Consider the following 143717-nt stretch of genomic DNA (forward strand, 5'->3'; position numbering starts at 1 on the left):
TGGGAGCCAAACGAAGACGCAAGAACAAGTTCAGCAGCCACCAGCGCCGCTGGCCACTCACCAGCACCACTCCCTGCATCACCAGCGCCGCTGGTCAACACCAGCGCCGCTAGCCCATTGAAAGCCCAGGACCAGCGCTGCTAGCCCATTGAAAGCCCAGGACCAGCGCCGCTGGTCGGCCCAGATCAGAAACCGACTTTTACCATTATTTAAGTTGAACTAACCCTCAAAACCTAGGAGAGAGCCGATTCAGCAGCCCTAGCCGCCCAGCAACAACCCTAGATCGAAATTGCATATTCCACACCTTCCGATCTTCACTCTTGGTCTAGATCTTTCATCTTTATTTACTTTATATTATCAAACAATGTCTTTCATCTTTTCAGACTTTGTTATTCCTTTAATAATGCTAGGCTAGTAGGCTGAATACTTGTTTGGATCGATGTGATCATGTAGACGCTTATTGTTTTACCGTGTTTGTTTAGATTCTGTTGAAATGTGCTTTACTGTTTATCGTAGATCCATGTTTATTAGGAATTCATGTTGCTATTGGTTTTATATCTGAACGTATTAGTTTAATTCTGATGGTTGTCTATGATATATACTAGGACTAATATACTAGGACAGAAAACGACTAGTCGGTCTTTAACTAGAAGTAAAAAGTGATTCATTTGTAGCCGAGGGATCCAGAACCATAGTAACTAGGATGAACTGAACATGAAGCTTAACAATGCCAGACGCGATCCTTTGACTTGGAGACGAGCACTGTGGTCACCGGAGGGAATTATATCTGGTCATGGCTTAAGAGCCAGGTAATTAAAAGATGAATTAGTAACACAAACTTTAGGTCATTAATACTTAAAACAATGAATCTAGTGAGAATTTGTTTTAAAGGGTAGTGTGAGTCAAGCGACAACACTATTAACTAGGCAAAGTGAATCTAACGAGAATTTGAACCGTGATTAAGTTTCCAACAGGCTAACAAACCAGTAGGATAGTATTTGGTCGCACCATGAGATCGGAGATGCCAAACAAGTATTTTAATTTAATTACTGTTATTTGCTTTTTCCAAACTACTTTCAGATTAGCCTCTCGCTGTAAAGCGTGTGGTTAGATTTTAATTTACTGTTAAAAGTATTAGTTTATTAGGAGTTAGTGACAAATCCCCAAACAAACTAGAATTACACGTACTTCTAGATTAGGTAACGCAACGCGTCCCTGCGAACGATCCTGTAACTTACCACTAGGCTATACTACACTGACCGGGTTCTCTGCTCGTTAAGTGTGTTCAGGTTAGATAGTTACTTGTACAACATAAATTTAAAGACAAAAAATAAAACGCACATCAATTAGCCACCACCAACAACCACCACACAAGTAATCCCCTCAACCACCAACAATTAAAATACTTCAGCCACCACCGCTATACTATATACGACAGCTGAAAATAGAGAAATATAATTAGGTTTTTGTTATGTGAGTGTCAAATAGATAATTTATTATGATTGCAATTACTTATTATTAATATAAATTCATAATCTTGATTATGTTCTTGTTTGATACACTAGAAATGAACGGTGGATGGTGTTTGGAATATGAAAAAGAACAATGATGGTCTTTTTTTTGAAAGGATGATAGTGATATGACTACGGGATGTGTGATATACGAGTATATCTAGATATATTTTTATTATTATTTTAATTGTACATATGATATAGAATGTATGATTAATAGTTATTAAAATGAAAAGAAATAATATCTAAAAAACTATAACAAAGATTAATATGGTCATTTGATGTAGTTTATATTTTAATCTTTTTAACTGAATTTCATTGAAACATATTTTAAAAACTTTCATATTTTAGTTCCACCAAATTCTAATTTTTTCCATCGATTTCAACTATTTCAAAAAATTTCAGTGAACCAAACGGTCTCTTAATGAAACCTTAATTATTTTGCAAATAGATTAAAAAGAAAATATCACAAATGGTCCATGTGGTTCTTCATATTATTAAATTTCCCCTTCTCTTTTTTTTTCATTGCAAATAGTCCTTCAGTTTTTCATTGTCATTGTTGTTAGTCCCTGACACTAACATCCGTTAGTTTTAGACCATTAAGTCCCTCACGTGCCTAACATATGAGGGTATAATCGTCTGTTTCATAACCACAGGGACTATTTGCGATAATTTTTTTTTAATATACATATATTTATATGTATCACTGTATTAGTACGTTTATTTATACGTATGAGTATATTCATTGTAAATCATCATCAACTTCAAACCCCAACCTACAATCTCTCGAAAAACCACCTACCGGAATAGATCACTGTCGCTAGGAAAAGCACCGCCGTCACCTGCCAAAAAATTTGAAAACATCTTTAGAGATAGTTTTCACCCTTTCAATTTATTCCTCTCCTTTCTTCTTTTCATAATTTTTTCGATCTAGTCTCTAGTTATGCATCTATATCCAACATCTTCTTCACCATTCTAATCTACCCAAAATCATAAGAAACAAAAAAACACATTCACGTAAGAAACAGATAGATATGGAGGATTGTATGTTTTACAAAAAGTTGTTAATTTATGATGGTAGAATCAACAATTCTTTTTCTTATATTTAAATGCAAGGAAATTAATGGGAGTGGGCTGTACAATTGCTCGAGCATTTGAACATAGTTATTGAATTTTCTATTTTATTTTAAAGAATCCTATTTGTTAGTTGACTTTCACACAAACTCATATCACACAAATCATCATCATTGTATCCAACATAAGCAACGTTATTTGATATTGTGATATATAATCGTTCGCAATTCACTAATTCACAGAATCTATATAACTATTTGATATGGTGTTATATTAGATTTTGAGAAATAAAGAAGATGGAGATATTCGATTTATGTATATTAGAATTGAGTTTTTATAGCTAATCTTTGAGTTTTAAAAATTTATATTTTTTTCCCTATTGTTTGATATAATATGAAGATTTGGAAATATATATTTAGGTCGGGTAAAGATGATGATGAAGTAAGTGAGTTTAGATCTGAAATAGAAGAGGGTAAAGAGAGGAGATGTGTTTTAGAGATAAAAGGACCAAAAAGCCCTCATATGCAACGCACATGTGAGATTTAACAGTTAAAATTAAAAGAAGTTAGCATTAGGGACTGCTGGCAATGAGATCGAAAAACCAAGAAAAAAAATAGGGGGCAACTTAATAAAATGATGAACCACAAGGACCATTTGTGACATTTTCTGTAAATTAAAACTAGTTTTCACATATGTGAAAACTTGAGGGGGTAAACATTACGAATCTTCCATAAAATTATCGTCTCTGTCTGGTATTATATTGATGTACATCAGTTGGGAAGGAAGGAAGGGTTTGTAATCAAATCCACAATTAATTAATAAATTTCGATGGGATCGTCCAAGGTCTCCCGGAAAGAGAAAGTAGTTCGCTCCCGCAAGTAAAACCCTAATTATTACGAGTATTATTATTTTGAATGAATATAATATTGGTTTGTTGATTAGGTTTTAGTAGTAGTAGTGTTAATGATGAAGATTTGTGCAGAGAGGAAAAGGAAAAGGTGGAAGGAGAAGTGGGAGGGAAATACAGAGATAGAGCAAAGGAGAGAAGAGAAGATCAGAACCCTGACTACGAACCCCAGCCTTCTTCTTCTGAATTCCCTGCTGCTGCTGCCGCTGCTTCTTCTTTTCATGCTGTTGCTCCTCCCGGAAATATTGACCTCTTGTATCTATCTATCTCTAACTTATATATACATTTATATATATAGCTGTTTTTCACTCCCCCCTGTCTGACTAGTAGAATTTGTTAATACTACTTTTATTCAGATCAGCTGAAGCCCATAGGATCTCCATTGAGAAGAGCAAGTACCTTGGAGGTACCTCCCTCCCTCCTCCTCCTCCTATTCCTTTTTTTTTTTTTTTATCACTCACCCTGCTGCCCCCAGCTAGTATATTAATTTGATACCAGTTGTTTTTTTTTTTATGGGACTATAATAATAATTCGTCAGTTCAATAATAATAATAACAACAAACATTCTGAATGCTGAACAGCAAGAATGTTTTAGCTAGCTCTTCGTTTTTAGGTTATTTATTAGTATTATGAATAACGCACCACAGGTGATGTTGAACACACTCATTTGGTCAAGGGGTTGGACTATGCTTTATTGAACAAAGTGAGAAGTGAGATAGACAAGAAACCAGATGTTGAACATACTCCTGCTACTACTGATGCCAAGTCTAGGTTTCTACTCCCTTCCTATTCTTCTTCTTCTTCAAAGCCACCCACATTATATTATATATATATTGCATCCTAATCATCTCAACAATGTCAATTTTGATCTGTATCTACTCCTTCCTTCCTTATCATATCAACAGAGGATCCAATGAAGACCATCCCGTCTCATTTCGCACACGAAATGCTAAGGTAACCTCAACTGCCCCGAATATGTTGTTCTCTGTTGCCCTTGAATTATATACATCTTCCATTTCTGTTGCAGGCCGTGTATCAATGGATAGTGAAGCCTCAAACTGCTCTCAAGCCAAATGATATGTTCCTTCCTGGACGAATGGCTTTCATTTTTGACATGGTAACTTCCTCTTCCTTTATTCTGCAGCTGCACCCTGACTTGAGATAACAACTTCCCAAGTGTAACTGGCCTTTTATGCAACTGTTTTCTTCTTCTTTTTTTTTTTTTATGTCGTAAAGGACGATTTTTGCACTATACAAGCTGTTCACCTTTTACCTCATTTGGGATATATTACTTCGTGTTCTATGATATGCAATGTGGGTTGCTACTTTCTCATGGAGCTTGGTCATTATATGAAGTCTGTTTTAATCATCAACTCACAGCCGTTTCCCTTAAATTCTACAGCGTTAGACGAGATTTCATATCTCTGAAACTTTGTCCATGATCTCAAGTTAATTTTTGAGATCTTTTATTCATTACCTCAGTAGTTATTTTAGACATCTGGGCTACCTTCTGGAGGCAGCTTGAAGCCTAACAGCAATGTTGTTTATGTACGACAGGAGGGCGGGTTTTCTCATGATATTCCAACCACTGTTCACAGAAGCAGAGCTGACTGCCCAGAGCCTGAGGTCCCTATTGTTCAACTTGTTTTTCTATGCAAGTCATTCTTCTTTTCTCAACCATGATTACTGTTTTTCCAGGAAATGGTTACTGTCAGTGTTGATGGCTCTGTGCTTGATCGGATTGGTAAAATTATGTCTTACCTTCGCCTTGGATCATCTGGGAAGATTTTAAAGAAGAAAAAGAAAGACAAGGATGGAAAAGGTATATCTCTCTGTCACTTGTCACTTCTCCCTAAATTTTGTGTTACCATCTATTTAACAGATTCTATAGAATTTGTATCTTATCCAAAAACATTATATAATTTACTGGATATTTGGAGAAATATGCTCTCATATTGAGCTGTAATTGAACTAAACGAACGGGGCCTGTCCATGTATGTTTGTTTGCCTCTAACCCCGAACAAACTAACTTATATGAACACTTGAACAGAAGAATGAACACGAAAATCAAAACAAACGTTGACTTATGTAAGGTACCCAAGTCAACTTCGCAGGTCTGTTTGTTGTAAACCCGTCGAATTGATGTTCCCGGTTTATAACCCATGAAAAATCCCTCTTCCACCTTTGGATCAAACTTTGACTGAGGTAGATACTTCAAGAAAGTACACGGTACACCAAATGGTTAAACATTCTGTAAATTTGGTTTCTTCTTATGTAGAAGCTCATAACATGTCTTATTATGACGCTTAAGTACAGTAACCCTATTTATAATATGACAAGCTGTATTCACTGCCTTGGGGGCTTTGGCTACCCTACCTCATTCCCTTCACAAGCCAAGGACAAGATGAATCTATTGCGCTGCCTCCACTTTGCCCTTCCTTATTAAAAGAAAAAATAGAGGATAGGGTGCTAATTCGGTTCGGATAGACTTCATTCAAGAACGCCGCCGCCCCTGGAATCAACTCCCCCCAAAACATAGTAGGAAGCTCTGAATCTGCAAGCATAGTTCTGGCTGTCTCGATTAGAGTCCTATTCTTTCTTTCAGCAACTCCATTCTGCTGTGGTTCATACGGAGAACTGTATTGATGTTGGATTCCTTTTGACAAACAAAAGACATCCATCACATTATCCATAAATTCAGTTCCGTTGTCATTTTTGATTCTCTTAACACGAACTCCATAAATGTTTTCAGTTTCGACAAAGAAATTTATCAAAATCTGCGGAGTTTCATCTTTCGATTTAAGAAAGAATACCCATGAGAATCTCAAGTAATCATCAGTAACCACCAAACAGTAGTACATCCCACCAATACTTCTTATATTTACTGGACCAAATAAATCCATGTGAAGTAACTCGAAAGGATTGGCAACAGAGTTTTCTTGCTTCGGTTTATGTGCAGACTTTTGTTGTTTACCTTTCAGACAAGGTACACATTTGTCTTCCATTCCAAACTGTTTCATGGGAACGCCGTCAATCAAACCATGTTTGACAATGTCATTCATCTTTCGAAAATTGATATGTCCCATTCTTCTATGCCATAGTAAAGATTCAGATTCGTTTGCTTTCGATAACAAGCAAACAAACTCCTTTGGATCATCAACACCTAACACAAAGCCATAAATGTCTCTCTTCCTAGGAGCTTTTAGCAGGATCCAGTCTTCAGGAATAACATATCCTGGTTTCAATATAAGTGCTTCTTTCTCAGTAAAATGGACGTTGTTTCCTTTGTCACAAATCTGAGAAACACTTAATAAATTATGTGCTAACTGTTCCACATAATTGACTTTCTCCAGCGTAATCTTCCCATTGACAACATCACCTTGGCCCGAGATGTTTCCGCCTTTGGGACCTGCGAAACTAACATACGAACCATTTACATCTTCATAATTGGACAAAACATTCTTGTCCCCTGTCATGTGCCGAAAGCATCCACTGTCAACATACCAAAGACTGATAGGCTTCCTTGGCTCTCCCTGCACATCAGACAATAAGATGGTTAGTTTCTGAAGGGAACCCAAACCTTTTGCATACCCCTCATAATAGTCTTTTTTATATGCACTCATAAATTGTGGTGAAGCTACTTGTTCAACTAATTTACCCTTCCCTTTAGTATTAGGTATATCACCAACATCCTTTGACTTGACTTGACTGTCATTCTTAGGATTCTTGACCTTCCTATTTGGACATTCAATAGCTATATGACCTTTCTCACGACAAGTATAACACTTCTTTGCTTGTTGTTTTCTAGATTGACCATATTCTATTTCAAGGATTGGTATACCATACTCCTTCATTTCATTTATGGTATCAAGCGTCTGTATTGCTTCTTCCATAGTTCTTGCTGGTTTAAAAGGAGCATAATGTCTATCCATATATGGAATTTGTTCAGCTAACCATTCTTCTTTATTTTCCACACACCAAACTTTATCAATTTTTGATTTAGGTTCAATCTTATTTATAGATACTTCTTTATCATAGAAAACTGTATCACAGTCTTTCAATGTGTAGTATACTACTTCATCTGGATTAAAATATAATTCTGTTTGTTGGTGATTTCTTTGTAGAAGTAAATCAGAATCTTTAGTCATGTTACTTTCCTTCTTAAGAATAACATTTTCAGTAATTAAACTAGTTAAATTTTCTTTCAATTTTAATACCTCAAGTTTCAAATCTGACACCATTTTACAAACGTCAACAATAGAAAACAAAGAACAAGATACCTTCTGATCTGCAGCCTTGCAATCTGCCATGTATGCAACAAAGTCTTCAGTTGTCATACCTTCAGGTATCACTTTCTTTAATGCTCTTCGTAGAAATGTCATCAGCAGGACTCGATGACTCTTCCTTTTCTTCAGATGCTTTCACTCCTGTCATAGGTTCACTCTCAGATCTTACAGTCTCAGCAACATTTCGTACATTTTGCTTAACTACCTCAGATGCACTTTCTTTACTTGAGTATACGGCATAATCTATTGTAGCAGCTACCTCATCATATAATTCTACCATGTAGGCATGATTCGAGGTATCATCAGATTGTGTATCCCATTGATAAGTATCATCCGGATTCTGAACAACAACGGCCTTTGACTCCGAAAATGGTGACAAAACTGGCTGTTGTGGAGTAGCAGGATATGTAATCATTGCTTGAGTTTTCTGATTACTTGGAGTAATACCGCCTTGATTGTAATTTTGACGACCAACAACGGTATTATCAATCCTCTTAGGTCGTTGACACTCTCTTGCAAAGTGACCAAATCCATCGCAGTTATAACATTTCACCTTGGATTTGTCAAAGCCTTTAGTGCCATTACCTATAGGTCTCCCAGTTCTCTGAGTGAATCTTCTGACCTTAATAGTGAGCATAGCTAGCTGCCATTGTAGATCCATTTCTTCCAAATCATCAGGATCTATCTGATTGTAATCCTCATCAATTACTGCAGGATCAGTAATCTTTCCTCCGATAAATGCTTCATGAGCATTACAAAAGGCTGAGTAAACACTCATTCTACCTTCTGCAGAACTCATACTCATTGGCATAAAGTGAAAAGATTGTACATTGCTCTTGACATTCGTATTTGCATTGTCATAAGCAACATATCCAGCAATACCTTCAGCATCTACTATTGGTGTAGCTTCTGCACCACTTAGAAATGCATTGTTCCCCGAGCTAGAACTTGCTAAATGAACAGACTTAGCATGATACAATGATGGATCTTGAGTGAAATCCGAGTGAGTATCTTTAATTCTTCTCTTCATGTCTCTGTTCTTCAGCTTGGAAACTACCTTTTCAAAGTCCCATGTACTGTATTCCTGATCATCTTGAAGTTGATGAACATAATCAGTCCATGTCTTAGGCAGTGAGTCCAAAAACTTATCGACTAGCTCAGTTTGAGGATAAACAACCTCAAAATATGACAACTCAGTAGTCAAATGATTGAATCGAATAATAATCTCGTCAAGAGATTCTCCTTTCAGTCCATTGAAAGCTTCATACTGGCGCTTCAGAAGTTTGATACGATTCTTCTTCAAGGTTACATCGCCCTCACAATATCTTTCAAGAGCGTCCCATAAATCCTTTGAAGTAGTGTTTTTTCTGAACAAGTGTACACTATCTTGAGGTAAGGCCATAGTAAGAGTGGACAAGGCCTTTCCCTCAATTGCATACCTTTTTCGTTCTTCAATCGGCATATCAGCATAAGTATACCTACGGATCACTCCATTCTTCTCATACGAAGGCCAATCAAAACCTTGAGTTATCATAAGCCACATGTCCATGTCAGACGAATGTAGTCTTCAAAACGTCTCTTCCACATCCAATAGTTTTCCATACGGAACAACTTTGGAGGTGTGTTTCCACGACCAACCTCATGATCGTGCATAATCATCTGGCTAATAAGTAGGGCATTTAGTGAATTTGCAGCAGCTGGAATAGTAGTCATTTCGAATCTTTTGAAATCAAATCAAACGAAATAACACTTAGTTCGTGTGGCACGAAGTCAAACAAAGTCACGTGGCACGAAGCTGTATGACTTACATGAAGTACACGTCGCACGAAGTACACGCGTCACGACCTAAGTCACGAAGGGTAGTTCGTGTTGACGTGACACGAAGAGCAGTTCGTGCAGACGTGGCACGAAGTGAACACGAAGCCACTGGATGAGGTAAGCACGAACACGAAGTACACCTCGTGCTGACGTAAGCACGAAGTGACACGAAGAAGATCACGAAAATGGTAAATAACACGAATTTCGAATCGAATTTGCAATCAATAGCAAATCAAACGATCTTACGCCTTCTGGTAATCAACCTTAGGGCTGTGATACCCCTTTTAAGGTACCCTATTGTTGCGTGGATCGTAATAAGACGTGATTCGTTATGTCAAGAGTGCGAAATCCTTTTGAGATAACTAGATTGCTATTGCCTTCCGTCGATTAATGAGCAATTAACCAACCTAAGGAAATGCACAAGGCTTGTGGTTCGTGTAGGAGATCACACGAAGGAACAATTAACCTTAATTCGTAATTTCGTGAATATCTTCTAAGATTTACCAAACAATAAACCTAATTCCGTAGATTAGGTCTTGTATTTATACTAATAGGTATTGGGTTCGTGTGGGCTTCGGCCTTAATCAAGGATTAAGCCCGAATTAACAATAAGCTAATCCACCTCGTGCTGACGTCAGCACGAGGTTGATCCTTCATGCTGATGACGTCAGCACGAGGTTCAACCCTTTGACTCTTTGTTTGGATTCGTTTGGCTCGTACATAACATCCAATCATTGTTTAAGTGTTCTACGACACTTATAAACCTTGATTCTATGTTCTTGTACCTGCAAAACAATATATAACACACAAACACAATACAAAACATAAACAGATATAATATTGAAGTTCAATTGTAATAATTAAATATCAACACAAGTTCTTATTTAAATGATTACAAACATAGTTCCTAAAAATAAACGATAATCAAATCTATGTTGCGATTGTCACAACGAATCTGCATCTACAACTTATATCTAAGAAAATAATATTTTTCTATTTTCGTCCATTTAGAAGGGCAAATAAATACAAACAAACATACAATGTTTAAAATCTATACTATATTATAAAGCAGATTCCCCTATCTAAATTTTAAGTTTCAACATTTATATTCCCAGAATGCCCCTCTATCTATTCTATATTTACCTAAAATAACTATAATACATTTTCTCTCTCATTAAATCTCAACCAATCATTTTTTTTCTCTCCCCTCCATAAATCATTTATTCATCCGATTCATTCAAAATCTTTTATCTCAAAAACCGTACATCGATAAATTATAAAAATTATATGGGTGTTCCTTAATATTTCATGTTCTTTAATTAGAGATGCCATTCGATATACTTTCGACGAATTTTTAAATCTGAGGGCGGAACCCGTACGGTTAACACATTTGGCTATCACACTCTATGACCCATGGTTGTAAATATCGGATTTATCGGCCGATATATCGGCGATATATCGGTTATCGGCCCTTCACCGATAAGAAAAATGACTTATCGGGCAATTTATCGTTTTGGTCAAATTTCGGTCAAACTTGGCACTTATCGGTTAAAAAAAATTTGACCACTTTTTTATAAAAAAAAACTGGGTTTTTATCAAATATTAGGGTTTATTGCATTCTTTAATTCAATTTTTTCTATTTAATTTTTAATTAATTCTTTAACTTTTGAGTTAATTTTTAATAATCTTTTAATTTCTAGTTGTAAGTTGTAATTACTTTCTTTACTATCGTTTTTTCCTTTTGAATATAGTTTATAGATACTTAAATTTCGAAACTTTAATTGTAATTATTTTCTTTTCTACAGTTTTATATTCTAATTATTAATGTATTGCATTACAAATTGTATATATTGCTAGTATATATATAAATTTTAGATAAATTCCTTTACATTTTAGGGTATCCGATATATCCCCGATATATCCTATTTATCGCTTATCGGGGGTCGGCCGATAATAAACCGATAACCGATATTTACAACCTTGCTATGACCTATCACCCCCACCATCTCACCGCCGCAACGCGCGGGTACTTACTCTCGTATTACATAATGTTCATTTTTTATTTATCTTATATTCTTATTCTTAAAGTATTTCAACTATAATATATTAAATATGTATGTACACCATTGTAGGATATTAATGAACGTTAATGAACAACTTACCGGACCTTCACGGATTTAAAGTTCGTTTAACAAGACCAGTGGATGAGATCCACTGATCGGTGATAGGTATAGTAACACTATTACTTTCGCATACTTCAAAACTATTTTTAGCTTTATGTATTGTTAAGCTATTTACACCTAACCCGTGAATGTAGTAGAAAGTACATTACTTAAGACTCATCTATTAATCGCATTGTTAAACTGCCTATGACATATCCACCAGTTACTTTTGTTTACCTAATCCAACCTTATAGTTCAAATTCACTTATCCATCATCACTTTTTATATTCATTGTAAATAATGAAATTAAACATTAGTTTTATATGTTACTGAAATCTTCAATTATTTTGTAAAGATATTGGATATTTTTATCCCTATTGTCCAACGATTCAACTTTCATATTTTGCCCCCTTGCCTTTTGTGCTCAGTTTGGTTGAAAGTGTTTACTAGGCCTCGAAGCTTTAGGCTTTGAGAACTAAATCTTTACTCCACCTTTTTAACCTTTTTTAATTATACTTACCCATCTTTTCAACCTACTTTTCAACCCGTGGCATCAAAGCTTAGGCTTTCGTGGTATCAAAGCTTAGGCTCAGAGTAATACGACTGTCAAAAGTTGGTTTGAAGTATTTGAACGATATTTATATATAAGAATTCCATTCTGAGTACTTCTCACCTCGGCCGATTACATGGACCGCTCAAGTGCAACCTAGTGAGTTTTCCAACCATGTATATCAAAACGCAACATTCTCTTTATGAGAGGGTGGCTGGTTTTTCTCCCTATTCTACTTCAGTTGAGATGACGTGAATGTGTAGGTGGTTGACATTGTGAGATACCCCTATGTTGGATTCTGATAATCTCATAATTTTATATGTATCAAGTTATGTATGTTTGACATATACAGTCCAACTCTTAGGGGTGTTGTTCATCTCTTTAGTTTTATATTTTGTCACATTAGGTGTTTTGTACTCTATGTAGGGACACATTTAACCTTCTAAGACTATTTTGCTTGATTTAATATATATGCAGTGGTGCTCTTCTCCTTCAATTATTATGTTGTATGCTTTATGCAGTGTCAGTGTGTTGTTACGAATGTGTTTGTGTCTGCGTATACTAATTTTCATATTAGATTCTATTTAAGTATCATGGTTGGATCATTGGAAAACACCCTAGCCTCTGGAGACTGAGGTCATGGGTTCAATCCTCATCCCATGCAAAGGTCGGAGCAGGGATGAGCAAAATTACCGAAATACCGAAACCGAACCGGTACTAGTACCGAAAATCGGTACCATAGGGATTCGGTTTCGGTATCGGTTTTTAGATTTTTGGTGAAATCGGTTTCGGTACTAATCGGTTCGGTACGGGAAAACTGATTATTAGTACCGATTTCTAGTATTTCAGGTTTTTCTCCAACTATTTCACATTCCTGATGCATGTTTTAATTTTTTTTCCAACCGTATTCATTATTTTTCTGCAACTATTCATGTTATTTTGTTGACTTGCATACTAACATTTAACCAATTGCTTTTAGTCTGTGTTAAAAAGTTCTAGGACATAGATGTATAATTGCATATGAATCATGTTTAATGTTCTCAGATGAGCAAGTTTTAATCCAATGCCCAATGATTTCCCATCTTATACATGCTTTACTGTGTATATATAATTATATATACATACATACCGATTGACCATTTACATACCGATTGGTTGACCCGATTAATATATAATGTAAAATACATGCACGTAAGTGAGGTTCTTTTATGACAAATTCGGTACAAAGAGGTATGGAACCGAAAATCTCGGTATCGAAACCGATACCGAGCCGGTACCGGGAGTTCGGTACGGTATTCGGTATTGGTATTTTTCGGTATCGGTACGGTATTGGTACCGATACCATCCATAGGTTGGAGGGCGTTTTCTACCATTTAGGTAGAAAATGGAAGCAGCCTCTCTACGGTAGAGGTAAGGTCTGCCTACATCTTGACCTCCCCAATACACCGTCGAGGTATTGGGGATCAAAACCGCGGAAAGCAGTTTCTTTCTTTTTTCTATTTTAATTTCACATGCAAACTCTTGGCTTTTCATATACACAGGTAAACACTCGGCTGTCTCCGGTGATTATAATGTTGAGAAAATTTTAAAACCTGATGCTTCAAAAAACCATACCGAGAGAGAATTTCTTCCACCACCTCCACCGCTTTCTAAAAAAAATAATACTGACATGAAAGAGAACATGGGGCCAGCAGTTGCTCGTGTTGAGGAAGATGATATTTTTGTTGGAGAAGGAACTGACTATGCTATCCCTAGCAAAGATATGAGCCAGAGCCCTCCTTCGGAAGACATGGAAGAATCTCCAAGGAGAAAGGATAGAGCTTCCTATTTTGACGAACCTGCTTATGGTCCTGTTCCACCCTCGGAGCCATCTCATGACTGGCAGCAAACTGTGAGTTTTTTTTTTTCCTTTTCTGAAAATGTGAATGTGGACCTGGATATTGTATCAAACTCTTTCTCAATTGTTCAGGATGGATATGCTGCTATGCAAGTGCAAGCCCTGGCTGCTGGTTATCAAGGCGAGTGGCAGGGATATCAATATGAGGAACAACTGTCTTATCCTGAACAGTACCTGCAGCAAGACCCTCAAATATATGAGATGCAAGCAGGTTCCAACATAGAAGCAGACCCACAATTGATGTCACAAGAAGAGAAAGATCGGGGTCTGGGCTCAGTATTCAAGAGGGATGATGTGAGGCTTCAACAATTACGTGAGAGAGATGCCCGGGAGAAAGATCCAAACTTTATATCGGAGAGTTATTCAGAATGTTATCCAGGCTACCAAGAATATAATCGAGAAGTTGTGGGTAGTGATGATGAAGATGATTTATCGAAAATGGATATGGGTGGGCGAGTAAGTGTTTCATTCCTACTACCAAGTGTCATGAATAATAAAGTGTTAAGTGTACAGGTCTGTCAGTTCTTTTTCCAGGAGGATAGACTAGACATCTATCAGTGTTTATTAAGCCTTTTTAAACTTTTATGTGAAAGTAAGTTGCGTTAAAAAGTGCACGCATACATTATAAAATGACATATTATTGGGTATATCGGTTTTCTTATTAAAATTAATTGCAGTATGACCAGAAAGTTTTCACACGACAACTTGTCCATACACAACTTGTCTATATATTTAATAGCATCTTTGCCTTCTAACTTAAGAGCACCTTAGGTTAGGAATTTTTCTAAGAACATCTAGGATTTGGGCTCCAGAAAACAGCCCCTAAAGTTGCTCATAGACCTACGGTCACCAAAACTCCTCAATTGTGAGGGTTATTTGATTCATATTTGGTCAAGTAATATGTTAACACTTTATTTCTTCCACAGGCAAAGGGCCGGCTTCACAGGTGGGACTTTGAGACAGAAGAGGAGTGGGCAACGTACAACGAACAAAAGGAAGCAATGCCGAAAGCTGCGTATCAGTTTGGGGTGAAGATGCAAGATGGCCGCAAGACAAGAAAACAGAATAAAGACCAAAAGATTACGAACGAGCTGCACAAGATTAACAAGATACTGGCCAAAAAGAAGATGCAAAAAGGTGAAGCAAACGATGACAGTGGTGATGAATCTCACCCTGGAAAGAAGCTCAGGGTGTAAGGCTTTTGATCTTTACACTGCTTTTCTCTAGGCATTAGAACTGATTCTATATATGCTGCTACTTATCTCCATGTTAGTGGTTTCGAAATGATAACATATTGACTTTGGCTACATTATTTACTCCCTCCATTCCAATTTGTCGTCCATGTTACTCTTTCTATTCATCCCAAGACACTGTCACTTTTCATTATTTAAAAAGATCACAATAAACACCTTTTACGTTGTTATTATTATCAGCATATAAAGTGTTGATGTTATACGCTGTAAAAAACAAAACAACCCTCAATGACAGTTGTTGGTCCTTTGACTTGACTTTTCTTTGAACAAATGGAAGCGTCCTCTTGATCTTATCCAATTAAAACCTCCTTTTTTTAGTACTAATTCAGTAATTTTGGCGGAATCTTGTATAAATGTTTAATAGTATCCACTAGGCCCAAAATAAGGTACTTGGAGAGTTGGAGTGGAGTCTCTGGGAAATGGAAATCGCAATCTAACAGTGCCTCTGCCTCAACCTTGACCAAATCCTTTTAACTCTCCGGTTTCCCATTTATAGATTGGGTTTATCATCTAAAAAAATAAAGTACTTTTCTTATGTTTTTTTTTATAAGCCATTACCAAATGGTCTAATGACAAAGTTTGTTTTCTCACAAGAGATTTCAAGTTTGAATTCTACTTTCTACACATTTAGATGTGACCACGTGTATTTAATTTACTTTTATAGCCATTTTAGTTAGCTCAAGTGGCTAGTCATCACCTACAAAGCCTAGGACCCACCATCACTATATGATATCTTTTTAAGTGACGAAGGTTCAATCCCACATGCAAGAATGATTGAGACATTTTAGATATTTGCTCAAGTGTGAATACTGAGTAAATATGCTAACTAGAACATGTGTTATATGATTTGTGCATGTTGATACCAATGTGGTACCAGGAATAAAAGGTTACTACTGTTTACTTTCTTTTTTGTATGCCATTGTTCCCTTTTAAAATAGTACGGAGTAAGGCTTAAATATGTGTCCCACAAATCTACTTGCGTGTCAGTTGTTGCAATATTTATTGGGGACGTGTAGGCCGACCACCCCTTATGTAACCCGACCACCCCTTTTGGAGCGACAGTCGCTCCTAAAGGGGTAGTAGGATACGACAACGAGCGACAGCATACGACAACATTCCTGTACGATTCGAACCTACCACCCCTTTAGGAGCGACAGTCGCTCCAAAAGAGGTGGTAGGTTCGAATCGTACAGGAATGTTTCTGTTTCCCCGTAAAGATTCATTCTATAAGTTCAACCATTTCATATTCATGTTTCCCCGTGAAGATTCATTCTATAAGTTCAACCATTTCATATTCATTCTTTATAACTTCAATCTCAGTACTCAATAGTTTTGATATTCGATCGTTTTCATATTCATTCATTTTGATTTATTCGTTTTCATTTATTACTGTTAAGTGTTTTTATTATTTTAGATGGATTGCTTGGAGGAAATTTTCTTAAATCCAAATGCGCCGGAAGGTGTAAATGACGAGTTTGTGTACGAAGAACCCGATGACGAATTTGAATCCCCAGATGTCCGTGATGAATTTGATTACGATCACGATGTTTTTTATACCAAGGAGGTATGTATATAATCCAACCTTTTCATTTTTTGTGTTGTTATTTTGTGAGTAATTGTATTTTGTTATTATTCATTAGATTTGTTGCTATAAAAGTATGTAAGAAAACTAATTATTAAAACTACGGATAAAAAATTGTTTATAAAAACATATTAAAAAATGTACATAAAAATGTAGATTAACAAAAGCTATTAAAAAATTGTTAAAAAAAAAGTGTATAAAAAAGTGTATTATAAAAAAGTGTATAAAAAGTGTATTATAAAAAAGTATATAAGAAAGTGGATTATAAAAAAGTATATAAAATAGTGTATTAAAAAAAATGTATTATAAAAAAGTGCATAAAAAGTGTATTAAAAAAAAGTGTATAAAATATATCAGGTGTTTGACACACACATAGATTTGGTAGACTGGGCTCAAAGAACGGCAAAGGAGCTTGGTTATGTGTTAGTAACACGAAGATCAAATGTCACAAAAGGCGGAGAAGTTAAAAAGGTGGTCCTTATTTGCAACCGTGGTGGAAAAAAAGATAAGCGGTCAACCGGGGCACCCAAAGGGAGTACCAAAATTGACTGTCCATTCAAATTGGTAGGCCGTCTGACAAAGGACCATAGTTGGTGGGTTGAAGTTATAGATCACCGACATAACCATCCATCAGCTCGTAATTTGGAAGGTATTGCGTACGCAAGACAACTAACCGATGTTCAAAAAGAATTTGTGGACGAAAAGGCGTTGCTAGGTTTTGGGCCAAATAGCATAAGGGACCAATTGAAGGATGCATTTCCCGGCATCTTGACCCGTTCACAAGACATTTCTAACTACCTGCGGCAACACCGGCTAAAGCACGCCCAACAACGAGGGGAAACTCGAATGCAGGTGAAATAAGAAACATACCTGCATGTGGATCGTATAACTATATGTTTATTTTTTAAAAAAATACGACTTCCTTATACTTTGGTTGTTTACCCGTTGCAGATCGTGCTCCAATTACTATCTGACCATCAGTACACGTATCAGTACACGACGGATAGCAAAACCGGATGTTTGACCAATCTCTTTTTCGTACATCCTACATCACTTGACATATGGCGTGCATTTCTTTGGATCATTGAAATAGACGCCACGTATAAAACCAACGTTTACAACATGCCGCTTGTTGAGATTGTGGGTGTCACTCCAACTGGCAAGACATTCAGCATTGCGCACGCACTTATTGAAAATGAGCAACATGCGGCATACACATGGGTGTTACAGTGCTTGAGGTCGACGCTCGAAGAAGGGTTCGTCGTGCGTGTGGCACTCACTGATCGGGATCTGGCCCTTATGAAAGCGGTTAAGGATGTGATGCCGGAAACGAAGCTGATACTGTGTAGAATACACATTTGGAGGAATATTGAGTTACATGCCAACCCATCGTTTGGGTCAAAAAAAGATTATGGTTCGTTTAGACACCGGTGGGATAAACTCGTAAACTCAATCACAGTTAAAGAATACGCAGAGAATGAGCAGCGGCTAAAAGTATTCTTGGCAGATAAACCAAGTATATACATCCCGTCCCCATACTGTTTTTATGATAACGCTTACGATGTAACCCTGTAGCTAAATCACTTTTTATTTTCCTGCAGATCTTTATAAGTATCTACAAATACAGTGGCTTGCCTCGTACAAGGAGTTATTTGTGTCATGTTGGGTCGACCAACACCGCAATTATCGTAACTACACTACCAACAGGGTTGAGAGCGAGCATTCTTTGCTGAAGTCAGTTATGCATCAAAAGCGGCTTACGTTCCATCGAATTGTTGAATGTGTTAACTCTGTTGTCAGCGGGCAATACACCGAAATAAAGGGGTCACTGGAACATTGCAGGCAGTACAATCAAAATAAACACAACTATCCCTGTTTAAAGGATTTGCTCGGTAAAGCCTCCCATGTAGCCTTGCAAATTATGGTTGACGAAATTGATCGATTGAAAAATACAGTAAAAGGGGACGTGTCAAAGTGCGGGTGTACAGTATGGGCTAGTTGTGGCTTGCCATGTAGTTGTCGACTTCTAACATACATGCAGGAACGTAAGTACATTTCATTCAGATACAAATGGTCCATTTTACTTAAAATACTTAATGTAATATTTTTATTCCTGCAGGAAGGCGTGTTCAAGAATATGAGATAGATGCATTTTGGTGCAAGCTCGATATAACCCCGTCCACCTGCCTGCCTGGAAATGTGAAGAAAGACTCGGATGATGACGAGCCTGTTGAGGCCTTTTGTGGCGAGGTTACTGCTGCCTTGGAACGACAACCCATAAAACAAAGGAAAAGCTTGATGTCAAAAATAAAGGACCTCATCTATCCGGGTCGGTCCAAAATCAAGGATCCGGAGGTCCAAAAGAAAACACGTGGTAGACCTGTTGGGTCAAAGAAAAAGGTATATTATTATAGTCTAGCAAATTATTAATTGTTAAATACTATACGGGTATACATCTAACTTAATTATTCATTCATTCATTGCAGATGCCAGACTTGAACGTATCACCTCCGATGCCACCACCACCAAAGATGAAAAAGTCGAGGTCCGTGCACGTGACAACACCTAAGTATCCGAATACCGCACCAGACTCACGCTCATGCTACAGAGACTTTCAGGCGGCGAGACACAGTGAGCATGTGCCCACGCAGTCACGTTTCGCGGAGCCTGACACCAAATTACGGGAGGACACCCGTGATTATATTGACGAGTTGATCCGATCGTCACAATTTTCAGCAGCAGGGCCGAGTAATGAGCCTACAACCGAACCCTCATTCCTAGATCAGTTGTTCGGCGCAGCCGAACCCGCGTACTATCCTGTGCCACCAACAGCACCAACAGGCGTAGTGGATCAGTTCTTCAGTGCCGATACTTATTTTCCTGCAGGTCCTAGCACTCCGATGCCAGCTGCACCATCATCGTACTTTGATTTTTTCAGTACGCCCACACAACCTTCGATGCCACCAGCACCATCACCTCCGATGCCACCAGCACCAGCACCATCACCAATATCTCCCATATCAGCTGAGCAGCAATTGGCTGCTCTACCAGTACCACCACCTAACACTCGCCCACTGCAGACGACGGGTATAAAGGGTTACCTTGATGACATACCGAATGTATTTAGACCATACGTCAAGGGGATTATTAATGTCAGTGGTGATGGCAACTGTGGATTCCGGGCACTTGCTGTTGCATTGGGGTACGATGAAAACGAAGGTTACGAGTGGATCCGACTACATATGTTGGCCGAGTATGAAAACAACAAACAATTCTACGATGAACTAACAAGATGGGGACAGGTTGAAGCGAGGTTTTTTGAGGGGTCATCAAGGTCTTATGTAGGGGTGTTTAGACCAACTGGCTACTGGATGCACATGACTATGGGGGCCATGTTGTTGTCCAACATGATGGGTATAGTAATTCACTGTTTATCTACTGCCGCCAGTTGGACTTCGTTCGCATTTACCTATGGTCCTGATGAGATGCCTAGGAGAGAGCCCATATCAATAGCATTAGTACATGGTCACGGTCACTATATCATGGTGCAGTTGGAAGGTGACTACCCGATGGCCCCGGAGATCGCATATTGGGTACAGGATCGTGTAAGGCCTCCCGTGAGCAAATGGAAAGATTTGTACCGACACCGCCAGTTAGCCTACAATAGATATATAGATGCAACAAAACCTCCTCCCATCTATATGGGAACAGTGGACTCATCTAATTAGGATTGTAATAAAGTTTTTGGTTTTTTGTTATGCCCGTTTTTTTGTTTCCTTTTTTTTTTATCAAAAAAAACTTGGGGTGTTACTTCGTAACTTTATCATCTTTTTACTTGCTATATTACTGTTAATAATATAATAATACTACGAAATTTGGGGTGTTACATTTTTGCAAACCGGATAGTCCACCATCATTATAAACAAACAGTACATAAATAATAAAAATGTCCATATCAAACACAAATAATAAAAATGAATGTAAGAAACTGTATTTATAAAATTGTCCATACTTCGTACAAATAAAAAAAGTCTAATCATCGGAATCGTCGTCGTCCTCACCGGCATTATCATCACCCACACCTGGTCCGGATACAGAGCCTGTCCCACTAAAAAATCCACTCATATCCGACAAGCTACCAAATTCCCCTGATGGAGGTCCATAATGCGCCGATGTCCCACCCCATAACTGGCTGGGGTCGAAATACGCATCACCAGGCTGGTTCAAGTCAACATGGTAGCCGGAAGGTTGGGATCCAGAGGGGCCAGAATAGGATCCAGACGGGCCGGAGGAGGATCCTTCCGGAGGTCCAAAATGTGGTTGCGGCAACTCAACAGGGAAATCATGGGATCCGAAACCCCTGAGAATCCTCCCTGGTCCGCGCTGATGTCCCGATCGCGATCCAAACGCTTCCGGGAACAACTGGGTTGGAGGTGTCGGTGCAGGATCCTGTGAATGTCTCTCCTGCGCAGCTTCCAGACGGGACTGCATATAAATAGTAAGGTAAGTTTAATAAATGGAGCAGTAATTAAAAGTAATTTAACTTAAAGTTATGTATATACCGCAACTTCCGGAGGTTGTAGTCTGTGGGTTGCCGCCCAAGTCGACTCCCACGTGGGCGGTGGCCCCTCCTTCTTTTCGTTATGGTGCTTGGCCTGCAAACAAGTCAAATAATTAGCATTAAAAAAACACAAGAATTGTATACTTTTGTTAAAACCAAACGTACCAACGCCCGATCGTGGGCAAGAGAAATAGATCGCCGACCCTGAGTCCCCACCGCCTGTTTGGACCGGTTTGTCTTGTTTGTCTCGGCCCGCTTGACCCGGTCATCCCTCGTATAGAAACGCAATAGTTTTCCCCACTCTTCCGGGTCCATACCAGCTGGCGGTGCTGTCTGCAGGGTATCTGCTGCGCCTACACCCCCCCGTGCTGTAAAATGCTGAGATTTGAATTTTGACTTTCTCTGCCTATATATGCTAGCTGCATCAGCACGGAAAGCCAGTTTTGCTGCCTTCCGGGTGGGGTCGTCCTCATCAAGCTCTAAGTACTGGTCCATCGCAAAATAGCGCTACATTGTTTAAAAATACAAGTTAGCATTTTCGGGGTTATCATTGTAAAACATATTAAGTAAAAAATATAAAAAGAAACATATTCTAACCTGTACTTCCTCCAAGATATGGTCCCTCATAGACTCAGGCACATCGTCCCATGACTCGTAGTACTGGGGGACATCTCCGATCAACGAGCCTAACAAAGATTTGTACATAGCCCCGTAGTCCCCGATCGACTGAAAGGTCTTTGATTTGTAGTCGAAGTACATGGGTAACGGGCCTCCATTTTTCTTCAAGGCAGCCTCAAGTTTTAGATTTTTGGCTGCCCCTCTTGGTGGTGGTGGTGTTTTCTTCGAGCCTACAAAACCAATAAGTAACAATAACATAAATAAGTTACTTTAAACGATAAGAATACAATTATTTCAATGCATAACTAAATTTAATGTAAAGTCAATTTTCTTACCGCTGTTTTTGCAGCCTGATATTTTCTTCCACCACGATCGGTGCGGATCCCTCCCATCGCCGTCGCCGCCGTGAGCTCCTAGCATTTTTCTTATATCTACATAAATAATACACGTATTATAATACTTTTTATATCAACTTTTTTAACAACTTTTTTTTTAACTTAATTTTTTATATGACTTTTGTACTACTACTTTTTCAATATATGTTTTAATATCTTTTTATACTTATGTTTTAATACTTTTTTTACTTATACATTTTCCTAGCATTTTTCTTATATCTACATAAATTTATATCAACTTTTTTAACAACTTTTTTTTTAACTTAATTTTTTATATGACTTTTGTACTACTACTTTTTCAATATATGTTTTAATATCTTTTTATACTTTTGTTTTAATACCTTTTTTACTTATACATTTTCCTAGCATTTTTCTTATATCTACATAAATAATACACGTATTATAATACTTTTTATATCAACTTTTTTAACAACTTTTTTTTAACTTAATTTTTATATGACTTTTGTACTACTACTTTTTCAATATATGTTTTAATATCTTTTATACTTATGTTTTAATACCTTTTTTACTTATACATTTTCCTAGTATTTTTCTTATATCTACATAAATAATACACGTATTATAATACTTTTTATATCAACTTTTTTAACAACTTTTTTTTTAACTTAATTTTTATATGACTTTTGTACTACTACTTTTTCAATATATGTTTTAATATCTTTTTATACTTATGTTTTAATACTTTTTTTACTTATACATTTTCCTAGCATTTTTCTTATATCTACATAAATAATACACGTATTATAATACTTTTTATATCAACTTTTTTAACAACTTTTTTTTTAACTTAATTTTTTATATGACTTTTGTACTACTACTTTTTCAATATATGTTTTAATATCTTTTTATACTTATGTTTTAATACTTTTTTTACTTATACATTTTCCTAGCATTTTTCTTATATCTACATAAATAATACACGTATTATAATACTTTTTATATCAACTTTTTAACAACTTTTTTTAACTTAATTTTTTATATGACTTTTGTACTACTACTTTTTCAATATATGTTTTAATATCTTTTTATACTTATGTTTTAATACTTTTTTTACTTATACATTTTCCTAGCATTTTTCTTATATCTACATAAATAATACACGTATTATAATACTTTTTATATCAACTTTTTTAACAACTTTTTTTTTTAACTTAATTTTTTATATGACTTTTGTACTACTACTTTTTCAATATATGTTTTAATATCTTTTTATACTTATGTTTTAATACCTTTTTTATTTATACATTTTTATATTTTCTAATACAAACATTTTCTAGTACAAACTTTTATAAACTTTTTTTTAAATATATTTTTTTATATGCTATGTAATACACTTTTTTTACATTTTATATTTTTTACACTTTTTTACAAACATTTTTACATAACAAAAACAAGAACAACAAGAACAACAACAAGAACACAAGAACAACAATACATTAAATCTATGGGCGTATACAATACGTTAAATCTATGGGCATATAAAATCGATCCTAATACATCTATGCATAACAAGAATAACATCAAACTAATACATATACTATATAGCAAATTAATGGATACGAAATAAAAAAAAAAATAAAAACTTACTTCGACGTTCGGTTTACGAAAGGGGTAACGACGGGTCGCTCCTAAAGCCTCACTGAAAAAGTGGGTCGCTCCTAAAGCCTCACCGGAATATCTTGGCCGGAAAATATGGGGGAGAGGGGGGTTGGATCGGTTGGGGTTTACGAAAGGGGTAACGACGGGTCGCTCCTAAAGCCTTACTGGAAAACTGTGTCGCTCCTAAAGCCTTACCGGAATATCTTGGCCGGAAAATATGGGGGAGAGAGGGGTTGGATCGGTTGGAATGGAGAAGAGAAAAGGAGATTGGAGTATGGAGAAGACTGATGAAGAAGCAGGGGGATCGATCGGTTTTATTTATTCGAGGCACCCCTTTAGGAGCGAGTCGCTCCTAAAGAGGGGGTTTGACGGGTCAACGGGTCAACGGGTATATGCATAGATATCCGCGAGCAATTAATGGGTCTACCCTTTAGGAGCGACTGTCGCTCCTAAAGGGGGGTGGTCGGGTTACAGAATATTCCGTGGTCGGGGTATGTGGCATGTATTTAAAAGATAGACTGCTTTGCTTAGAACTTGCTTATTACACTCCAGAGAAGTTTGTATGCCAAAAAGCACCCCGTTTAGTCACGATCTTCTTAGAGAAGTCTTCAACGAATAGAATGGCTCACATTAGAGCATAGATTTATTTGTATAGAAATTTAATTTAGAATTTTGTAAAACAAGTTCCCAAATCCAGACATAAGATAAAAAATAAAAATAAAAAATTGAACCAGTAAATTAAACATTTAGTCATATATATATATATATATGTATGTATATATAATATATATATATATAAAGAAATAGATAATAAATAAAAAATTTAGAAAAAAGGAGAGAAGAAAATTAGGCCTAAAAAAGGAGATTAGAGGTGTAAAGTGTATTCCCAACCCCCTCTTTTAGTTATATTATAGATTGTAGATATTGGATGTTACGACATTATTAATATATAATTTTATTTTATTATGATTTAAAATATAACTTACTATTTTTATTAATAGAAAATTGATCTATATATTTTATATGAAACATATCTTAAATATTTCAAACTAAAATATGCTTTATTTTTTCATATGATATTAACTATTATTCTATTGGATAAGATATAAGATATATAGTATTCTTTTTATTATTAGGATATATATTAGCTATTAATCTATTGAATATATTATATTATAATTATTGGGTAAAAAATGTAAATTTGTGATGGAAAATTAAAACGTGTAAACTAAATATAAAGGGGGATTTTTTTTGTATAGTTATAAAAAGTATAATTATTAATTTGTCATTTAATAAAGATGAAATTGATCTAATTGTTCTAATTTTAAGATGAAATCCATCCAAGGTTTCTTGTTTGTTTAGGAATGAATCTAACACCTTGTTTTATATATATATATATATATTGGTAGATATATATATATATATATATATATATTGGTAGATGAAATCCATCCAAGGTTTCTTGTTTGTTTAGGAATGAATCTAACACCTTGTTTTATATATAAAAAAATTTTTGTTCTCATTTTTTGAAGCAAATAAAAAACTCTTTCAATCATCACACTTATAAGCATAGAATATAAGATATAAAGGAGAATCTCGTATATGTCATTGATAAGCTTGTAAATATCATATTTATCTAATTAAACCTTTAAATATTAAAAATGTTATAATTAATTTTTAAAAAATACAAAATTACCCAAATGATCAAATTTAATCAATATATAACTTTAAAATCATTATAATTATTAAATGAAAATTTAATTTACAATTCTAAAGATGGTTTATTAAATAGATTAACAGGATAATTAAAGATGGTATTTTACGGAAAACCATAAAAACCAAGTTCCATGGAACCTAAATGACAAATTCATAACTCAACCCAATATTGAATCAACAAAGGCTCACCAAGATTTGTCAAAACATCATAAAATATAGGGATTAATTACGAGAAGACTAACGTACTTTCTCATTTGTACACGGTTGCCTATTATATTTTTTTATTGATAAGGTTTACCCACAATATTTTTTTGTACACTGTTGACCCATAGTTGACCGGTTTACTATAGTCGGTTAATGAAGCTGACATGGATTTACAACGACAAATTTAATCTCTGTATGACTAATGTACTTTTCCTTTTGTACATGGTTGGCCATTGAACTTTTTTAATTGATGTGTATTACCAACAAACTCTTAAAATTTATACATGGTTGACCCAAATCTTCAAAACTAGTTTTTTCTCATACTCACCTTTGTTAGCCTGCAAGAATTCAAACATCTCGCCGGAAAACTCAAAATCGACATTTCTCTCTCGTTTTTTCGAATTGAAACTCGAACTTTGTACCAAAACACTCCAAATTAAAATCCGCACAAACCCTAACCAACAAAAATACGAATTACAATTTTCCGGTGACTGAGGGGTTAGCGGTTGGAATCATTTTTAGAAAAATCTTTTGTTTTGTTTTTTATCAAAATTTATGGGTTTTATTTTTTTTTTTTAAAAAAAGCAATTTTGAAAATTTGAGTACGAGAGAGAACCAACTTTAGATATTTGGGTCAACCATATACAAATTTTAAGAATTTGTTGGTAATACACATCAATAAAAAAAAGTTCAATGGGCAACCATTGTACAAAAAGAAATGTACATTAGTCATCCAGTGTTAAACCTGTCGTTGTGAATCCATGTCAGCTTCATTAAACGTCTACGTGGTTGCCACGTCATTAAAAAGAGTGATTACCGGTAATATGGGTCAACCGTATACAAAAAAAAAAAGGTTTGTGGGTAAACCTCATCAATAAAAAAAAATAATCGGCAACCGTATACAAATGAAAAAATACGATGGTATTTCTGTGATTAATTCCCTAGAATAAATCAACCCAAAGTCTTCAATTTTTCTATTAACTCATCGGATAGAGCCAAACCCAATAGAAGCACACAAACATACAACTACTTATAAAACATGTACTATTGGACCTCCTGACATGTTTTTGAGAAGATCATATATTATATTAAGAGTGTCATAAAAAAAAAAAAAAACAAAACTAATATACTATACTATCAAGAACAAATAATTGAGAAAATAGGAATGCAAAACAAAGAACCCACGTAAAAAGCGCTAGGCGTTATCTAATTAAGGATTTTAATTTAATATATGATATGTGATGTAATTAGAGATTAAGTCAAAGAGTGTATAATTGTAATTTAAAAATGTTATTTATATAAATTTAAGGGTTTTTTTTTGTTTTTGGAACAGCAATTATTTTAAAGATTTTAATTAATGTTTTATATTAGATATATTAATCATTTGGGTAATTATGATATTTTTGAATTTCAATAGTGATATTCTTGATATTGAGAAATTAATGTTGATAAAATATGATATTTACATTTTCTATCAATGACATGAAATTAACACAGCTTTAATCTCATGCCTACACACTTTGACATATACTTTCAGAAATATAAGCAAAGGACTAGGATTTAGACCCTTGCTCAGGCGTCACGGCTATGCTAACAGGTCAGTCAAGGGCAAATAACAGATAACGTCTTTTCATAAAACAATAAATTTTTAAAGCTTAGAATCATCCAGAAAGAAATACTTGATTCCAATCACCGTTTCAAATCAAGAAAAACAGATGATTGCTATCAATCATCCAAGAACAGGAAAGATACGAGTAATATGATCCAATGGAATGCTGTCGGTAGTACTTCTTTTGAGCTCAGGATGATTAAACTCGTTTTGAGGCAGTGAAACAAGTTGGCTTTTGCCATGCCCTTTCTCCAGAGTCCAATCGCCATTAGTAACACGATGCTCAAGAAATTTATCCAAAGACGGACCCTCACTATTAATTGCCTGTTAAACAGTTCTTGTCAAGTCTCACCAGCATAAGATATTAGAATATGTTTAGACATCATGCAGGCTAGGCAATTAGAAAATGGTCTCAAGCAGAAATGTGGTGAAGACAGGGTTCAAGCATATTAGCTTTATAGCCCAATTCAATAGCATGCGGCAATGAGCTTGGAGCCGTGATTAAGTGGGTGATAAGACCCCGTAGTTATAAAGTAAACATTTGATGAAGCTACACAGATCATATGTACGATAACAAGTAAATCATAGTGTGTTTGGCAATACGTTTTGAAGTGATTATTTGATTATTACTGAAACACAATCTAAAAAAGTGTTTTGATGAAAAAGTAATTATCTGCTATGTAAATGCACTTTTGGGAAAGCATGTACATACATTCTTTTTCAAAACCCAGTTTTAAAAACGCAAAATCTGTTCTGAAAACACAAAACACCAAACACCCAGCCAAAAGCATTTTTGTAGTTCATATAGTTTGCATGTTGATCAGTTGAGTGGTTGTGGATTAAGAGCAGAATAATACCTCGGCAATAACAGATTTCGGGGCTTTTTGGTAAGAGAGAGACAAGACATGAATTGCATATTCTTGAATTGCTTGCTCAAATCCTGCATCAAAGTGTTTTAACCCTTCATAAGACACGACTAAGAATTATATTATATATTAGAATAAAGAGAATTAACCCTGACAAATATTAGAAATGAATAAAATAGCATGGTTGGATCAAGTAGTTAACATTGCTTCGGGAAGCAAAGGTCAAGGGTTCGATTCTCATTCCTCAGCCCATGCAAAGGCCAAAGGTCCTTTTCTAGATAGAAGCTCAAAGCAACCTCTTGGTTAGATAGAGGTAAGACGGTTCGGTCCATACTCAGGTTCTAGTCGGTTTTCAAGTTTAAATGGATGGACCGAGACCAAGGCATTTTTGACGAAAACTTAGAGATTTGGATAACACACACAACACGTTCCTAATATTGTATGGTATAATTGTAATAGTAATCAAGAAACCATGAAATCAACCAAGTGCATGTTCTATGTTATGTGATTGTAATTATATAACAAGTTACTAATTGTAATATTTATATATTTATCTTCGATTTTCAAAATACTATACTCGTCGGAATTTGATGTTTTAAAGAAGACAGGAGAGTACACATGCTATATATGGAGAAAGGTTACTCTTACTACTATATAAAAATTGATAAAAACATACTGCTATGTTATTGAAAGTCTAAAACTTGGAGAAAAGATAACTTAAAATTATGTGTATATCTTATCTTATATCTTAAATAAAAGGAAAAAAATCTCAATTGAAGTTTAATTTATATCTTTTTTCTCGGTCCGGTTCTAGACATGAACATGGACCGAATCGAGAACCAAGTTTCAAGATTTAATAGAACCGTGGACCAGACCGAACTATTCGGTTTCGGTCCACTGTCGGGTCGGTTCCTCGGTTTTGTCGGTTTGGACCGCATTATGATCACCCCTACCTGAAAGAAGGTTCTTAAGGGGAGACAGTAAAGAAAGTTCGTTTTTGATTTTTTTTTAAGCTTATGTTTTAGATTTTTTCCTTTTTTCTCATTTTTTAATTAACTCATTCCAAAAAAAGAAATTTAATTAAAAAAAACAGTGATGGGCTTGGCCCCTCCCATCCATCAAGGCTACGCCATACACTGACAGAACTCGCCTATAGCTTACGGGCTACACCCTTTGAAAAAAATAACTATTTTTTGGAATAGGTTACTTAAAAAGATAATGAAAAATCAATAACGAATCTTCTCTACCATCTCTTTTGATCTCTATAATTTTTTGAGGAAACCTCTTCCTAAAAGGACAAGGATATTATAGTTATTTTAAGTAAATATAGAATAGATAGGAGGGACATTTTGAGAAAGTAAATATTAGAAACTTGAAACTTAAAATCAATATTGAAAATTTAAGTTCAATGTTGAAAATCTAGAAGAAATCTGCTTTATAATATAATATATATATATATATTATATTATAAAGCAAATCTCCCTTGTCTACATTTGAAGTTTCAACATTTCTATATTTACCTAACACTTTCTCTCTCTCCTCAAATCTAAACCAATCATTTTTTTTTCTCTCCCCCATAAATCATTTAATCTTCCAATTTATTCAAAATCTTTTATGTCAAAAACCGTACATCGATAAATTATAAAAATTATATGGGTGTCCTTAAAATTTCATGCTCTTTCATTAAGGATGTATTTTCGACAAATTTTTAAATCCGAGGGCGGAGCCTGTACGGCTAAGGTAATTGGCTATCACACTCTATGACCTATCAACCCCACCATCTCACCGCCGCAACGCGCGGGTACTTGCTCTCGTATGAGTAATAGCAAAATACAATGACAAGCCTGAAAAAAAATGTTACAATTTTTTTTGGTTGATTTGGGGTTGATATACCAACCTGGGACAACATCTAGAATATGGCGGGTTTTAGCTGCTTCATCCCAAAACTGACGGAATTTGGCAGTCTGCATATAGAAAGGTGATAAGAAAACTGAAAAAGATTCTGTGAAGTTGGTACTAATTTAATAACACAAGTGATTGAGGGAGAGATAGACCTCGAGATAGTGAGAGAGAAGTATAAGAGTCTTGAACGGTTGATCCATTTGCTGAAAGTGAGAGGAGGAGGGATTAATGAGCTAGTGAAATAGATAAGAGGATAACAAAAGAATGAATGAATGAATGTACCACTCTCTCTGGAATCAAAAAGAGACACAAGCTGAAATCAGGGGCAGGCATCGCCATGAGAGCCTTGATCAAAATGCGGGCAACGATCTGACTGCTCATCCTCTCTGGCTCAAACTGCATACACATATATATATTTTTTTGGCAAACTCGGTCAATCCATCAATAAGTAATTGAAAGAATATATACTAGGTGGGGAGGTTAGGAACCCCCCACCTACCTACATACATACCTGATAGAGACGAAGTAGACAGAGGTTTGCATCTAAACTGTAAGTCTTGGATGAAACCTTTAATAATTACAAACATACAAATCTTATACTAGGGTTTAATTTTACATTGTATAATAAATAATACATGGATGGATGGATAAATAGATAATTAATGAAGAAGAAGAACGGGAGGGTACCTGATGGTTGACATAATTTTCGAGATCGGGAAGAATATCGGGATTGTAAGGATTGACGGCTACAAGTTGCTCCACCGTGATCTCTGTTGTTGTTGTTGATGATTCCTCCCTTCCCATTATCTTCCTTCCAAATCTAGTCTTTTTCTTCTTAGTGATAGCAATAATAATACGAGTAATAAATAGGTCTGCTAGGGTTTCATCTCACTTTCTATATTATTCGATTGTACTGGATTGGGCCGCCACTTTTTATGGACCCTCCCATACATCTTTCTAATCTTTCCCTTGCATTCTATTGCGAAGTATACCCAACTTATAAAAAAAAATTGTAATTTTTATAGATATAATATAACTAAAATAAGAAGTTCAAGGTACACTTGACACCCCTTATTAATTCTTTATTTTTTTAATATTTATTTAATAAAAAATGGCCGCTCTTTAATAAAATTTTTTTTATAAACCAACACATGTTAACTATCATTTACAACTCCATGTTTTGAACAACTCAAAGAAAATCAAAACGTTTGAGATGGTCTTTGTTGATAAATTGTTATGTATTTTTCAATTTATATATATTATACACTTTTTGTTCTTTTTATTTAACTAAAGTTGAAAAAAAAGGGTAAACTAGAATCAATATTTATATAAAGTTAATTTTCATATGTTTCTTCTTTAACTTATATATTAATTAAGTTGTAATATTGGTCATACACTTTTTGTTTATCTTTTTATTTAACTAAAGTTAAAAAAAAAAGATAAACTGGAATCAATATTTATATGGAGTTAATTTTCATATGTTTCTTTTTTAGCTTTCGTATTCATTAAGTTGTGATATTTGTTATACAATTTTTGTTTCACAATTATTATAAGATTTATATATCTTGAGACTAATTGTCTAATGGACGAATCTAATCAGTAGTCTAATAATAAAGCCGATTTTATAATAAAAAGATACATATTTTTATGCAAACTTAATGACAAAGACTCTCATTACCAAATACGTGTACGAAGTACGATGATACATTGACTACATATATCTATGATTGATAATTTTATTATATAAAGAAAAAAAAATCTAAACATACTAAATCTTATGCATTTTCAATAATAAACTAATGATAACAAACAATTATGACTATAATTTAAATATATTCTTTAAGAGGAATGTTACATATATAAACAAATTACAAATAGATCTTTACAAACCAACATGCCAATTTAGGTAGATCTGTTTGATTTAAAGATTTATTCTTTTTTGTTTATTACTCTAACAATTCTTTCTTTTTTTTGAACGTTCAAAAGAGTGTTATTAATCGATGGCTAGTGAGAAGCTAGAATTACATCATAGAAAAGTCCAGGTTACATGAAGAATTAAATATTAAAGCGAGACCAGTTTGACCAGTCTACAAGAGATTTTGATGATCGGTTTGTTAACCATAGGAAGCTTATGGTTTTAACTTCTTTGGTAGCATAGCGGATCGATGGGATTTTGTTCAAGAAGATGCAGTCGTTCCGGCATCTCCATAACACCCAACAATTCTTATTAACTTATAGGATAAAGATGTCACTATAATATAAAGAGAGTACCATAAAGCATGTTCCTCTTCAAACTATTTGTAGAATGCGTCATTAAATGGTCATTTAATTAACAAATACTTCTTTCATCCAATACAATTGACTAGAATACCCCTAGACTATTAATTTAAATTAGGAGGGTTTGTGCCACCGTCGAGACGACATCAGTTTGTACATGTTGCAGGTATCCTTATTTTTGAAAGTCAATACTACAAACATACAATCCTAGATATGTTTGTTAAAAAGTAAACCGAAAATCACTAAAAAAAAGAGAGTAAAATACTCATAAAAAAGGCTAGACCAGGATGCCCAAAATTGCCTAATTGAAAGACAAAACCAAAAGTACTGCATCACATATACTTTCTATTACTGATATAGTATCGTTACATATGTTTGTATAAAACTTTGGCATATCAAAAAATATATTTATCTAAAGGTAATAGCACAACCACGTTCAAAAGTTTGTAGTGTCAAATACATACATTTATTTTGAGAAAAAAGTAAAAAAGAAAATTTTTTGGAAGAAACCAAAAACAAAACTAAAAAATTAAAACTGTGACGTGATAAAATCCGAACAGAGTGTAACATGACAAAATTTGAACGATAATAAATGAAATGTGTGACATGTCACTTGATACATGGCGCCACGTGTCCTATGCATGATTAATATTCATAGCCTACTAATATATAATAGTAAATATATTTTTAAAAAAATTAACTTTTATTCACAAAACCGACACACATTGGAACAGTACACTTACAAAATACAACCACATACACCTTTACATGAAATCAAAGTTACACCACTCTACCCAATCTAAAAGACCTTTTTTAGCTATAGACTTATACCACAGAAACCTGAAAACTTTAATATCTTGTATAATCCTACGTATATTTACATTAGCCTCCGAGAATTGCTTTTCATTTTTTGCCTTCCATATACACCAGCAGGGCAGCAGGTCACAAAAATAATTCATTTAAAAACTTTCTTTCTTCGGCTTGGAACCCCCACATGATCTTGCAAATCTGTCAAGTCCTTCAAGGAGAACAGGAAGATCTGGCTCATCTTACACCACGAACTGACATGTTGCCACACAGGAACAAAACAGGTGATCAACAGTAAATAGTAATGGTAATTTTTTCTCACGGGACATAATCATGGCTACCGAAAAATTTATCAACATTCATTGGAAGGCCGCGGAAAAATTATATCAGGACCATTGCCATTTATCTAGGAGACATCATAGATTCTGAAGGCTGGTTTGATGGAATAAATACAGCAACCTCAATACCATCAAATTCATCAAATAAATGAACTTGGGCCTTGGCGCAGATACAAAAAATAGGAAGAATGGGCAGGCTACCACAACAGTTCTAGTAGATGTACCTGACAAGTTTACAATACAATAGTCCTTACCTGGAGCAAATGGTTCACAGACTTGCCCCTTTGTAGCGGTCTCTATGCCAAAGGTTGTAGAGCAGCACAAGTTTATTGATGTAACACTTTATGATTCTTTAGCAAATCTTATTATGAATTCACTACATTTGAGGTTTTTTCCCTCATGAAGTTGCATGATACCCAGATTGACAATGAAAAATCTGAAAAATGGCCTTGTATTGATTTACATATATATATATATATACACTAATATACAAATGAACCAACATGCAGGATATGGCAAACTGCCCCAGATATTGTTTTACATCTACGTATGCTGCACTTATATGCAGGTCTAAGCTGACAAAATCAACTACGTATAAATATACAGATCCATTTCTTTACAGATAATGCACTACAATCAACTTTTCCGACTGCCAAAACCGAGGACACCTAAGTTTTGCCCTGAAGAAAGCTCCTCAATCCGATCAGAAAAGTAGAAAACCAAATCATTGTTATTCTAACTGCCAAACAAAGTCATTAGTATTCTCTCTTCATTGATATTCTTTTGCTTTGTTAGGGTCTCTTGGATAGAGAATTGCTGCCCACAACATAGCCACAGCAAGACCGACTATGCTGTTAAAAGGCTGGAAAGGGTCACCACCGCTTACCCACAAAGGATAAGTGGGTTGATAGATTAAAAAGCCCCCTCCTTTTAAGGCAAAACTAGATGCCATAATCCCTGAACGTAACCCAATTGGAACATAGATACTTCCTTTACATCTATGTCGAACACCTGCAAGCCCCAGTGATAATAGCCACAGTCCTGGTATTGTCTTTAGTGACCTTGTATCCCAAAACAAATAAATGTTTACAAAGATATTAAGTGTATTTTAAGATATAAAATCATTCAGAAATAACATACCATTGAGATAAAGAAAATGCAAGCCCTGAAAGGATTATTCCTTGATTGTATCCAAGATCAGTTGCAATTTCTTCAGCCAACCAAGACCTGAAGAGTAATTCTTCTACAAGAGCAATAGCAATTGTGGTAACAAGTCCTTGACAAACAAACCTAAGCACTTTTCCAGACAACTTGAGCAGGATAACAACATCCATAGATGTTGAGATAGTAGGCCAAGACAGAGACACAAAACCAAGTAAAACATTTATAGATTGTATCAACAAAACAAGCATCACCCCTCCAATCAAGCCACAAATAAAGTTTTGGATCTGAAAGAGAAAAAAACCAATATTAGCCTTCCATCGAATTCCTGTGCAAGTACAATGATTCTGCTTATTTGTGAAACCTCATCTACAAAAAGTGTAAATTTAAAAGAAACAATGATGCTCAGCATGTGCAATTTATCACCCAAAGACATGATAATAGAACCCAGAATTTGGAGCTACAACCATCAACTGCCAATAATTAGCTAACTATGCAGAGCCAATTTATAAGTACCAACACTATTCTCAAATGACCATAAAACTTTGTTTTGTCAGATCTGGGATATACTGTATTAACTATCACATCATTTGGAAATTGACCAGTACCGAAAAACAACAAACAAATCTCAAATGACCAGAAAACTTTGTTTTATGTCTTGTAGATTGGGTACATACTACATAGCTACCACATAAATTTGGAAATTGACCAGTGCCGAAAAACAACATACATACGAAGAGAGTAACCCTCTTAAGATACGATCTCCACAACCCCCATCCCCATTTCCCCACTTTGTTGTGTGTTCTTTTTGTGGTTGAGGTCCCAATTAACATGCATATCAAAGATATAACATCTATAGCATTAAAAAAGAATATATAAGAATATTAAATGTTCACAACAATAATACCTGTATTGGTGATGTCAACTTTATTCCGTATCTCTCAAGTGGGTCTTCATAGCCCCTGATTCTTTTGCCCCATAGCACCACCAATACCATTATGGAGCTATAAAGACCGACTATGCAGGCAAGCTCAACATACTTTGAAGAGTTATGTGCTGCCCAGTTCTGTACAAGTGTTGGAAGCAAGGGAACAACAACTGGTGTCCACAGTACAAGCACCAAAAAGACGAACCCCAAAATCCTAATTAATGAAGTCAAATAAACAAAAAGTAAATAGCAAATAGAAACAGATATATCAAAAGAAACCACTTTATAAAAGAGCAAGAGAATAGTGGGTATAGCATACGGTCACATATGTATTTATTACTTCATACTTTGACTTGAAACCTGAAACTTTTTTTTCTTTGAACTATTATCCAAAGGAAGTATTCGTTATAGGCTGCCAGCTGTAAACTTTAAGCAGCAACTAAGTTGATTATTGTCATAATATAGAAATACAGTTGGTAACACATAATATGATACAATTAAGTAGGCACTATCAACATACATACAGATTACAAATATACATACATACAAATTATTACCAACACACTTATAAATTACATAAAAATATACATATTATACTTCAAATGATACTTTAGTGATGATTCTTCCAGCATCCCCCAGATAGTGGCCTACCTTTTGAATGTAAGTCCAGTGGAGAGATGGTTGCCTTTCAAAGGCGGGCAGTTTTTTGCTTTCTTTATTTTTTAATACAAAATCAATTGGATCCTTGCGAATTGTTTTCTAGACTAACTAATGATAGTGTTGCCTCCATTCAGTCTCACTAAATAACCAGAGCATGACTGATTCAATGTAAATTATAACCCAGTTGACATTATCTGATGTGAAGCCCTAAATGTGCTAAACACATGGGACCGTCTTGACCTGCTATCACTATTTTTCATGTCTGACACAACTGTCCTACCATGTGAAAAAGTAATGTAAATCATGGGTATACACTTACACAGATATTTACATCAAAAGTTCAAAGCACAAATGAGTGTAACGGCGATGGAGCACATAGATACATGTAAAATTCTATGAGTGACAATTACCTCTGAAACAGGGGACGTTCAGCAAGACGGAAAAAGGAGAAAAGCTTTTCGATCAAACTCATAGCACCACGGATACCACCCCATAGTAAAGCAACTTTGCCAACCAACTTCAAGATGCCACCTTTTTGCCCCAAATCTGCCAGCAGTGCAACCAGCCTAGCCAGACAAGATCGATGTTCAGCTACACACACATATGTAGGCTAAATGACTATATTAAAGATCAATAAGTAAACCTCTCTTGATCCACTTCACCACCTTCCTTCGTAGGCACTACTGGACTCGCAACTAACATAGCTTTCTCTGCAAGACTCGTGACTACATTGTGATCACTACTTTTGGATGTTTCCTCCTGAAGCTTCCCAGGCTCCTGATCCTTTTTTTTCTGATTGAAAAACATGGATGAAGTTGTGGAACTTTCAAGTCCCTCACTATATGGACCCTTCATGCAAAGCATAACCTTTGTTAAATATCAGCACAAATCACTGGTTACATGCAAACTGATTAGATAATCATAATCTGGATTCATTATGAAATAGCACCACCACAATGTAACAAGTAAAAAAACAACCTGTATAAAAACAATGTTTGAGGTTAAAAAATAACCAAGATATTATAAAGATTGCAACGATGTCATGATGAGGCATATAGATAAAACTGCTCTTAGTTATGGGGATGTAAATAGATGACAAGAACAGATTACAATTTATTGTTTCAAGGCGAGCACACTCAATAGTAAAGCAATTTCGGCCACCACTGTTTGATAAAGTGTGTGCTTTTGGTTTCCAGAAAATCACTTCTCGAGATTCAATGGTATCGTGATTAACGCTGCAGGGGTGGCCATAACTGGGTCGACTATTGACTTTCCAAGGTTTTCCAGATGCTAAGTATCTTGTTTTTATAGCAACAAAATACGTTGCAATCTGGTAAACAAAGAGATAGACATTTGGTGTGTAAATAAAAGTTAACCTATGGCAATTAAAGTGGCAAATTAGTCACTATATATAGAGGCAAATTGATGGTAATTCAAACAGTTACTAAACTCTTTCTCCCTTTCGAAGAATCACCAGATCCTTTCATTTGGGCAATAAAGGTTCAAGTCGATCTTCTTAAATAGTCATAATGCTTACTGACCAACAGTTCCATTGCTAAATGAAATTAGAAGAAACAGACGCACCTTCCTGACGACCACTTTTGTTGCTTACTGCCATTTTGGCAGTACCAATTAATAGACACACTGTTCAACGACAAGACTGTTCTTTGCTAATGCTGTTGCTGGTCTGTTTCCAACTATAGAGTATATGTTACAAAATCAACAAATCTCTTACTCCTTGTTCTAAAGAAACTCCAATAGTAATTTACAAACTTACGTGTTTTTTGAAAATCACCAACAAATCCAAGAGATGGATCATGTGCAGCGTTAGTGTGTGAAACTGTGAGATGAAATTTGTAAGAAAATAATTATCTAAAGGAAGGATAGTTTAATGTTATAATATCACTTATCAACATGATATCATCCAGTAAGCAAAAAGGCCTTAGTTGTTATATTATCCCTCCATCCATCCAAAACTTGTTGTCTGGTAGACACAAAAGCGTAAGGGATAATTATGGTTTAGGGTTGAGTTATGAATTAAATATTATAGTATTTCAGACATTAGAGATCTCTACTTTCCCAATTGTAGGAGCTATTGATCTTATTTTGATATTCTTTCCAATTATCAATACAAAGTCCAGAAACACACCAAATACCTATATAATGCAAATAGGGAAGTGATTCCTCAACAAGGTCATTGCCTTGTTAATGAGGTTTCAGCAGTATGGTATATGTTATTCTGCTCCATTACTTTCCTTTGAGGAAAGTTAGTAATTAGTTTCTACATTCGACCCAATTACACATCATTCACCAAGACTCAATAAAATGCATAGGTGACCAACTTTCACTTTATACCGAAGTTAGAAGAATATCACTTATGCAATAACATTTATGTGCAGAAAAAAGAACCCTTACTTGTTGATTAACCAATAAAGCAGATGCTCCCAGGGCAGCGGTAACTGCTCCAACCATGACGGTGTCATTTCTTAGACTATCTGACAAATCTTTCTCATCATATTCCTCATCCTCACTGCCCAAATTCTTGTTCTGGTTGACTTTATCATGATGCATTTCCTCATCAAATGTCCTACCTGCTTGTAAATAATACCCTTTCTTAGAGCTTTTGATCTGATCTATTTCAACTTCAGTGCTTCCTATAGAATCTGCTGCAGAAATGTTGAAAACTTTTCTCAGAGAAGCTAGACTAGAGCCTACAACAATGCCAACTGGAATCACTTGTTTCATATATCTGGTGCCCTCAACAGCTGAAGAGATGACTTCTAACATATGCTCGGCCTGTTGATTATCAGGTCCATCGAAGTCCTCACCTTCCCAAGCTATTAGATGCTGTTTGTCATGTACTGCAGCCAGTGAAATGGTACTTGCAACCTGCTCTAATTCTTTTTTCAGTACTGGTGCCATATCCACCATGTCATCTGATTGTATTCTTCGGCAAACTTGAACCTTTAAAGAACTCAGTATATTCTCTCTGACAAGTTTCATGAGCTGTACCGATGCATCATTGCCAATTCCAAGATTTTCATTGGTTTCACCAATTTTCTTATATCCTCCAATTGCTTCACCATCACCTTCAGCATCTAATATCACGTAAGATGGTTCAATAATGTCACTGTTACAGTCAACATCAGCTAGAAGAGGGTTCTCAATGTTTATTTCTGGGCCATCATGAGAAGTAGCATCATCAACAAAACTACTACCATCTCTTGATTGCTCTAAAAGCTTAAATTTACCTTCTTCTGGAACATAATCGAGACATAAATCCGTAGTAGCATCCAGATCAAGTGACCGATCATGTTTCATATTTGAAAGAAGACGGCTTTGTATGACATTATGATTGTTGTCAAAGACTGTAGCTTCGTATATTTTCTCCGTAGGAGGGTTACTAATTGTTAGGCTCTGCTGATGATTGCATAATTCTTTGGGCTCAATTGTCATATTACTTTTACCATCTCCTATCTGTTGCAGATCCGATTTGCTCTCGATATGATGCTTCTGATATACATCCTCAACCTTGTTCTTATCAGCAGTTGCAGATTCATCGTCTCTGCTCCCTTCCAACTGAGTTATTACATCTTCAATCACACTGAAAACGCTGTTAACTGCTACTTGGGTAGAATCGTCCATCCCTGTTAGTGCATCCAATGCCTGGGTAACATTAAAAGTGGATGGAGAATTACTTGTAACAGGCTGTACACTTGATTCTTCCTTTTTTTGATCTTCAACGTCTTCTTTTGCCATCAACGGCTTATCTGCAGAAGATGCTGAAGGTGACGAGGTTTCTTCTGTCCTTGGAGTTGATACACTTTTCTCATCAGTAGATGGCTCTGCATCTTTCTGTTGATTATCATTGTTTACTTTTGTTTCATCTTTATTTCCCAGTTTGACCTGTTCACAAATACTATCTTGAGAACTAACTTCCGCCTTGCTGGAAATGTGGGGCAAATGATTTAATTCTGAGTCGTGCAAATGAGCAGTCTGATCAGCTTTTTCTTTCGAAACTTCATCACTTTCATTGGCCCCCAAATCGCCATTGTTTAAACCGGAAATTTCACCACCATGGTCACTTGTTGACTGAATGCTATCCTCCTCGGGCTTTACAGAATCCCCCAAATTCGTACCCCCCTTATTAAGCTCAAAAGTACTGGACTCTTTGTCTTGATTTGAAATTATGGGTTCTTGAATCTTAGTGTTCACCGCTGATGTTACATCAGGAGCATGAATATTACTTGAAAATGCATTTAAGTTTTTCTTTTGGTTTTGCAAGATTGCACTAACTGTGCTGGTGAGCTTTCCACGAACATCTTCAGGCACAGCAACTTGCAATGCATTCATTAGAGTCTCCCCTTGACCAACAGCAGTCAGGACCTAATCAAATCCATCACAATTGTAAAAGCTTATCACCATTCTCAATCAACATTTTAATCAAGCGAAAATAGATTAATACTCTTTAAATAGATTCTATAACTCAATAATGTTGCATACACCAACCATCATAATGAATGCTTTGTGAAACGGGTACTCTAAACATATAGTTAGATCCTGGATACCATAACAAAAGAAAGAAAACATACATACATAGTTTTAAGGTCAGATTCATGTGAGAACAGTTACCTTCTGATAATATTTTGGTTGTTATTCTGTTTATTCTACTTGTTAGTTTGTTCACTGAATCAAACTTTCATCCACGATATTAGAAACCAATGATTTTAATATTGAAAATTATAATACGAACCAGTCCCATAATAGGCTCATATCAAGCCATAAGCTAGGTGTAAAACACTATGTTGGTCACGGTTAGTACCCTTTTTTTCGGGTCCAAGCCACCACTCCGAGTGTTGGAACCACGAAAGATAGGGTTGGCTCTGATCCTAATTGATACAAACTAGTTGCTCATAGCAATATATAACTAATAAAAAGATAGATAACTGATATTCGAGAGATCGATCAACTCCCCAAGAGCTTACTTTTGAGAGGTAAACCAACTCCTCTAATTTTGGTTGAGAGATCAATTAATTAGTTGGTTTACCTCTCAAAAAGATGCTTTTGAGATCAGAGGTAATAATACAACCCTAAAGCCCTATTTATATAAACTAGCATGGTGTCTGCGCAATGCGGCGGCGGTGACGGCAATACGGTGGTAACAGGTGGTGGCGGCGACTTATGGTGTAAATGTAATTAATATAGTGGTTAGTGTAGTTATTTTTAGACTTGAGGGAGTGGCAGTGTAATTTATTTCATTAAGGATATTTTAGGTATATTAATGTAGATAATTAAATTAGTGAATAATGAAGATGATGTAGGAAAAGAGTAGGGGCATTTTAGTCATATTGCATAGAGTAATTTCAACATTTCCATAAACAAAGGGGCTATTCTTTTTATATGTAGGTATAGAAGACTTCCTAGAAACCCTAACTTTGTCAACAAGTAATAAATCTAATTAATAATAAGCTATATAAACTAATTAACAAAAACGATTCGATTATTCATCCATAAAAGCTACACCGTACTTCACAATATGAAGTTTCTAGTTTTCGGCCAAATTACAAAATTGTCCACTCTGTTTTGTTTGAAACATAACACAAAAGAAATATCTTCAAAAGGTAAAACAAAATACTCAAATTTGTAAAGTAATACGAAGGTTTGTAAGCTAAAAACTCACTTTGTAAAATACTAAGAAGCTGCAAGCTAAAACTTAATCATCGCAACTGAACATATGCTCTTTCAATCAATAAGAAATTGAAGTATCAATTTGAATAAAGACGGACGATATTAATTTTATCAACTTATGTACTGAATTATATAAAAAGTTCTTTCTTTTAGTTCTAGCAAATTTCTCGTTATCACTGAACCCAAGTATATGTATAGGGATTAGTACAAGCAAAATAATGCTTAATCTATATCTATATTATAATAAAAAAAACTTCTTATTTTTGGAAATGTTGAAATTTGTGTAATATTTTCACATAGCACCTATTAAAATATTTCCCCCTACATTACCCCCTTAACATTAATGATTATATTACACTATCAATGCTTTATCTCTTAAAGTATCTCGATTAGCCCTTTAAATCAATTACCTTTACATCAATAATCTACACCACTCGACACCGCCTCCACCACTAACAATCGCCCCTACCACCACACCGTCACCGCCACAACCACCGCCGCATTGCGCGGGTACGGGGCTAGTGTAAAATAAATAAGAAAGAATCCAATGGCAACACAAGTCAATTTCTGGGCAGGTGTGCATCTGCAGCATTACATTCATAGAAATGTTGATGCATACCTGCCCAAAGTTTGACGCATGCCTGCCATGTGGCGACCTTAAAATCTTTCTCATGTTTAACCATAAGCTTATGTGGATGCTCTCTTTAAACCACTATTTTTGGTTTTGGCTCCTCCAGATCATTACTTAAGAAAAACCTATCTTCCTAATAAGAAGAAAGGGGCAAGCCAAAACCTAGTCCTAACAAGTTGCACGTATTACCTTATGCTTCTGTTCTTCTGAAAGAGTGTTAGGCATCGTCACATCTAGCATTTTCATAACGACTTCTGTCGCCTGTAGCGCTTCCCCTCTTTCACTATCCACGACAGCATCCCCTTCTGAATCCTCAAGGTTTGTTTGTGTTTCCATAACAGTTGTATCTGCATTTATTTCTTTTTTGACTTTGTACCTCTGTAAGTCAAGACTGGACCTTTTACCAGCATAAGAGGAATCCCCTTCCAAAGCATCCAACTGGTATGGGTTCGGAAGATTCCCACTTTTGCTACTTGCATGAGATACTTCAGTTGCCATCACTTTTAATTGTTTTGAAGGATTGATGGTCACAACGGCGTCCTCCACAAGTGGATGTCGACCTTTCAGAAGCCCGACCTCAACAGCTATAAGCCACTGCATGTAGAGAGGCAAGATAAATACTAGAGATCCACTAACTTATTTTAAAGTATATGTAGAGAGTTAATGCATTGTATTAATTTATGATAGATCCAAATAACCGATTTATGAGAGTACAATGGCATATCGTCTAATTGTAATTACCTCTACAACAAGATGCTGACACCATGATACAGCAGATGTTCCAATAGTGCTTTTGTCATCTGATCGAAAAGTGCAGACAAGTAGGCTTGTGAAAGGATTTTTGGCGATTGAGCTACGTGGGATGAATGAAGATGACAGGGCACCGTTCTGTTACAGAACCATCATACAAAGTTGTCAAATCTGGAATTTGGTTAGAATCAACCATACCAATCCTATAATATTAATAAGTGGCATTGGATTGTTCAATTGTAATCTACATTATCTTAGCAAAATTATTATCTTCACAAGCACATATAAATTGAGACATGACAAGCTTGAGTTTCTAAATCCCAAGCAAAGATAACAATATTGCAGTATCCCATATTAGAGTTGCAATGTTACTAGCAGAAAATAGACCGGGAACATTCATTATGTACACAAAAATTTCCAATAACATTACGGGTAATGTTTAGCTAAATGTTGGGAAAGTAGTTGGAGCTGGAGTAAGAGCTTGTAACTGTAAAACGATTTAAAAGTATGGAACATATTAAACTTGATATATGTAGCACATCTTTTCCTACACAAAATAATTATATGATGTACGTATTTCTTCAACGTTGTCATTTACACAAATGTTACATGAATATGTGCGGCATCCTTAACTCCAAGAGTTGATGAAGGATGACTAGTACTACATATTTACCTGAACAAAGAGAACCGGAATCATTATGCTGCCAATCACATCAGTTGTGCTGGAGCTGACATAGAAATCTTCGATTGAGGTAAATCCATATGACACCATAGATATTGCTTCCTCAAAATCTTTAACAGATTTAGACCGTAAAGCCTTTTCAACATCAAACTTTTTAGATCGACCCTGAAATAGTTCCTGGAAGGAAAAAAAAAAAACATTATGGGAGTAAAGAAGAACCTTGTTAGATTTAATTTATTTTAAGCTCAAATTTACCAAAAACTAGACTTTCCTATTTAAAAACATCGACAACTTATTAGATTTAATTTAAAATAAGATTACATATAATATTGATACAAACAATTTTTTTTAACTCGCAAATGTCGAATCCAATAGAAAATATTTTAAAATCTAAGAATATGTAAGCAGGTATCAAATAAGTTTTTCAAAGTCCTAGTTTCAATCTAACCATGTGTGGGCAAAAATTTAGTGTGTGTATGTGTATATACAAGGGGAGGAAAGAAGTAAAGTGAAAGAAAGAACGAGTAAAAACGAACCTTGTTACGTTGGAGGATATGAATGAATCCGTTAGTGAGATGGTGATCAAGAGAAGGATGATGAAGAGCAGGGTGTTTTAAATGAAAAGGGTTGTCTAAGCAGACGGCGGAAGTAAGAGGTGTATCGTCGCCGACCAGTGCAAGATACTTGGTCAACATGTTTGCACCATAACCCAAGGCAACAGCCATTAAAGTTGTGCAAGATCTGGCCCTGTTGATGAAGCGTATGGTGGTGGAGATATCATCGGTGTCAGCAGGGGTAAATAACCTACATACATACATACCAATCAGCTTTGGCGCTTTGCTTTCATTAATATATGTGTGTGTATTAAAGGGAAGGAAGATACCGTGGAGTGGTGAGGGGGGAACGGGCACAACCCCTGGGATTCATGACAAGGGGGAAACAGCCTTGTTTGAGGAAAAGAGAAACTAAAGAGAGAACATGGACATCCGTACTGCCGAGGGTATTCATACCAGGAACAATCAAAACGGTAGTGTCAAGACCATTATTAAGGTCCTCCAAGTCTAAAGCGGAGGGCCAATCCAATGATATAACACCCCCGTCGTTGGCGGCGTTGATACAGATTCTCTGATATGAGATTGCTTCTGCTTGTGCTTGTTGTTGTTGAGATTGATGAGGAATAGGTCCCGTATCTGAATCCTCCTTGCCCTCAGTCGTGGTGGTGGGAGGGGGGAGAGAGGCACAGCGCAACTTGAGAAAACGATAAAAAGGGGTGGGAGAAGTGCAGAGACTCCATTCGCCCATGATATCATTTTCAATTTCAAATTTATATTTATAGTTTGATGAGAAGATATTATAACTATTAGTATTATTATTGGTGGTGTAATAGAGAATAGCAGCAAGGAGAGGAGGTAATAATAAGACAAGGAGGTGCGGAGTGGGTTGAGAAATCGTCAACAACGCATGGAATAATAAACTATGATTATGATTATTAATACTACAGGAGTAGTAGTCAAGTGATGATGATAATGAACAACAACTAATACAAGTTCTACTACTTAACTTAATAGCATGATCATTACTGCTGCTGCTGAGGAGGACAGGGGGGTGATGGTATATAGAGTTGAGACTGATCCTCGCCGTTGTCCTCCAATTCCATGGTAAAAAACTCGATGTTGTTGTTGTTCTCCGGATACAATCTCTTCTTCTTCTTCTTCTACTTCCAAACACCACTACTGTTCTTCTTCTTGTTGTTATTGTTGGATTCCTTTCCAGGAGACGGAGGCTGGTCCTCATTTTGAACTACTAGTGTGCTTTCAAGCAAGATTTTGATTGATTTTCCCCCAAATGAATGACCGACCATCAATCAATCCATGTATTATTAATTCTGATGATACCAGTGCGTGTGCGTGTGTGTGTGTGTTAGTGTGTGGTGCACACATCCACTCCACACACCATCCTCAATCCCAACCCACCACCGCCCACTATTTCTTTATTAATTATTTTTAATTACTAATTAAATCAAATCTATCTTCATGGCCATCTTTTATTCTATCTTCAGTCAACCTGCAGGACACTTGGCACAACCTTTCAACCACACGTATTACTATTTTTATTTCCCCTTTAAAATTATTACATTCATAAAATACTTGCCCACTGAATATATATTTACGGATTGATATCCAATGTATAACCTTTAATGCATGTAATAACGTATTAAACATAGCCACGGGGCTATGATTATCATTTCCATTTTTATTTAAAGATAAACTATTTAATCGATCCTGCATTCAACCTGAGTCATGTAATAATAGTTTTGTAAAGTACAACTCAATAAAGCACTAAATATGCTTTACAGTGTTGTACAGTACAACTCAATAAATCATATTTAATGATGTAAATACAAAGAAGCATTGAACGCATACTCTTCCAATATATCATAAAACCTTTATAAATTAACAATATGTTAAGATTAGATATTTAATTAATTAAATGAGACTTTCTTTATCTTTTTAACGAGATATAAATATACCAATTAACTAATAATTTATTAATTTAAAAAGTATTTACGTATCTCTAAATTTCCAAAATATAAATCACAAAAATACGTTTCAAGAGACTTTTTTTTCTCCATTTAAATTAGACATGGTTAAAAATACGAGAACATAATGCCCCAACCCTTAAGTTTAATTCCTATATATTTATTTGTATGGATCAGATTAGTCCTTGTAAAAATCACCTTCATTTTAAAAAGGATAGATAGTTGAAAAGTGGGAAAGATAGTTTGCTTTGTAAGAGAATAAAGATTATTTATTATTTTTATTAAATCTCGTTTTAACCTCCTAAAACTTTTACATTTTAACTTTTACCCTATAAAAAAATTTCAATTTCAGCTTTTACACTAAAATTAAATGTACAATACTTTCTTATTTTTACTAAATCTCATTTTAACCCCATAAAGTTTTTATCTTAACGTTTGCCTCCATTAAAGTTTTCATTTTTAGTTATTGGCACTAAAATAAAATGTACAACACTTTCTTATTTTTACCAGTTCTCATATTAACCCTTTAAAGTTTTTATCTTTTAGCTTTTTCCCCATCAAAATTTCAGTTTTTAGTCTTTTGGCATTAAACTTTTGGGTTCTTGTGCTTATTTAAAACTTCCATGAAACTTTTTGGTGGCAACACTTGAGATTTTTCTTCGGGTTATTTCGTAATTTCTTTCATATAATTTTTTTTCTTTTTGGACTTTCAACTGATATACTAGATGGTTCTGCCCTTAACAAGATATATATTTGACAAACTTTTAAACAAACCTGTCAATGACTGGATAAATTTTTAATTAGACGATTAAAGGTTCAATGTAAATGCACAAGAAATAAGGCAATTATTCAACACGGGAATTTAGGCCCCACCTATCCTAATTATCACTATTAACATAATTGTGAAGCAAGAAAAATGTTTTAATAAAAGGGAACGACTATTTACACACATCAACGGTTTGAAAGACACACTACCGAAACGTCCCGTTTCTTGTAATACTTTGCGTTTTATGTTATGTCATATACATTTTTTTAAAAACTTTTTTAATGTTATATTTAATTTAACAAATTTATATATGATCATTAATTATGGAAAGTAATTTATACATTTTATAATTATAGAAAGTAGTTATTTTAATGATATAATTTTGAAACATAATTCCTTTCAAATTTTAATCATATAAGGTAATAAATATTGGTTATAAGTATCTAATTTTACATAGTTAGTATCTTATAATATCTAGATAAAAGATATTACCGATTTGCATCCGGTGTCTAGAATAATAATAATAAAAAAAAAGATTTTAAAAATGGCAACACACCATTTTTTAACATCTATTATACTAATGTTTGTTAAGTTATGATATTATAAAAATTTAACATATCATTAAGTATCTACATTATATAAAAATTTTAACAACTAATATCCACATTTAACTTTATAACGTCACAAAAGATTTAATTAATATACATATCCTTCTAATAACTTTTGATATAAAGTATATTTTTTAAAATAATAATGTTATCAAATTTCAACATAACTTATTTATAACTATTAATTTATTATATTTTAAGCCATAACGACAACTTAATATGTTTAATCTGCCTATTATACGGCTAAACAGTTTTTTAATTATGTTAATATAACTATAAGAAGAAATTAAAAAACCTAGTTTACTCGTTAAGTTATAACTATCATATTAAAATAAATAGTTTATTTAAAATAAATTATAATTATATAATTTATAAAAAGGAATACAAAAATAAGTATTTAAATAAATAATGATGGAAGATAGAAATGGTAGAATTAATTATTTTATGCATTATAAAAAAGATACATAAATGGTCATTCATGAATTTATAGGAATAATTAATATGATTTTAGCAGTATAATGTAAGTGTTTATTTTTTTCAGAATCACATTTTTTAAACTTTTATTATAAAAGACTATAAAAACATAAATTAATCTTTAATTTATTTGATAAATAAACTTATCGTATTTTTTCGAGTCACTTGACTAGAAATGACAATGGGCCGATATCATCGAAGATCTCAATTCTCATTCTCATACTTGGTTTCCAATTGTAATACCCGTTCCTATCTTTGTCGGGGAGTTAAGTTACATCCCCATAAATTCATTGAAGTAGACTATAACTAAAAAAAATGTGTAATTTGACTTTATTTTTATTTTCATGTATAAACTAATATATATGTCAAGTAATTGATATATAAAATGTTAAAAAATAAAAATATCAAATTTAAAAGTTGTAAACTTAAAATAATTTGAACACATAATTTTAAAAAAAAATTAATTCTAATAAACTAATATATCTCAATATCCGTTTTCATCTTTAGTCAAGTCATACTGAGTTCGGGTGTTGAATTCTCCATCACGTACGCTTGACTCGAATGGTTAGAGCCCCAAAAGCAAGCAAAGATGCATAGATAGATAGACAGATGGATATACACCACCCATTGGCATTCACCCCTATCCTTTTGTCTGTCTGTCTGTCTATGTGCCTCCGTGTGAGTCAGTCAGTGGTCTATCTCATCAGTTCCACCCAACAACAACAACAACAACAACAACTGAATTAGAAAGAAAAAAGAAATAAAATAATTAAATAAAAAATGGCGTGGTGTTTGGGAAACCAAATCATCCCAACTAGTACAATCTGCAGCACTACTACTAGTCAATCCCCAAAACAAATGCTGCTACGAGGAGGAATTGGCAACTACTACTCGTATAATAACAAGAATAAGAATGATTCATTGAAATGTAGTAGTAATTTCTTATGTGGGCAGCGTCTGATTTCATCATCTTGTGGTATTAGTGGTAGTAATAATAAGAGTAGTGTGATTGTGTGTGGGAAGGTGAACAAAGGGTCGGTGCCGCCGCCCTTCACTCTGAAAGATCAAGACGGTAAGAATGTGAGCCTCTCCAAATTCAAAGGAAAGCCTGTCGTCCTTTATTTCTATCCTGCTGATGAAACTCCTGGCTGCACCAAACAGGCAAACATACCATTCTTCCCTTCCTTCCTTCATTACTACTATTCTCTGGCTCATTCACAACATCACTTTAATCAATCAAACATAGACATTTGTTTTGCAACAAAATAATAATGAATCGTAAGCCAGGATACATGAATGATACAAATGAGGCGGAGTTGTCTATAAGTTCATTCCCATCTTCTAACTTGTTATTTCAAGATTTTTCAATATAAAGTGACTCCAGAAACAAAATATAACTTCATCATCTCAATATATTTACTAAAATATACATAATTCAATAGTTTTGAGTCATTGACTTACAATTAATCTCTAGATTCGCAATCAAATATCAAAACTACATATAGATTACACACAACATAACGTAACAATAAATATAAAATATATAGTATATAACCATAGTTATAAGTTTGCGACTCGTAACTCGGTCCAAGTTCACACTACCCCTCCTAAGAGTCTGGACAAAAACGAGTCGACTCATTTATGGTGTAAATCGACTCAACTCGTAAGAGTTTAACAACTATGGTAATGACTAGGTTGAAGCAACTCATCCGACATTCATTCCAACAACCTATAAGCAAAATGGTGATGTGTTGTTTAAATAATCCAAACAAAGCTTATTTTCTTCACTTCTTTTATTCCCTTTCTCTAGTGTTAATTGTCAAGTCTTTTGTTGACTTTGACTTATATTCTTCCAAAGTTCTTCATGGTGATCTCTACCATCTTCCCCTCTAAAGAAGTAAAGATTTTCACTTACTACAAACCACTTCCATTGCATTTTTGTCTCCTTTTCTAATATTTGCATCTTTTGAACCTCAAAATTAAGCACCAAAGACAATGCATCTGCCTTAAAAGTAGGCCTAATGAAAATGATTTTTTCCTACACAATGTGTATAATTTGAGTAAGAACCTCTTCGATTTTATATCAATCCAAAACGTAAATGACTTTATTCAAAATTACATTGTATGAAAGAACTACCAAAATTACCATTTAACGCAACAAACTTCACAACCGTCACCTCTTTATGTAAATTGAAGGGATAAGTATCCCAAAATGTAACTAACTATGGCCTTCGACAAGCCAAGCTTATTTAGGTCATTTGCTAGTCTATCCTCCCACCTTATCTTAGGCCTATCCCTTCTTCTTATGTCGTCTACGTGAATCGATTTCGCTATCCTTAGCAGTGATGTTTGGTCTTTTCTTTTAACATGTTCGAACCATCTCAAGCGTCATACCCTGAGCTTGTTAATGATGGTCCGTACTTCGAGTTCGACTCTAAAAACTCTCATCGGGATCCTATCTAATAGGGTTTTCCCGAATGTCTACCTTAGCATCCTCATTTTAGCCACCTCTACTCGAGACGCCTGGGCTTTCTGCATCGGCTAATATTCCGACTCATATAGGATAACCGGTCTAATAGCCACTTGTAGAACTTACCTTTCAGCTTTAGCGAAATCTTCTTGTTGTACATGACTCCGGTAGTCGCTCCCTATTTTCAAGGGCTCTTCTCCATTTCTCTAACCTAAGGTTTAGATCCTCCGTCGATCTTGAAATAAGCGCAATGTCATAGGCTAAAATTAAGTACCACGATATAGCTTTACAAGACAATCAGCGATCGCGATTACTCTCTCCCATAGCTTCGTGGTATGACTTAAAAGTTTTATACCCCTATAGTTGCTACAACTCTGCACGTCCCTCTTGTTTTTATAGATAGGTATAAGTGTATAACATCACTAAGTCTCCATTCCTTTAGCATTTTTGCATTTGTCCGAATCTTTTTGAAAAGGCTTGTCAACAAGCTTACCCCCACGTCCTATCTCCATGCTTCAATAGGGATTTGATTGATTTGGACCTACTCCTTTGTTTTTCTCATCTTATTTAGGGAAAATCTCACTTCCTCTTGGCTGATTCTCGTATCATCGTTGTCGTAGCATGTATCCGGGTTTGTACTGTGGTCAACTCCCCCTTCACTTTGTCCCGATCCTCTCTCATTAAACACATTGGTGAAGTAAACTTCCCATCTTTTCCTGATGTCTCCTTCTTTTGATATATACGACGTCTCCTAAATCCTTGCATCTTCTCTCCCTGGCTTTAGCAATCCTGAAGATATCGTTTTTTACCTCTTTGGAGTCTAGTTTCTCATAATGCAGTAGCGTAACTATTATATTTATCCCGTATCAAAATTTCAGAAATTAAAAGCATTAGTGACCAATTAAAACTAATAACTTTAGTGATCAATCAAAAGTTCATTCACAGGCATACATGATGACCGAGGATCAACAAAATTTAGTGTGTTTGAAAAAATGGTCTTGTTGGAGATGGTGCCTGAAGTTAGTCGGAGAAGATAATCGGAGTCAGCCTATTACCCTTAGACTTAGCTACACCAGGCTTACGAATAGTATGAGCTAGCAAACACCATTGATATGTTCAATTTTGTGGTAGATTAACGTCCAATAGATAAGCGTCCAATGACTACCAGCAGGATCAGCAGCAGCATCTGCACGATCTCTTATTCTGATAATCCCTGCAGTTGCGAACATACACCAATGCATCCGTATGACGTGCTTCAGCATCCCAGCCTCTCTTTGGGTTGGACCTTCCGTATGGTTTTCAAAGTTACCCTAAAGTAACCATCTGGGACTCCAGTTTACTGGTTTCTTAAATTCGATTTAAAATGTTTGTAACTACATTTAGAACTGGCCAAGGCTTGTAAATCTAAGATTTAGGACCTCATCATAAGAAATGTTTGTCATCTCCTGATTAGGACCTCATCAAATTGGAGTCTTTTTATTTTCACTTTATAAGAATTGTAATCTGATTTGAATAAATAAATATCTTGCAAGTCATGGATTTGGCTACATGATGTTTTGGTAGTGATTATTACATTTTTTTCAATATAAGAGTCTTGTAGTGGTACATAGATATGATTATGAAGATTAAGAGTTGCCTTTCTAATCCCTAAATGGATTAAAAAAATAAGCCACAGATCAAATCATTTTCAAAGAACCATGAACAAGTTTCACATATGGTATTCGGAGATTTTTCCACGCTTCCAATCTTCTATACATATTACACAGAAATGAACAATCTATTCAGTGTTTGGTAGATGTGCACTCTTATCATTTAGTATACCCTTACATAGGATGAGTCGTTGTTTCTGACGAGTAACAAACTGACCAATCAGTTATTATTTATTTTTGACACGTAACAAGTGATTATACGGTCTCTTAATCACTCGTATATGTGATGCTATCTGCAGGCATGTGCATTCAGGGACTCTTACGAAAAATTCAAAAAAGCAGGAGCCCAGGTTGTTGGGATCAGCGGTGATGATGCAGAATCACACAAGGTAAGACCAGCTAAGTCAGCAATTAGTTTCATTGTAGATAATATTCTATTATGTCCATACCTTATAACTGTTAATCCTAATAGCTTGGGTGAAGAACATTGTCAGCATTTTAAAGCCAAATACCGGAAATACCGGGAATACCGGAAATACCCGCCGGTATTGAATAGTGAAAATACCGAAAAATACCGGGCTTAAAATACCGGAGTACCTTCCGATACCGGTAATACAGGTAACCGGCCAGTATTTACCGGTATTTAAAACATTGACATATTTTGTCAGTTACGCATGTTTAATTGTCTTAGTTACCACAAAAGATTATCCAACTGGTTACAATTTTCAATGTTTTAAATGTACCTTAGAAGGTTTTTTGCATATAGATTCTCTTTATGTAGTTGTTACCTGAAAAATAAAAGCTGAAGTAACATAATTAGCTGACTAAAACATTTCACACTGATATAATGGTAGTGAAGTTGTTGATTGATACCGGTGTTTGAGTTGATGCAGGCATTTGCAAAAAAATACAGGCTCCCATTTACATTGCTGAGTGACGAGGGTAATAAAGTCAGAAAAGAGTGGGGAGTTCCATCTGATCTTTTTGGTACACTGCCTGGGCGACAGACGTATGTTCTTGATAAGAATGGAGTGGTTCAGCTAATTTATAACAACCAGTTCCAGCCTGAAAAGCACATTGACGAGACCTTAAAGTTGCTTCAGTCTCTTTGAACGATTAACGCACAGCTTGCTCATTTTTAAAGTTTTCATAAGTTGTGTTGTACAAGAGTTGAGGTAGACAAACAACTAACCATGTCTATCCTATGCTGACAATTATTCATTAAACCAATGATATATCAGAGCAAATATCTTCATTGGCGTATACATAATGCATTATGATATCACCTAGTACAAATCCACATCTTGTTAAAGAAAAGGAACATTTGTGTCTTCTATAACTGTTGTGTACATCAAAGTAAGCAACTTCTCATCAAGGTTATCAGTCGGGATGAAGGAAAATCTAAAAAAACCTCAGTTGATGCTATACAGGTATCGAAATCCCGTATCAAACGGATTCCGTTTTGGTTTCGCTTTCTAAAAAAAGAAAAGAAAAAAAAAACAACAAAACATTATTCACCATTCTATATACTGATCATAAAATTTTCAACCTCATTTCTTAAAAAGTTTTGGGAAGCGAAGCTAGTGTTATTATGTACTAGGTGAAATCTTTAGCACATCATAAATTTTTAATATTTGATCATAATCAACATGGGATTTTTGTTTTTTAGGTAACGTAAATTAAAAGAAATAAATCTGAATATGTGGTTGTTAGATATCTAAATTTGGGTAAAAATGTCTCACAGATCTTGATTTTTTAGTCCATAAAAAACATGAGAGCGTAAATATTTATATACTATACAATAAATATTAAAATATTAATATGTGGGAAGTTCTATACTTAAGTTTTGGTATTTAACAGCTATATATTAACTTTTTAAATCTGGATTTTAAATTTGATTAAAATTTTAAATTTAATCTAATAATAAAATTGAATTAAAATTGAATATCAGGATTTTAAATTTGATTTTTAAATCTGATTATTGTTTTTAATCTAATAATAAAAAATGTCCTACATCAAGTTGGAGTAGATCCTTACCCAGATGCTAGATACCATATGCTAGATCCTAGATGCTAGATGCTTATAGTACTATTGCTAATACTAAAACTAATATAAACTGGTTGTCCTAGCTAAGGTTGTCCATCCAAATTACAGTTAAAATCACAAACAAAAACACTTGTGGTGATTAAAATCACATCTACGTACGATTTCTGGGGATTATCTTGTGGAGGTGGTCATGAATTACTTGATGAAGATGTCGACAAATACGCTTGATCAGTATGGTGGTGGTGTATGGTCGTCTTTTGTAGTAATTACCACCTCCACCGCGGCAGTTGCTATCATTATACTAACCATCTACTTGATCAAGTCCTACTCATCTTCGAATTCCCGAATAATTATTCCTCCTCCTTGTGATCAACAACAGCGGCAACGGGTATCGTTACCTCACAACAAGACTACTTGTTTTGATGACGAACTTCAACGACAACAACAACACAAGTACTCTACAACCTCATCATTATATACGTTGGAGAATAGGAAAAGCGGCAAGTTCAGTATTAATTACTACTACGGCGCAGGAGGGCAAGCTGCTGATCTTGAGGAGGAGGATGGCATCGTTACCATTACCAAGCCGCCACAACAACAACATAACAGTACTACCACTACTGATTACTACGAGTATAATAATGTTAAGAATGATGCAGCCGCAACTACTATTGGTAAGCAGTGTGAGGTTATAGATAGCTGCTCGTCTTTCGCCCCTAAATGCTCTAATTATCGTTCACTAAAAGATGACGACATTATTATTATAAGTAATACCAAAAAGTTATATGGAAATGGACGGGAATTAGGAGGCGGAGCCGTATTAAAGTTCAAGACGATAAGAGAGATGAATTGGTATCGTTACCAAGATTTAAGTGTCTTACAAGGTAATGTTGTTCAGTTGTACGTCCGATGTAGTAGTCACCATTAATTCATACCAATAAAAAAAATTTATATTATAGATTGTATTAATTTACAGATATAAATGTTTTAGTTTCTAAAAATATATAGTATTAAAAAATAAGTGAAATAAGAAAATGATGAGAAGTTACGTGAGTAATTCGAGGAAAAGTTTGTATTGGATAATGATGAGGTAAAATTTGGTAAAGTTTTGAAACCATGCACTCTCTCCCCTTTTTATTTATTTATTTATTTACATTTGTGTTTCCTTCCTATCAATCCGGGCATCCAGATACATAAAAAGCAAGTACGCTATACTGTAAAATAAGTTTGATCGATCGAGATAAATATATAATGTACGTTGAGGATGTCAATTAAATAGGAGCCACAACGTGTAGGTAGGTACATACACGTACACACAATTTTGTTTATCGACTATACATTCGGATCGGAGTCAATATTGTCTGAGTTTTGCAGTTTCTACACGTATACCAACCACCGTTATTATTTCTCTCAAATTAAACTTCAAACTAACTTTACAAAATAAATAATAGTGATAAGAAACACATATATATCACAATATTCAAATCAACATATATGCACCCGGCCAACAACATCACATTTTTTTTACCGCTCATACCATTGCCGCAGTCCTTACTATAACAATTTTTCAAACACGAATATATATATCGATCATATTTGATTTTGGCAAACGGTGAAATATTATATCATAATTTCCCTAGCTAGCTCGACTCAATTATTCGGCATGCACCTGCTGTTTCTTCACGGAGCTAAATAATTTGATCTTTTATTTCTTAATTCCTCGATCCTGCAGGGCGGGATTGATCGGCCGGCCGGTAGATAATAAATATATTGTTTGTGAAGCAAACATGGTCGGACGAAAACGTGTGATGATTAATTATGCAGCATTAATGTTATGGTTTTTGTTTCGGCAGTCTTTCTCCCAACAAACTGATCCCCCCTCCCCTAATATGGCTCTCCTTAGTTTTAAGAAATCGCTAACCAAATCTGATTCTTTGTACAACTGGAAAGATGATGGGTCCAACCCATGTGACCCCAATAATGTGTGGGTTGGCATAATATGTTCAAACGGGGTGATTAGCAGCATCAACCTCTCAAGTATGGATCTTGAAGGCCGGCCCGACATCCGTCCCCTGGAGCATATCGACGGCCTGAAAGCCATCAGCATCGAAAACAACTCCCTTGCGGGCCCAATGCCGGAGATCAATCGTCTTAGCTATCTAAAAGCTTTTTATGCAGGTAGTAACTGGTTCTCCGGGGTCATACCTTCAGATTTTTTCCAGACATTAGGGTCCTTAAAGAAACTGTGGTTACAACATAATAACTTTTCTGGACAGATCCCCGTGTCTATCGGAGAATTACCAAACCTTAAGGAACTCCATTTAGAATACAACCAATTCTCTGGGCCCATCCCCTCTTTCCCGGAAGCTGCAGATGTCTTGACAACTCTTGATCTGTCCTACAACAAACTTCAAGGCCAAATACCCCAGACTCTGAACAAATTTGATACCAAAGCGTTTGAAAACAACGCTGACCTTTGTGGTCAAAAACTCTCTAAAGAATGCAACAAGCAGCAGCCTAAATCACAACAACCCCCGACCACTTCTGAATCAAAATCATCACCAAAATGGATCATCATGCTTGTCGTCGTGCTTCTCTTACTACTTATTTTCATTGGGGCCATAGCTTATGTGGGTAAACAAACAACTTTCGGATCATCAGCAGGAGGTAAACAAAACAATATTGATCATGAAGCTGCTGCTGTCGTCAATATCCCAACGGCCCCTGCGAAGAAGAAGGCCAGTACCAATGAACCACCGTATGACACAACCAGCAGAAGCAATAATACCAATAATAAGGACAACAAAGATGCTGCTTCCAGCAGCACCTCATCATCATCTCGAAAAGGTGGCTCCCAAAAAGGCCAGCAGGCGGTGGCTGGTGTTGGGCCCTTGACTGGAAAATCATCATCAGTAGGGGACTTGGTCATGGTGAATGAAGAAAGAGGCGTGTTTGGGTTGCAAGACTTGATGAAAGCTGCAGCCGAGGTGCTTGGAAACGGAGGGCTGGGGTCTGCATACAAGGCGACGTTGGGGAATGGAGTGTCGGTGGTTGTCAAAAGGGTGCGAGAGATGAATCAGATGACCAAGGAGGTTTTTGATGTAGAAATGAAGAAGCTAGCCAAACTGAACCACCCAAACATATTGACACCATTGGCATATCATTTCAGGAAAGAAGAGAAACTTTTGGTGTCGGAATACGTCCCCAAAGGAAGTCTGCTTTATGTTCTACATGGTACGTACGTACGTACCACAACATCCTTAACTAGTTAAATTTATTGACCCATGCAATTAAGTATATATGGGGTATAGTTCATGTGAGAACTATACATATGAACATAAGTAATTATAAGTATAACTTGATAGTTCATATGTTAACAAATATATATGTTCACATATGAACATCAAGTTATAGTATAAAAATTATCATGATTCTTCTTCTTCCAATTCAAATGTTTCTCACATCAATCTTTTCCTATATATATGTATAAACATACAACATGCGCGCGCACACACATATATACAAGGAGAAACTAACGCAGGTGCTGACACTCAAGTTGGGTGTCTAAAATTTTCATAGAGTAATGCTTTTTGAATATCAACATGTGATTTAATTATGATCTTTGGGTAAAATATATGCTAGGGGACCGTGGTATTTCCCATGCGGAGTTAAACTGGGCTAATAGGCTGAAGATAATAAAAGGAGTGGCAGGAGGGATGGGCTTCCTTCATACAGAATTTGCATCCTATCCGTTGCCTCACGGGAACCTAAAGTCAAGCAACGTGCTAATCGGATCAGACTATGAAGCGGTGCTTAGTGATTACGCTTTTCATCCTCTACTTAATAACACGCCCACGGTACAATGCATGTTTGCTTATAAATCTCCGGAAGCCATACTTAACCAGAAAGTATCCCAAAAAAGTGATGTCTACTGCATGGGAATCATCATCCTTGAGCTGATAACCGGAAAATACCCATCCCAGTATTTCAATAACCAAAAGGGTGGTGGTGGAACAGACGTGGTACAATGGGTAAGGTCGGCTCTTGCAGAAAACAGGGAAAAGGAGCTGATTGATCCAGAGATAATTTCGACTACATCCAGTACTACTGGAGAAATGGAGAAGCTTCTTCATATTGGAGCTGCTTGTACGGAAAGCGAGCCTGATGAAAGAATCGACTTGAAGGAAGCAATAAGAAGAATACAAGAGGTTCATATGTAATTAAATAAAAAATAACGGACGAGCGAGTACCAAGTTCTTATCGATGATCGATCGTGCCTACTAATTAAATGTCGTGACTAGCTCCATCCAAGGGGCGGTTACCAACATAAACAAAGACTTGTAGAACAGAAAAAGGTTGTGGCCATCGGGGGGTCTCGATGATCATTAGTAAGTATATAAGTCATGCCGATCAATCGATCATTAGTTAAATAATCAAGGAATTGATCGAAGGATTAATGAATCTGCATCATCTACGTACGTACGTGGCTGTGAGATCGAGCTCTCGACTTCACAAGACAACATTAATGCATAATAATTACTCATAGTTTGATAGTTATATATATCCATTATATATACTAGAGTGCAGTCCCGTGCGATGCACGGCTAGGTAAAAACATCTATGATGCACTATTTCGAGATTTCATGTTAAATATTGTTAAATCGAGAAGTAATACAATGTGATACAAATAAAAACTATCCGGTATTTCACATATAGATTTAATTATACTCAATATTTCCTTTGGATCATGTGTTTGAAACGCGTTTTTATTTAAAATCCTATATAATAATCCGGTATTTAAGACATACTTAGAAGACTCTTTGTAAATTAGTACGCTTGTATAGCCTTGTATGTCATGCATGTGGTAATTTATCAAGTCCCCTCAAAGCTTCTTCATCCCTTAATTTCATTACAAACTCTATCAACATAATTGTGTTTCTTCCAAGTGTAATAAGCCACACCATATAATTCCAGATTTGCAGCCATGAGAAATGTGGTCACTTATGTCCACTGTGGTCTCTTGTTTTTGGAAACTTAAAAAAAAACCTTGGAAAAAGAGTCGGCTTAACCCATAGTAGTATATGGCACTGCAGATGCCCCCACTCTTGAAACTCAATCGTGTATAGAATTGCGTATGGAGACATAAACAATATGAGTTAACTTACATTCTCTAATTTACATGCTAGTATTAATTAGGCTAAAGAACTGTTGTAACAATCAAGAATCCTTTTCTATTTAAACTTAATCTTTGTTGATGTGTGACACTTTAAACTAATTGAAAACCACTTTTGGTTGACATAAATCTGAGCACATGGCAGTGTACAAACTCATCGCTATGTAGAAACCATCCCCATTTTTTCAAGAGCTTAGTTTCAATGGTAATGTCATGTTTGCTCACTTTGTTTATGAACTTTATTAAACCAGAATTGTGATACACCTAGACATGTAATAAGAATATGAGAACGTGGGTGGCACATCTAAACACTACTTTAAACTACTTGTTTTAGATTCGTAATATCTGATTAAGAGATACTTGGTATTTGCAATAAAATACATTTAAAGCCCATACTGGTTACTAATTATTACTACTTCAACAACCCGGGCGGCTCGCCTGAATGCCCAGTCTTTCTCTGCCGTCAACTCGACGTCGTCGTCAAGGGACTTGGTCCTAGTGGTATTTGAGATGACCCGTTAGTCAATCAATAAGTTATGGGTTCTAATCCCTTTGATAGGCAACTTGTAAATATGTGTCAATTTAGTATAGATATGCTAATAATAGCCACCAAAAAAAAAAGCACAAACGCATTCAACCACTCGCCCCAAAGAACAAACAGCCTGTTTTGTTATTACTAATTATTTGCAAAAAAAATCATAATCATAATCATTTTCAAAACGCACATTCAAACAATCCTTAAATTTAATAGCAATGTAAAATGGAAATTTGTCTACAGGTAATCAACAGATTTCACATAACATTTTAAAATAAATCAGAAGCCACAAATATAATGATTCGTAAGCAATTATATCTATCTTAAAGAATTCATAACATGTTGAATGAGTATGATGAGATGATTACCTTGTCGAACTGCATAAGGCTAGCTATGAATGCGGCTAAGGATAGAGAAACCTCTACCTTCCCAAAACTTCATAACCTTTAAGTGTGTCTTTGATCCACTCATTACCCGACTCGTCTACCTGCCCATGTTGCAACCTCAGAATCTGTCATCATGTAGAACGCAATGTCTCTGCTTTTGTGCAAAGTTAGAGGAAAACATGATTTTGGGAAGACAACCTATGCCAATTACTTTTACCATTAGCTTTAATTTTGGAAAATTTTGGTAAGCTCTTCAGTTAACTTTACTTTATACGCATGATTTTGGCTTTTAGGAGAGAGCTTCTATAAATAGCAATATCCTTTGACTCATGCCTAGAAATATATTATAGTATAAAAAATGAAAACAAAATAACAGCTAACTTTGTTACCGATGTTTCTTAAGTATTTCCAAGAATGAGTCAACAAAGGCTTTTGCGGTGTCATTGATGTAATATTCGTAAATCTTCACCTGTATTGTAACAAAACATAATTTTTTATTTTTATGGACGCATCAATAAACCTAATATATTTATATAAAAAAAAAAAGGTAACATAGTTAGATCAACAATTAAACTAACCTTCCTATCTTCTGTAGTCTCAATTATTCGCTTTAACTTCCCTAAGGATACCAGTAGCATTGGTATCATAGAAAGCTTTCCAGGTGCTTCCAAACCAGAAATGCGTATTTCTGGTACAACCATTTTGGAACAGGGAACCTAATAAAAGTATAACCGATTTAGTATAAACGATCGTTGCCATTATTAAAAGAAGAGACGAAAATCCCTTGTTTAGTTACCTTTTCCGTGCCCGGGGCTTACTTGGCAACACATTTTTTACAGCCAAATCATCCTAAAAAGTTTCGACTCCAAATTGTAAATGTTGCTGCACTTTTGATAAACAACAATGTAATGATAGTAGAAAAATAAACAACATAAATTTTTAAGTAATATAATCATCTTGCACTTGTGTTTGTAGCTGCTTGTTCTTTGTTGCTGGAGTCAATATGGGGGGAACTTCTTTAAAAGCTTAGACGGCTTTGCTGGAGATTCATTCTTCCCATTACCTTGTGGTTCCACCCCCACCTTCAATAAAAAAAAAGGTGCAGAAATATAAAGTGAGGTAGTTTCATGCATTATAAAAGTAAACTTTCATTTGCATATTACAGGACTAAACAAAGATGGTCATATTAACTACTCAACGAAGACTGTAAAGAGGCAATTTAATTACATTTACTTGTGAATGGCCCAAGATGGTTTATGCTTTGTCTCCAAGAGTTCAAACATTTATAACAAAATTAAGAAGTATCAATATTGGTCATCCAGAAACCATAAACGATTACAACAATAGCAGTCATTTGGACGATTTACTTGTGAATGGCCCGATTTTGGTTTGTCTAAAAGTTCGAGCACCTAAGGTAAAGTTAAAGAAAGCCTAAAAAAATGGGTCAAACGTGTATACTTTTTTAAATTCAGAAAACATCCTACAACAATCTGTTCAAAAGAAATACACCATTATAAAAAAAAAAAAAGAAAAAAAAAACTCAAAATCAATAATGATACGAATCATTATAAAAATATTCTTGGTCAACCCATCCAAGTTCACATCAACCTGTAACAAAATTTCTTAATTGGACCCATTACCCAATCTACTTGACCTACCCATATTTCACCAGTACTTAAAAGTGATACATGCAATGAAATAGATGCATCAAGTAAAGCATAAGGATGAGTTGTTTAAGCAGGATGATTTCCTCCTTTTATGGCTTGCTGAGTGAACTACTCGGTTACCAAGACATTTCCAGGTTAGCATTACTGACGGATTTTGAGCTACCGGCTTAAAGTCCAAATATCTGATCATAACTAAATATATATCTCCAATATAGACTCCCATTTGTATACACCGTAAAAACAAAGACAATTAGAACGGTTCAATTTTCATATATATTTCTCATGCTACTGCAATTTCGTCTCCCTTTTAAAACAACATATACAATTGTAACTTACCTCCCGAAAGGAACAACCGGACATAAGATGTAAACCGCACCATCGCTAATACAAAATCTGCAGGGTTTAACATGCATAAGTAATCAATATAAACAAAGATACACACATGAGAATAATGAAACGATCACATACCTATCAACAGATTTCTAAGGTGTCCCATTATTTTTGCATACCTTTGGTCAATAATTCCAACATGAATTGGAAGATTAACATAAATATATATAAAAGATATTTATAGAACGCTGAGACACTAAATAAAATCTTTGTAACTTTACAACATTAAAAGAGGATACAATACAAAAGTAACAATTTCACTACGGCAGTAGGTTAATCTCTGAATGATTAACATAAAACTAAAATGGCATAGATTTAGGGAATGGAAAGACATGAACCAAAAAATAAACTCCATAGTTCTAACCTTTTCCGTGTGTTCTATTACTCGTATGTTCACACTAATTCGACCCCAAGATACCAATTCAATTACTTGTATGTATAAATTTGGATTTTCCTAAACACACGCCTTAGGGCAACAGTTTACACATTCATATTTACCCATGTTGTATTCATCTACCTGCAGAGCCATAAAATCTACAAATAAATACATGTGGTCAAATATATATATTCTGAATGAAAAGTGTTTAAGTTAAAGTTTGATGCTATCTATTTTAACTTTTATTTATGGATGCTAACTACTAACATAAAAAGACAAACCATTAGTAATAAATAGAATTAAAACAAAAACATGCTCTTTAGGTTGAAAATGATGATAACTATATATTTGTACTAAACGTATCATGTAAATCTTTAAAATGTTGTAACAAAAAGTTTGATCATGTATGATTATCCAATTTTAAAAATTTGGATGTATACATAATCCAAATATTCATGGAAGATCCTATCAAACACTTAATATACGGCACAAAAAGAATAGGTATAAATATAAATATGTAGATACGAAAATCAACAAAAATCCAAATTCGTAAATAACATTGACGCATAAAATAATTTGGGGGTTACCTTTTTCATTTGAAGATTAATACTCATCTGATGGTGGTGAATGCCTACATGTAGATGTATATAAAAAAGAACATAACAGAATTATATCATGTAACCAAAATCAATGTATTTAGATAATGATGATATAAAGAAATTACAAACATTATGTATGAATGATCCAAACATCATTAAAAAAATATATACCTTTTCCCCTTTGATGTAAATGGCTCAGCAACAACAACACGAAGAGAAAAAAAGAAATAATTGAAGATTAAAAAAAAATATAGACATAATAAGAAGAAGGGTTGATGGTTCATGAAGATGACGATCAACAATCAAGATTTTGAACTGATTGAGTAAAAAGCCCAATAACATAAACCCCATAATAACATACATTAGATCTAAAATAAAACAAATGGAAAAAATAAGATGAGGAAGAGAGGCATAATATGGCGGTTGGAGGAGAGTCGGTGGCGCAGAAGTGAAAAGAGGAAGAAAGATGTTAAAAACACACTTGAGCTAATGCATCAAGACCCTTGACATGACTCCCATATTAATTTTCTTGGGCTTTTGGGTTGCATCCGATGGACAACAAAATAATTTAACTAAAGGAAAACATTAACCTTAATCTATGACAATCATAAATAACATCATAAATGAAGTGTTAAAAAATGATCAGACCTTCAACTTTATATGTTATTAGATGTATAATCTATCTATCTAATAATTTTTGTTTATTAGATATTGATGAAATTATGCATGTATTTTTGCATTGCAAACGTTTGCAAGCGTATATATATATATAGAGAGAGAGATATATATATATATGATTATCACTTCTTTTCATTATCACGTTCACGTCTTTAAGAAATTTGATTCCAATAGCAATAACACCATAATGGGATGAGATTTTCTAGCATGTAGTAGGTATATATGTACGTAGTGATGCTTTGTGAATCGCATAAATTAAACGTGTTATTTTTTAATCTGATGTAAGTACATTTCTACCTTCTCCATTCTTGACTTATCATCAATTAATGTTGGGCCTAGTAAGGAATGTTCTGCCTTGGGTTATCTTTAGATGTGAAGATTCTCTTAATGGGAAACTTATTTCTGATGATATTAATATTTATCCACTAAAATGTCCTTCCCTCTTGAGAGCATGTTAATTCGTTGTAGACAACGCAAATCATCATCTTTATAATATGAAACAAGGTCGTTGTCTTGATCATAAACTACTGGCTGATGATCGGATGAAGGTTTTTTTTTGTCTCAGGTTTCTGTAATTGACTCAAGTTTTTTTTTTCTAGCAGTTAAAGTTTCTAAGTAGTCTAGATATAGGCCTGGCAAAATAGACAGGTCGGGCGGGTTTGGGTAACGGGTCGAGACGGGTGCAGGTCGAAGCGGGTCATTTGCAAAATACGGGTCAACTGGGTGCGGGTCAAAGCGGGTTGGGTGCGGATTTACCCGCATTTTTTTTGTCTTGTCTTATTTTTATATGTTAGCATTATATATTAGTGAGTCTCGCAAAAAAAAAATTGTAATGAAGTAACGAACTTTTGTTCAGAGCGCTTATCACTTTGAGTCAAAAGTCAAATATGTAAATGTGTCTACAGAATATAAATTAAATCATTTATGAAATAAAATTATTAATGTCATATTTAATATTGTAATAAATATTATTTTCTGAATAAAGCAAAATAAAAAAAAATCAGATTGCTACGTGCCTACTACCTACGTAACAAGCTACCAAATTGCTATCCTTATATGGATTTTTAATAATAAATATTATTTTCTAAATGTTATATTTAATAATAAATAAATAATATTTTTTGTTTTTCGAATAACAATCAACGTACAAGCATTACTTCACAAAGTACAACAAATCATAGCTCATTATCTTTACACATTGTAAAGCCACATTTGGAAAATAAAAATCGAGCATGTAATCCTCTCTTTCATACATATTCATTTCAAGATTCTATATACATGAAGATAGAAGCGTCATGTCCCCGCTTTCATTATTTTCTATTCCCTTCAGTAACAATGGGTGAGTGGTTTTATTACCCGCATGACCCGCTCTGAAATTTGTTTAAAGATTCCAGATTACCCATTAGACCCGCAATTGGTTATGAGGTTACCCAAATCAACCCTTAGAGGTTGAAAAATTTACCCAAACGGACATGTCTTTAGCACTTTGGGTAATGATTGCCAGGTATATCTAGATATATTGTCTTGTTGGCTATCTACACTATTGTAATTATACTTTCTACATTGGATCACTGTACCTTGTTAATGATCCTTATAATTTCATATATGATATATATTTTTGTTGCCGTTTAAAAAAAATAGGAATGTATATATGAAAAAAGAAATGACATGAATCACCGAATATAGTCAGCATAAAGAAATAAGCAAATTGTAAACATTTTTCAATTTTATTAGACGGCTTGGAGAGAGACAACTCGATCACCATGCAAAGAGCTCCTCAAAAATCTTCGAGTTGGGCTACTAACATAAGTAAGGCAACTTCTAACAAGTTGCGTATATAATGGGTTCGAATAGTAGGAAAGAAAAAAGGCGGGGGAGAACATATTTGGTTGTGGAGGAAATTCTTGAGGGAAAATGCCCATTGGGACGGTGTAGAAGGCAACTCTAGGGCATTTCAGTGGCAACTTAAAGGCAAAGTCGTCTCATTCCAGCTAGTCATATCGTTTGGAGACTGGAGTCCAATTCTATATTACAACTTAATCAAACGGAAACCCAAACCAATCATATCGGCCCCATTTCTCTTCTACAGCTAACACAAAACTATAGATTATATAAATAAAGGGGGAAAACGGAAACCCAAACCAATCATATCGGCCCCATTTCTCTTCTACAGCTAACACAAAACTATAGATTATATAAATAAAGAGGGGGAAACGGGGTGGGTGGGGTGGGGTGGGGAGAATATCCTGAATTTTCTATATATGGACTGGCAATGTCATTACACGTTATGTTGCACATTACGTTTGTGGTCTGTCATTCTCCACAGCACGCCTCACAGCAAACAAAGCAGCCCAAAAATGCCAAAGAACCACATAGCTGTGTTACAAGAATTGCACATTGGTCGTTCATTCGTGAACAGGCTTGGATGCAGCATGGACAACAGCACATGCCACATACATCTACACAACAGTTACCAGCTGCCCTTACTAACATTTCTGCTTGGTCCGGTAGTTTTGGTTCATAACCAGGAGGAGTGTTCTCCCTTGTTGCAATCAAGTCGCCAAACCCCACTCCCAGCCGCTGCAACACTTTTATCATACGAGCTTTTTCTGTTGTTTCCTTTTTTGGCAGGTTGATTTCCTTTATTGCCTGCATGTATTATATACACTTTGTAATTCAGAAATAACATTCATTAAACTTGCTACAATTATATTGAGGAATAAAAAACATGTAAGGTGAGTCTGCATGCTGATTTTTGCTTACCAATTTCGAACCAGATGATGTTGTAGCCTGTTTTTCTTTTACTGTCTCCAACAAGACCATACGTGTATACTCGCTAACAACACCAGTCTGCATGCTGATTTTTGCTACCTGCACCAAAAGTATAATTGCTTGTTCTCAAATATGATGAAAAAGATTATGAAAGCTCAGATATATTGTCACTAGCTTTGTACCCGTGCGATGCACGGTTCGCTAAATTGTCGAGTGAAACCTTCAAAATTACAATACAAAAAAATAGTAATTAAAATGATTTCTTGTATCGATAAAAAACGATATATGTATTGAAAACGCGGACACATAAACATATTAGTTGGATTCGACTGATATACATGGAAAAAAAATAACATCTTATTACACATGAAAATAAAAATTGAACAAAAGTTGCATTACAGAAGTGTATAAGAATATAACAAAGACAAAGGATGAAAAAACAAAGGTAAATGATTGAAATTACATAAGTTGAGACATAACATTTTGGAATATGTATATATAATACGAGGGTTAATGCCCGCGCGTTGCGGCGGTTAAACAATGATGATAATACAGAACAGTGGGGGGAATTGATATGCATGTGTGTAAATAGAAAGGAGAGAAAGAAGTTACTGTGTGTTAGATCATGGTAGGGTGTTGTCTGATTGTGTTTAGAGATATAGAATTAGAGGTAATGTGTGAATTAGGGGCAATATGGAGATATTGAAAAAAGTGCTTAAATTACTTAAAATAGAGTTTCAATACGTTTTATAAGGGTTTATAGATTATTATACAGAGTGAACCTAACTTGGTCAAAAATTTCACCTCTAACATGTATAACGTTTTTAGTTTGATCTTAAAATTTATAATTGGTTGAGTGGGTGAAGTCTTAAACTCCAGCACGTCCCACACATGATCAATCCTTTTTGTCCACAAGATTTTTCCTATCTTTATAGGATTATTCAATGTTTTTAGAACAGGAGCGGATATCGAACCGGGATAAGGAGGGGTTCAAAGTTCAATGGCACTGACGAACCAAAAGGCCAAGCATTATTTTATGTATATATATAACCCAACGAAAAGATATATACAAAATACTGTACACATTTAAATTTATCAAGCTCGTTTACTTTTTATTTTCATTTAATTATATAGCAGTTTTGTGGGCAATTTTTTTAACGTAGATATGTGTCATTCAAGTTATAGAGTAATGAACAATAAACATCTATGTATAGAACTTGAAATGTAAAAAGAAATACAGTTTTAAAAGGAACATATATTATTGCAGGAAATAAAGTTTTTTTAAATTGTATATATTATTATGTATAACTACAGTTAATGTAAATATTGGAACAATAAACATTTATGTGCAGATAAACAATGTATTCATTTGGTAGTACGGTTTAAAGATGAAGGGGAATCTAAAATTTACATCTTGTAATTGTAGAAGTGGCTTAGTGTTTACTTTCCACACGCAAAACCCAGATTCGGGTCTTTGACCAACCCATGTTTTTTTTTATTTTAATTAGATGTGTATGTTAGTTGTTGTGTCAGTTGCCACTTAAATCATGACGTGGATACAATAATTGAGTGGCACGTAGGATTAATACAATAATTGAGTGGCACGTAGGATACAAGTAACTGACCTTCTCCTCAAGCTTTTTATCTTGTAAATACCATGCTTGTGCTGTATATTGTTCGATATGTTGCTTTGCCAATACCTAGTGAACAGAAGACAAGGAAATAAACATCGAGCCCGCCAAAGAGGGAAAATTCTTGCTTCTATTGCTACGTAATAATAAAGCAGAATAGCCTATTGTGTCCACATGTTTGAATTTGCGGGTATACAGTTTGAACGAAAAAAGAAAAGAGAAAAAAAAAAAGGAGGGGGGGGGGGGGGGTATTTGACTTGCCTTCTCAAGGGGTATGTCAGTTGCCCGTTGCACCTTCAGATCAATAGTGTAATTGCTCGTATCTGCAAAAATTCCACAAACTTTCACGGTGTCGGGAAAACCACCTTTATACTGCCCAGATATGATCAACGGCCTTTCAGAGCAAAGGTCGGGAACGACTGAAGGATAAACCTGAAAAAGATAAGCTACAATTAATACCAAGTACAAATGTAGAATGGAAATTTGGAAGACAGATAAAACAGTCTTGCACTGTATTACTAAAATCATAGAATTTTTTAGAGCATAAAGGATGTTTGAAACGAGAGACAAAACTGTAAATTTCAAAACAAATTTATGTAGGACCTTGCATAGATAAAGAGGGAGAAGATTTTTATACAACAAAATTACCATGAATTCATGATAGGTGAGACACATGTAAAACATATACCTCAAGAGCATCAAGATCATCTAAACCGTCAACTGCAATGTTCATCAAAACTGTAGAAGCAGCTCTGGAAAACAAAGCTTCCAGCTGGGCTACAATAAAATCTGAGCAAACGCATATTTAGCAAAACATCATCCAACAGTCGTTTCTCAAACTCATTTAACGTGACTTGACTTTCTGCAAAACATTATTCGATTTAAAGGATATGTGCATTACCAGGATCAGACGCAGACTCATAACATCCCCTGCCAATCATTGCCAGCATCCTCAAGAAGTAATGATTGCAGAATGAGCCTACGATAATACACAAAAGAAAGAAAAGTTAAATGAAACAATGTTTTGTCACATAAATGACCAGAAAAGACAAATATAAAGCAGTTGAATCTCCGAATTTACTATCAAGTTTTATTTTTTACTTCCGATCCTATCAACAAGAAAAGCTACCCTAAAGCAGACACATAACAAGTACTGTAAGTAGCTGTCACTAATACAATCATACAGCTAGACTAATAGAATGTTATAGGGTGAGACATCAACAAGCAGTAAGAGCTTGATAACAAGGAAACCTGATAGAAATCGACCAATACAGCCGATTTCCCGGAATCGGACCGTGTATCGGCCAGGTGACGATCCGAGTTTGCCATACTCGGACTAAAATCGGTCAACAATACAAACTCGGTCAACTTGGTCAATACTCGGCTATATAGGTCAAGAACATGGGTCAACATAAAGTCAAAAAAAAAATTTTTTTATTTTTTTAAAGCTTTGATGAATTATGTTATTGTATCTGGACAATTATGTTTAAGTTAAAGAATTATGTTATGTTTAAGTTTGAAGTTTTATGCCATATATATTTCTAATTTTCTATTACATATAACTTCAAAAATTATTACTTTCCTTAAAAGGTCCTGACTCCCCACCTCGCTGATCCGATCCCGATTCCTAAGTTCCGCAACCTTGCTAATAGGTTTACAAAGAAAACCTATACACTCCCGAGGATAGATAACCCTTAGAAGGGGTTAGGCTCCAAGAAGGATAGACGAGAGACAGAGACTTTGTCAAATATTTTCTTCATCTCTTTACTCACATGCAAGTTACATTATAACTAGTTAAACTAAGAACTGCCTATCCGAGACTTTAGGAAAAATAAAGCAAACATGCAAGTTAGTATTAGTAGTACGTGGTCACGATTATAACTATAAAGCCTAAGCTGAATACATAAAATATACATATTTAATAATACATATCAATATGCATTTACGTGGGTATCTATATATAGAGATAGTGGTGCGTATCACTTACCTATACCAAATGTGTAAATGCGTGGACACAGATCTGATCCTTGATCCTTAAGTTGCCTTATCATAATTTCACAAATTTGTCTCTCATTTTCGACAGCCCCGTCAGTTATAAAGAAAATCATAGGAACCGACTGTTTGGTCCCAGATAACATCTCTATGGCCTGATAAAGCATAATATTACAATTAAAAATCTGACAAAGTCCATCAATAAGAATATCATGATCACGCATGTTTCAAAGAAATTTGGCATTACGATGATGATCGTCAATGCAATTGCATTAGCAATAGCCAGTAAACATAAGGGATTACTTTGTGGCTTGAAACGCTTCAGAATTAATAAGATAACTGCCTAGATCCTATGTGATACCACATTTCAAGGGTATCAAAATAAGATAAAAACCATGCATCGTGTTAGAGTGTTTCGATACATTTTCCACTCGCAACTGGAAATAGAAAATAACCTGATCGAGAGCAAGGGACGTGTTTGTACCACCGCCAGCAATGAAATTCATGTTAATCCAATTGGTTGCTTCTTCAAGTGCTTCCTTAGTAGCCAGCACCAGATTTGATGAATAATAGTAAGTCTGGTCGTTAAATGCCATTATACTAAAGGAGTCCAGTTGATCCAGCTTTGACAATGCTGTAACAACTGCCTTTTTTGTAGCCTCAATTGTCCTACCCTTCATGCTTCCACTTATATCAACAACAAAAAGCACCTCCTTCCTCATCAACTATTACATTAGTTGCACGAATTAGCATTCGAAGAAAGCTACTGTTGTTGCATTCAAGCATGGCACTTTAAGTTATATACAAATTTTAAACCAACCTTTTTGCCAAGATCGGTTCCTGGAAATAGGTACAAAGAAAACATCTCCCTTTGGTCAATACTTAGTGATGACGGAGACTGCAAAAGGACACCACCAAATGCACTGCTTACAGGAACCTAAAACAAGGCCGTCCATATTTGTCTTAGGGAGATACAATCCATATCTGGTAAACCAGTATCAAATTAACAGTTTCAGGAACAAAGGTAAAATCTTACAGAGTATGTAAAGACAAAATTAGTATTTGACCATGTAAGAACTTCTGCTTCATAGAAAAAGGCCAATTTCCCTACTATCCGTTTTTGCTCCTGAAAGGGGATAAGCTTTTCCAATTAGATACCACAAAGGGTATGTGAGAAATGATTGGTGAAGAAAAGTGGTGATGATCCATGTTAGACCTTCAAAGGATGACTAGCTGTCCTAATGACAACCTCTGTACCCAATCCAATGTTGATGTTCAGTTGTATGCTTTCCTTTTTGGAGAATTTCTTTCCGGCAGGAGTGACATACTCTGGAAAACTGAAAGGAACGTCTAATGTGAAGTCACCGTCTTTATAAATCAACTTTTGGGACCATGTTACCTTGAAGGAAAGATTTGAACCACCATCAACCTGGAGAAAGTTGGTGCAAAGGAAGCATAACATATAGAATGTCAGGTGTCACCATTGATATGTAGACAAGATACACTAATAATAATGAGATGGAAAAGTGCACCTGTGGTATACTCAAGGTAAAGATGTGAGGTTTGAGAAAGCCTCCATCTTGAGGTTTGGCGGTGTCACCCGCAGCCTTATCACCAATTACAACTAATTGTGTGGTATATGATTTATTAGTGACTTGAGCTTGTACACCTAGAATTGAGCCCTGTTAGCCAGCCAAATGAAAATGATGTTTTATGTTAATGCATGAAGAGAAGAGCAACAAAAGCAGCTACCTTCAATGTTATATGTTTGTGTCCATTGGTCAGTCGAGAGATGCTTGCATTTTGGGGAAACAAGATAATGAATAGTGTAGGTAGTATTTATTATATATATGTACATATATATAGTTTTAGGAACGCGAAGGACTAATATACAGCTAAATATCACTAACATGTAGTGTGGATAGGAAAAAATATAGCTTAAATATTTCTTTTCCCATCGACAATGTATGTCCATTCATGGCTCCGGCAGAGGGCCGCCACCTGTAGTCAGATAAACCATCACCGATCACCCCCCTATAACCTATATCACCCCCACCAGCTAGCCCTTATTAATGCCTTAAGGGCGCTTTAAATCACACTTTTTGACGGTAGAGGGAAGAAGAAGGCCGGTGGCAGTGATGGGGGGAAAGAAGGGAGACGCCGGAAAAAAGACACTTCTGTTGGAACCACGTTAAATGTGACCGTCACTGTTTATCATTCGTGATATCATAATTGACGATAATTGACGATAACTCAAATCCCTATGTCTACTAAATATACGATGGACGTATTTACTCTTAAAGACATATTATAGGGTTTCCCATTAGATGATTGGAACTACGAGGACTTATATTGCACATACTAAACACCAGAGGCTAAAGTTGTAAATGTTCTCTCTATAAATAGAGAGTCATTTGCAACCATTTTAACCTAATCTTCCACCATAATTTGTGTGTGCATTTCACTCCCCAAAACTTATACTCCATCTAAATACAATCTTGTTTTGGGAATCCGACATCAACGGCAATCATTCTTGCTCTCACAGGGTCCTCTGGATCGTCAAGTACACATTATTGTTATCATGTTTTCATTATATTTACAATACAAATCATATTATTTCCAACATGTGGTATCAGAGCCAATAGTTCTAAACAGATCAAATGATTTGTATTATTTTCAAAACACCGAAAATATGTTTTCTTTGATGAAGTCGGCGCATAGATGAAAGTCATGAAATCAATCACAATTGGTTTGTTTTTTTATTAATGAATAAAGCCATTCGGCTATTAAAAATAAAAAAATAAAAATAGTTTCTTACACTTACAATGGGAATCTGTGAATGAATGAATCCACCGAAAACCAAAATCAAAATACAAAACCACAATTTATTGGATCTTTTGTGTAATTAACGAGGTTCGACCGATCAAAATAAAATGCGATATATGTATTTCTTTATATTTATTTTATTGTTGATTTTGATTTAGACTTTATTGAATTCGATGAAATAAGTTGATTTTGATTTAGTCTTTATTAAATTCGACATCATTTTAAGTCATTTTTTGATTCAGTCTTTATTGAATTCGACCTTATTGCATTATTATATTAGACCTCATATTAAGATTTTGATTTAGCCTTTATTGAATTTGACATTATTTTAAGTCGATTTTGATTTAGTCTTTAGTGAACTCGACCTTATTTCATTATTGAATTGGACCTTATTTTAAGATTTTGATTTAGTCTTTATTGAATTCGACCTTAATTGTCGATTTTGATTTAGTCTTTATTGAATTTGACCTTAATTGTCGATTTTGATTTAGTCTTTATTGAATTCAACCTTATTTTAAGATTTTGATTTAGTCTTGATTGAATTTGACGTTATTTCAAGTTGAATTTGATTTAGTCTTTATTAAATTCGACATTACTTTATTATATATAATGTCGTTATGTAAAACATGTTGAACTAAATTACTCGATGTTGAACTAAATTACTCGACCACTTATGTGAATATTACATATAAATGTCATATAAACCATGACATTTTTCTTTATTATATGTCGATTTCAACCTAAAGGTTGAGTTTGACCTAAATATTTTAGAGGACAACCTATCTATCAAGTTCAACCTAATTTTTCTAAGCTGAATTCGACCTAACATCTTATCGAGTTCAACCTTAATGTTTCAAAGTCAAGTTAGACCTAATCATGTCTAGTTTGACTTTAACTTATCAAAATCGATCATTGTTTGTTGAGTTCTCCTTAATCGTCGAATACAATATCACCTAAAAGTTTTATGGCAAAATTTGTCACTCAAAATTCGAATTTTTTTTTTTTTTGTACAACTTTTTTGCCATAACACATAAAGGGAAATTAAAATAAATAAATAAATAATACAATAATGAAATTTGATTTAGTCTCCACGGGCTTCGCCCCTTGGACCCCGCTTTCAAGGGCGTTACCCCAGACCCCGTAACTTAGGGGCTTCGCACTAATGTACATGGTCTCATCATTTGTGCCCAAAGGTCAAATGTGACTCTCACGTTGCGTTTTTTTTTCCTTTTGCATAATGAACACTAAGTATATTAATTCTGCCCAAAGGTGATTTAATATGCTATGTGTGCCAAAAGGACTATTTGCATGCAGAATATACACGATTCTTAATTCTGTGCCCAAAGGTCAAAAGATAAGCGTTGTGTTGCATGATCCTAATGCTCATTTATACTTAGATATTAGTTATTTCTGCCCAAAGGTGATATAACATCTAAGTAGAGCCTTATTTTAGCTTATTGTTTTGGTGTTTACAATAGGCTTACCTATCACTAGCTTCATTACTATAATAATGGTCATAGTCTCATTATTATAAGGAACATTACTACTAAGTCTACTTATTTTAGACATTACTTTAGTTTCATTACTATTAAGGGACATTATTTAGTCTCCTTTAAATAGTTAATCATGTCGCTATATAAACATTACTTTTAGGCTTACTTATTATAGGCATTACTATAATAATCTTCTATCAATTGTATTATTAATTTATATCCTCCTTATCTCCACTATAGTACCTAACTTAGGCATTGAGTCACTTACCGGTGCAAACTTTGCTTCATGAAAAGATTAATTATCTCTAACTTTGTAGATTCTAGACCTTGACTATGCCATTCGCATAATGAACTCACTGCTATTACTGCAAACTCTTCTGCAGCTCAGAAAGCGAACTTTTTAAAAGTGGGATAGGGTGAATAGTTTGTCACTAACGATGGTCAAAGAACTACATTAATTTTGGGTATCGGAGAAACTACCACTTCAAGTAAACGTCTAAGAGGAAATAGCAATGTTCGTGAACACATAATGAATAAGACTGACATGACTCATAAGTTTAAGAGTCCTAAAAATGGAAGTCTCTGACAATTTTCTTGCGCACTTTATAATAACCTCATTGCTTACTCGTTTAGACACCTTCAAAATTAACTATAACTCTATGAAGACTAAGTCATCGATGAGTGAACTAATCCCAATGTGTGTGCAAGAAAAGGGTCGCCTCAAGTTGGGCCAATCTGAAGTTGTTCACCTTACTACCACGGCTAATTCCAATAATTTGAGAAAGGGTAATAACAGTAATAAGACTGCGAATTAAGTTCAAAAGGCTAATCATGGTGCAGTTGTCTCTAGCTCTAAGTTCTTGACGAGCAATCCTAACTGTAAATTTTGTTGTGTCAAAGGGCACAGTCAGAAAGATTGCCCTAATATCAAGAAATGGCTAGCTGAGAAAGGAAACTTATTTAATGAAATATTTGATTCCTTTACTTTTGATGTTCCAATTAATATATGGTGAGATGACTCTCACTCATAATTTCTCACAGTCTTTGTTGTCTCCTAATATTGATGACATAACTAAAACAGAGACAAAATCACATAAGCAATTAGAGAATTCCTCCATGTTGTGACATAAACATCTTGGCCACATCTCACGAGTTCGTATAACACGACTCATAAAATATGGAATAATGCATTCTCTTTGAGTTTAGTGATTTTAAAAACATGTATTCGATGCCTTAAAGGCGAAATGGCTAAAGGGAATAAGAAAGGAACCACTAAAAGTTCCAACTTGTTGGGAATAGTTCATGCTGATATTAGTGGCCCTTATCCCGCATCCATCACTGGACATACATCATTTATTACATTTGTTGACGATTATTTGCGTTATATACACCTATATTTGATCTTAATCTTTACAAACTTTTATTGATCTTAAAGTTTTGGTTTAACACCAAATTGATCGTAATATAAAAGTCGTGACATCAAATAGTATTATGGTAGACATACTCATATTGGTCAAGCTCTTGGTCCTTTCTATAACTTTTGCAAGGAACATGACATAATTATCCAATAAACCATGTTTGGTTCTCCTCAACAAAATTGTGTTGCTAAAAGGAGAAATAAAACCTTAATGGACATGGTGCAAAGTATGCTTGCCAACACTAACTAACCTACTTTCCTTTGAACTTAGGCCTTAAAAACAGTCGTTCATATACTCAATATGGTTTCATCAAAATTTGTTCCTCAAACTTCTCATTAGATCTGGACGGGTAGAAAACCGAGTCTAAAATATATGAAATGATGAGGTTGCTCTGCAAAGCATAAATCTATAACCCTAACTTAAAGAAACTGTATCCTAAAACTCTTACATGTTCCTTTATCGGTTAACTTGATAACTCAAAAGGTTATCATTTTTACTGTCCTTCTCACCTATGATGCACGGGGACGCCTAAAAGGTCAGGGTACCCGTCCCGGGGACATTTAGGGGACGGGGACGGCAAGGAAGCAGCATGGGGACGTCTCGGATTTCGGGGACGGCGGCGGAAAGAGTCTGGGGGCGTTTCAGTTGAATACGGGGACGTTTCCCACAACGTTTCCAGGCCGTTTCCAGATTAGAACAAATCATATTATTTCCAACAACTTCACCATAACCTTCCCCTATGTGTGTATAAATCAGAGGGTGTAATGAATGAAGTAACACAGATATTCAATGGTTACAACTGTGAAGTAAGGATAAGGTCATGGTTGGATAATATATGTGTGTGTGTGTGTGTATATACATATAAGCCTATATATTCAGCAAACACTAATAAGTATTGATAATAATACCTGAGTAAGAGGAGAAGGGCCCAGGGGAATAGCAAGACGACAATCGCAGGAAGCACTTGACATAACACAATGAAGACGCCAGGAACCGGTGATGGTGACCAAGGCGGTGTCGAGGGAGCAATGGGCCTCCATGGAAATAGAGTTCATCTGAAGAGGGATGAGAGCAGGGGGGTCGCACCTGCCGTGCACATGAGGCTGATAACTAGGCACATCAGGGTTATCCACAATCCCTGGGTTGTATATCACAGCGTATACCATCGGCGACACCACCTCGTAACTACTACTCATGATTGACTGCGCCGTCGGCGGCTGCTTCACAGATCGGTCTTTTCCAAAGTAAACACGCTTCGACAACCTCACCCCATCTTCAACTCCCCTCGCGAACTCATCAACCAACGACGACGTCATCTTTCTTTCTAATTGATCTGATTGATTATCTGATCGATGCTTCTTCTTCTTTTCTGATTGAATCAATAAATGAATTGTTTCAACACTACGACAGCTGTGTGTATTGGATGGAGGAATGATAAAGGGGGTTTCTTGTTCTCACTCTCTCTCTCTCTTCTCTCTCTCTATATATATATAGATATAGATATAGATATTATATTCTCTTCTTTCTTCTTTCTTCTTTCTTCTAACGGTTTGTAGCTAAGCTGTTCCTCTTTCCCCCTTTCCGGATTCCTATCGAATTTTTTTCGTTTTCATTTTAGCAAACTACTTTTATTTCTTCGCTCATTACTCCATATCTTTACTTTTCTAATACTCCTACTATACTACTACTATATATACTAGTCAAAAGTCAAAACTCAAAATATATCGGAAATTTGTACGAGTTTATCTTTTTCAAATCTATTATCTACGTTATAAGAGGAATACACCCTCAAATAAAAAATTGAATTACTTAAAATATACTAACAAATCAACACGGGTAGTTTATTAAAGTTTTAAAAGTAAATATATATATATATATATGAGAGCAAGTATCCATGTGTTGCAGCGGTGAGATGGTGGGATGATACCTAAGTCATAGAGTATGATAGGTTATAGGAGTTGATATGTCATAGAGTATGATAGTCAAATGCCTTAGTCGTACGGGCTCTGCCCTCGAATTTAAAAATTTGTCGAAAGTATATCGAATGACATCTCTAATGAAAAAGTATGAAATTTTAAGAACACCCATACAATTTTTATAATTTATCGATGTACGGTTTTTGAGATAAAAGATTTTGAATGAATTGAAGGAATAAATAATTTATGGAGGAGAGAGAAAAAATATACTCGTAATTGGTTGAGATTTGAGCAGAGAGAAAGGGTATTATAGTTATTTTAAATAAATATAGAATAGATAGGAGGGGCATTTTGGGGAAGTACTTAAAATCAATATTAAAAATTTCAAGTTCAATGTTGAAAATCTAGGGAAAATCTGTTTTATAATATAGTATATATATATATATGTAATTTTTATTATTGATATATCATAACCCAGTTTAAAGATATTAAACTGGACATTCTTTAAATTATATAAAAATTATATTTTTATGTTTCCAAAAAAAAAGTAGAATTAAAAATAAGCATTTATAATAAAAACTATTATTAATTAATTATGACATCATAAGTAAAATAAAAGATTTTTTTAAAACAAATGTAGACATGCCACATCATACAATTTCTAAAAATAGTTCAAGAAGATCTCTCTTATAACTAGCAAATTTACCCGGGTTCAACCCGGGCGTTTTAATTAAAATATAAAACTATAAAATATGCATGTAATTTTTGTTATTAATTATAAATTGATATGGAGATAATGAGTTGAATAACATAATAATTATAAAAAAAAAATTGTTTATAATAAAAATTTAATAACTTTAAATAAGTATCTAATGAACTATTTTTAATTAAATATATTTATGACATCATAATTAAAATAAAGAGTTTTTAAGTAAAAATGTAGACTTGCCACATCATAATTTTTCTAAAAATATTTTTAAAAGACAATTGTTTTTTATTTAGTATAGAGATATCAAGAAGCAACCAGATAAACTTTAGATAATTTAACTAATATTGATGTTGGCCCAAAACAACAACCCAAACCGATTATTCAGTTATTCATTTTTGGAAACCGATTAAAGGTTTTGGTACGATTCGGTTTGACCGTTTTTTGATTTGGTTTCGGGTTTTTCCTTTCAATGAAAATAAAAACTTTTGAAGATAAAGTTCGTTTTTTTTAAGTAATTGTCATTGATAAGATAAATGTTTAATGAAAGAGAGCAAGATTAATTAAATAAAAAAGAGAAAAGAAAAAAAAAACATCCAACCACCCTTACATGAAAAGGCACGTATTTTACGAGATGGAATTGCCGACCATTATTTTCAAACACGGAAAATGAACCTTAATGACCTATAAAGAATTACCACAATTATTTTGCATTTAAAAGATTAAAGACATTTTTTTTTAATTGGTAATAACCATGGTCATTGTAAAAAAACGTTTATTTATTTTTATTTTTTTGAACATGAGTTGGTAATTATTAGTAAGAAATAAGCATTTGAACACCACAGTGATATCTAATTGGTCACTATGCGGTGTTTGAACCACACATGTCTCAGATGAAATCCATGACTCTCGAAACCCCTCTTAATATCCACTTCTACAAATGTAGTAAGTGAGATTTGAACACTAATGAATTTTCTTAAGTTCTAAATTCTTACCAGTGAGCCGCCATCTTATTGACTAAAAAATAACACTTGTCATAATATCAATAACAATATTGATATCATTATTATTATAATAATTGCCATAGAAAATTAGTAAGAAGTTAATATATCATTTATGGTCTTATACCAACGGTTATATTAAACCAATCTTGCTGAGTTTTAGATTCGTTTCATTTAAATTATTGTATCCTTTTTAAGTTTGTCAAAGTAAAATAATTGGCAATATTGTAAAGACTTGGAGTAAAACCAAGATTAGATAATTGATAATGTTATGATGTAGAATTATTTGTATTTAAATCTAAAAAGTTTGTTGAGAAAAAAATAAAAATTTTACATTATACGTATGTTTGATAAAATTAGCTATGGTTTGTATTTGTAGCTGTAAAATGTCGTTATCAAGCAAAGTGTTAGCTAGAGTTTTTATTAGTTAAAGGTGTTTAATATGATAGTTGTAATGTAACTTCAAAAGATATCTGTGTGATTTCTAGATATTAAAAGCTTTTAAAAGTTCTTGAAACACTAACTTTAAAAAGCATTTCATTCGGAACTTTAGTTTTAAAATATTGTTATATAAAAGAAAACTTTAAATACAATAAAAATTTATCTAGAAATCACACAGATATCTTTTGAAGTTAAGAGGTAAGACTGTGTTCGTCAAGAGGTAAGACCGTGTTCGTTTTCAGGGATTGGTTTTAACTAGTTGTTTGGTAAATGGTTTGGAAATAGGGGTGTTGCTTCAATTCTCACTTGACAAATAAATTAAAAGAAATTTAAAAGATAATACGCATAAAAGTTAGGAAAAACTTTAGACAATATTAATAAAGATCTTCCACCTTGAATTCACTAGACTTCAAACACGATTGCATTCATTTATGACCAAATTCATTGAGTTGAAAAGATAATCGTAAAAAGGATTAAGGTGCTCGCGTAGTACCACTAACCGTGAACAATTTACCCGATTACCTAAATTGTTAGTTAAATTACCCAAGCCGGTACCTCCAATGCCTAAACAATCTTACCAACAATTAGTTTGTTTGACTATCGAATTAACAATCATGCCTATGTGAAGATAACGTTGTACCACTAACCGTTATAAATCACGTTGACAAAATGACTCCTTTTATTAAAATGATATTCACTATCATACCATGAACTAGTGATAGTTGCTCATAGACAAACAACCATTTGAAAATCACATATGCATCCAACTAGTACCACTAATGAATAACACACATGCCACCAATATCATATTAATATATAAAAAGGAATTAAATCATCAAAATCTCAACACAATGATAATTGAAATCAACTTTTTGAATTAAAAATATAGCAATCACATCATTCGTCTAGTTTCATCAAGGTGGATGATTAAACGTTTAGCCACTCATGATCAATTCGAAATAATAATTAAAATAAAAGAAGAACATGATGTACCAATCGTTTGAGAAATTAAAATTGCAAGACAATAAAAGTAGATACGATCTAGATAGGTGCTCGTGAATCTTCAATGAATCAATGGAAGAATTTTCTTGCTTTTGATCCTTGAAATAATCCCTTGTAGAACAGCTCCTAGAAAGAAACTCTGATCCCCGGAAAAATTAGGTTTTAATTTGTATTTATACCTCTCCAAATCTGATGCAAAATTGATCCAAACCCTTTCTGTCTGTGCTCTCACTGCGGCGTAGTGGGCGAGTGATGCCCCCACTGTGGCGCAGTCTCAAGCCTTTGACCGGGTTCTTGTTTGACCTTAGGACCACTGCGGCGCAGTGAGACTTGGTGTCTCTCACTGCGGCGCAGCCCGAATTCACTGACCGAATTCTCTTGTTTTCATTATCCTGACTGCGGCGCAGTGGGCTAGAAACACCTCCACTGCGGTGTAGTCCCAGTTGACTAATCTCAAAACGACTTCTTTCACATATAAACTTGCCCAAATTTTCCATATTCTCCACTTTAAACAACTCTCAATCTCGTAAATCAATGTCTTGACCAAAAATCATCTGAAAATGTGCCAAATGAACACGTAACCTGTTTAGACTTGAAAACACTAACAAACACCATAAACGCGCCAAATGCACATAAAATCGACATAAAACACTTAATAAAATGGCCAATAATGATGTGGGCGATATGTATAAATTGGCCAGATCAGTTTATACGTGCGATCCCTCCTCTCAACACAATTTTTAAATCAATATGTATATATTGATTATTATTATTATTATTATCATTACACCTAGATTTATGAGGTGTTATTTGATGATGACAATTCGAGATGACAAACTTTTAAAAACAAAATATCTGAAATCGACATGTAGAATAAAAACTTATGTGGCGAGCAAAGAGGAGTAACACATAGGTAAAACCATATTTTCTTTTAGTTATATAGAGAGATTAAAAATTGAGTAATATGAAAACAAATATGAAAGTATTTGATAGGGTAATTAATTGTTAAGTATTTAGTTAATTTATAATTCAAGTTTACTCATTTGTTAATTACAAACCAACCAAAGACTAAACAAAAGTCCATTAACAAACCCATTATCCAACCCCAAACAATACCCATTCATTTTATATCCATAAAACATGTCGTCTATTTTTTTTTTAATTCCTTTTAGTTTCTTTTCCTTTCTTTCCATGATCGATGTCTAATCCATAGCCCAAGCCCCACAAGTTTAAAAGGTTTTTTTTTTTGTATCTTTTGTTTTTTCATTTATTAATGATCACAGTTGATTTGTTCTGTTGGAAAGGTAATATACATGACAAGCGAAAAATATATATTGCAACAATTTTTGACAACGGAGACAGTTTCGCCATACAAAACAAGAACATGAAGAAAAATATACGTTTATACATGGTCGTCCATCGGACGGGCTTTTCCCCTGGTTATAATAATTATTATTATTTCAATCAGAGAAAAATGATTAATCTTTCTAACTAAATAGCTTAAAATCCTTTTAATTATGAGATGATACCATGTTGAAAAATCAGGAGGCAAGATTAGAAAAGAGAATTAATGGATCTTACATGTCAACTTTTTTCTTTTTAATATTTTTTTTTATAGTTTCATGAGTATTTTTTGGATAATCTTTTGGAGGATTTATCATTTTCCTTACGGGTAATCTCTATCTATATCTCTATTGTACATTATAAAATGTTTGTTCCCTTCATTTTTTTTTAACTTTATATAAGCGAAAATCTCAAAATACTCCTATCACTTATTCATAATACTCTTATGATAAATATCAACCACTATTTTTTTTTCTCTCTGCTTCAATCTCAACCACTTATTTTTTACTCTCCTTTATAAATTTCTTTAATTCATTCAAAATCGTTTATCTCAAGGAACGTAAATTGATAAATTATAAAATTTATATGAGTATGGTTAAAATTCGTGCTAGAGATGTCATTCAATATACTTTCGACAAATAATAGACCGTACGGGTTAACACACCCTACCCATCTAACCGCGCCTAACTAAAGCATCTATGTTATGCCATCTATAATATAACTAAAAGAAGGGGTTGGGGGTACACTTGGCACCCCTAATCTACCTTTTTGAGTCTAATCCTCCATCCTTATTAATCCTCTACTTTTTTAATATTAATATAAATTAATTTACACTTTTTGGTTTTCCATCACCAATTTACACTTTAACCCCAATCTAAAATAATTAATTTACATTTTTTGGTTTTCCATTATCAATTTACACTTTAACCCAATTTAAAAATAATTAACTTACACTTTTTGATTTTCCATTACCAATTTATACTTTAATCCAATTTTAAAATAATTAATTATGCTTCTAAAAAAAAAAAGCCTACGTCCGATCAAACCAAAAAATAGTCGACTACTAGGGCTTTTTTTTAATATACTGTTTGTAGTAAGTTTAGATTTAACAAACTGTAAATTTTTAATTTAACTAAAGTTAGAAAAAAAAAAGATAAACTAAAATCAATATTTATATGGAGATAATTTTCATATGTTTCATTTTTTAGTTTCATATTGATTAAATTATGATATTGGTCGTAAAGATTTAACATACTTGAATTCTAATTAGCTTACGTTTGACGCGCGTCAGGGAGGGTGTTGCGCAGTTATCAAACTCAAGTTTCTCCTTCACAAGTCAGAAGAAGAAGAGAAGAAGAAGAAGAAGTATTAATTGAAGCATCAATCAATCAAATATGAGGAATATGAAAATGGTTGAAAAGGAAGAAGAAGAAGAAGAGTCGTGTTTGCAATCCATCCGTTATCAGCGGGGCTCTCTTCACCTCCTTGACCAGGTTAGCTACCTGCTGCTATATATTCATTCTTTACTCCCTCCTTCATTTTTTGTTTTGTTTTGCATTTTTTTTTAATATTTAATCATGTGTTTTTTTCCATCTATTAATTTGTAAATCAGATAGGTTTAGGTATTATAATTAAATTAGGAAGGAAGGAATGGAATCCCCTTTTGTGTATCGGGGGTTTCAATATATGAATGTTTTGATATGTTTGTCAATCAGATTGTTATTTTGGAAATTATACATAACATTACTACATTACTACTACTACTTTCTATCTTAACAACAAGAACAAGACACCACCACAAATGATCTGATTGTGTGTTTTTCCTCCTCTTCAGAGAAAACTTCCTCTCAATACCATCTATTTGGATATTCCTGATGCTGCTCATGCCTGGTAACTTCTTTCTCTCTAATCTAATCATAATAAAAATGTGTCTCCCTTTTCTTCTTATCTCAAAACAAAATAAAAGTAGATACAAGTATTATATATGCCTTACTATATGTATGTATCCGGCCGGCCAGGGAAGCAATTAGAGAGATGGTGGTTCGCGGGGCGCCTGCAATTGCTATAGCTGCTGCTCTTTCTCTCGCTGTACAAGTATCTAAACCGGATCATCAATTTACTGGAACACCACATGAGGCAGCATCTTTTCTTATTAGCAAATTGGACTATCTTGTCTCAAGGTAACAACTTAGGATCCCATCTTTAAGTTACTTTTACTCCTCAAAACCCACCCTTGCTAATTTCTTTTTCTTATTCTCATTCATTCCCAGTCGTCCAACAGCTGTCAATCTTTCAGATGCTGCAACCAAGCTTACTGACATTGTAATCAACTCTGCTGCAACTGCTACAGACGCCCACCAAGTTTTTCAGGTGCCAAACTAGATTTCAGATTGCTATGGCTACAAACCGTATTCTAATCAAGGGTAGTGATATGTTTCTTGCTCTATCAGGCTTACATTGAAGCTGCTGAGATTATGCTCGAAGAAGATGTTGCTTCCAACAAAGCAATAGGGACATATGGATCTTCTTTCATCTTGAATCACCGAAAGGATATTAACAAGCTTTCTGTTTTAACACATTGCAATACTGGCAGGCTAGTCTCAAACCCCCCGTTGCTTCTTCTTCAGTTATTATTATTTTATTTTTTCAAAAAAAAAAAATAAAAAAAAATCCAGGATGATGGTTACTAATTATGTTCTGGTTAAAAGCATAAAACCTCAAAGAACCAGTTTTAATTAAACACATACACACACATGGAATCCGGAAATGATAACAAGAATGATGAAGACAAGGATTTAACGTGGTATCTCACACTAAACTGTGTAAACTAATTCAACTGGGGGGGGGGGGGGCAAAGAGGTTTTCTGATTTCTTGATCAGCAAAAACTGAAAATTACATGTACAATAGATATGTGCATCTGTAGGCTACTGATTAGGGTTAGATGCTTGTTCCCAAGAAAGCTAAAACTGGACCTAATTGAATTAAGATCTGCTGCGCTTATCCTTAGTGGGTCGGTTTTACTAAGGTCAACTAAATAACGCCTGCTGCCCTTTTAGTCTCTGAACTCAGTAGCAGTTGACCGAATGACAACAACTGCCAACAGTGACAACCTCTTTGAGCTTCCAACTTACATGTTTTTATGCTTTCTTCTGTACTGTCTCAATAGTCTTGCAACAGCTGGATATGGAACTGCTCTTGGAGTAATCCGTGCACTTTATGCTGATGGAGTACTTGAACGTGCTTATTGCACAGAAACTCGTCCTTTCAATCAAGTAAGTAGTTTATTTTTACGTTTTGGGTTACATTGTCTTTGATCTTGTTAACTATATTATTATATCTTCAGTGGACTCCATGTATCCAAGATCTTTTATTTCACATACATAGTTCAAGTAAAGGGTTAAACTCAGCGGTGAATCCAAAATTCAATTTTATAGAGGTCCAATATTGTTGAGGTACAAAATCTACAAGCCAAGGTAACAAGTGCTAACCGTGTTTATTAATAAACCAGATTGGACCAGGACAAATTAACACATTTGAAAAAGTTAAAAAAAGGTAAGTTTGCAACTGTAACTTAGTATAAGCTAACAGCTTAAAATGAAATCAAATTTAAAAGATAAATTAATGAATGACTTCAACACAAACAATTAGCTGTTAAGATTGTGTGAGTGTATCAAAGAGAGGAGATTTCGGAATGACAACTTAACAAGGAGAGACTGATGTGCAAAATCGAGTTTTAATTTTGTAAACAAGAAATACCAATTTTACTAACTAATGCACACTTTCGGGTGGTGGACCCGTTCTTGTATAGTATATGTTAATGGTAAGACTAGGTTGAACACAGGGACTTTTGTTAAAAATTAGGGGAGTTTAATGCAATTCAAAGAAGGTTGGTTTAATGACTCAACGTCAGTTTGATATGAAAAATAAACTTAAACTAAATTAAACTAAGAATTGATTTGAAAATATTTGTTGTAGAAGTAATTAAAAGGATCATCTACTTTGAATCCATGACACTACAAATTCATGTTGCACTTACTTGAAGACCCAATTCAATTTTGTTGATTTATAAATGAGAATTAAAAGAAGACTCACCCCGTACCTGTGAAGTTCGCTACTTTATTGAATTCCCTTAATTAACTAGTTCCATTACTAAGACTGGTATTCCGAGACGCTTTTTATAACTTTTCCAATCAAATAATTGTTTTGGTCATCTAGACAACAATTGTGTCTATTGATTGTACCCAAATATTAATTCGTTAATTCTTATTATCGATCAATTGTTTTCTTCCATTACCTTGCATAGAACCGACTACTTACACCTAAGCAATCAAAATAACTCATACACAACCTTACCTACCTATTAGGTATAAACTGAATTCAAGCAAATAAAGTGAAGAACACAAGCTGTTAACACAAACACGGGCTGAATTAGAGTCGGCTGTTCACGAATAATAGGCTGGATCAGAGCTCTAGTAGCTCTTATGAGCTCCTCAAAACAAAATATAAATCTTAGACAATCAACCCTAATGGCTTGCAAGCCTTATTTATAAGGGACATAGCTCATTACTTGAGTCTAATGTAATAAATAATAATGACAATATTAATAACAACAACAACAACAACAACAACAACAACAACAATAATAATAATAATAATAATAATTATTATTATTATTATTATTATTATTATTATAATAAATTAAACATAAAATTGAAACACTTGGCACCCTTGCTTCCTTTAACTGCTTTCTTCTTTTGTCGAACATAAAACTGCTCCCCTCTAATCTGCCCAACGCATTAACAGTTTCACTTTCACGGTTCACATCAATACTCCCACCATAAAACTGCCCCCCCACCCCCACCTCCCATTAACATTTTCGCCTTCACGGATCACATCAGTACATCACCACCCCTAAAATCATACATAAATAACCAACAATTGAAAGATATATAGAAATGAGTCAATAAACTAAGATCACAACATAATGTTAAATTGAATCAACTTTAAATAATAATAATTGTGCAACCATCAATCCATCATTCCGTTGTATCTCTTCATCTCAGTAGATGATGAAAAGTTTAGCTACTCATAACAAGACTAATAATAACCATCAATTATTAGGCGCAACAAGACTAATAATAATCAGTCATGCCCTCGGATTGACTGTGCGGGTGACGTGGTCGATCTCTACCGGACGATTAAGAGGCATGCCTTCACCACTGCCGTTAAAAAAAAAGATAAAAAGAATTAGTAACACTTGTATTACAACTAAATTTTACAAAAATGTAGCAAACAACAACAACAACAACAACAATAATAATAAATTAATAATAATAATAATAGAGTAGAATTTGAACGAAGTGATTGATGGTTATGGAATTATTGTTGCTCATGTTCACCACAAACAAAAGCAACGTCTGCCTCTTTTATGAACACCAACAACCTCTACCCTCTTCAGTCTCTCCTTTTTTAATAGAAACCAAAAACCCCAAGTGAGGGTTCTTTTGTGGTTCCATTTGCTGCGCCTACCACCCCATCCGAACTCTCCTCTCTATTCCAACATCCAATCCCATCAATTTATTTGTGAGTTATCTTGAGAACTCACAAATAAAAAAGAACGCAAGAACAATTCTGGACCACACATTTTCACCCCTTTTCTCTCTCTTCAATTAATAATGAAAATTCATCCAAATAATTCAAAATGCTTTATCTCACAAACCGTAAATCGTTAGATGAAAAAAATAAATATGAGTAGTCTTAAAATTTCGTCCTTTTTCATTAAGATGCGACTCGATATACTTTTGGCGATTTTTTAAATTTCGTTTTCTTTTTGGTACTTACACATAAACCACACATGTGTAGGATAAACATAAATTGTGATTTGGAACGGGCTTTGCACTTAAGGAAATTCATAAAGGGTAGCTGGTGGGGTGATAGGTCATAGGGGTGATCGGTGATCTACCTAACGGGCTCCGCCGTTAGTCGCTATGGCTCCGCCATGGACTGACGGGCTCCGCCGTTGGCCACCATGGCTTCGCCATGGATTGATGACCTTCATTGTTGTGCACAGATGGTCATTTACTCTTTTACATGTTAAAACAAAGATCCTAAACATGTATAAGTACACACAAGTACAAGGGAAAAAAAAAGAAAATTAAAAAGTTGTCAAGATCTCTATGAAAGAGGACAAAATTTTAAGACTACCCATACTTTTTTTTTCATCTAACGATTTACGGTTTTTTAGATAAAACATTTTGAATAAATTTTCATTTTCTATTGAAGAGAGAGAAAAAAGAGGAGAATGTGTGGTCCAGAATGGTTCTCGCGTTCTTTTTTATTTAAGGGTTTAAGGTTATCCGGAGTGGTATTGCCAGGGGTTGGGCTACTTTCACCACGTCGCGCATGTGGCATCCTAAGTTGCTGGGGGTTGGCTGGGAAAAAGAGGGGGAGTGGAGTTGCCCGGAAGGTGGGGTAGGGTAATCATTGATTTTTTTTAAAATTTTTTTTGTGTGTGTTTGACTTTGTTTTTAAATAAAAGACTTTTTTATTTATCTAAACCTTAAAAATACATTAAAGTTACGGAAAAAAACATTCAAAATAAAATAAAAAACATTAAAAACTTTAAAAGAAAACAAAATATAAAAAAAAAACTTTGAAGACATAAAAAAAACAAACATAATATAAAAAACATTAAACACATTTAAAAAACAAATAAAAATCTAGTCGTCATCACTAAAATAATCTTCCACAGCAGGCGGCACATATTCTTCGGGTGCATGGCGGTTCTCCCCGTAGATGATCAACCAAATCTGCCAATAGTATGTTGTGTGTTTCCCTGCTCCTGATGACGTTTGAGTTTATAATTCGTTGATCAATTGGAGTTTGCTGCGTCCAGTAATCCGGCTCCAAAGTCGGGTCGTGCTCGTTGAAGTCTTGACAATACACTTTATCTTCATCCTCCAAAGTCAGGTTGTGCTCGTTGCATTCTCTCCTTGTCCCAATACCTGTAGGTGCCAATCCGGATATTATCTCTTCAAGATTGGGCAACCACTCAAACACGTTGATGTCGTTGTGGGAGCCTTGTGTACCAAAATACGCGTTCCAAATCCATAAGTCAATCAAGGAAACGGCCTAAAGTATCGTACTAGGCCTCCTAATATCCCCACGTGTGTGCGTACCGCGCGATGCGGTAGGACACAACTCCCACGACCAATGCATGTAATCAATACTACCAATCATGCCCGGGAAACTGTGGACCTGCTCATGCACGTCGTATATGCGCTGAAGGTCACTCCAAGTTGGTCTACGTAGGTATTTCGGCCCATATAACGCGCGTATACCTAATATGTAATATAAACTAAACGCAATATACACTAATAAGTAATATAAACTAATACGTAATATAAAGTAATATGCAATAAAATGTAATAATAAAACTAAACGTATTATACACTAATAAGTAATATAAACTAATACGTAATATAAAGTTACATGTAATAATAAGTAATAATAAAAAGCTGATTTTTACAAAAGTTTGCTAATGACTCGCGCAACGTCCTTTCAGACATTTCAAAGTTCTCGTCAAATGAGTCGACGGTTGAGCCATATGCTAACTGACGAAGCGCGAGAGTACCCTTCTTTATCGCGGTGAATCCTAACTTCCCGTGACAGTCAACTCTCTGTTGAAAATATCTATACTCGGCCTCCAAGTCATTTGTTATCCTCAAAAGTAAACCCTTGGTCATACGATAGCGCCTCCTAAACTCCCTCTGGGGATATACCAGGTCGTCATCAAAAGCGTTCGTTTGCCTCATGCCACCTACGATGTAGGACCGCCCTCCTCCTAAATATAGGCGCCTCTTCTTCATCATCCTCTTCTTCCTCTTGCGCGGCTTGTATCATAGTACTAATTGTCAAAGCAACCGCACTATCGATTGCCTCGTCTAGATCCGTAGAACCGTTCGAACTAGATGACTTAAGCAACTTGTCGATATCATCCATGATATATGAAATTATGTATGTCTATTTTTGTGAAAAGTGAGAGAGATTGATTTAAAAGTGTATGTGTGTATGTGTTTTGCGGAAAAAAAATAGAGTGATATATGTACATGTATAGAAAAAAATAGGATTAAATTTTTGTTTTTCTTCAATTGGGTCAACATAGCCGTTGGGAATGGCTCTAAATCTCAAAAGCAACAGCCGGTCAACTTTTTCCTGGCAACCCCTGTGGATCGCTCATTTCGCATATCGCCTGGGCGGGGTGGTGTGGGCGGCGACGAGCTGTGGATCGCCTGAGGAAGCCGCCCCACTCCGGATAGCCTAAGTAACCCTTGCTCTCTCTCTCTCTCTATATATATATATATAGATATATATATATATATATCCAGGACTTCATGACCACATATAGATACGTTAAATAAAGTCCATGGCCCATTTAAAATGTCAAATTATGATGTCCACGTGAGATTTTCCAGCCAAGGCCATAAAAGAATTGTTAGAACGAATCTGCTATTCAATATCTATGTGGTACATATATTAAACATATATTAGTATGTGTCACAAGTTTCCATCTTCTTAGAATTAATCTTTATTTTTCATAAATAATCTTCATTTAGCTCATTCTCGATATATCTTTTCTCATAGACCTATAATCCAATATAATCACATATTAAGTATAAAAGTCTATAAAAATGATGATAGTTTAAACACAAAAGAGATATCCCATAAAATAATTGTTTAAAATAGGCAATATTAGAGACACATTGCGGTAGAAAGGAGTAGCCAAATGCATATGGCATGTGGGAAGCAGTAGCAGCAGATTGTTAGTTGTACACTTTTCTAGGTTCTGTCTTAAAAGAGCTGATTGAAATATAGCACTTTTTCTATATTTTGGCCTGATTTTGAGAATTATTAATTGGGATTTCTCTTATACTTATATAAATGGTCCAAACTTTTAACCTAATTTATTTGGGGTCCTTGATAGTTTATTAGTGGTGTTACATATACTACTTTCACAAAGTTTTCATTCCTATGAAAATTGTAACATATTGTAACATATTGTTTGTTTTGATGTTACATAACCCATTTGCATTGGGTCATCGGTGAAGATTTTAATTGTACCGAATGAAAATTGATGTAACAGGAAAAATGAATATGTTGTTGTGGCTGGCTGCTGTTTTTGATTAGGATTCAAAATTTATTTGGGTTTATATATTCGAGAGATGTAACACCTTTGATCAAACTGTATGGGTTTTTTTGCTTCATAATGGTTGGTTCTAGCTTATTAAAACTAAACCTTTTTCTACCAAACATAATAAATGAACTATATATAGGGTAGAATATATAAAGGGGAGAAAGAAAAAATCTCAGCAACCATCATCGACATAGAAGATATAGTTGAGATGTACCTCATACATAAAATTTGTTAAAGATACTTTTTTTCTCACCTCCAGTTTTTGCTGAAGATCTTACACAGCTCATTTTGTATCTTCACCTTCTTCACCTTCTTCTTTCTTTTCTTTTTTAATTATTTTCAATGAAGATAATATATTTTCATACCAGCTACTATCATGATGATAATGATGATGATGATCATCAATATTATCATTAACATTATTAAATCTGATTTCAAATATAAACTATCCCTCCAATATCTGTTTTAAAATTCAATTGTATGCCTATAATAAAGTTATAAAATATAAAGCTGTTATTAATACACTCAAAGCAAATTTTAACTAATTGAAGTTAAAAATACATTACATAAATAAAACAATGACGATAACAACGTATATTTAACATATATCTCAGTTCTAAATCAGATGGATATTGAATGATACTTGTACTTAGTGTACATATTTTAAAATTTCTTTGTTTATGTCTACTAATTTCTTCTTCTTCATTATACTTTTTACGGTATCAATTTCCATTTTTACTGGTTTCATACAAGGAATAAATAAAGGCATATCATCGGACAAATTAAATTCTCTATACTGAAGAAAAAAATGATATATGTAAATTAGAAATATAACTTTCTCACAACATCTTATTTCTTTATAAACACAACATATTTTTTTATAAACATTTTTTTAAATGTAGGGCTCAAGATTGACGGCTTTTGAGTTGGTCCATGACAAAATACCAGCCACACTCATAGCGGATTCTGCAGCTGCTGCTCTAATGAAAGCTGGACGTGTTCATGTTGTCATTGTTGGAGCCGATCGTGTTGCTGCTAATGGTACTTTCTCAACAAATTTATCTTACTCTTTTTTACACATTTGAAAGAGATAGATGAAATATCAATACAGGTGACACGGCCAACAAGATTGGAACCTATAGCCTTGCCTTATCTGCTAAGCATCATGGTGTTCTTTTTTTTGTTGCTGCACCCTTGACTTCAATTGATTTGTCACTGTCATCTGGAGAAGAGATTGTTATAGAAGAAAGATCAGCCAAGGAATTACTAAATACTCGTGGAGGTCTCGGAGAACAAGTTGCAGCTTCTGGGATATCTGTTTGGAATCCGGCTTTTGATGTTACACCAGCCAATCTGATTGACGGTATCATAACCGAAAAGGTGACTTTCTTTCTCTTCTGTTTCTTTTTCCGTGACATACATGCTCACCTGTACCATGTGTGCTTCTATTCTCACAATTGTTTTTGTTTTTTGATCTTGTCAGGGTGTCATTACGAAGGTTGGGAATGAAGTTTTTGACATCAAGGGTTTTGTACAGAAGACTATGAGCAATTGAGATACAAAGATTTTTAAGTTATTACCATCACTTGTAATGTAATATGTTATCTGAATAAATTAGTATCGTAAACCATTGGCACAAATGCACTTGACCCAAGAGAGGTTCCCAAGCCTCTGGGTATTCTAAAATTTGTATCAGTGTATACGTATGCTTTTGAGAAGCTGCCACTTTTGTGTATTTTTATATTATTTTTCTAAGAACATTGATCTTGTAGTGCTTAGGGACATCATTTGTCACCTTGGTCAAAGACTCAAAGGTAAAGTTTTTCAGTTATACATTTACCTGAGGATCAGAAAATTAAGAGCTTTATATGCATGAGTAGATACTAATATTTTTGATGTATATTAGTGGTAGGTTGGGTAGATCAAATTTTTTTTTGAAAAAACAAGAGAAAGTATACGTGTGTTGTGGTGGTGAGATGGTGCGGGTGATAGGATATGAGAGGTGATTAATTATAAAGTGTGATAGTCAAATGTTTTAGCCGTACGGGTAGAGGTGAACAAAAACCGGTTTTTACCCATGTGGTAAGCACGTGAGGGCATTAACGGATATAAAGTGACAGATGTTTGTATGAGGGATTGCTGACAATGAAAATGAAAAGCCCAATAATACCTAATGATAAAAAAAATAAGTACAAAGATGAAAATACGAATCGAACAAACACATGGACGATTTGTTAGATATTTGTTCTAGTTTATAACATAATATAATATAGGTATAGATAGGGGTTTAAGTTGCGAAGGTAATCTATACAAACAAGCATACAATATTCGTCACGTGGATATACAAGAAAGTTTATACACATCCATTGAATTCAACCAAAACAAACACACATTAGATAAGTTCCTACGACATGTACGTACACCAGCTTCCCCCCATTATTTTCAAAATTCTTTTCTTCACACTTACGCAATCTAGCTAATTAATATTCAATTAAATATTTGTTAATTACAGTACATGCAAGTAATCGATCGATAATTCTCAAATACATACATATAGCTAGCTAGTATATAAAATAATTAACAGATGATCGATCGAATGCATGGATCATCTGGTATATATACATTAACATCTGGTAGATCCGTTATGAATGTAATCAAGAATAGCAATGACACCCACAACAAATGCCTGATCAATCCCTGATTTTACCACCACATGATAAACATCCTTCTTCTCCATCATTTCCTTATCCACTCCAACCTATATATATTATGTATATAAAATAAAATTAAAGCATTATATATATATATATATATATATATAATTCTAGCTAGCTAGCTTCCAATATATTAATTAAATTACATATCACTGTTACGTAATATGTGTACCTGGGCTATGATGTTTCCTCCGGAATCAACAATGCTGCAATCTCTATCTGGGAAGTAACCTTTTATCTGGAAGTAAATAATGTTTTCATCATTATTATTATTATCCTTTTGGCTGCTGCTTACTGCTGCTACTACCACTATCGGCCTTCTTTTGCTGATACATGACGAAGGAGCTGATGATTGTGGATCCTTCAATGTGAATACCAACTTATTATAAATGTTTTGATGATGATCATGAGATGACCCGCCGCCTGCAGCAAAATCTGAGGTGTAACCTCCCCATTGTTTCTGGAGACTTAATGCTTCTACTATTCCTCCCTATATATACATTATATTATTGTTTATCAACTCCTGGGCCATAAACAAAAATGCAGTACAGACGATATAAGATAAATTATTACTACTAGCTAGAATGATCAATGAATTACTAATAATAATTCCGGCCATTATGCATCAATATATATATATATATATATAGGGAAAAGAGAATATAAGGCTGTCCGACACCTAATCTTAGGTGTGAAACCCCTCACATACTAATATTTTATTATTTATTGTTTAATGAATAAATGTCTACCCCATGATTTTTATGGTTTAAAAAGTTAATATGTGAGTGTCCGGCATCTAAGCTTAAGCTTAAGTACCTAAAAGTCTTATATTCTCATCCCCATGTATATATATATCCCCATGTGTATATATATATATATATAATACGAGAGTACGTAGGTACCTTTCTACGGATGAGAAGCAATGGGGTTTGGTAGGCGTCTTTGAGAGTCATCTGGTCCTTTTTCCCAAGAACACCGCAGCCATCCACCCTGAACATGACTTGGTGGCTATGCATGTCCGACACCACAAACCCGCCACCGCCCACAACATGAGGTCGATTTCGAACTCCTAGAACCACTTGACTTGATGAGCAAAACATTTTACTCACTACCGGCATCTCCTTTACTTTCGAACCCATCATTAATTTGAATCGTAGTTCTATCTATCTATCGAGGTTTTTACTTGTATATATTGACAGCTTAAATTGAATGATCGATGATCATGTATATATAGATACATGAAAAGTTTGGCAAGGCTAAGACTATTATTATATCTGGCTAGCAATTAACTTACAATACATAAATGCATAACAATATTTTGATTTGATTGTGTGGGCTAAAAGAAAGACTACTTTATATACCATGTTTTGAATGTGTCAAAACTTAAATTAATAAAGGAACTCGCTTTTATCCTAATTGTTTTATTTTAATATTTAATTTATTACATACAATTTTAGAAAGATATCTATACTCTATTAATAAACACAATTATCCTTTCCATTTTTTAACTCTCTACCTTTAAAATACCCAAAAGACTTTTAATTTTTAACACATTCTTAACTCACATACTAAATCTACCCAATATATCCCTAAAATATTTTAAACCTACCTATCACCTTTTTTCATTAAATTAAATATTTCCACCTAATATCCTTATAATATTCTTAATTAATAAAGTTATTTTTACAAAAGATACATCCATTAACCATAAAAAAACCTACACTACCATTGACATCAACTATTACAGAGTAATAACCACATCGTTACGTACCACCACCGCCACTAGCACCACCCGTTGCCGCCACAGCCGTCGCATTGCGCGAGTACCCATCTCGTTTGTGTAATATCGGCAGTCTCAATTGCGTGTAATGATCTATTGTTAGATTATTATATACTAGATTAAACCCGCACGTTGTGCAGGGCTGACTAAAAGCGTAACTTAAAGGTAACAGATAAATACATTTTTATTCATGATTTATGATAATATAAATAATTAGTTAGATTACAACTGATGCAAATAATAAAATTATAATTTATGCTTATATGATATATATCAAATATCAAATATGTTAAAATATGACTAATGAAACGTAAATATTTATAAATCATATGCAAAGATGACACTTAAAAATACATAATTTTTTTAGTTGTATATAAAGAATTAAATTTAAATATTTACTAAAATTTAAATAATTACTAAAATTTAAGAGAACTTATATGATAGCATTAATTTGATTGAAGATGATATAGGTTTGGAACCGACTTATTATATACTAATTTACTGATTCAATATTTGGGCAACTTATTATATATTAATTTTGTAGGTTTATGATATGATGCAGCCGACTTCACGTGAATAACAAATAACGGAAGAAGTTATTTTTAATAATTATAATGATGATTAGGATTAATGATTAAAAATAATTTAAATGACATGATAAACATATGACACCTTAAAATTAGGAAATTAATGAAAAAATGACAACTCATAAAAAATTCTACATGGCATGTTCTTATAAATACCAACTAAGCAAAAATATATCTTCTCTTAGTTATATTATATATATAAAAATTATATAATAATTAATAAATATATTAATTAATATTTAAGATATGGGAGTTGACTAAATATTGTATGGAATAAGTATACTAATCAATATAATATATATAAATAGTGAAACTATATAGTTCAATATTATGTATGAGGTTAACGAATATATGGATCTTAAATAACAAAGTTTAGGTATAAAATTTCTCACGTTCTAATATTTTAACCTATAAAAAATTATGAAGGTTCAATCGTTTATTCATTATACAATACATATATATTATAATATATACATGATTATCATTTTGTACATCCACATTAGATGCATATTCATTTTGATGAATAACAAAGTTTAGGTGTAAAATTTATACCTAAAATCACGTTTTTTGTTGGATGCATTATTTTGATGATTAACAAAGTTTAGGTATAAAATTTTTCACATTTTAATATTTTAACCTATAAACATAGGTACAAAATGATAGTCATGTATATATTAGAATGTAAACAACTTTACACGAATTATTATAATATGTATCGAACTTCAATACTATGCATTGTATGTAATAAACTTTCAAATCTTGTGCATTGTATGTATTTGAGTATATGTGTCAATCATATAATCTTCCACTTGTAAGTTCTTGATTGTCTGAATACATAAAATGCACAGGATTTGAAAGTTCATTACATACAATGCACAAGATTGAAGTTCGATACACACTATAACAATTCATATAAAGTTGTTTACATTATGAAGTATTAATCCCTAAAATCTTAATATGTAAAGGGGTTTTGTACCTAAGTTTAATACATACATACATATATATATATATACATGATCATCATTTTGTGCATCCATCTTGGATGCATATTCATCAAAATGATGCATCCAACAAAAAAAGTGTTTTTTATTTTATTTTGACGGATCAATATGTTGTTAAACACTTAAATAATGATAATTAGTTTTGCACTATGTTAGTTTTATGGACTTTTGATGCATCAAATGATTTTTTTTAAGTGTTCTCACCGTTTTTATTTTAAAAGTGTTCTTACCGGAGTGTTATTATTATTTTACTTAATTTTTATTCACTTTGATAGCGGAATAATCATCCGATTTTTTTCACGTTATTATTATTTTACTTAATTTTTATTCACTCTGAACAATTAATTTTGTAGAAATAATTTTATTCACCGTAGTGTTACCCTTTATATATATATATATATATATAGGAGAGAGATCAAATGAGAAGGTGTGTTAAGGAGAGAAGGGAGAGAAGGTCCTATTGGCCAATCAGAATGTGACACGTTGCCTTTAAAAAAAATGGGCGGTGACATTTTTGTAAATAATTTGACATCAAACCTAAGCTGACCCAATCACCTCAAGTTGACCCAGCCCAAGCTGACCCAACCCAAACTGACCCATCCCAAGCTGACCCAACCGAACCCCAAGCTGACCCAAACCCGTAATCTACATTTGTGTAGATTATGTGTAAATTGTGTCAAGCTAACCCAACCCCAAGCTGACCCAACCTGACCAGACCCCAAGCTGACCCAAACCTGACCCAACCCTGAACCCAAGCTAGCTGACCCAAAACCCATAATCTACATTTGTGTAGATTATGTGTAAATCGTGTCAAGCTTACCCAACCCCAAGCTGGCCCAACCTGACCAGACCCCAAGCTAACCCAACCTGATCCAGTCCCCAAGCTGACCCAACCCTGACCAAAGATGACCCAGACCCCAAACGGACCCAACCCCAAGCTGACCCAAGCTTACCTAAACCTGACCAGACCCAAACTGACCCAGACCCTAAGCTGGCTGATCAAGCTGACCCAAACCAAGCTGATCCAACTCAAGCTGACCCAACCCACTGAGATCCCAAGCTGACCAAGCTTCACAAAACTTTCATTTATTTACAAAATTGCCACCGCGCTTTTTTTTTAATTTTGCGACATGTCGCGTTCTGATTAGCTAATAGGACCTTCTCTCCCTTCTCTCCTTAAGACACCTTCTTCCAGGATCCTCACCCTATATATATATATATATATATATATATATATATAGGGTGAGGATATATATATATATAGGGTGAGGATCCTGAAAGAAAGTGTGTTAAGGAGCAGAAGGGAGAAAAAGTCCTATTAGCCAATCAGAACGCAACATGTGTCAAAATTTTTAAAAAAAAGCGTGGTGGCAATTTTGTAAATAAATTAAAGTTTTGTTAAGCTTGGTTAGCTTGGGCTCTCAGTGGGTTGGGTCAGCTTGGGCTCTCAGTGGGTTGGGTCAGCTTGGGATGGGTCAGCTTGAGTTGGATCAGCTTGGTTTGGGTCAGTTTGGTCAGTCAGCTTGGGTCTGGGTCAGCTTGGGGTCTTGTCATGTTTAGGTCAGCTTGGGGTTGGGTTAGTTTGGGGTCTGGGTCATCTTTGGTCATGGTTGGGTCAGCTTGAGGCCTGGTTCGGGTCAGTTTGACACAGTTTACACATAATCTACACATCTACACAAATGTAGATTATAGGTTCTGGGTTCGGTCAGGTTTGGGTCAGCTTGGGGTTGGGTTAGCTTGACACAATTACACATAATCTACACAAATGTAGATTATGGGTTTTGGGTCAGCTTGGGTCAGGTTTGGGTCAGCTTGGGATCTGGTCAGGTTGGGTCAGCTTGGGGCCTGGTCAGCTTGGGTCAGCTTGGGGTTGGGTTAGCTTGACACAATTTACACATAATCTACACAAATGTAGCTTATGGGTTTTGGGTCAGCTTGGGTTCTGGGTTGGGTTAGCTTGGTTCAGGTTTGGGTCAGCTTGGGGTCTGGTCAGCTTGGGGTTGGGTTAGCTTGACACAATTTACACACAATCTACACAAATGTAGATTACGGGTTTGGGTCAGCTTGCGGTTCGGTTGGGTCAGCTTGGGGTTCGGTTGGGTCAGCTTGGGATGGGTCAGCTTGGGTTTGGGTCAGCTTGGGCTAGAACCCAGGTTGATCAGATCCCAAGCTGACCCAAAACCAAGCTGACCAACCAAGCTGACCTAGATCCCAGGCTGATCAAGCTGACGCAACTAAGCTGACAAACCAAGCTGATCATAACCCAAGCTGACCCAAAACCAAGCTGATAAAAGTTTAATTTATTTACAAAAATGCCACCGCGTTTTTTTTTTAAATCCACATGTCGCGTTGTGATTGGTTCATAAGACCTTCTCTCCCTTCTCTCCTTAAGACACCTTCTTATTTGATCTCTCATATATATATATATATATATATAAGGAAAAGTTAAATTAGGGACTCCTTGTTTTAGGGACCATTAGGACACTTCTCAATCATTCATTTTTCATCATCTCCGACCACCACCACCACCACCACCACCATGATCCTCCGGTGACGGTGACCACCGCCACCACGACTTACACATGTGTAAGTTATACAACCACCATCACCACCACCACCATCATCTCCGACCACCACCATGATCCTCCGGCGACGGCGACCACCGCCACCACGACTTACACAAGTGTAAGTTACAACTTACACATGTGTAAGTTACATGTCCGTCTCTCTACCGTGAAAAGAAAAATCATTCAACTTATTATCATATATATGCGCATGCTGGATAATACGAAATGACCAGATTTTCAACAACAAACCATACTCTCGGCATAGGCTATGTGAAGAAATCAAGTAAACAACCTTCATGTGGCTATCTACCCGATCTAAGCTCGGCACAATCGATTGGAATAGTTGGACATCTTTTAATATTTAATCTTCTTTAATATGTTTTGTTATGTTTCATTTGACTCGTTTGCACAAGCACCCTCTTTTTTCTAATTATGAATATATTGTCCTTCAAAAAAAAATATATGGATACTTGTATTTTTTTTTTTCTAGCAGTGGAAGCCCCTGCTTCAACATGTCATGTTTTTGTTGCTGTTGTGGCTATTCGTTTGAAACACCAAGCAGTTGTGACACCTGCTCTTCACCTCACTGTTGTTCTTGCTCATTACCAAAGTTCACTCTTCATGTTTAAAAGCATGTTTCTGTTGCTGCACAAAATGCCCAGACTGCAGTTGTTTCGGCAAAATGTTGTTTCTCAAGTTGGCCAACCAAGTGCTCGTGTCCTAGAGTTCCAAAATGTTCCAGTTGTGGTTGTTATAGCCTAAACGGTATTTATTCTTGTTGTCAATGTTGCTAATGTACTTGTCTATGGAAATAAAACATTGAGAATGATAAGGATTATCTTTTTCAAGCAAAACTCTTCATCGCATTCCTTCGGCATTAGAAAACAACACCTACTTCTATTACATTAGTTCTTAAAGCACAAGAAACAGGTTCGACATATGATTTTAAGGTTTCTATGTGCAAGCAAAGCATTAACAAGTCACCAGATGGATGGTGAACTTGCTTATATACGCCGTTCCCACCCAAAAGCAACAGGGCTCCTAACTTCATTTCCGGCGTTCTTCCAAGTGATAGAGCCAAATGCATCCCCGCTACCACCTTTCTCGGAGACGAATGTAACTGTGTACCTCATCTTATCTCCCACGTTCTTAAAAACGAGCTGTTTTGGTTTCACGCTAATTTGAACTCCTGGTGGTGCCTCAGCTGATACAACATATACAGATCCTGCAGCCCCAACATTGGTTAGCTGGCGGGTGTATCTCACTACTCTTGACTTGCCAAAAAGAACAGAAAATGATGGGTAGTTCAATCGGCCCGGGTCTCCTAATCTTTTGGTACAAGTCACATTTGCACGATTGACAATGGCTTGCACTTGTTTGAGTTCGTATCCTACGGAGCAAACAAATGCAATGTATTCCTCTGTTGTGATGTCATACACAAGACCGGGAGAGAGGGCCTTGTGTGGGTCAACATGACCAGCTCCATGAGCCCATGGGGTAGAAAGTTGACCTCCGGCCGCATCTCGTAGGGGAGAGTTATTGTTGTCGAGCGTATATGCGGTGGTCATGAGAGCAGACTTGATGGCGCTGGGGCTCCATGTTGGATGGGCTGCTTTCAAGAGTGCAGCTAAGCCACTAATATGTGGGCAGGACATGGATGTACCTGAAACAATATTATAGAAAATATAAACCATATGTCCACAGAGTTTTGGGGTACTGAAATTTCATTTGTGTGTTTATAAAATCCTTATTCTATTCTAGATTTTCAAAACAATTTTTGGTTGACACAACATACACTAACCCACCCATGTGTAGGAAATCATTATTCACAATAATAAAGCATTGACACGAATACATTCTTTCTACTTATAATAATTATACTCGTATATAATCATTAAATAAAAATTTAATGACATTTAATGCATCAAATTTAAAATCATCAATGTTGATGACTAGCCTTATCATATCCATATTTATTTATGGAACATGATAAATCCTTCTAACCAATTTTCTTAAAAATCTTAATTCTCTTTTCTAATCTCACTTTTATTAATTAGGAGAATTTTTAAGCTAATAATTTAGAAAGATTGATATTAACCTTTTTTTTATTGTGAATGTAAAAAATGATTAATATATTTATGTTTTGATCCGTTAAAAAGGATATAGAAAAAAACAAAGGTTGGGAAGGGATTACCTGACATGATGTTGAATTGGGTTTTGCGGGTATCTGAATCCAACCCGGTGGGGCCAATACCCTCTGACCATCCAGCGAGGATGTTGACTCCAGGACCAATTACGTCCGGTTTCAATATCTGCGGCGCCACCATGTTTGGACCTCTTGAGCTGAATGCCGCCACGACCGGCGATGGTTTCACACCCAAAACCGTGCCTCCAAACTGAATCACCGCCTTGGCGTTGCTCCCTTGGGTTCTCAAGTATTCCCTTATCTCGTCCCCAATCTTCCTCCCGACAGCCACCGTCGGCAGCATATGACTGTCGGCAACCAACTCCTCGCCATTCTCAGGGGTGTTGCCGAGTATCATCCCTATCCCACCCGCATCCTTAACCACCTGCCCTTTCTCTACCCGTGGATTCACACCCCTGTCACAATACACCACCTTCCCACGAACCGCTTCAGGCTGGAGGGAACCGGGCAAGCACAAATTAGAATTATTATTGTTGGAAGAAGAGGAATAGAAGTAGACCAATGGAAGCGGCTGATCGCCCATGCCCTTGCCACTATACAAAGACACCCCCGTGAGGCGTCGCCCGTTTCCTAAAATCGCATAGGCAGGGAAATCACGATCCAGAGTGCCCGCACCGACCGTCATTATCCACGGGGCGGTGTTGGCCAGGGAGGCCTTAGCGGGCCCACTGTTGCCAGCAGAACACGACACAAACACGCCTTTTTCCATGGCTTTGAAGGCCCCTATCGCAATGGTGTCCCTGTAATAAGGCGCCGACCCACCGCCCAGTGACATCGACAGCACGTCCACGCCATCCGCTATAGCACGATCCATACCCGCCAGTATATCCGACCCGAAACAACCCGTCTTCCAGCATACCTTGTACGTCGCCACTCGCGCGTGTACTGCCATCCCACGAGCCGTTCCGGCAGCGAAACCAAATAAGCTTGCATTCGCCACCTGGCGACCGGCGGCCGTGGTTGAAGTGTGTGTCCCGTGGCCATCTTGGTCACGTGGGGACTCTTTCTCTTTGGAGATGACACCGGCAGCCAAACGAAAGCCTTTAGCAAACTTACGCGCCCCAATGAGCTTTTTATTGCACGCGGAGGCCTTGAAGTCCTCACCTTGTTCACACTCGCCTTTCCAGCGCGTGGGAACGGGGGGCATGTCGGAATCATCAAAGGATCTGGACTCGGGCCACACACCGGTGTCGAGGACGCCGATGATGACGTCATGGGAGGCGGCATTGAGTTGTTGTTGGCGTTGGAGACCCAGTTGGCCATCGATGATGCCAAGGAACTGAGGGGTGCGAGTGGTGTGGAGGTGATAGAGGGTGTCTTGGTAGACGCCGAGAACGGAATCAGATTGGCGGAGGGATTCGACCTGGTCCGGATCTAGAGACGCAGAGAAACCGTTGTATGCGGCTGAGTAGGAATACAGGATTGAATCTGAATCCCCGCCGGTAGTACTACTGGCTAAAGAGGCAGAGTACCAGTCGTGATGGGTGAGATACGAATCTGGTTTCTCATTATGTTTCATCTGAACGATGTATGTTCTTCTATCGCTGTTGCTGCTACTTGATGACATTATTACAAGGCTTAAAAGTACAACAACAATTGTCCCTAACTTAGCCACACATGAAACGGCGGCCATTGCACGCAGCAGCAATTCAGTGGTTATATGTCTACCGCTATATATGGCTATGAATATTGATAATTTTTTTAATTTCTATTTTATAAAGTAATGAAATAACACTGCTTAAAAAGATGAGCTTTTCAGCCCACTCCTGAAAATGGATCGAAGGGACCAGTGGACTACTGTCGTCTTTATAACCGAGTTTTTTTATTACAGTATTATACGATTTATGTCCATATACACGGATGTTTGTGATATTCTTAAAATAAAGTTCATTGTTGAATATAAAAGCTTAAAAGGATAACTGCAGAAAATAAATAGCAACTTTCGACCAATTTATAAAAATAGCAATTACCTTTCTGATTATGTGTCATTTTTTAATGACGTGACATACTTTATAACTACAGACTATAGAAAAAATCTTTCGACCAATTTACGAAAATAACAATTACCTTTAAAATTTTCACTTTCTAGTAATAAACTCTCATTTATTGTCAGATTACTCCAACACCGACGGCAGCGGTGTTGGGGGTGGAGGTGGTTTTTTCTCGATTTCTTCAACTATTTAGAAATCGTCGGCGGTCTGTTCGAGTTCGAGCTAACCTCTGGACCTCCACTATCTGGATCTATGTCATCTGTCGACGAACTATTCTTAAACGATCCAGATCCGACCTAGGAAACACTCATCTCTCCTTGAACATCCTTAGAATCCCCCTCCGACTAAAACGGCGACGTTTTGACAACTACTTTTAGATTTTTTAATCTCGAGGTAGACGAAGAAGAGCTAGAACTATGTTCTTTAAGATCTTCATACATAATTTTTCATATTTTCAATTCTTGAAATAGGAAGAAACTCAACAAAAATTAATAAAATTAAGTTGAAATTAGCTTCAGAAGAAAATGACGACAAGAAATACCTTATTAGAACCGAAACTGAAACGGAGTCATGTCATTTTTTTGGGGGAAAATGACACGGCTGATAAAAATTTATATAATAAAAAAATAATGTAATATCATTAAAAAATACCACGTAATTAAAACAAAGTCCACGTCATCATGTACACGTGTCAAATGTTACTATTTTCGTGAATAAATGAAAGTTCATTTCTAAAAAGTAAAACTTTTAAAGGTCACTGCTATTTTCGTGAATCGGCCGAAAAGTGCTTTCTATTTTCTGTAGTTATCCCAAGTTTAAATGTAAAATCATTGTTGAATATAAAAGTTTAAATGTAAAATCTATATTATTTGTATTATCTTATAAAACATTTTACCCTTTTTTAAAATCTCAAAAGATTATTTCAACTACTTAAATTACCTCTCTTCTTTTTTTTACTAATTTAAACATCTATACCTACTATGCCTATAATACCGTTAAATATCAACCACTCAATATACCTATAATACCGTTAGATATCAACCACTCATTTTTTCTCTCTTCTCCATAAATCATTTTATTTCTCTAATTCATTCAAAATCGTTTATCTCAAAAATCGTTTATTAATAAATTATAAAAATTGTATGTGTGTTCTTAAAATTTCATGTTTTTTCATTAGAGATGTCATTTAATATACCTTCGACGAATTTTTAAATCCGAGGACGGAACCCGTACGGCTAAACCATTTGGGTATCACACTCTATGACTTATCACCTTATATGACTTATTACCCCACCATCTCACGGCCGCAACGCGTGATACTTTCCCTCGTCTTAATAAATAAACTACCCTTCTTTTTTAAATCGCTACCTTTAAAATACCCAAAACACCCTTAATTTTTAACTTCTAACTCCCACACTAAATCTATCCAATATATTCCTATAATATTTTACACTCACATTTATCCAAACTATTTATCTTCTTTATAAAATAATTTAAATATTTCCACATAATATCTCTATCATACTCTTAATAAACTTATTTACAAAAATACATTTTTTAACCATAAAATAATTACACTACCATTTACGTCAATTACTTTTAGATTAATAATCACATCGTTATCACCACGCCACAAGCACCACTCGTTGTCGCCACCACATTGCGCGGGGACCTATCTCGTCTGTGTATATGGACATAAATCTAATATAATACTATTGTAAAAAACTCTGTTAAAATAAAGTGCATTGTTGAATATAAAAGTTTAAATGTAAAATATCTATATATATATATATATTTACTAGTTAATCAACTCGGGTTCAACCCGAACAATTTAATTAAAATTTTAAAAGTAATAAAAAAATAAAAAATTATATGTAATTTTTATTATTGATATATTGTAACTCGGTTTAGAGATATTAAAGTGACTTGCATTACCAAATTAAACATAAAAAGACATTTCTTTAAATTATATAAAGTATATATATTTATGTTTCCAACAAAAATTAGAAATTAAAAATAAACACTTATTGTTAAAAAGTATTATTAATTAATTATGACATCATAAGTAAAAATAGAAGATTTTTTTTAAAATATGTAGACTTGTCACATCATACAATTTTTTAAAAATAGTTTAAGAAGACAATTCTTCTTTACTATATATAAAGATTAAAATGTGTGAGTCCTTTTAAGCATTCTTCAAATTCAAATCTATGTTAATAAGTTGTCACATAAGATTCATCCAACGTGACATCTCCATATTTTTTTTAACAATATTTAAATTGCTAATTGACCACAAAATAACATATCCATGTCGAAGAATATTTTCTGTATACTTCAACTTCAATCAAGTTGACACCGGCCAAAATTTTTATTTACTGATCAATTAATTTTCATGTTATTTCTTTTTAATTTGTAGAGGTTATACCATCTGGTGATTAGAATCAATCCGGACAAAAAGCGAACAAAGAAGGTAAGTTTCATACTTGCATAACACCTTTAAAACTATTTTTTGTCACTTTTGTGATTGTCTTCCGTGATAAAATTTTCTTTCAAATCTTTCCAAATGGTTATGTATAAAATGGTGACATGAAAATCATTACAACAAAACATTATCTAAGCTTTAATTTTCAACCTTTTAACAATGACTATAACAATCCGCACATCGTGCGGGTAAAAAACCTACTAAAGTATAATCAAATTAAAATTATTTTTAAAACATTGAACGCATATATCGTTTTTCAACTTTTATATATCTTTTCGTAGACAATATTTTTTTTATATTTCTTGATCTGACATTTTTTTGCTTATCAACACTTTAACATATTTTTGATTCAGCTCGAGATATTGCAACGAAATAATAACGATTTATATAATCGTTGTACCCTATATTTATCATTAAAAATAATGTGTTAATTTGTTGAGAAAAAAATTAATTCTCAAACTCATAATTTATAAACTAAATATATTGATTATTAATGAGTGTAAGTTAATGAATTCTTAATCTGATTTTTTTTTCTTCTAATTTTGACTTTAATTTATATTTTTATTTTACATTGCAACTTTACCCTTTTTAACTAATAACACAAACACACCTGACTTTGATTATCAAAAATACCTATAATAAAATAATTTATAACATTTATCCTTCAACTTGTAAAATAACTAAACTATCATTTTTTAATTAATTATTTTTACATCAAAATAACTTATACAACTCCCTGCCGTCACCAACAATGTCGTTGCTATTATCATCACCATCGAATCACGCGAGTATGAGTCTAGTCACGTATAGATTATCTAGTCCAACGTTGGAACTAATTAAAATACACAAATATCCAAACAAAGCATCTCGGACCCGTTCATACTTGTTTTGTATTGCTATGGATACTTGAAGAGTATAATATAGTGTAGGGATTAATAATGTAAATAAGGAAAAGAATAAGGAGTTATAAGTTAATATTGTTAGATAGGTTGTTAGTAGCGGTTAACAAATTTGTTAGTATATACAACTGTAAATACAAATTGTAACATTAATACACACAATATTCATTTCTTAATAAAATCATTATCTCATCTTATTGATTCTTCAATATTCGATAAAAGTGTTACATAGGTTAACTATATAAGTTGTAATTTGTATATTATAATGATAATAATGGAATGAGGTGTTACCAATTAGTTGAGGTAAGAAGTCGAAGAAAGTCACAAGATGTTTGTTTGCTTTTTAAAATACAATACACATTATCCAAATGTACAAATTTACAAGAATAAGTATCATGGACATGCCCATGTACCACATTCATAGCGCTATTCTATCATCTAAAAATCAATCTCTATCTTTATATATATCACACAAAATACCAAAGTACCATTAACAACTAGTTACAACCACTGCCATATACCAAACAAAGATCTAACCATACCAGCAGACTTGTAGCAAAAAGAAAACATGACTGCACCAGTATGAGACCAAGTAGTCCCATCTTGTATGACTCACTATTCTCATACGTATGTGCAGCCATCCAACCTCAATCTGCATCCTTATCTAGCTTTAGGAGTATTGCCAACCGAGCTAAATTCCCACATATATGCAAATTTTTTTACATTCTATGTTTTCCTGATTTTAATAGTCATCAATTTGAGCCTAACACTCTCTCTAATCAACTGACACGTAATTTCCTTATTTCTTTACTGCTTATTAAAATCTCTAGCATTCCTTTCCTACCAAATGTGATATACTGCAGTAGCCACTAGAATTTTATTCAAAAACATACCAAGATTGTTATATTCATTTCTATTGGCAATGCTTCTAATCACATCCTGTAGCCTTCCCATCTCTTGTATTTTAACCATATACTGACTCAATCCCCTCCAGATTTATCTAACAAATTCACACTTGAAGAAAAGGTGATCATGGCTATCTATTATATTGTTGCAAAAGGCACATTTCAACTCAGCTTTATGATTACAAACAATCATTTTATCTTGAGTTAACAACTTCTCTTACACAGCCAACCATAAAATAAATGCATGCCTAGGATTAAACTGCTTAAACCATATAACCTTCCTCCATCCACCTCTGGCCACACTACTCTTAAATCATACCAAGCTTGCCTTGCAGAAAATTCCACTTTCTAGTTGCCCCTGGTCTGCTACAAAATTTTGTCTTCTTTCCCATTTTTAAGCATAGGAACAACAATATTCCTAATAATAGGAAATATTTCTAACCATCCATCAGGCCACTTCCATTCCCCATTGTTAATCATTTGATCAACAGTTATATCATTCTCCATTCTAGCATCATAGATGGCTCTTCTGTTGATAAATTCATGTAATGGACCATCCACACACCACTTATCATGCCATATTGATGTACTTTTACCATCTCCAAGCTCAACAAAAACATGATTTTTAATCAGTTTTCTTACTTCCATCATAGCTTTTCAACCCCAACTATCAGTCTTTTCCACTTGATAGCACCAAATACTCTTACCTTTAAGTTTTACTATATTAACCCAGTTTGCCCATAAAGATTCTTTATTTTTAATAATTTTTCAGAATTGTCTTATCAATAAGACTTCATTCCGTCTTCAAATGTCTTTGATTCCCAAGCCACCCTATTCTTTTGGTCTGCAAATATCAGTCCATATTTTCATATTTTAGAAGGTTGGACTTCATTAAATGCTACTTAACTGGTGCAATAGGGGCACTAGTTAGCAAATCCCTTGTATAATACATTGCAGCAACCAATGGGTCTGAACTCTTACACCTTATTAGGAATGCTCACTTTAGGAATTAATGCAATTAAAGTGACATTTACTTATCCCAACAGTTTATGTATCCTTGTTTTCATTTGAAAAATAACATGTATAAAAATTTACTAGCATTATATCTTCACAGAATGTAGTTACAGACAAACAACATCTAATAATCTTGCTCATTTTAGCCTACCCCATCATATGAAGCGAGGATGATTTATACCTTTCTAAAAAACACTTCACTTAACGGCTTGTTTAGATAAATATACTCCAATTATATACAACGTTTTTTTATTATCTCTTCCATTAAATTCCTTTGTTATTTCATTTAATCCAACTAAAAATAACCTGAAAATTTTTCTTAGATAGCTGACATTTAATCTCATGCTTAAATAATTCTTATTTCATGAATGGATTATCTTTTATGTATTATTTGAAAATTATAAATGTAAATGTAAGTATACTGGAAAAAACTTGGGCCGTTATCAATGTAGGTTGGGTTCACATGTAAAGTTGAGAGACGCGAGTTCAAATCTTAAGGATACCCAAATCATGTAGATATTAAGTGAAGATATTTTACCAGCATCATAACTCTTACGGGTAGAATGATAGGTATCCAATGTGATTCCGAGGAAGGGTGCCCTTCTATACACTTTTTTTTTAAGAAAATAATTAATAATAAAATGATATGCTAACTAGAAAAGTTTACTAAAACTTTTTATCATTGAAGACAGATCTTAGAGATATTTTTAGACATTAGTTGTGTTGTTGATGGACAAACAGATGATGATCGATATAGGAGACGAGTGGCCGATGAAAGTAATATGAGGAAAAAGGCTTATACATGTTTGCTATCCCTAACGCTGGTGGGTATAATCACGCCTTGGACAGTGCCACCATTTGCGGTTACACATTTGGTGGCCCACCTCGCACTAAATAATAATAGGAATTTACAAGTACAACGTACTACTACTACTTCACTTCATTGGACTTTTTTTGACACAAAACTACAAAAGCCTCCCTCCTCCTCCAACGGCCACAAAATCTTTACCAATAATTGATAATAAAATGAAATAAAACACATATCGATAAAATAATATAGAGTCGTTACACTATCCACACATCACCGTCATTCCGCTTATCTCTTTTAATTTTTAACTTTTTTCCCTTTATCCAACATTTTCTTTTCTATAGATCCACACTTATATTTATTACCGGTTACAATGCACTTACGATATACGGACTATGTATGCATATCATGATTGGTTACTATTTTTGTCTAAGTTATGAAATTAAAATAAATTAAAAACAAAGTATCACTTTTTTATTGATCTTTACATCTACCAATATACTAAAACAAGATTGAAGTATTTATTGCGTGACACATGGCATAATATTTGAAAGACACATGTACTTTTAAAATCTTATAAATTAGTTTTTCTAATTTTTCAATGCATAAGTTAATCCTTAATTAATTTAATAATTAATAATTTATAAACGATCGATCTAGATTTTTCCTTAATCAATCATGTCCTCGTTGGTATACAAAAGTAAAATTACCAAATGTACAAAGGAGTTATCCAACAAATCAAATCATTGGTGATTCCTCTGCTAAGCTGATGTAGATCTCATAGAACAACATGCATCAGCTTGGAGAGCAAGAACAACATGCCTAAAAATTAAATAAATTAGTATTCTTCCTGATGATGCTAACAACGAAGAAATTTTATGCCATGATTCTAAAGTTACTGGATGGATCTTAATCACAAAATATAAAAGATAAAAATACATCTAAAATTTGTACGTCTCTTTATTTTGATGATAGAAAGCGGTTGTTTTGACGATACCTTATTGCTTTTCGTTTTTTTGGGACCAGATATATGAAAATCTTTTAATTGCTCTTCACAGGAAACTCATTATTAATCCCTTTCGAATTCCCATTTCAACCAACTTTAAAATATCTATATCTATATATTTATTAAAACAATAATTAACCGGACGATTCTACAATATTTTCAACTCAATAACTAACTTATAAAAGTGTCACATAAAATTTAATCTTACGTGTCATCTCTAAATTTTTTTGACAATATTAATTTTACTTATATATATACATCAAAGAATCTTTATGATGTATAACACAAAGATCTACATATTTTTCTATCTTTAATATTGGTATAGTTATAAGAAAAAATCTTTGCATTTTAAGTAAATATGTTAACATCTCAAATGGGACGTACGACTACTCGAGATTGCCTCTATATATTAGACATATTGATTTAGCCGAATAACTATGACATGCATAATCATTATAAGATTAATTCATTTATTGTTTTTTATTTACTCATGTTTATGACTTTTTTTTTGTTACTAAATATATGTATGAATTATAAAAATATATACACATATGATAAACTCTATGTAGTTAATCTTTGAAGTAGTTGTTCACAATAAAAAGCATAAGGCTACGATTTTCTCGAAAAAAGTCAATGAGATTATAATTGTGTCTTATATGAGCTTTTATATATGTATCCAATTCATATTACTAGCAATTCGATTGTGTATGTATATTTGTTTTGAATCCCTAAATTGTAAATTTAAAATTTGCATTTATTTTTGAAGGGCGTCAGTGGAAGATCATACGGCGGAACGATTTTATAAGTTAGATGTCGGATGAATTGCTTCTTATGATACTACATCATATGCCTACAAAAGATGTGGTGGCCATCAGCAGTTATCTCAACCAGATGGATGTTCGTGTGACGTATTTTAAATATGTTTTGACTTTAATGGTAAAAAAACCGTTAGATAACCGGCAGGACGATCGTCTATTTGCGGACTTGAATTTATCAATTAGGTGAATAGTGTCATTCAACATGACAACCTCCCAACAGTTCAATACCTATGGTTTATATCCTAGAGATTGATCATTGGCTCCACTTTGCTAACGGTTTATATGATTTTTTTTCTTTAAGTTTTTTTATTTACTTATGCATATGATTTTTTTGCTGTTAATAAATTTACAAAGGTATTGAAATATATGTTTTCACTTTTTTTCCTATCAATTGTTGCCCTGTATTTTCTATCATGTATTATTGTTTTACTTTAGATTATTGATTGATTAATGAAATATATTATAATGCCCATTTAACGTCTACTAGGCATTTGGTTCATTTCATTTTTCAAGAATATAGACAGATCCATACATACGCTTGAAGATGTCACATAAGTTACGCAATTGAAGTGTAAGGGTTTGAGTCTTGAATATATGTTTGGTGACTAATTGTGAAACATATTTGATATATTATATCTTTTTAATATATTTTGTTCATTGTATTTCTAATCCAGATTTACAGCAAGAAAAAATTAAGAAGTTATGAGTTTAAGAAAACATTAAAAGGTATCATGAATCATGAAAGATTAATTCGAACAATTGCAAATCGTAAAATGACAATGATCAGTAATTGTTCAATTATTTTCATTGTTGGCATGTGTGCAGTTATATATTACCTACAATCTTTTAGTCAAACATTTATCTTTACATTTGAAACATGTTTATACTAAAAAATAATTACGAGTTAGATTTTTTTTTTTTTTTTTAATCTTGGTATACTTATTAGAGACGTAAACACACATCATCCAATGTTTGAATCGAATGCTTTGCTGGAAAAAAAATACTCATAAAGATATTGCTATGTCAAGAACTAAACTTTTTGTTTTTTAAAATGACATCAACAACTCAACTATTTATTAAGATCATGTCGAAACACTAATTTATAACAACTCGTGCAACGAGCAGGTAAAAGACGTAGTATATATATATATATATATCCAATAAGAACAAGATCAAAATAAGAACATGTAAGAACCAATAGCAAACTTCCCATCACCAACCATTAAAAAGAATAATTTAGACAATTCAAAAACACATTTAATTATTTTTTTTTCTATGAAGTTTCTTGATTCCGTTATTCCTTTTCAAAACCAACTTTTTCATTTGACCGACTTTTATTAAATTCAATTCGTTCCATGTAGTACTTTACAAACCGATTCCAAAATTTTTGACATTGATTATCCATCAACATTTGCTTGTTTATTTTTCAGTTATTTTTTGGACATAGTGTGTTTATTTTTTCAGCATACTTCATATTGGATGAATAGCTATGTGATTATTTTTTTACTAGGTTTGGGTTTTATTGCATCCATAGTGGGTTTTGATTATATACTAGGCGCACATGACATAGCGTATCTAGTTAACATTAGACCATATACCGCATACAACATACCGACGACAGCTTATGCATCCATAGTCGAGTTACGTTCTTACATTAGATATATAGGACGGGACGTATCTAGTTACGTTGTTTTAACAGTAAACACATGCGACATACATATAATATTAAACAAAAAATTATAGAGTGGATGCAAAGCTTTTGACATAGTTATATACTTTATGAACAACTCATAAAGGGGCGATGTTGGCGTTCATTGCTCTACATAATGTGACTTGAAAAAAACCATCTGTTCGAACCTTGCATGGAAACTAAGGTGGATGCACTTTTTTATAGATGGATGCATGTTCTCATCTATACTATATTATAAAAAAAATAGCCTTTTTTATTTTTTGTAATGTTGAAAATATGTAATATTTTCACTTAGCACCCCTTAAAATGCTTTCACATACACAATCCCCTAACATTAATGATTAAATTACACTATCAATCATTTTATCACTTAAAATATGTCCATTAACCTTTTACATCAATTATATACACAACTCAATGCCGCTCCACCACCAAAAGTCACCCAACCATCACACCGTCGCTGTAACGGCCGCCGCCGCATCGCGCGGGCATCGTGCTAGTTTTTTTAAATTGTTTTTTTGTTGTCAAGAATGCTTAAATAAAAAACCTATGATATTTATAACAATATATTATTATATTAATATACATTAATTAATAAAATATGAGATTATTTAACAATTACATTATATTAGGAAACTCCGAAACTAAGGTGGATGCACTTTTTAATAGATGAATGCATATTATTATCTTTTTATTTTTACTGAGTATTGTTTTGTTGTCAAAAATGCTTAAATCAAAAACATATAATGTTTATAATAATATACATTAATAAAATATATATGAGATTATTTAACATCTTAGATTAAAAAACTCGAAACTAAGATGGATGCATTTTTTTTTTACATGGATGCATGTTCTCAACTTTTTTCATTGTTTTATCAAGCATGCTTCAAAAATAAAAAAAATGTTTATTATAACGTGCGTACTTGAACATATGGAAAGTTTATTAATTTTAAGAAACATGATTATCCAATTGTTAAATTAAGAAAAAACTAATTAGTAACCACCTTATTAAGTCTTTCGTTAACTGCAAAAAAACGTGTGACAATTTTGATGTATTTTTCTTTTTCCATTGATTTATTAAAATACCTCTTTGTCCTTTAATATCTATTTAAATTGACTAATATGCCATTAATTGAAAGGATTATTTCAAAAATACTATTAATCCACCATCATCGCCGCCAACCATAACCATCCACAACCGTCGTTTCCGACCATAACCACCATCAGGAAAAAATCTGGTGTTTATTTGGTGAAGAAAAAAAGAGTATCTTGGATTGAGTAGCCGTAACCCATTGGAATATATATAGAACAGACGAGATTTGGGAATATATAGCAACAAATTTGCGGTACAATTTTACAAACTGTAGTTGTTATTTAAAGAGGAAAATTACATTTTGAAAATTATTTGAGGAGATAAATATTGTTGTGTATATGAATCTACTAGATTGATTGAAACCGGAAAGAGAGAGGGTGTTTTGTTATTTTGTTTGACTTTTTTTTATTTTTATATGTGAGAGGAAAAAAAAAGTAAAGCATTTGATTCCTCTTCTACCCTTTTCTATTATAAATTAAAACTACAAATCCCTAAAAAATCTCAACCATAGATCACTGTCATCTAACGTCAAAAACTTGTTCTTACCAGTTCGCATTTTCAAGTCATTCGCATTATATTGCCAACCTATATATATATATATATATATATATATAGGAGAAAGATAATTTGAGACCAACTAAAAAAAGTCCAAAAAAGTACCATTGATTTTCATAACTTACACACCACCATCATCATCTACTACGATATACAAGACTTTTTTGTAAAAACACTAAGACTTTCCAGCGACGGGCCCACAGAAAAATCATGTGTACACATGATTTTTCTGTGGGCCCGTCACTGGAAAGTTTTAGTGTTTTACAAAAAAGTCTTGTATATAGTAGTAGATGATGATGGTGTACAAAAATCAATGGTCCTAGTTGGTCCTAAAATAAGAAGTGGTCTCAAAATATCTCACATATATATATATATATATATATATATATCCTTCTATGAAGGTTTGACATGGGTCGTTTTAGGTTTAGGTCTGAGGGGATGATTTACTCCTATTAATTGTCTTCCCAGTTGGGTATTTGAAATAGACTGTTTCGAGAAAGCTTTCTACCGCATATCAGATTAAAATAACGTATACTAGATCTCTCGCTGCCAAATCGTGACACGAAGCTTAAGAGAAATTCACCTTAAAAAAAAGGAAAATGATAAATCATCCTAACCAATCCTCCTAAAATCCTCTTAATATATCCACTTGTTAACACATGGAATCCACTAATTCTCTTTCCTAATCTCACCCCCTGATTTTTCACATGTCACAATCCTATTAATTAGGAGAATTTTTAGTCTAATAATTTAGAAGGATTGATCATTACCTTAAAAAAATGGGGGCTGCTATTCCAACCACCTTTTTTCTAACCCCGACCACCCCTTTAGCAGCGACCCTTTTAGCAGCGACCCCTTTAGCAGCGACCCTTTTAGCAGCGACCCCATTAGCAGCGATATCGCTGCTAAAAGCTATGTAACGTACAGAAACATTAAATTTTGTAGTTGGGTAGAAGTAAAACATTTAAGTTGGGTAAAATAGATGTAAAACATTTAAGCTATGTAAATTAGATGTGGTAAGTATAAAGTGAAGTAGATGTGGTAAGTATGAAATATTAATGCGAGAAAAAAAAAATTTTATCTTCTTTTACAATACATAATCAACATCCTCTTCTTTGGTGTTCAAAATTCTTCTTTGAGATATGGAGTTCTTTGATGAAAAAAACCCGAATCAATATGATGAAAATGACTCAGATCCAAGTGATGAATCTGACGATTCAGATTTTGAGCTAGACTACAACCCCGAAGCATTCTATACAAACGAGGTATAATTTATATGATTTTGTTGATACTGTTGTTCCATAGATAACTTTTGTGAATAATTTGATATTTTATTTGTTTTTACTATTTTAGACGTTCGACTCACGTGAAGCACTTACGATTTGGGCTCAACGAACAGGACGCGAGCTCGGTTTTGTGATAATCAAGAGAAGATCTAATCAAAAGAAAAGTAATGGTGTAGTTTGGGAAGTCTCGATTGCTTGTCATCGTGGGGGAACACTTGATAAGCGGGGAAGCAAAAACAAAGATATAGGGACCAGAAAAACTAATTGTCCGTTTATGTTGGAAGGTCATTTGAATGATGATAATTGTTAGAGGTTAAAGGTGATAGACCATAGACATAATCACCATCCATTAGGTTATGATCAGGGTCATGCCTATTTAAGGCGTTTGTTTGAAGCTGAAAAAGAGTTTGTGGAAAGGGCAGTGAGACTAGATTGTAAACCGAGCCGAATTTTAGTTAACTTAAAAGAGGAATTCCCAGAAAACAGATCCACCATCAAAGATATATACAATATAAGAAAAAGATGCAAAAAAGTGGTCGGGCAAGAAAGAGAAACTTCAATGCAGGTTAAGTTGTCATTTCTACATTAAATTAAGGTATCTGAAGTTATATAGAAATCTCATTTTGTATTAATGCAATGCAGGTTATGTTCCAAATGCTACAGGATGGTAAATACATGTATCATTACACCACAGATGGTGTATCAGAACGATTGGAGAATTTGTTCTTTGTTCATCCTTTATCATTTGAGATATGACGTGCATTCCCTTGGATTGTGGAAATAGATGCCACGTACAAGACTAATATCTACAACATGCCACTTGTTGAGATTGTCGGTGTAACTTCGACAGGCAAGACCTTCAGCATAGCTTATGCCATTACTAGAAGCGAACGGGAGGCTGGCTACAAATGGGTCTTACAGTGTTTAAAATCAACACTTGGTGAAGGCTTTGTTGTACGAGATGTACTCACTGATAGGGAGCAAGCCTTAATGAATGCATGTCACGATGTTTGGCCAGAAGTAAAGCACTTGCTATGTAGATTCCACATATGGCGAAATATAAAAAAACATAGTTAGCCAATGCTTTCGTCAAAAAGAGTTTGGGGACCTTTTCATCATTGGTGGGACGTGCTCATTCAATCTCTTACATATGCTGAATATGTTAATAATGAGGTTGTGTTTAAATCGAAGTTGGAAGATTGCCAAAGTAAGTTTTGAGTTTACTTGCATTTTATTGAAAAAGATTTATTAATACGTTTTAATTTAGCAGATGTTTATATTGAAAAGGATTTATTAATACGTTTTAATTTGGCAGATGTTTATATTGAAAAGATTATTTAAAAGTCACATTAATGTTTGTATTTTATTGAAAAAGATTATTTAAAAGTTACATAAATGCTCGTATTTTATTGAAAAAGATTTATTAATACGTGTTAATTTGGCAGATGTTTATAAGTATATACAGAAGGAGTGGTTGTCCCCGTATAAAGAAAGATTTGGGTCAACTTGGCTTCCTTGGGTGGCAGACGAGCCAACTTGGCTTCCCTCAGGTTCCGGGTAGTTGAATTGGTAGCCTTGCGTTCCCAAACCTGCTAAAATCCTCCTTTGTCCAGGACACTGGTCGCCTTCCCATGAGACCTTGAAATGCTTGTTCTGGAGGGGTTAGGTTAGGGGCCATGCTCTGTGTTTTTTTTGCATCCTTCAACTTCACCTGATAATTATGCTACAATTAAAAAATGTGAAATATTAAAAAAGAGAACCAAATGTTCTTAATATATATATATATATATATATATATATATATATATATATGACTTACATGTTTTGCTTGGGCTTTGTTGTTTTCCCAAGTTCCATCTTTATGCTTATGGGTTGTTTCAAAAGTGTCGACCAGGTCTGGGAATCCTTTATCAGGGTCAAACTGTATATATGTCAAATTAGCTCATTTATATAATTATATATGTATATATATATATATATATATTTAGATATATAAATGTGTATATACACAACAACTAATTCACTTACTAATAAAAAACAGCTTTATGGCGAATTTGAGTGACAGACCGACGACCATGTGTCCCCGCATACAGTTGTAGATCCCGGTTATCCTTATTTATAGCGGCCCTTGCTATATTACCTTCCCTCATATAGCTTTCCAACAAAGGTGTCCAGTCCACAAGCTCCATCCCCTTTGGATGGAGGGTTGAACTCAAGTTTTCCATAAGCTTTTGGACCTCATCTTTTTGTGAAATGCTTGGATTTGAGTTTACTCTTTCTGTTCCTGTACATGTCAGCACAATCCCTCCTGATCGCGGCTTCAACTCCGTCCCTAAGAGGATGAAATAGAGGTAGATCCAGAAACGGACTCAAGTTGAACCTTGACTGCAATTTATAGGCAGTGTTAGTAATCTATCATGTTTTTTAAACACCAAAAAAAATCCATATATGTGAAATAAATTGAACCCGTAAAGTAGGGATAACATGGCTCTTCCGGTCATCCAGTACATAGTGCCAGCTGTCATAGTGCATCGGGACTATCCCAACTGCTGTCCCCATCAGACTTTTATACATGTTTGCATTATCCCCCACTACGTGCCACGTTTTTTGGTCCTTCGTATCAAACTCGATTGATAACAAACCCTTCTTTTTAAATTCTCTCTCCAACTTTAAATTTGTAGCTGGTCCCCTCTTCTTCATTGAACCTACCAAACAAACTTAAATAAATAAACAACACATGTCAACATACGAAAACATGTTATAAACTCAATCTTTCTTGTCACTGGCCTGACATCCAGAAGGTAGCTGCCAATTGTAAGGTGGTGGATCACCACCAGCATCGCCTCCATGAACGCTAGCAGACATTATATGTGTGTTTACATGAATTAACATTTAAGATTAGCATATTAAAAAAATTAGTCAATTCTATCATATTTTCTATATCATATCAAATATTACATGTTGCTAACTAATTAAAAATATATTAAATAAAATGAGATGACCATTAAACAAATAGGCTAAAAACGATTTGTTAAACTATATTAGAAGTATATATTTATCATAGAATGAAATAGGCTAAACATATAAAAATTGCCATTAGTCCATTTTTGACATGTAAGTAAACATTGTTCACTACTTTTTATTCGTTTATTTATGGTTAATATCCATAATATGGCTTGTTTGGTTAATTTCAATAAACAAAATATATAAAATAAAATAATAGAACACTTGGTTTGTGATTTTTGGATAGTCACGAGAGGAATGAACAAAACAAATAAATTGTTTTGTATTTGAACCACTAATAAAAGTCAGATATCATGTGAACCATGATAGGAGAACACACCCTCTCACAATATCCGCCATCCAAAAAATGAAAATTTTAAATCAATGGTTAAGCATAGTGATCTATGTGAATGAGCTTTCCATACTCTCCCCTAAATATCTCACTTCTTTACAACATACATACATTTCATTTCACAATATCACTTTCATAATAGGAAAATGATAAATCATGCTAACTAAATAGCATAAAAATCCTCCTAACACCTTAAGAAGATGACATGTGGTATCCATTAATTCTCTTTCCTAATTTTGCCCCCTGATTTTTCCACATGGCATCATCCAATAGTTAGGAGAATTTTTAGGCTATTTAGTTAGGAAGATTAATCACTTCCCTTCATAATATGAGTATTCATGCTGCCTAAAGATCCAACCCATTTACAGAAAAAAAAGAAGAGGATCAACAAAATCAAATTCTTTCTCTCTTTTCTTCTTTCTTTATTTCTTTTGCCTTCATGCCGCCTGAAGATCCAACCACCGCCGGAAAAGCCTCACCGTCGAAAATACCTTTCATTCACCACTTCCCCCACCAACAACTCCACCACAACACCATCCTGCCACCACAACCGCAGTCGTACACCACCTGAAAGTAGCCGGAAAAAGCCTCACCGCCGCATCCAACCACTACTTGAAACAACTTCATTCCGCCACCATTGTCTCTGTCCCGGCTGATCGAAAGGCTTGTGTAATATTATATATCTATTGTTATTGTATAACTTGTAAGTGAAATCTTGTTATTGATGATTTATATGGTAATGTTTTGTTAGTTTGGATAGTTTATGTGTATAATTTGTAAGTGAAATCTTGTTATTGACCCATGTTATTGCCTTTTTCATTTTTTGAAAAAAACAAAAGACTAACATAAAACTTAGGCCAAACTTTTCGTTCTTCGAGTCAAATGGCCTGTGCTTAAAAAGTAAAATAATAGAATGATGAGAAGTGAGTCAACCTACTATGTACTCAAGTTTGCTACATGTGACCAAGAAGAATAAGTCTTCACACGTTCACCCACGTGCCTATCTATTTCCATGTATTTCAGTTATCTAAATAATGGGTCAAGTGGGGATGCCCACATGGCCTTATCTGTAGCAGTTAGTTTCAGTATTTTTAGGAGTCTTTTTACTATTTAAGTATTTGGGGTGCTTGTTCTATGTAATTCGTATCAGTTATCATCAATCAAAAATCACTTGAGTTTCCAAATTGTGTGTGTGTTTTATTAAAAAATCCAACAGTGTGGTATCAGAGCCATACTCAACCTTCTTCCTGTCACGCCTTTCCCTGCACCAATTTTCTTTTCTTCATGGTTGAAAACCCATCTCTCTCAAACCCTTCCTCCGCTGTTCCAATTCCTATATTCAAAGGGGAAGGATACGATCATTGGAGTATTAGAATGAAGACTATCCTTAAGTCCCGTGAATTGTGGGATGTTGTTCATCTTGGCATCACCGCTATCGATGATCCATCTCCAAACCGTAGGGAGTCCAAGAAAAAGGATGCTTTAGCCATGGCTATCATCCAGCAAGGAGTACACGACCATCTATTCTCACGAATTGCTGCAGCAGAATCAGCAAAAGAAACATGGGATACGTTACAGGTTGAATTTCAAGGTGACACACAAGTTCAAGCCGTGAAACTTCAGGGGCTAAGGAGAGATTTTGAGAATCTGGCAATGAAAGACGATGAGGCTGTGGGGGACTATTATGCTCGTGTTATGGACAACGTAGCACGTCAACGATCCTATGGTGAAGAACTTTCAGATCAGAAAGTTGTGGAGAAGGTTCTTCGGAGCCTATCCATGAAATATGACTATGTTATACCCTCCATCGAAGTGGCGTATGATCTTGCTGCAGTAACCCCTGTGAAACTTATGGGAATTCTACAATCTCAAGAAGAGAGACTTCAAAGTCGACCCTCTTCTTCTTCCCATGTTAACCCCAGGATAATCGAACATCAAGACGAGCAAGCTCTTCAAGTCGTCCAGGAGCAGTTCAGGCCTGTTCGTGGTCGAGGTCGTGGTCGTGGGTCTCCACGTGGTAGAGGGGTAGGACGCGGACGTTGGGTGTTGGATAGAAGCAAAGTCCCACAATGTTATGTATGCAAGAAGTTTGGTCATCTTAAAAAAGACTGCTGGTATAACACAGAAGATCCCCAAGTTAATGTTGCTGAAAATGAGGAGCAAAATGATGTCCCAGAAGAAGATGGTCAACATTTGTTGCTCCATGAAGGTTTTACAGAACACATGTCACTGATGACACTCACAAATGGCCAAGAAAGAAAGTCTCATCTTTGGTTCATAGACTCGGGATGCTCGAACCATATGACTGGAATAAAATCCAGTTTCTCAAGCCTCGATGAAACTTTCAAAATGGGAGTCAATCTGGGAGATAAAAAACGCTTGGCTGTAGAAGGAAGGGGCACTGTGAAAATTTCTATGGGTCCTGGAGACTTCAAAATGCTTGAAGATGTATACTATGCACCCAAGTTGGAATACAACTTGTTGAGTGCTGGCCAACTGATGAGAAAGGGTTACTCCCTCTTGTTCGATGATAACAAATGCTTGATAAAAAGCAAAAGAACCGGATGGACCATCGTGGAGATTCCAGTGGCCTCAAACAATATGTTTGTGGCTAACTCAAACAATTTCCTCACTATCAATGAAAGCTCCAACTCTCATGACAGTGAAGCTCTAATATGGCACAACAGGTATGGCCATTTAAATTTGAAAGTCTTAAAATGTTACATAACAAAGAAATGGTTAAAGGTCTTCCCAAAATCAAGCATTCCATTCACTGTGAGGCTTGTATCTTTGGGAAACAAGCTAGGAAACCTTTTAGCTCAAGTTCTCGGCGTGCTAAGACCAAGCTAGGCCTTGTGCACACTGACTTATGTGGACCCATGCAAATTCCTAGCCTGGGTAACAGTTTTTATTACCTTCTCTTTGTTGATGATCTTACTCGTATGACCTGGGTTTACTTCCTGACTCAAAAAAATGAAGCCTTTGAGAAATTTAAGCACTTTAAAGCAATGATAGAAAATGAATGTAACTGCTCTATTAAAGTTCTTCGTTCTAACAGAGGTGGAGAATTTTGTTCAAATGAATTTAACAGCTTCTGTGCTATCAATGGAATCAAGCGTGAAGTAACTGTTCCATACACTCCTCAACACAACGAAGTGGTGGAAAGAAAGAATCGCATGGTCATGAACCTTGCCCGGAGTATGCTTAGAGAAAAAGAATCGCCAAATGACTTTTGGGCAGAAGCTGTCTCCACTGCGGTGTATACAATGAACAGGTCTCCTACTAAGGCTTTAATTCATCAAACCCCTCTTCATGCATGGACTGGGGAAAAGCCTTGTGTAGAGCACATGCGTATTTTTGGGTGTGTTGCATATGGTGTTGTTCCTTCTGAACTTAGAAGGAAACTTGATTACAAATCTGAAAAGTCAATTTTCATTGGATATTCTGAAAGCAACAATGGGGTTTATCGCTTATATAACCCTGACAAAAAGAAATTCAGTGTAAAAAGAGATGTTGTTTTTTGTGAAAAAGAAAACTGGAACTGGAAAAAAGATAAGATGGGGTCCATTGTTGAAAAGTCTTATGAGTTCAGGGATCCTTTTCCAGTAGCTTATGAAACTAGTCCTCATGCCTACCCACATGATACATCACCACCTTCTCATTCACTTGACTCCAGCCAACCACAATCAAACACCACACATAATCAAATCTCACCTATCAATTCACAAAGTACTTCACATGATACACCTCCTACTAGAAGAATTACAAAGCCCCCTACTTAGATGCAAGAATATGTAACTGGAGAGGGTCTTTCGGATAGTGAGAGTGAGCTTCTCACTTGTCAATTTGCTCTAAATGCTACGGACCCTTTAACATATTCTCAGGCATCACAATCTGATCAGTGGGTGCAAGCAATGAAATTGGAGATTCAAGCTATTGAAAGGAACTGTACTTTGGAATTGATGTCTTTACCTCCTGGAAGAAAATCTGTTCCCGTAAAATGGTTGTTCAAAACAAAGATGGATTCCAATGGGAATGTTCTGAAACATAAAGCCCGTCTCGTGGCTAAAGGGTATGCTCAGCAACCAGGTATTGATTTCCAAGAAACATTTGCGCCAGTTGCTCGATTTGAAACCATTAGGTTGGTTGTCTCAGTTGCTGCTCAGAAGGGGTGAAGTGTCCACCAACTTGATGTGAAATCAGCCTTTTTAAATGGTGAGCTTTCTGAAGAAATTTACATTGATCAACCCGAAGGATTCGTGTCACAAGAGCATCCAGAAATGGTGTACAAGCTATACAAGGCGTTGTATGGGTTGAAACAAGCTCCACGAGCTTGGTATGCTAAAATTGACAAGTATTTTGAAGACAATGGATTTCAGAAAAGTCAAAGTGAACCCACTTTATACATCAAGCACACCAAAACAGGTGATATCATTTATGTTTGTCTCTATTTTGATGATATTATTTGTACTGCTTCATGTATTGAACTTGTGCACGAGTTTAAACAAAGTATGAAAGATGCTTTTGAGATGACAGATTTGGGGTTGCTCAAATTGTTTCTTGGTCTGGAAGTTGAACAAGTAGAGGATGGAATTTTTTTACATCAAAAAGCGTATGCTCAAAGTCTCATTACCAAGTTTTGCACCTCGACAGATAAAGTGCAGCCAAGTCCTATGAATTATAATGAGAAGTTGTCGATCAATGATGGAGTCGAACAAGCCAATGAGGAAGTATTTCGAAGTATGGTTGGAGGGCTGATCTACTTGACTCACACTAGGCCTAACTTGGCTTATAGTGTTAGTATTATTTCACGATTCATGCATAGTCCTTCCAAATTTCACATGGGAGCAGCTCGTCGAATACTTAAGTATGTTGCAGGTACTATTGAGTATGGGATTTGGTATTCTAAAGGAAGCAATGTTTCTTTGGTTGGTTATAGTGATAGTGATTGGGCGAGTAGCATAGACGATAGGAAAAGTATCTCTGCCTATATGTTTACTTTGGGAAGTGGTGCAGTTTCTTGGTGTTCAAAAAAACAACGTAAGGTAGCCTTATCAAGCACGGAGGCTGAGTACATTGCTGCTACTGGAGCTACATGTCAAGCTGTTTGGTTAAGGCGTGTTCTTGATGATATGGGGCTAACTCAGAAGGAACCAACTGTTGTTTACTGTGATAACAAATCAGCTATCAGTTTGTCAAAAAATCCGGTTCATCACAGTCGGTTAAAGCATATTGAGTTAAAGTATCATTACATTAGAGAAATGATTGAGAAGAAAGTTATATCTCTGGAATTTTGTGGAACTCACGATCAGTTAGCAGATGGCCTCACAAAATCTTTGACTAAAGAGAAGTTTGTGTACTTTAGGTGGTCTCTTGGAGTGGGACAGTTTGACTCAAGTGGGGATGATGAGAAGTGAGTCAACCTACTATGTACTCAAGTTTGCTACATGTGACCAAGAAGAATAAGTCTTCACACGTTCACCCACGTGCCTATCTATTTCCATGTATTTCAGTTATCTAAATAATGGGTCAAGTGGGGATGCCCACATGGCCTTATCTGTAGCAGTTAGTTTCAGTATTTTTAGGAGTCTTTTTACTATTTAAGTATTTGGGGTGCTTGGTCTATGTAATTCGTATCAGTTATCATCAATCAAAAATCACTTGAGTTTCCAAATTGTGTGTGTGTTCTATTAAAAAATCCAACATAGAATACTACCGATCAACTAAGCCGGAAGGATAACAAGTCAAAATGGGTTTGAGTTGAAGTACATAATTAATTTGTGTGGGTCTAGTTGAATTTGTCTTACAGAAGCTTCATTAGGAGGTTTAGGAGGTTGTATGCACTAAAATTACACTTTTAAAAACTTCAATATGTTCAATTTTAGCTAACGTTTTCTACTTCACTTGTTTAGGATCCAATAATCAGCACATCATGTGTTTCATTTTAACATAAAAAAACAGAAAAATAAATATAATAAATAATAATAATAACAATAACAATAATGTATACATACTTGAATATCGTTGCTAAAGACACATCGGAATGATGGTCGGAAAAAAAGGTTACCGGAATACCTGCTCAATGAAAAGGTATAAGAAAGGTTTTTTGAGTGTTAGTGTAATAGGGTTGATAAAGGATAGTAAAAAATTGGTTAGTAGGACCATTTATTATAATTTGTTTTAATCAAGTAACCCGATATCACTGCTAAAGGTAGGGGTCGAAAGTCAAAAGTTTACCAAAAGTACCTGACAGTCTTGCTTTTCGTACAACGCCTTTAGCAGCGGGGTTGGTCGGGATAGAAAAAAAAAATTGGTCGAAAAAAATAACCCATGTTGCTAAGGCCGGAGGGTCCCACAGGCTCATATCAATCATACAGATGGAAGATATTTATTGAGTAGAATTTTGTATTTTTTTATGTTTAAAAGGAAGAAGAAGACAAGAAATGGGTACCTTTCATTGAATTTATCAAATGAATGAGCGTAATCAATCAAATAATCGATCTATCCTTGATTGATCCATTCTCCTCCACTCCTTATTGCTATAAATAAATAAAAACATTCACTCTAATTCTAATATCAATCTGAGATAGTTAAGAAAAAAAAAAGTCAAACAACATATGGCGTTGTGGTGGGCGGCGGTGGTGTTAGTCCTGATGGTGGGGGGCTGTGCTGCTGGGGGATCGTATACCGATGATGAGAAGGTGATCATCAGACAAGTAGTAGACCACTCATCTGGCGATCAACTACATGAGATGGAGACTCGTGTTCTCAAAATTATTGGTCACACTCCTCACGCTCTCACCTTTGCTCGTTTCGCTCACAGGTCCGTTTCTATTTTCTTCTCCTTTTCCATTTCCACTATATATATATATTCATTCATGCTGTTTTGTTTAATTACTACCTCGTAGTAGTTTTGAAAGTAATAGAAGAATTGAAATGAAGTGAATAAGTATATATATACAAACAGGTATGGAAGGAAATATGAAAGTGGGGAGGATGAGATGAAGCGAAGGTATTCTATATTTGTAGATAGTTTGGAGACCATCCGATCACATAATAACAAGGGCCTCCCTTACACTCTTGGACTCAACGGTATACACTTCCTTATTATACCTTTTCATTTCTTTTGCCAGAAATTATTTTGTCCTTTCCTTAATTAGATTACTACTTTATATTCCATGATTTCACTTCTCTTTTTCTTTTTAATCCACTCTTTAAGTTAATATCAGCCTTTGTAATTTACATAGAAATAAAAGACAAACGGACAACAAGCTGCACAGACAATACTTTTTGTATAGCAAAACTAAGACGTTTAAAACCATCTGTTCCAAAATACTGATAATAGGATCCCAAGCTTTGACCCTATTCATATTCTCACTCATAGGTACCCCATGATAAAACAAACGGTAACGATCCCGTAGAGACACTATATTCAGCAGCTACATCACATAATATCTACGTATCAAGCTTAATTAAGGATACGCTTTTTAATTTTTCTTATCCAATTTTAAACTTGTATCTCTCTCCCTTTCTCATGCTTGACCCTTATTAAGTTCCGTCCATGTACATAGACATAATACATATATATATATATATATATATATATATATATAGGGATGGGTTATTTTAGGAACACCTCTTATTTTAGGACCAATTAGGACATGTGTTTTTTGTAACTTATACACCACCATCATCATCTACTACGATATACACGATATACAAGACTGTTTTGTAAAAACACTAAGACTTTCCGGCGACAGACCCACCGGAAAATCATGTGTAAGTTAACTTACACATGTGTAAGTTGATTTTCCGGCAACGCAGTGGCTGGAAAATCATGGTGGTGTGTAAGTTACAACAGATACATGTCCTAAAATTGGTCCTAAAATAAGTGGTCCTAAAATAACTTGCACCTATATATATATATATAGGGTAAAGTTATTTTGAGAACCTTTTTTTTTTGCGAGATCCTTTGAGAACATAGCAATATATGTGATCATAACAATATTTGTGCACATGTGATCAAGAATTCTCAAAGGTTCTCACAAAAAAAAGGGTTATCAAAATAACTTTTCATTATATATACATATATATATATATAGTGAAGGGATCAAGTGAGAACCAATATATATGCTGAGAACCGTGAGAACCATTGAAAAATCCTCTCTAAGGGTTTTGCCCTTAGAATTAAGGGTTACGCCCGTACCGTAACAACCGTCACCATCTCTTGAATCGCCCCCCATCAAATCCATACCGTTCTCATATGCGTCTGGTGACAACCCCTTTAAAACGGATGAGGGCAACGCCCGTACCGTATCCATACGTTTTCTTAACACGTAACCCATATGATTTTTTTTTAAAAAAAATTTTTTAATTTTTTTTTTGGAATGGGTTTTTGTTAAAATAAAATAAAAAACAAAAAAAAAATTTCAAAAAATGAAAAGTAAAAATTAAAAAAAGAAAGAACCACAAAAAACAAAAAAAGAGGAAAGCTAATGGTTCTCACGGTTCTCTCCGTATTTGTAGTTCACACATTATATATTATATATTTATATATATATCCCTATTGATTGATTGATTGCTTCATGTGTCAAATCATCTTAAGTATTTATTTTTATTTTATTATTGGTCACTGCTTGCAACAGAGTTTGCTGATATGACATGGGAAGAATTCAGCAAAGACAAACTCGGAGCCGCCCAACACTGCTCTGCTACTAAAAAGGGCAATCACAAACTCACTGATGTTGTCCTTCCTTTGGCGGTATACTACTGCTTGCCTAAGATCCTTATCTGTTTCCCTTCTTACGAAACCAACTAATAAGTCTAAACCTAGATTTGTATAAAAATAATAAAAAGGATATGATTGATCAACAAAAGAATAATCTCTGAATTATGAAATCGACTACTTATTTCAATTGTCTAATTGATTGTTATCACCTTGTCAGGGATTAAAAGGGTAGGTTATGCCTAATTGTTTCACAATTATATATGTTCACTTATTAATTTCTATATATATCCATAATGCATTGCAGCAAGATTGGAGGAAAACAGGAATTGTGAGCCCGGTCAAGAATCAAGGATCATGTGGATCTTGTTGGACATTCAGGTTTATCTTCTGCATTAATTAGGCTCACTCAAGACCTTGTCAACTGAATGAAAGGTTAAATTAGTAGAAAAATGTTGATTTCAATCATTCTTCATTTTTTTTGTTTAATATATAAATATAGCACAACTGGAGCCCTTGAGGCTGCTTATGCCCAAGCATATGGGAAGTCAGTTTCTTTGTCTGAGCAACAACTTGTAGACTGTGCCGGCAATTTTAATAACTTTGGCTGCAATGGTGGGTTGCCTTCCCAAGCTTACGAGTACATCAAATACAATGGTGGGCTTGACTCTGAGGAAGCATATCCTTATACTGGAAAAGACGGTGCTTGCAAATACTCATCCGAGAATGCTGCAGTCCGTGTCCTTGATGCCGTCAACATCACCATGGTAATGTATATATACACACAATACAGTCAAGGGTGATAATGAAATTGATAAAAGGGTAAATGTCCGGCAACCTTAGTCCCGTTAAGGAATTTTTCCTTCGAGTCTAGCATTCCTGCAATGCTGACTAGCGGTGAAACCCATAAACTTTGGTTAGGGAACAAAGATTCGAACCCCCACCTATTTCAGCACCGAGCCGCTTTTTAGGGGGACATATGGTCCCACACGTGGACACTAGGCTGTAACCCAATGGTTGGGTGATAACGAAAATGAATATATATATATATATATATATATATATTATAACTAGTAATTTGTTTATTATAGGGTGCTGAGGATGAATTAAAGCATGCGGTGGGTGTTGTTCGTCCAGTGAGTGTGGCATTTCAGGTGATTTCGAACTTCAGACTTTACACCGGAGGAGTTTTCACAAGTGACAACTGCGGCAGTGATCCCATGGTGAGTTTCTTTTTCATATAATAAAATATACGGAGTAATAAATAAAAACGTTTAATATGATGTTTCTATCAATCTGATCTACCGAATATTGCGAACCATGAATATGGGAAAGGTTATATTAGGAACGCTAATAATTAGGAACCATTAAGAACTTTCTTTAAATTAGATTTATTTACTACTCGTATATGATTGTTTACATATGTTAAATATGACTATATAATTGCTTACAAATGTTAGTATGACTATGTGTATGCATTTGATCGTCCCCTATCTCATGAAAACATTTATTTACAAAATACTTGCATACATATGATCGACTTACATACATATGCTCATAGTACTATTCATGCACATGTGATCATAGAATCCATGTCTCCACATAATTGTATTGAACAACTCAAAAAACAATCACCATGTAAAGAATAAAGAATAATCAATGATTGAGTTTGATTTAAAAAGTTCTTAAAAGTATTTATATATATATATATATATAAATTTGTTTGTTTGTATGTGTTCTATTACTGGATTATTGATTCAACAACAGGATGTGAACCATGCGGTTGTTGCCGTTGGATATGGTGTTGAAGATGGTATTCCATACTGGCTCATTAAGAACTCATGGGGAGCAGATTGGGGTTTGAACGGTTACTTTAAGATGGAGATGGGCAAAAACATGTGTGGTATGTCATTTCCCATATGATGAAAATTTAATAGATAAATGCTAACTTACTAACAAATTACAAACAAATCTCTACAAATTGGTGTATCATCAATGAAATAAAGAGAGAATATAAAAAGAGAAAATAGCTTTACTTAATTGGTACACCTAAGTTGCCACATATTTTGTAAAAATGTGTTTGTAATTGTTTGTGAACCTAATTGCTCGATTCAATTATACAAAACCTAAGTATTATGACCGGTGATATAATAATAAAACAACAATGAGAGAAAGATATAGAATTAAAACCATGAAATTAAGGTACCAACAAGAATGGATGAATTTTTAAGAATGAATGATTTGGTCTGAGAATTATGTTATTGACGTATTGTAAAAAGCTAACAGTGATAGTTGTCGATGCAATTCAATGCAGGTGTGGCAACGTGTGCATCGTACCCTATTGTTGCCTAGACATCTCCATCAGATGGATGCCTATATTGAATCAAACCATTCCGTTTCCATGGACAAGGTCCTTTGTAAAAAAAAGCATTATATTGTCAACTTGTATTAACTAATTAATGGTCCGAATATGTGAGTAAGGTGTGAACTTTCATACATAAATGGGGTGATCCTATGAAAGCGTATTTGTAAATCTTCTCTGGTATGCAAAAAGAAGCACACAAGTATATATGATATGCAGTTATTTTGTACTTCATATGTATTTTCATGCATGATCCAAGTAGTTGAGTTTCCTTTCTCTGCATTTTGTTAATGTACTAGATAAGCCCACGGGCTTTTATATCTGAATTCCGAAGAACTCAATAACCCACAATCAACAAAAATGGTTCAACCAAAAGTGTGCTTACAAATAACGTGCACTATAGGAGTTCATTATTATAGATTTGGGTCTTTTCAATTATTTCATGGAATTGGAGGTTAATTATCCAGACAACAGTAGCAGCAAAAGTTTACTTAAGAGTTGCTCGCCGGAGTTGGTTTCTTAGACGTAAGCTCACGATTACTCATTTTTCACAAAATGTGAAGTGATGCTAGATCTCTTGTTCGATACATTCACAGGATAATTACCATATTGGTCAAATTTCAAGGTCTATATCCAACCGTTGACCCTTGCAAAATTTTCTACCGTAATGGAAGTAATACTTACTACCTAATAATACTAGTCTTCAGGCATTGGGATGAGCATTTGGACCGAAACACGTGACCCGGCTCGGAACCAACTCACCCGAAACACTAACGGGCCAAAAACCGAAAAATTGTGAAGGAAACCCGTGACCCGCCCGAACCTTCACAGGCCGGGTCACGATTTCACTTTTCATGCTTTCACGGGTCGCAGGTCGGGTCGGGTTTTGCCGGGTCGGCCGGGTTTCAACCATGCACATCCTTATTCAAGCCCGTCCGATAGACGGATAGTTTCAATATATATATATATATATATGAGGATGAGAACATAAGGCTGTTAGGTACCTAAGCTTAGATGGCGAATACTCACATATTTATTTTTTAAACCATAAAAAAATCATGGGGGCCCAGGAATTTACTCATTAAACAATAAATAATAAAACTATTAGTATATGAGGGGTTCCAAACCTAAGTTTAGGTGTCGGACAACCTTATATTCCCCTTTCCCATCTACCAATAAACTAAAACAGGATTGAAACCTTTGTTCATCAACATGTGACACTTTACTAAACCGACCCGTGTCATTTTAGTGATATTAATTAAAAATATAAATTCAAAAATTCCTTAAACTAATAAATTCCTTATTTTAATATACCATCTCCTAATCGGATAATGATATTAACATATCTATATATATGTTAGATCTTTAATTTGATTCAATTTGTAAACTAATTAAAGGAAAAAGGGTTTGAGCAATTGAAAGCATTTTGTCGTCGACCATATTGAAACCAAAGGTTTATGTGTCTTTTTTTTTTAAAAAAACAAATTTTCGGAGCTGTCAAATATACCAAGGATAAATCAAAAGAGTTTATTATTATTATTATTATTATTATTATTATTATTATTATTATTATTATTATTATTATTATATGTCATTACAAATTTCGATTTTGATGCAATTGTAAAAATTTAAGGTAGATCTAAAACTCTAACCAACATATATTATATTTATTGTTGTTTATTATAATTTAGGTATTTTAGTCACAATCTATTTCATACTCACGAATCATGTATGTGGCAATTCAAATTTGTTTATGATACAATTTATATAGATACCGTACATCGTACGAGTATTAAGACTAATATATATATATATCAAAGGTAAATATCAAGATATATAATAAATAACAAAACAGATGATAAATAACAAAACATGAATAAAACAAATTTAAAAGAATAAACTATTTTGTAATATAAGAAAAAGCCATAATCAAATTACAATTGACAACAAACTAAGTTAAAGATATGAAAAATAACAATAATTTAACAATTTAATATCGAATAATAAACAGACACAAACAAATATCAAAAATAAAATAAAAGTGATATAAAAAAATATATGTTTTTTTTGTTGAGAAATTTACTTAATTTGATTCGTTTATTAAAGACGAGCATGTATCCGCACAATGCGGCGACAGTGGTGGGGAAGGCGGCCTAGTGGTGTCGGTGATGGTATTATTCGTGGTGTCTAGTGTAGGTTGATTTAATTGTGATAGTGGAAATTTTTAAAAGATTAGGGCTTAAAGTGTTAATTATTAATATAAAGATTTAGAATGTAAATTAATTTATTAAGGGTTAAACATAAAAAGTTAAGGGCAATTCTGGTAATTCAAAGATAGAATTATCTAAAATTAAAAGGAGCTTTTTTTTTATAAGGAAATATAGCTATAAATCTAGATAGAAAGAAGGGTAATTCAAAAGTAAAATTACCTAAAATAAAAATTAACAACTTTTTAAAGTGTAATTTTTTAGATAGGGAGATGATATTAGTACCACAACGATTAATATACCACAATCATGCAGTATTACCTTAATAAAAAAATGTGGTACTAATATCACCACTTTTAGATAGGAGTAAAGATATATGGGTAAATTTTAGCACTAAAACGGAGAAAAAGGAGAATTGAAGACATAAACTTAACTCGTATTCACACTAAATTTCACGACTAGTATGAGTAGGCGATCATCGTCATCGGTGATCACTGAGGCAAATCCAGCCATCCATCCATCCAGCCAGCCTGCCTGGTACATATAAATTACATTACACACATCCATCAAACAATAACAAGAAGAAGATCCATCGATCGATCTGCCAACAAAACATTTAATTCGATTTGGATCCCCCTTCCCTCCTTCCTTCCCACAAAACATATAAATTACATTACAAAGGAAGTAAAGACATGGCCAATTACGGCAACTCCTCAACTGGTGGAGGAGGAGGAGTTAACAGCAGCCCGAGGTACTCTGGTCCAATGACTCGACGTGCTCAATCATTCAAACGCGGTCACCACGAGATCGATGTTCTTCTTAACTCGCCTACATCTGAAACCGCCGCCGCCGCCGCCGGGGGGTTGTTGTTTGATTCCATTCCTGAAAGGAAGCAGCAGCATCGATTGACCAAGAGAAGTGATCGTTTGGGGTTACATCCATTATTATTATTATCATCATCAGACAAAGACAATAATAATAATAATAATATTAATAATAATCATATTAAGAAAAGATTGACATTGATGATATGCGGGTGGAGGTGGAGGTGGATGGTGATGATGATGAGTACGTTGTTTGTTTTGGGAATCTTGAAGCTGTTTTCTGTTAATCATCATCAGGTATAGCTTCTTCTTCTTCTTCTTCTTCTTCTATTTTTCAATCTTATCTAATTATCCATCATCAACATATTATTCTTGCCTAGTCTTTTATTCCATGTCATATTTGAACAAACTTGTGTAAAGAAGGTGATGCTACATATATATATATATATATATATATATATATATATATATTAATATATAGTCTTAAAATAAGAACTGTGAGAACACTTGATAAACATCATTTTGATGCATTAAAAGTCCATAAAACTAACATAGTACATAACTAATTATCATTATTTAAGTGTTTAACAACACATTGATCCGTCAAAATTGAAAAAATCACGTGTTTTGGTGGATGCATCATTTTGAAGAATATGCATCCAAGATGGATGCACAAAACAAAAAACATGATTTTCTTGATTTTTAGTGGCGGAGGGAGAGGGGGGACTAGGGGGTGCTTGGTCCCCCTCAACAACTCATATTTTTCTTTACAATATTACTCTATGGCTGATAGATAAAATGGAGATGTATCTGTTAATGGAAGAAAAACAGGATAACTCAGTGAGGAAGAAGACATCTTTTTATTTTTATTAGTAAGACCCTTAAGTGTGGATAAAAATACATTTTAACCCTTATACTTTATATTACACAACTTTAGCCTCAACTTGGCCAAAAGCATCTTTCGTATTACTCCGTACAAATTAAAAACACCTTTTAAACCTTATACTGATATACACTAATGAGTAATCTGCCCTTAAAATTGCCTTTTAACATTGACTCAGAAGTTTTACGATTTCTTTTGTTAAAAACAAATATTTTCTGTTTCAAAATAAATATTATCATTCTGAATATAATTTTTAATAACAAGTTAGATACTTTTTAATAACAAAACTAACTTGGTCGAACACTACAAGAAATTTGTCATTTCCTCACACTTGTTTTTCCACATCTTTAAAAAGTGTGAAATTTTTTGTTAATTTATTCACATTTAAAAGTGTGTAAAAATAATTTACATTTCAAAGTGTGAAGAAATTTTAAAAATCACAATATTTTCACACTTATACATGTAAAAAAGAAAGTTTACACTTTCAAGTGTGTAAAAATATATCAATTGTTCACACTTAAGAATGTGAAAGTTAATTTGTAACACTTATTTTCTTTACACATGGAGAGTGTGAAGAAATCATGTGTTACAAATTGGCTTTCACATTTTTAAGTGTGAAAATATTTGACAATTGTTCACACTTATAACTTTTGAAATTTATTCACACTTTTAAATGTAACTTTTTTCTACACATTTTTATATGTGATTAAATTCGTAAAATTTTTCACATTTTTTATAACAAAGTGTGAACAAATGAACTTTTTTTTGTAGTGGAATAAATGGTTGAAGCCCTTGCCTCTTGATACAGAGGTTAAGGGTTCGATCCTCATGCCTAACAAGACTTGGATGTTCTTTTGTATCTTTGGTAGAACCTCGAAAGAGGCTCTTTACCTTTTATAGGGGTAAGGATATCTACATCTCAACCTCCCCCGTGTATTGTCTTGACGGTATTGGGACCAATTTCGCTAAAATTGTTCGGAGTACATATTTCGTCACTTAGCCCCCGCCAACTCGAAATCCTGGCTCCACCCTTGTTGATTTTGACGGATCAATGTGTTGTTATACACTTAAATAATGATAATAAGTTATGCACTAAGTTAGTTTTATGAACTTTTAATGCATCAAAATGATGTTTTTAAGTGTTCTCACCGTTCTTATTTGCCTAAATTTAGCCTCCTAAATATGTGCATTAGTTGAACAACCTTTATCATTTTAAATTTTATTCTTATATCAAAGCAGCAGGATGACTACTTTTTCGTATACAGGCATTACTCTTTTTGTGTCCTCATAATATACAATTTTAGGTTTTTCCACTAATTTGTCACCGTCACTGGATTGTCCTTAGCTATTGTATAATTTCCATATTAGGATTACTGGGATTCATCAGTCCCCCATAACAACATAAAGGATCCAAATTCTCACAACAATGAATATCAAGGTGATGAGAATCATTATGTTCAAGTTAAAGAAAACTATGTGAAACAAACTCTAACGATGGTATCTTCTAGTATATTTGATGATCAGAATCATGATGATTATGTAAGTGTCTATACACCCTGAACTTGTACAAATATTTTGCGACTTCTTTCTTCTCATTGATGATCAATGGAATACACATTTTATGAAACCCAATGATTTTAGTCAACAGGTATATGGACCAAGCCTAGTAGCGGTAGTTACACGCAGTGTGTTGACCATTCAAAAAGTCATAAGAGTAAGTATCCACATGAAAACTGACTATAACCATTGATCTCTGTGGATCAATTTGTTGACCCTGTTCCTCATATTGCAGAGTTGGATGAGAAGACAAACGGCTACCTTCTTATCAATGCAAATGGAGGCTTGAATCAGATGAGATTTGGGGTCCGCTATACTTCTGTTCTAATAAATACAGAATTTGAGTTGCCATTCTAAAGTTTTTATCTATCAATTCGTTCATTCTAATAATAGATTTGTAGTGCAGATATGTGATATGGTTGCTGTTGCTAAGATAATGAAGGCCACATTAGTCCTTCCATCCCTTGATCACACGTCCTACTGGGCTGATGAGAGGTATGTATTCTAAGAGTTTTCACCTCACAAACGTAAAAAGTTAAAATCAGTTAGTATATATCAACTCCCTTCCAATGGATATTCTGGCTGTGTTGTGGTTAACATGGTTCTCTTTTGCTCTTGGTTTGGATTGTACGCATGTTCAGTGGATTCAAAGATCTGTTTGACTGGCAACATTTCATTGAAACCTTGAAAGATGATGTCCACATCGTGGAATCACTGCCACCTGAGTATGCAGGACTTGAGCCTTTTGCCAAGACTCCTGTTTCATGGTCAAAGGTTTGATCATTGACTTTTGTTAATACTATGGACCTTGCCTTTTGTGAAGTTGTGTTCTCTTGAGATTCAGCTTTTACTGTTTGTTCCCAGGTTAGTTATTACAAAATGGAGATCGTACCACTTCTGAAACATCACAAAGTTGTGTATTTCACTCATACTGATTCCAGAATCGCCAACAATGGCATCCCAAACTCTATTCAGAAGTTAAGATGTCGTGTTAATTACATGGCGCTAAAGTATTCAGCACCCATTGAGGAATTAGGAAAGACTTTGGTTGCAAGAATGCGACGAGACGGAGGCCCATATCTTGCTTTGCATTTAAGGTATCTATCATCCAATCTTTTTCTTTAGTTGCAAAATCTTCTGAGCTCGCAATCCCCAATGCCTTCAACATACCCTTATACGTGTGCTCTCAAAGTTCTTATTGTCGCTTCTAGAATTAGAATTAAATAGTCTGGCACTTCAAGGCTAGAGATACCAGGAATAATGTTACATTAATCTGAAAGGTGGGCTGGTCGGATAACAGGTCAAAACGGGTCAGGTCGACCAAAACACTCTGTGATACGTCTCCATATTATTTATTATTATTAGTATTACTATTATTAGGAAAGTATTTTATTGAAATATTTATGATATATTTATTATTATTACTATTATTTAGTTAGCTTGTTAACCAAGCTATAGGATTAGTATAAATAGAATATTAGGGCTGTAATTTTGAGGTGTGGAATATTATTAAGAAGTTTATTTTTCTTGTTTAATCAATTTAGGAGTTTACTGGTTCTCAAATACCAGCCTATCCTTCTTATTATTCTTATCATCTGATACAAGCCATTCGTTCGTATCACTCTGTCGTTCTCTTTTTAAGCAAATAGTCAAATTGATTACGTTTTACGTATAGTTACATTAATTAACCAGTAAATAAAAATGGATTATGATGGTTTATGTATCAAAAATACATCTTGGACGACTTTACTTGTAGCCGGTTTGACTCATCTGACCCGTTGTCCTTTTTTCCTTTTGAACTACGTCATTCTGTTTATCATTTTGGTCCATTAGATTTAGATTAAGTCATAAAACATAACTTGAGTCGACCCATTCGTAAGTATCTGGGTTGAAATGGCTATCCCTTGGTTATCAGTTTTCTTACAAATCTGATTATATTGGCCCTAAATAATCAGAAATTTAGAATCATAATCAGTTTTTTCCCAAATTTTCTCAATTGATACAGTTTGAAATACAAGCTCAAACTCTGTTTGCGATAAATAAATTAAATATGTTATCTTCTACCTTGAAGGTACGAGAAAGACATGCTTGCATTTACGGGATGTAGCTACAATTTGACAGCAGAAGAAGATGACGAACTGCGTAGGATGAGATATGAAGTGAGTCATTGGAAGGAAAAAGAAATAGACGGAACAGAGAAAAGGCAGCTCGGTGGGTGCCCTTTGACCCCTCGAGAGACATCCCTTTTGCTTAAAGGGTTGGGTTTCCCATCCACTGCCAGAATTTACTTGGTATCTGGCGAAGCATACGGGAAAGGAACAATGGAAAGTCTCAACCAAGATTTCCCCAACATATACTCACATTTCAGTCTTTCCACTGAGAGAGAATTGAGGCCTTTCAGGAATCATCAGAACATGCTGGCTGGTTTGGATTATGTTGTTGCCCTTGAGAGCGATGTTTTTGTTTATACTTATGATGGGAATATGGCAAAGGCGGTTCAAGGTCATAGGCGATTTGAAGATTTTAAGACAACCATCAATCCTGACAGGTATATAGTGTGATACTGTTATTACAACTAATCCAGCAGCGTTCCAAAGTAGTAACTAAAGCGACTTGTTTTGTATCAGGATGAATTTTGTTAAGCTTGTGGATGAATTAGATGAAGGGAAGAAGACATGGGAAGAATTCAGTTCTCAAGTGAAGAAGCTTCATGTAAACAGAGATGGAGGTCCGTACATGAGGGAGGCAGGTGAATTTCCAAAGCTGGAGGAGAGCTTTTATGCAAATCCGCTTCCTGGGTGCATCTGCGATAGAGCACATGATGAATAGGGATTCGCTATGCAGAATATGATTTAAACTTGTAAAGCAGCAGAAATGCAGGTCGGGAAATGCAGAACATAGAAGTTCAATTACAGGTGAAATCAATACAAAACAAGAGTTGCAGATCGATCTTGTGAAGTATATATATATATGTATGTATATGCATACATATCGATACAAGGTCAGTCTCATTGACATGCATCATTCCTTCAAGTAATTTGAGCAGAGCTGTCTGAAATTTTAGAATATTGGCGCAGGCTGTATGGTTTAGTTTGAGTATAGGATCGTTGATAGATGCTATGTAATACTACTTGTGTTCTATAATTAATTATTACATCTGATTAGATTATTCATGTTTGTTGATTTCATCCTGACTCATATAAAAGTTTTGTTTTACATCAATTACACTTCACTTAAGGGCAAACCATGTAACAGGAATTTACTCTTTCATTCGATGTACCGGCCTGCCACACTTCAACAAACTTTCCCAAAAGTTACATTACTCGTCAATTAAAGGAAATCTCAAATTAAGATGTGTATTACAATAGTAATTAGTGTGATATTTTGGCTATATTCAAATGTATATATAGATCCTCTGTTTTTTTCTTCTTCTTCTTCAACCTTCAAAGAAAGAAGATAACTAGTTTGATTAATTGGCTGGCTACACTTTTTGTTAAACCATTAGTTTGCTAATTAAATTGAATGTAATTATGTAATTTTTTTAGTAGGTAGTAAATGAAATGTGCAGGTGCGAATGTACATAGAGAGAGGAAATAAGAAACAACCACAATGCTGCTGCTTAAATATTATTCCAAAGCTTATAAGCAGTTAATTAGGTAACACTCATTTTGGCTTACATTCAAAACCACCGAGTCCTAAGCTTACACAAAATGAAACCTCTTAAAAATAAATCAACAGCACCAAACACCTAAACGCTGGGTACCTTACAAAATAAACAAACAAAGGATAACGACAACACCGCCCCACCAACAACATCAATCTTCCTGGATAATCAAGAGCTAACTAGCTAGCTATTTAATGGGTGCCACCAAGAACACCCTTGAGCTTCTTAACTTGTGCTGCATCGAGGAAAGTTGTGGCTACCACCAACTCTGTGGGCAAATCATTTGCAAACAGAGCAAAGTCGGTGATCTGGAGCCCGGGCACTGGACTACTGAAGCTAACAAATGCGAGAGCTGGACCCTTACCAGAGTTAATCTGGAAGTGAAGCAGACCTTGTGGGAATACCATAATATCTCCTTTGTTCAATGTCTTGAAGTAGACGGTATTAGCAGATGACGATATGAATCCAGCACAGATAGTCCCTTGGATGACCACCAATACTTCTGAGGCTCCAGGGTGAGTGTGCATCGGGATAACCCCGCCCACAGCTAGGTCTAACCTAGCTAGAGATACCCCAAGCCCATTCACACCTGGAAACTGGGCAGTGAATGCTGGGGTGACAGCAGCCTTAATTATATTGCTCGTGTTCCCGGCTTTGCCAAGACCAGAGAAGACAAAATCAGCTACGCTCAATTTCTTGGCATCTTTGCAAGGGAAGCCAGAAGGAGTGTCAGGTAACGACAAATCGGCTACACAGAAGTCTTGCACTGATGCATATGAGCCGACAAGAAGAAGGGAGAATACTACGATAACACTACTTGGAATCAACATTTTGATCGACACAATGTTTCTAAATTTGGACAGTGTTTTCTTTGTGTGCAGTGTGTAGGTGTAATTGAGATATAGAAGATCGAGGATTACATCTCTTCTATATATATATATACAAGGAAAGGAAAGGAAAGGAAAGAAAAGGAGATAGGATGGGCGTGGCCATGCATGCAAGGGCTTCACGTGAATATATGGGGTAGCAACAATTAAGAAGGAAAGGCCACAAATTCTTTGTCTATATATATGTAGTATGCATGTGACTGATGATGTATGAGATGAGCCTCCCTAGCTAGTTAGCTTCAATGATATATCGTACAATTAATTAGAACAAGCTTGCTTGCTAGATCTACTTAATTTAATTTCTTTGTAACAAAATATATCTAATTACTATAACTAATTAAAAGCATATCCTGCCCAAGCAGATGATATGAAATATAGCCAGTTGCCTAGTTGATGATAAGATAACTTTTATCACCCACACATTGCCGCACACAGATACCTGCCGTATTCCAATATATACAACACAGTATTAACTAGCCGGTCAGTCCATATTACTTGAGCTGATCGAAGTTATATACAAACAGTTGATCAGGTACAGTATATATATATATATATATGGGGGAAGTGAGTATGAGGTTGTCCCCCATCTAAGCTTAGATGGGGAACCCCTCACATTTGGTTTTATAATTATGAAAATCATGAGGGCCATGTATATGTTTTAAATTCAAACAAATAATAAAATATTTGTATGTGAGGGATTCTTCATCTAAGCTTAGATGGGGAACAACCCCATACTCACTTTTCCCTATATATATATATACCCTATATATATAGTATACTTGAGCTGATCGAAATTATATACAAACAGTTGATCCGTAGAAAAATTTAGGATTTTCAATTTTTTTTAAATATCCTTTATTTTCTTATTCATTTTTCATTATAACAAACAGTTGATCAGCTCAAGTATATATATACATATATGAAAATTATATGACGGATCAGTAAAGCATCATATTTTTATTTTTGGGTTTGCCAAAATAATCCTAATTAATCCAAGTTACTTAACTAGTGATGTACACGGACGTATATATGTGTTCGATAACAGTTGAGTTTGTGGTAAAGAAAGTTAAAGTTATTTAAACGGATAGATAGATAGATAGATACTCTTCAATTAAAACCCACCCCTATATAGGGGTTATTTTAGGACTACTTCTTATTTTAGAACTAATTAGGACATATGTTTTTTGTAACTTACACACCATCATCATTTACTACGATATACAAGACTTTTTTATAAAAACATTAAGACTTTCCGGCGACGCGGTGGCCAGAAAATCATGGTGGTGGTCGGAGATATTCATGG

General features: G+C 34.6%; 16 protein-coding genes and 2 long non-coding RNA genes across 20 annotated transcripts; 9 read left to right on the forward strand and 9 right to left on the reverse strand.

Annotated features, from left to right (window-relative positions):
- The first annotated feature begins 3352 nt into the window (after positions 1-3352).
- LOC122595988 (suppressor of mec-8 and unc-52 protein homolog 2) lies at positions 3353-15538 on the forward strand. Its single transcript, XM_043768481.1, has 11 exons — positions 3353-3463; positions 3568-3747; positions 3849-3898; positions 4140-4263; positions 4398-4446; positions 4520-4609; positions 5050-5118; positions 5191-5314; positions 13850-14199; positions 14278-14661; positions 15132-15538. Exons 1-11 carry the CDS (start codon positions 3414-3416, stop codon positions 15399-15401), a joined length of 1740 nt encoding a protein of 579 aa, XP_043624416.1. The 5' UTR covers positions 3353-3413; the 3' UTR covers positions 15402-15538.
- Positions 15539-16872: 1334 nt separating this feature from the next.
- On the forward strand, positions 16873-17901 carry LOC122597716. Its single transcript, XM_043770281.1, has 2 exons — positions 16873-17022; positions 17398-17901. The coding sequence occupies exons 1-2, from the start codon at positions 16873-16875 to the stop codon at positions 17899-17901; spliced, it is 654 nt and encodes a 217-aa protein (XP_043626216.1).
- A 225-nt stretch (positions 17902-18126) lies between these two features.
- On the forward strand, positions 18127-20850 carry LOC122598093. Its single transcript, XM_043770701.1, has 4 exons — positions 18127-18556; positions 18642-19085; positions 19160-19440; positions 19527-20850. Exons 1-4 carry the CDS (start codon positions 18163-18165, stop codon positions 20766-20768), a joined length of 2361 nt encoding a protein of 786 aa, XP_043626636.1. The 5' UTR covers positions 18127-18162; the 3' UTR covers positions 20769-20850.
- A 222-nt stretch (positions 20851-21072) lies between these two features.
- On the reverse strand, positions 21073-22639 carry LOC122597717. The gene is made up of 5 exons (XM_043770282.1): positions 22555-22639; positions 22199-22449; positions 21767-22108; positions 21603-21695; positions 21073-21525 (listed from the first exon to the last, which is right to left on the reverse strand). Exons 1-5 carry the CDS (start codon positions 22637-22639, stop codon positions 21073-21075), a joined length of 1224 nt encoding a protein of 407 aa, XP_043626217.1.
- A 5128-nt stretch (positions 22640-27767) lies between these two features.
- Positions 27768-31424, reverse strand: LOC122595570 (eukaryotic translation initiation factor 3 subunit K). Its single transcript, XM_043767955.1, has 7 exons — positions 31219-31424; positions 31043-31099; positions 30814-30927; positions 30684-30734; positions 30527-30593; positions 28621-28703; positions 27768-28087 (listed from the first exon to the last, which is right to left on the reverse strand). The coding sequence occupies exons 1-7, from the start codon at positions 31333-31335 to the stop codon at positions 27884-27886; spliced, it is 693 nt and encodes a 230-aa protein (XP_043623890.1). The 5' UTR covers positions 31336-31424; the 3' UTR covers positions 27768-27883.
- Positions 31425-34374: 2950 nt separating this feature from the next.
- Positions 34375-46446, reverse strand: LOC122598278. Of its 2 annotated transcripts, XM_043770873.1 has the most exons (11): positions 45337-46431; positions 44990-45257; positions 44445-44630; positions 43763-43909; positions 43211-43615; positions 39118-41088; positions 37346-37551; positions 37113-37268; positions 36022-36256; positions 35094-35401; positions 34375-35014 (listed from the first exon to the last, which is right to left on the reverse strand). In XM_043770873.1, the coding sequence occupies exons 1-11, from the start codon at positions 46245-46247 to the stop codon at positions 34723-34725; spliced, it is 5085 nt and encodes a 1694-aa protein (XP_043626808.1). In that variant the 5' UTR covers positions 46248-46431; the 3' UTR covers positions 34375-34722. The 2 variants fall into 2 exon arrangements, with proteins under 2 accessions (XP_043626808.1, XP_043626809.1); XM_043770874.1 differs by lacking the exons at positions 34375-35014; positions 35094-35401; positions 36022-36256 and having other exon boundaries at positions 37128-37268; positions 37368-37551; positions 45337-46446.
- Positions 46447-49500: 3054 nt separating this feature from the next.
- Positions 49501-54224, forward strand: LOC122595192 (peroxiredoxin Q, chloroplastic). Its single transcript, XM_043767522.1, has 3 exons — positions 49501-50001; positions 53259-53348; positions 53853-54224. Exons 1-3 carry the CDS (start codon positions 49621-49623, stop codon positions 54069-54071), a joined length of 690 nt encoding a protein of 229 aa, XP_043623457.1. The 5' UTR covers positions 49501-49620; the 3' UTR covers positions 54072-54224.
- Positions 54225-56861: 2637 nt separating this feature from the next.
- LOC122598493 (pollen receptor-like kinase 3) lies at positions 56862-59228 on the forward strand. Its single transcript, XM_043771087.1, has 3 exons — positions 56862-57623; positions 57741-58239; positions 58648-59228. The coding sequence occupies exons 1-3, from the start codon at positions 56895-56897 to the stop codon at positions 59223-59225; spliced, it is 1806 nt and encodes a 601-aa protein (XP_043627022.1). The 5' UTR covers positions 56862-56894; the 3' UTR covers positions 59226-59228.
- A 3886-nt stretch (positions 59229-63114) lies between these two features.
- On the reverse strand, positions 63115-64314 carry LOC122595235. The gene is made up of 3 exons (XR_006323210.1): positions 64303-64314; positions 64120-64163; positions 63115-63159 (listed from the first exon to the last, which is right to left on the reverse strand). It is a non-coding gene; the product is annotated as an uncharacterized LOC122595235 (long non-coding RNA).
- Positions 64315-67042: 2728 nt separating this feature from the next.
- Positions 67043-78610, reverse strand: LOC122595974 (inter alpha-trypsin inhibitor, heavy chain 4-like). Its single transcript, XM_043768462.1, has 13 exons — positions 77850-78610; positions 72737-72886; positions 72421-72633; positions 72241-72330; positions 72025-72141; positions 71660-71929; positions 71200-71359; positions 70114-70191; positions 69901-70001; positions 69474-69644; positions 69207-69281; positions 67573-67680; positions 67043-67458 (listed from the first exon to the last, which is right to left on the reverse strand). Exons 1-13 carry the CDS (start codon positions 78255-78257, stop codon positions 67123-67125), a joined length of 2277 nt encoding a protein of 758 aa, XP_043624397.1. The 5' UTR covers positions 78258-78610; the 3' UTR covers positions 67043-67122.
- Positions 78611-84628: 6018 nt separating this feature from the next.
- Positions 84629-94300, forward strand: LOC122597901 (methylthioribose-1-phosphate isomerase). Its single transcript, XM_043770488.1, has 9 exons — positions 84629-84844; positions 85186-85241; positions 85370-85531; positions 85622-85721; positions 85802-85944; positions 86519-86624; positions 93448-93586; positions 93657-93925; positions 94029-94300. The coding sequence occupies exons 1-9, from the start codon at positions 84746-84748 to the stop codon at positions 94098-94100; spliced, it is 1146 nt and encodes a 381-aa protein (XP_043626423.1). The 5' UTR covers positions 84629-84745; the 3' UTR covers positions 94101-94300.
- Positions 94301-95066: 766 nt separating this feature from the next.
- LOC122598531 (protein LURP-one-related 6) lies at positions 95067-96532 on the reverse strand. Its single transcript, XM_043771123.1, has 3 exons — positions 96162-96532; positions 95432-95749; positions 95067-95303 (listed from the first exon to the last, which is right to left on the reverse strand). Exons 1-3 carry the CDS (start codon positions 96399-96401, stop codon positions 95169-95171), a joined length of 693 nt encoding a protein of 230 aa, XP_043627058.1. The 5' UTR covers positions 96402-96532; the 3' UTR covers positions 95067-95168.
- Positions 96533-102034: 5502 nt separating this feature from the next.
- On the reverse strand, positions 102035-105146 carry LOC122595179 (subtilisin-like protease SBT1.8). Its single transcript, XM_043767510.1, has 2 exons — positions 103389-105146; positions 102035-102857 (listed from the first exon to the last, which is right to left on the reverse strand). The coding sequence occupies exons 1-2, from the start codon at positions 105031-105033 to the stop codon at positions 102199-102201; spliced, it is 2304 nt and encodes a 767-aa protein (XP_043623445.1). The 5' UTR covers positions 105034-105146; the 3' UTR covers positions 102035-102198.
- A 14196-nt stretch (positions 105147-119342) lies between these two features.
- Positions 119343-120798, reverse strand: LOC122598643. Of its 2 annotated transcripts, none has more exons than XR_006323677.1 (4): positions 120417-120798; positions 119979-120335; positions 119770-119871; positions 119343-119661 (listed from the first exon to the last, which is right to left on the reverse strand). It is a non-coding gene; the product is annotated as an uncharacterized LOC122598643 (long non-coding RNA). The 2 variants fall into 2 exon arrangements; XR_006323676.1 differs by having other exon boundaries at positions 119343-119673.
- A 4289-nt stretch (positions 120799-125087) lies between these two features.
- LOC122597718 (uncharacterized mitochondrial protein AtMg00820-like) lies at positions 125088-125480 on the forward strand. The gene has a single exon (XM_043770284.1). The coding sequence runs from the start codon at positions 125088-125090 to the stop codon at positions 125478-125480; it is 393 nt and encodes a 130-aa protein (XP_043626219.1).
- Positions 125481-127866: 2386 nt separating this feature from the next.
- On the forward strand, positions 127867-132626 carry LOC122594952 (thiol protease aleurain-like). The gene is made up of 8 exons (XM_043767234.1): positions 127867-128128; positions 128273-128397; positions 129951-130066; positions 130338-130411; positions 130533-130797; positions 131122-131253; positions 131798-131933; positions 132345-132626. The coding sequence occupies exons 1-8, from the start codon at positions 127923-127925 to the stop codon at positions 132380-132382; spliced, it is 1092 nt and encodes a 363-aa protein (XP_043623169.1). The 5' UTR covers positions 127867-127922; the 3' UTR covers positions 132383-132626.
- Positions 132627-135019: 2393 nt separating this feature from the next.
- LOC122598605 (O-fucosyltransferase 35-like) lies at positions 135020-141032 on the forward strand. The gene is made up of 9 exons (XM_043771192.1): positions 135020-135720; positions 137675-137845; positions 137948-138020; positions 138099-138169; positions 138270-138358; positions 138505-138637; positions 138728-138960; positions 139935-140411; positions 140491-141032. Exons 1-9 carry the CDS (start codon positions 135292-135294, stop codon positions 140690-140692), a joined length of 1878 nt encoding a protein of 625 aa, XP_043627127.1. The 5' UTR covers positions 135020-135291; the 3' UTR covers positions 140693-141032.
- A 425-nt stretch (positions 141033-141457) lies between these two features.
- Positions 141458-142441, reverse strand: LOC122598606 (auxin-binding protein ABP20-like). The gene has a single exon (XM_043771193.1). It carries the CDS (start codon positions 142355-142357, stop codon positions 141719-141721), a length of 639 nt encoding a protein of 212 aa, XP_043627128.1. The 5' UTR covers positions 142358-142441; the 3' UTR covers positions 141458-141718.
- Between the last annotated feature and the right edge of the window lie 1276 nt (positions 142442-143717).

Source organism: Erigeron canadensis, chromosome 4 (assembly GCF_010389155.1).
Source record: "Erigeron canadensis isolate Cc75 chromosome 4, C_canadensis_v1, whole genome shotgun sequence".
Classification (NCBI taxonomy): Eukaryota; Viridiplantae; Streptophyta; class Magnoliopsida; order Asterales; family Asteraceae; genus Erigeron; species Erigeron canadensis.

Coding starts and splice junctions, on each gene's coding strand:
- LOC122595179 (XM_043767510.1), bottom strand. CDS start 105,033: ATGGCCGCCGTTTCATGTGTGGCTAAGTTAGGGACAATTGTTGTTGTA. Junction 102,858..103,388: donor CCAATTCAACATCATGTCAG/GTAATCCCTTCC, acceptor ATATTGTTTCAG/GTACATCCATGTCCTGCCCA.
- LOC122597716 (XM_043770281.1), top strand. CDS start 16,873: ATGGATTGCTTGGAGGAAATTTTCTTAAATCCAAATGCGCCGGAAGGT. Junction 17,023..17,397: donor ATGTTTTTTATACCAAGGAG/GTATGTATATAA, acceptor AAAATATATCAG/GTGTTTGACACACACATAGA.
- LOC122597718 (XM_043770284.1), top strand. CDS start 125,088: ATGCAAGAATATGTAACTGGAGAGGGTCTTTCGGATAGTGAGAGTGAG.
- LOC122595570 (XM_043767955.1), bottom strand. CDS start 31,335: ATGGGAAGGGAGGAATCATCAACAACAACAACAGAGATCACGGTGGAG. Junction 30,735..30,813: donor TTTTGATTCCAGAGAGAGTG/GTACATTCATTC, acceptor TCTCACTTTCAG/CAAATGGATCAACCGTTCAA. Junction 30,594..30,683: donor TTCTCTCTCACTATCTCGAG/GTCTATCTCTCC, acceptor TTCTATATGCAG/ACTGCCAAATTCCGTCAGTT.
- LOC122597717 (XM_043770282.1), bottom strand. CDS start 22,639: ATGCTAGGAGCTCACGGCGGCGACGGCGATGGGAGGGATCCGCACCGA. Junction 21,696..21,766: donor TTGCCCACGATCGGGCGTTG/GTACGTTTGGTT, acceptor ACTTGTTTGCAG/GCCAAGCACCATAACGAAAA. Junction 21,526..21,602: donor TACAACCTCCGGAAGTTGCG/GTATATACATAA, acceptor ATTTATATGCAG/TCCCGTCTGGAAGCTGCGCA.
- LOC122597901 (XM_043770488.1), top strand. CDS start 84,746: ATGAGGAATATGAAAATGGTTGAAAAGGAAGAAGAAGAAGAAGAGTCG. Junction 85,532..85,621: donor TTGGACTATCTTGTCTCAAG/GTAACAACTTAG, acceptor ATTCATTCCCAG/TCGTCCAACAGCTGTCAATC. Junction 93,587..93,656: donor CGATCGTGTTGCTGCTAATG/GTACTTTCTCAA, acceptor ATATCAATACAG/GTGACACGGCCAACAAGATT.
- LOC122598278 (XM_043770873.1), bottom strand. CDS start 46,247: ATGAGGACCAGCCTCCGTCTCCTGGAAAGGAATCCAACAATAACAACA. Junction 44,631..44,989: donor ATATCCTCCAACGTAACAAG/GTTCGTTTTTAC, acceptor TTTTCCTTCCAG/GAACTATTTCAGGGTCGATC. Junction 37,552..39,117: donor CTTTATTGGTTAATCAACAA/GTAAGGGTTCTT, acceptor CTTTGCATGAAG/GGTCCATATAGTGAGGGACT.
- LOC122595974 (XM_043768462.1), bottom strand. CDS start 78,257: ATGACGTCGTCGTTGGTTGATGAGTTCGCGAGGGGAGTTGAAGATGGG. Junction 72,634..72,736: donor TTACCTTGAGTATACCACAG/GTGCACTTTTCC, acceptor AACTTTCTCCAG/GTTGATGGTGGTTCAAATCT. Junction 71,930..72,024: donor GAACCGATCTTGGCAAAAAG/GTTGGTTTAAAA, acceptor CTAATGTAATAG/TTGATGAGGAAGGAGGTGCT.
- LOC122595192 (XM_043767522.1), top strand. CDS start 49,621: ATGGCGTGGTGTTTGGGAAACCAAATCATCCCAACTAGTACAATCTGC. Junction 50,002..53,258: donor CTCCTGGCTGCACCAAACAG/GCAAACATACCA, acceptor TGCTATCTGCAG/GCATGTGCATTCAGGGACTC. Junction 53,349..53,852: donor ATGATGCAGAATCACACAAG/GTAAGACCAGCT, acceptor GAGTTGATGCAG/GCATTTGCAAAAAAATACAG.
- LOC122598531 (XM_043771123.1), bottom strand. CDS start 96,401: ATGATGGGTTCGAAAGTAAAGGAGATGCCGGTAGTGAGTAAAATGTTT. Junction 95,750..96,161: donor TGCTTCTCATCCGTAGAAAG/GTACCTACGTAC, acceptor ATGTATATATAG/GGAGGAATAGTAGAAGCATT. Junction 95,304..95,431: donor GAGGAAACATCATAGCCCAG/GTACACATATTA, acceptor TAATATATATAG/GTTGGAGTGGATAAGGAAAT.
- LOC122598093 (XM_043770701.1), top strand. CDS start 18,163: ATGCCGCTTGTTGAGATTGTGGGTGTCACTCCAACTGGCAAGACATTC. Junction 18,557..18,641: donor ATTCTTGGCAGATAAACCAA/GTATATACATCC, acceptor ATTTTCCTGCAG/ATCTTTATAAGTATCTACAA. Junction 19,441..19,526: donor CTGTTGGGTCAAAGAAAAAG/GTATATTATTAT, acceptor CATTCATTGCAG/ATGCCAGACTTGAACGTATC.
- LOC122598605 (XM_043771192.1), top strand. CDS start 135,292: ATGGCCAATTACGGCAACTCCTCAACTGGTGGAGGAGGAGGAGTTAAC. Junction 138,961..139,934: donor TATCTTGCTTTGCATTTAAG/GTATCTATCATC, acceptor TCTACCTTGAAG/GTACGAGAAAGACATGCTTG. Junction 140,412..140,490: donor ACAACCATCAATCCTGACAG/GTATATAGTGTG, acceptor GTTTTGTATCAG/GATGAATTTTGTTAAGCTTG.
- LOC122598606 (XM_043771193.1), bottom strand. CDS start 142,357: ATGTTGATTCCAAGTAGTGTTATCGTAGTATTCTCCCTTCTTCTTGTC.
- LOC122595988 (XM_043768481.1), top strand. CDS start 3,414: ATGGGATCGTCCAAGGTCTCCCGGAAAGAGAAAGTAGTTCGCTCCCGC. Junction 4,264..4,397: donor ACTACTGATGCCAAGTCTAG/GTTTCTACTCCC, acceptor TCATATCAACAG/AGGATCCAATGAAGACCATC. Junction 14,200..14,277: donor CTCATGACTGGCAGCAAACT/GTGAGTTTTTTT, acceptor TCAATTGTTCAG/GATGGATATGCTGCTATGCA.
- LOC122598493 (XM_043771087.1), top strand. CDS start 56,895: ATGGCTCTCCTTAGTTTTAAGAAATCGCTAACCAAATCTGATTCTTTG. Junction 57,624..57,740: donor TACTACTTATTTTCATTGGG/GCCATAGCTTAT, acceptor CCTGCGAAGAAG/AAGGCCAGTACCAATGAACC. Junction 58,240..58,647: donor TCTGCTTTATGTTCTACATG/GTACGTACGTAC, acceptor AATATATGCTAG/GGGACCGTGGTATTTCCCAT.
- LOC122594952 (XM_043767234.1), top strand. CDS start 127,923: ATGGCGTTGTGGTGGGCGGCGGTGGTGTTAGTCCTGATGGTGGGGGGC. Junction 128,129..128,272: donor TTTGCTCGTTTCGCTCACAG/GTCCGTTTCTAT, acceptor ATATACAAACAG/GTATGGAAGGAAATATGAAA. Junction 130,067..130,337: donor ATGTTGTCCTTCCTTTGGCG/GTATACTACTGC, acceptor AATGCATTGCAG/CAAGATTGGAGGAAAACAGG.